At 37.9% G+C, this 144,179-nt stretch overlaps 1 protein-coding gene and 1 long non-coding RNA gene across 4 annotated transcripts; one reads left to right on the plus strand and one right to left on the minus strand.

Moving 5' to 3' along the window:
• Nucleotides 1-33,083: 33,083 nt before the first annotated feature.
• Nucleotides 33,084-42,061, minus strand: LOC139828126 (uncharacterized). Its single transcript, XR_011739414.1, has 2 exons — nt 41,965-42,061; nt 33,084-39,316 (listed from the first exon to the last, which is right to left on the minus strand). It is a non-coding gene; the product is annotated as an uncharacterized lncRNA (long non-coding RNA).
• On the plus strand, nt 39,206-101,557 carry FLRT2 (fibronectin leucine rich transmembrane protein 2). 3 transcript variants are annotated; one of them, XM_065838438.2, is made up of 2 exons: nt 39,206-39,328; nt 94,201-101,557. In XM_065838438.2, exon 2 carries the CDS (start codon nt 94,635-94,637, stop codon nt 96,621-96,623), a length of 1,989 nt encoding a protein of 662 aa, XP_065694510.1. In that variant the 5' UTR covers nt 39,206-39,328; nt 94,201-94,634; the 3' UTR covers nt 96,624-101,557. The 3 variants fall into 3 exon arrangements, with proteins under 3 accessions (XP_065694510.1, XP_065694509.1, XP_071665635.1); XM_065838437.2 differs by lacking the exon at nt 39,206-39,328 and adding an exon at nt 42,348-42,481; XM_071809534.1 differs by lacking the exon at nt 39,206-39,328 and adding an exon at nt 43,235-43,320.
• Nucleotides 101,558-144,179: the final 42,622 nt, after the last annotated feature.

Below are 144,179 nucleotides of genomic sequence, written 5' to 3' on the forward strand. Positions count from 1 at the left end.
GGTCCCACACTCCTAGCGCATTTCTTAAGAAAAGACTGAATAAACACGGAAAAGTTTGAGACTTCAGCCTAGAAGTGAAAAGGAGGAAGGGAGAGTGGCAGATATCCAACAAAAGCCTTTTTTCTGTTTTCCTTACTGGCTAGCTAAGTTTCCTAATCTATCTTCTCTCATGTCCCATCCCCAAGTTAGAATCTTGATTGTTGAGAAGTCTGGTCTTGGTGTCTACCTCCCCAGCACATTGCACAAGAGATCTCTATGTCCAAGCTCAACAAAGCCACCAGCATGGCAAACAGAAATCCCAGTCTGTAACAAAAAACACTGGGGACAGAGAGAGAGATGGAGACAACGCAACATACCCATACATGGCATCTATCCAGGATGCAGGACTGACAACTAGAGATGGGTCAGCTCATGAAAAGACTAAACTCCTAAAGCTGAGCTTAAATGGGGCTCCTGGGCCCATTGCAGGGTTGGATGCTCCATGTGAGGCAGGTCAGGGTCATTGAAGTCCATTAGTACACTCAGGACCCTGTTATGATAAGATATTGTTGCTACCTCTTAATGTGATGGGCAGGAAGGATTTGGAGGAAAACAAACAAACAAACAATCAAATAAAACACCACAAACAAACCCAAAAAAAGCTCAATTCTCTGCCTGTTTCTTCTTATACCTAGGTTTTTGTGCTGTTCATCTTCTCTGTGCTGAGGACACATGGTTTACATACCTTAAAAGGAAAACACAGACTTAGTCCTTTAAGAAAAAAAAAAACTCAAGTGCAAATAGTCCTGCAGGTCATCTCCCTAATGCCTAATTTGTTTGAACAGCTGTGTATCAAAGCTAGCAGAATTAAGGGTGTCCTCTTGTTAGCTGTGAGTCGTTTTAAGTAAAAGTCTGAAAATGTCATAACATTTTGTATTTAATCTATGCAAGTGCAGATTCAATGGGATGTGTGAGGCAAATATCTCTTCTGTAATGTTTTTAATCTCTCTCCATTTACAGTGAACAACTGGATTCATGGTGGGTTTTTGTATATTTGTATTTTTTGACAATTAATTCCCAGTTTAACTGGTGATAACATCAGCGGAAATGGTATTGTTGCCAAGGGTTCAGGAGCTTATAGTCTCATTTCATATCTTAGCACATCTGAACAGTCTGAGGTTACAGTTTAACCGTAGTTATGGTCTGCAGAGCTGTATTTCGTTAGACATAAACAGATCCCACCACAGATCAAGCCACTGCTAATTTTTCTCAGAACCATCATTGTCAAAAGTGTGACTGCATGGGAGGGCCTGGAAGAAAATGTAGAACATGGAGACAGTTCCCCATGATCATACTGTAAAGATCACTAATATTATCATAGGTATTAAGATTTAAAAGAACTTTTCGGCTATGTTTTGGTTTCCATTTGCTTTCTACTCCTAACACTCCATTTATTTCCTAAATTAGATAACAACATAACCCATGTTTGTAATCAAACAAAAAAATACAATGATTATGCTTTTAAAAGAAGGGATCTTCATGTATGGTTGTTTCCTCCTCTTCATGAAAAGGCAACCGTGACACCAAATCCCTGGCCATGGATCTGTAAGAGAATGCTACCGTCCCGAGCCTCCTGGCACAGGAGAGAAGCTGTGTCAGAGGCACATGCCACCTCCCACTAAGGTCACAACTTGTCTTTTGGTTGGTATTGAAGTAGCGTAATGCAAAATTAAACTTGCCATCTTTAACTACTTTGAGGCTTTGACATACACAAAGAAGCAACCCACTTGCCTGTCTTGTAGCCATGCTGTGAATGACAAGAAAATTTCTGCCACTTTCTCACTTCCAGAGTTAAAAACAACTTTACTCTGGCATTAAACACATCTGAGTTTTTCCTGGGTCTGCTGTGTACTGTGCCTCAGAAGTTGATCCCTGAAATACTTCACAGAACCTGAGAGAAAGATTAAAGCTGTTCATCGAAAGAAATGTAAATATAACGCTTCATTAGGTGGATTCAGGCAAAATTACCTTTCTGTTTAAAATGGCAACCACGATCATATAAAACCTGAAATAACAAAAGTGGGATAAGACCAATGTATAAAAAGTAACATGAATACTTGTGTTAGGTGGGAAGACTTTTTTTTGTTTGGTTGGTTTGGTTTGTTTGTGTTTTTTTCAGATGAGACTACCAAAGTATTGGAAAAATACAAGGAAGGCTAGCCAGACTTTCTCAGACATTGATGAAGTAAGACTTAGGATAAGATTTTTACTAGTCTTGGACAGTCAAAACTCAGGAGCTGGAGGCTGACTTCACCAATATGATGAAACTATCTTTAAATCCTTCGTATGATCACTATGATATCATTGATGTACTTCGTACTTTTTTTTGTTCTTTGCCTAGTTTCTTTGTTACCTTTTAGGACATGACAGAAGCCATTATCAGTCTTATCCTGTTGATGCTTTCCCCCAGCTCAAGAAAGCTCAATTTCATAAAAAATTAGTAAGAATCAAGAAGCTAAGTTTTTTTAAGATAAGTAGAAAATGTCATTGAGCTGTGTCATAAAATCTTGAGAGTTTGAGACCGTAGCTTCATGAGACTATACGGGACTATATGGCTGAGCAGAAAGCAGCGTGGGGTGTTGTGAGAGGTGAGGTCCAGTATGCTGATGGGTAGCTACACTTTAAAGGAAGGAGGCTTGAATGAAATAAAGCAAAACCACAACTGATTCTGAAATCAACTGACAGTTAGCAATTCATCTTTCTATGAAGATCATATTTGCAGGTTTCCAAGTTTTGTTTTACATATTGTATTCACAGTACTTTTATGACAGTCATACGAAGTGATAACCTTTTTTTATTGCTCTTCAGAAGCACTAGTGTGTCCAATTAGCTACAGTTTTCTCTAATTAGCTGGGAAATACACATCATAGTTAATTACACTGTACACCATTTGAGAGGCTGGAAATAATTAAACATGTTCTTGTTATTCAACTGGCGTGGAAAAAGTAAACACATTTCAAGCACTACTCCTGAACTACTCTTTCTAATGCTTACAGGCATTTACATCAAAACTTTCATAAAAGCCTGAATATGTTGTCAGAAATACACAGCAACAGCCAAAACAGTAAGTTGTGTGCACCTACAAAATATACATTCTTCCTTTAAAGGAACAAAATATATACCTCTGTGAAAAGCAAACCAAAAAAACCCTGAAATGACTATGTGAACAATATGAATGTAATAACAACAAAGAATACTTAGCATAAGCAACAATATATAAGCACTGAAACTAAAAAAACCACACAACTTTGAAAATCAAGCCAGCAAAATTTTCTACTTCAGATTTGCCAAGTAATTATAATTCAACAAATAGTTTCACTGCAAAATAGTGCACTGTGATATCTGAACAAGAGATGATCTTTTTTAGATAACTTCATTCTTGATAGCCCTGCCCTAAATATCCTCAGATGCAGCTGCAGCTTTATTTTCACCAAAGGCCAGAGCCTGTAAAGGACTTAGGTGATTAAAAAAAACTGGGCACAGAAACTTCAGCTCAGGTTTCTCACAGAGCACATTCAGAGAGCCAGACCCCTCAGAGCAGCATGCCAACAGGTATTGGGGGCAGAACAGAAACCAATCACTGTCTCCCAGTTCAGCAATTACAGGCTGAGAATTAGCCAACAGGGATACTCTGTGTTCAGGAGCACATGAGCACTTGCAGTTCCTGATCTCCAGCCCTGAGCATCCTTCTGGAAGCAGAAACTCTGTTTCTTCCTTTCCTCACACTGAAGTGGGAAGAAGTCATGTTTTAATTTAAAAATAACTTACCGGCCTGGGTCATCACTGTAGAAGTGTACCCTTTAACAGTCAAGTCTGTCCTGAATTAACTGCGATGTATGTCTATGACCTCCTCAACTGGTCTGCTCACTTCTACTTCAGGTGCACCAAGCATTAGATACTTTGCAAGTGGACTCTTGCAGAATAATCATTCTTTTATAAGAAATCTACATAGGACAGGAAAGAGATTTTAGGAAATTTCTTTACACTGATGGTAACTTTTAGACCCATATAGGAGGCAGAAGTTATATTTTGTGAAGAATTTCCTAATCCTCCAGACTCCAAACCACCCAGGAAGGAAAGTTTTACCCACGAGTGACAAAAGGGAGGGAGAATTACTGTGGCTGATTAAACTCTAAAAGTGCTATTAATTTATGGAGTGGAATTGAACACAACAGAAACAAAAAGCAAAACTTCATTGTTATAAAATTGGTAAAATGAGATTTTTTAGCATTGTGGTGATTTTTGTTTTCCCCCTACAAAACAAATCTTTGCAAACTGTGCCAAATATAAGAAATACAGTTTTAACAGAATCATACATTTAAATAGAATATGATTACCTCAAAATTTCTTTGTCCTGGATTATTTCTTAACTCTTTCAAGAGATGCATTTTGAATAGTCACAACATTTACATTTAAGTCTGCTTGCTGTCAGAGTATTGAAAAAGGTTAACAGATGAAGCAGACAACTAGAACAAAAGATCTTTCTTCATTGGGTATTTCAAATCAGCTTTTAGAACCCAATATCTCTGATGGTTTGTGAAACGTGGGGATATGTCTACTGTGAACAACAGCAGGAAACTTCTTGCTTCAGCTTGCCATTGAGAATGAAGCAAATCAAATACAAAATTGGTTGCTAGTGACATTGCAGATTTGAAATAATCCATTCTTCTTTGAAGCCAAGACAAATGTGATTTAACCTTCTTATAAAACATTTTTCTATTTAAAACTGTCATTTTTATAATCTGACTTTTTTCATGAATTGACAGTTAATTAAAAGAAAAAGAAATTTAAACATGAAACAAATATGCCTCCACAGTCGTAATTTGAACTTCAACCAGTAACAAAATAAAATGTCAACAATTAAATGTGTTCAACCTAAAACAATATCAAGATTAGAAAAGGCATTTTCTTCTGTTCATTCTGTTCATTTGAACTTCTAAACATTATTATCTCAAATTATTGATTGTATACAAATTAAACACATTTCTACTTAATTGAAACCATTCATGAGACACCAAACTCTTTTGTAATATCATGCAAGAAAAAAAAAAAGTGTAAATAATTTTTATTTTATACAATGAGAGTGAAACTGTGTAAAAGTTCCCTGAACAGAATCAAGACAATTTTGGTCAGTAAAGTGAAAGCAAAATAGTCATGATTTAAGGATGATTCATTTTGCTGTAAATACTTTTTCTACTATCGTAAATTAAATACAGTATACAGCTCTGGTGACATAGGTACATATACCAACAATCTAACTGAAAAGCACACTGAAATCACTAACGCTCCCTTTGACCGCAAAGTATGGCCTACCCGTAGATGTGCAATTGTGTTTGCTTTCACATGCAAAGTACACTCTGTACATTATCAACTACAATAACATGCAGCAGAATGTACCTAAGCAACTTTATTTTAAAATGAAATGTGTAGCAGCTACCTAGAAACTCGTCTATATGTTATGAAAATATATTGGCTGTTACCTCTCTGTTCATTCATATACAGCAAAGACATGTAAGAATTAACTGAAAAAATACAGAGGATAGTATTATTTTTGTAGTTTTTATCTTAATAACAGTGTTGTAATTTATGAAATTGGAACCATAGACGTGTAATTTGGTGGTTTCCTCTTAAAATATAACTTAACCTGATGTAGCAATGTTAAATGAGCTTGGTGTATTAACAACCACCCTGTTGTATTTGTTGCTGTTTTATTACATTTAAAACAAACTTGCAAGTGACAAGAACAAAATAAAAGATCATCAGATTCTAGCTGCTCCTGCAAGGCACTTCACAAAACTTCTGACCTAGTCCAGTAACGCCAAGCAAAACAGATCAGCACATTTACTGAACGTCCACATTTCCCTTAATGGAAGGAAAAGGAGTACAAACTGAACATCTCATCAATACACTCTAGTCCAGCAGATTTATGTGAAGTCAAAAACTTCAGGAAGAGGATATTCAGACTGTGAGGTCAAGGGACCTGTGCGAGAGATCCAGTTTTTAGGAATAAAATGGCAAGATGGCCGTCGTCAGATCCCAATGGGTGTGATCAACAAAATTGCAGCAATGTCTCCATCTACTAATAAAAAGGAGACACAGACTTTCTTGGGCGTTATAGGTTTTTGGAGAATGCATATTCCTGACTACAGCCAGATTGTGAGCCCTCTCTATCGAGTGACTCATAAAAAGAACTAATTTGAACAAAAACAAGCCTTTGAACAAATTAAGCGTGAGATAACTCATGCGGTGGCCCTCAGACCAGTTCGAACTGGACTAGATGTTAAAAATGTGCTCTACACCGCAGCCAGAGATAATGGACTTACCTGGAGCCTCTGGCAGAAAGCACCAGGAGAAACTCGAGGTTGACCCTTAGGTTTTTGGAGTCGAGGATACAAAGGATCTGAGGCCAACTATACTCCAACTGAAAAAGATATACTAGCAGCATATGAAGGAGTTCGAGCTGCTTCAGAAGTGATCGGCACTGAAGCACAGCTCCTCCTGGCACCTCGACTGACAGTGCTGAGCTGGATGTTCAAAGGGACGGTTCCCTCTCCACATCATGCAGCCGAAGTAACGTGGAGTAAATGGATTGCACTGATCACGCAATGAGCTCGAATTGGAAATCCCAATAGCCCAGGGATCTTAGAAGTGATTACAGACTGGCCAGAAAGCAAAGACTTTGGGATGTCTCCAGATGAGGAGGGAGTAAAACATGCTGAAGAAGCACCACCATATAATGCTCTTTCAGACACTGAAAAGCAGTATGCACTGTTCACAGATGGATCCTGTCATCTTGTAGGAAAACATCGAAGGTGGAAAGCTGCTGTGTGGAGTCCCACACGACAAGTTACAGAAGCCACTGAAGGACAAGGTGAATCTAGTCAATTTGCAGAAGTGAAAGCCATCCAGCTGGCTTTGGACATTGCTGAATGAAAGAAGTGGCCAATACTTTATCTCTATACTGACTCATGGATGGTAGCAAATGCCTTGTGGGGGTGGCTACAGCAATGGAAGAAAAGCAACTGGCAGTGCAGGGGTTAATCCATTTGGGCTGCCACACTGTGGCAAGACATTGCTGCTCGGCTAGAGAGCCTGCCTGTGAAAGTTCGTCATGTAGATGCTCACGTGCCCAAAAGTTGAGCCACTGAGGAACATCTAAACAACCAACAAGCAGATCAAGCTAAGATTAAAGTAGCTGAGGTGGACTTGGACTGGCAACATAAAGGTGAACTTTTCCTAGCTCGGTGGGCCCATGATGCTTCAGGGCATCAAGGTAGAGATGCAACATATAAATGGGCTCGCGATTGAGGGGTGGATTTAACTATGGACACTATTTCACAGGTTATTCATGAATGTGAAACTTGCGCCGAAATCAAACAAGCAAAACGGTTAAAGCCTGTATGGTATGGGGGGGCGATGGTTAAAGTATAAGTATGGAGAAGCTTGGCAGATTGATTATATTTCACTTCCACAAACACGAACAGGTAAGCATTATGTACTTACAATGGTGGAAGCAACTACTGGGTGGTTGGAAACATATGCCGTACCTCATGCTACAGCCCGAAATACTATCTTGGGCCTTGAAAAGCAAGTCCTTTGGCGGCACGGTACGCCAGAAAGAATTGAATCAGACAATGGTACTCATTTCAAAAACAGTATTATAGACAATTGGGCCAAAGAACATGGTACTGAGTGGGTATATCGTATTCCAGATCATGCACCAGCCTCTGGGAAAATTGAAAGGTACAATGGTTTGTTAAAAGCTACACTAAAGACACTGGGTGGTGGAACCTTTAAAAACTGGGATTCACATTTAGCAAAAGCCACTTGGTTGGTCAACACTAGGGGACCAACCAATCGAGCTGGGCCTGCCCAATCAGAAATTCTTCGTACTGTAGAAGGAGATAAAGTCCCTGTAGCACACATGAAAAATATGTTAGGAAAGGCAGTCTGGGTTACTCCTGCCTCAGGCAAAGGCAAACCTATTCGTGGGATTGTTTTTGCCCAGGGACCTGGTAGCACCTGGTGGGTGATGCTTAAGGATGAAGAAGTTCGGTGTGTACCTCAAGGGCATTTGATTTTAGGTGAAAATATGCAATACTGAACTGTATGATATGAATTGACATACTAACAGTGTTTAATAAGTGTCTTTCAGATCAAGACAGTGATGATGAAACCAGAGCTAGCTTCTTTGAGTGGCGCCTGACAACTTCTTTGAAGTTGATGTCTTTAACCCACAAACAGTGGTCATGAGATGCACTTGTACCATTTTTCCTGCCCTGGGAGACTGTCATGACAACATGAACTTCATGAACTTTTCAAAGGATGGTCCACTGATTAAGATTAATTACTCGTGTGTATATATGTACATATGTGTATATATATATAGTAGTAGTGATTAATTAGATTGTATTGATAGTGAATGTCATATTATAAGGGGTGGAATGTCCTGGTTTTGTTAAAAAACAAGTTTGTCTTTTAGTGAATTTTGCGTGTCAGCTAAAGCCTTCATATTAGCTGCATTTTCCTGGAGAACCAGACACATGTTTTGGTAAACCAAGCAATGGAATGCAAACTTATTGATAAACATGGATGGACATCTCGCGAGAGGGGCAACGAGAAACCGGTGACCAAGAGACTGACCAACGGTGTATAACATTCCATTCACGTGAATACTTCATATAAAAGTGGGAGATCACGAGGATCTCGTCCTTTTCCCATTTCCTTTTCCCTTCTGCTTACGGCTGGCATTAGTAGAGGACCTTGCTGGTTGTCCCTGCAAACTGAGGCCTAGTGACAGACTGAATCCAGCTCCGGTTGGCTACAGAGTCTAATCCAGGACTTTGGGTGCTGGCTCTGCAGTTGCTGAGACTTACAAGATTGGTTTTGTATATTTTGTATTATTTTCTCTATTCTTATTCGTAGCATTAGTAAAATATCTTTAATTTTTCCAACTCTCTTCTCTCTGTCCTTCTTTCCCTCCCGATCGCCTGTCCTTAGTGGGAAGGGGGGAGAGGGAGAGACAAAAGGAGGAAGTTGGGGGAGAGGAGGTTAACAATACATCTGCCAGGGTTTGATTGTCACCCCACAATCTAACCCTCGACACCTGTGGCAGCAGGTCACGGTGTCTTACACACCTGGGAGTGCACAGAGAGCCCATGAAGCAGAGGAGCTTTCTTACACAAAGCCCTAGATAAAAGCTATAACACTTCAGCTTTAAAAGAGTGTTTCTCAACCTTGATTTTGTTCTTAAACGCAAATAATGATCACGTGAACTTCCATATCTATCAATCCCATAGGGGATGTAGGCTGACAGTCTTTTTGTTATTTTATGAGGGACTGAAGTTAGTGATATTGATTTAAAGAAGCTTGGAGGATGAGGGGCTGCTAAAGTGAGGCCTTTGCAATAGCAAATAATGGTGTTGGGGTTATGACAAATAACACAGTAGCAGCAATTTAATGAAGCATTTCTTTCTGTACATTAGTTAAAAATTAATTTAGAACCCATGAACCTGATCCTGATTTCAAGAAAATCAATGTTTAAACATGCACTGAATTGTTCAAAGAAGAGATAAACTTCTAAATTATTGACCACTGCTGCTTAAGTCATCTGTTTGCAGTTCAGGTGTCTGGTTTCCTAAGGGATTTTAGAAAGATTCAGTCTTTCCTTATCTCAAACACTGAGTAAACTCAGACAGACTCAGACATAATCTGTACTGCAGCAGGACCAGTCTGACAAACCAAGGAGATGCATCATGCCCACAATGCTCTGGATTTTTCTAACACACAGAATTACACTAAATAGCACATGCTTCAGCTTTTCTCCTCCCAGCTTTTCTGAGCAAGCAGATCCAGTTCTGATCACGCTAGATCGTCATTTCCTCTCCATACCAGCAACATTCCTAAACAGTCGTGTCTCCAACCTCTTAGTCACCTTTCAGGCTGCCAGTCCTTCAAGATCTCCTTTATTTTAGTAGCGTTGTCACATACACAATTGCTTAAGGCTAAGGGAGATTAGAATTTTGTAGGAAGAGGAAATATTTGTCATTGAAATGAGTGGTAACTGAAAAAAACAGTCCAACTTTCTCAAAAAAAAAAAAAAAAAAAGGCTTCTGTGTAAAAGTTTGTCTGCTTTTTCCAGCTACAGTCAGTTTAGCTTCAGGTAGTCCAACAAAAATTCTTCCTATGCAACATCAGGATTCCTTGAATTAGAAGTGACAATAGTAGTATAAATCTGGTAAATAGTAGCTAAGACTTTCCAGATGTAATGAGGTGAAACTTAATTTTCACACTTAGAACACCATATTTAGGGACAACAAAGTCAGTTTTGTTCCTCACATTTTTAAGATTTGTTCTTTTTCATTTTGTTTGCTTATTCAGTTCCTTTTTGTACATACTGATAGGATTACGTGTCCCCTGTTTTTATAAATCAGGGTAGTTGTGTATCAGTCACCAGAAAAGGCAGATTTATGCTTACTAAGAATTTGAAGGAGACTGTATAATTCACTGAAAAGCAGAACAGAAGAGATAATTTCATTGCAGAGCAGAGCATAATAAAAATTCACTAACTTTGTTTTGTTAAAATATACATCTTCTGAATTGCTCCTTTAGAAGACTAGATGGTGAAATTTAGGCAACTGACTGAGGCCAGCAGGATAACAAAATAATATCAAGTTAAAACACCACAAAAACAATAAGAAGGGATTCTTTAATATTTCAAATGGAGCTGGCCCATAATAAAATTTCATTTTAAACGTGGCCCAATATAGAATTAGCCTTACTTTTTTATTATCTGATTCTGACTGGTTTACTACTTTACCAGCTGTATCTTTAAAATAATTATATGTTTAAGCATCCTTACCAGCAGCATGTTCTTACCTGTAATCACTGCGAGTAGAATAGATGTGGGAGTAAAATAAGATTTTCTGTCTTGTAAATAGATAGTTTGCCTTTTCACTATTATTTTTTCTACTTTAATTCACAACAATCTCACAAACAATTTTCTGACAATCAAAATATTTCATTCTGCTAAATTTTGATTTTTTTTTCAGACTTTTTGTTCTCCGGTAAAAGAGTAACTTAGCTTGGTAGAACAAAAGATATGTAGTCCTGTTTCTCATCTTCAGTGCTGACCAAGGAAGATACCAGGGGAGTTGAATCATCTACAGTACAATATAGAAACAGAGCTAATTTTATTAAGGATATGCTTTCTTAGTATAATTTACCAATTTCCTCTGATCCACAGTTCAAGGCCTTCCTGAGTAGCAGGTTTATGTTTATTAGCCTTTGATAGATTAATCTTCTCTGAGTCTGCATAATGAGTTTAAATTTATGTAAATTTTTTGGCATTGGTAACACACTGTAGCAACAGGTTACACAGATTAAGACTTTTTTGTGTAAAAAAAAAAAAAAATAATTGTTTGGTGTAAACCTACTATATGAAAACTAAATTTGATTTCTGTTGCTTCCGATATTCAGAGGAGCAGTGAATAGTCATTGCATAGAAACATACCTTCTCCAAGCAAATAATGCTGCTTTTGATTTTGTAATTTCCTTCTTATTTGTGCCTTTTCTGTCTTGTATAACCCAAATCTATTTGCATGCTCTTAATATAGGAGCCATTTGTTCCTTTAGTCAACCTCCTCCCATTTCAATGTGCTTTGTCTTGGTTTACTGTATTCTATTTTAGGATAAGAAGACCAGAAATTAATTCAGTGTTGAATCCATGAGCACTCCACCAACATATACAGTAAAACAATTATATTTTCCATTTCATACTCAGTCCCATTTCTACTACTTCTTAAGTTTTGATTTATTTTTTTTCTTTTAAGCTTTTTTTAATGTTGGAACTTGACAAGATTAAGTATGTTAACACTTGTAAAAGGCCTTCTTTTCTTTCTAGAGAGGAGTAAAGGAGGAATAATATTTGACATAAAATATTTCAAATTTAGATCTATAAGATCTTAAACTAAAAAAGATAACCCTGTTAAATGGAAATATTGCTGTAGACAGTGTGACAGAAATGAGTAAGAACAACAAATGATGTAGATAATATATTTAGCTAATTTATTGAAAATGGTTGCAAAACAACTGCGTAAAGTTATCTTCACAGAATCCCTCCATCACACTGGCATTTTCAGACTGTATTTTCCTACCAACATTGTATTTGGATATATTTTTCAGCATCTGTGCTGTCTTTTCTACCTAAACAAAGGAAAGCCTTCAATTCTCAGAAGAAGGTACAGTACACAATAATAAAAAAATTAACTAAAGAGCTAAACAAATAAATTAAATAAAAAATACTCTCCTGTCACATGCTGAATGCCTTTTGTGCTCTTCAGTCTCCCATTTTGGAGATTGGAACTGGATGAATTATTAGCTTGTGTCAACATTCCCATGTCTTTTCTGGGAAGAAACTATTTATCTCGTTATCTTGTTCTCTGTAGTGCTTGCTTGGCTCCTGGTCTGCCCTTCCCCACCTTGGAATTTGCACCACATGCCTGTGCAGAGGGGAGCAGCGCCTGGGCTGCTGAAGCTGCACATGTCACCCTGCTTCCTGGCCATTGGCCTCCTCACACCCAAAAGCAAGAAGGAAGCGTTGGACCTCTTGACTAATCGCCAGTGTGATTCCTATCTTTGAAATAACTCATGCTTTTAACGGGAATTTTTCCTTCAAAGACTTGTTCTACATTCTCTGACTCTGTGAAGCCTATTTGCACGAATGATATTTGAAAATAACTGTCAATGGCCTTTTTAGTTTTATTTGAACCATGCATTTAGATGAAAAGAATAAAAATATTCTTCCATTTAAAAGAAAAGAAAATCAGTTAGCTGACACTTAAGAGTTTTATCAGGTCTTCAATGATCTGCAGAAAGTTAAATATTTGTTTTGCAAAGCAAATTCCACAGCACATTCATCACCACTGCTCAGAATTACGAGATATGATTTAGCATTGGGAGCACAAGACAGAAGTCAGGGTCTGGCACTCCACTGCAAATACAGATGCTGATTCTCTTTCTGACCTAGAAAATGTCACTTCAAGTCTTTCATTTAACAGTTTTAAGTAGGATACAATTATTTTTACCTGTATCAAATGGAGCTTGTGAAAATCATGTTTTACCTGGCTATTATAGGGGTGTACAATGGGAGTGGAGGTGTACTACCTTTTCTCTCAGTCTCAGGATGTTTAGTCACGTTTGGTGGTGTGATATCAGAGCGCTGGTAAGTATGGTAAATGCTCGATATTTGCTATTCTGCTCATCTGTCAATGGTTATTATGATTATTACTTCTGCAGCAAGGAGAACTGAACACATTTTAACATAAACTGTATTTTTGTTTTAACATTTTAGCATAAACTAAGTTGCAGGTAGATCCTGCTGCTGAGGTGCTGACTTCAAGATGGATAGCTACTTCCCTGTGCCTACCACTAGAGTACAGCCAGCATCTCCCAGCTTTTTCTGGCAAATGGACAAGATATATCTGCTTTAATATCATCTCTTTGGAAAGGGCCTCTGTAGTTGCTGGTCACCTAAGGTACAGAAAGGAGAAAGGAGGTAGGCATGCAGGCACGTGTGCATTCACACACACACACAGAGCTGCTGAAGGGGAGGGGTGCTTGAGTCCTGCGGAGACTGAGGTAGATATGTCACTTGCACAGTCAGGGTTACCCTGTAAAATTGTTCTGCCTCTGTGATCTCCCTTTTGAGAGGGGAATTTCTAAATCAGGCCAATGAAGGCCTTAATAGCACAAACTGGTTTTTAATTCATATTTACACCGAAGCCTTAGCATACTGTTCCAGCAGCATAAAGGACTATAAAATTAAAATAACTATATTTACAGCCACTGTAAGGCCTCTTTTCAATGTGAAAGTGACAGAAATGAGAAGCAGGCATGTTTACAAAGTACTTTGAAGGGAACCTTGTTTTATAAATTGTGAAATGTTATAATTTTTCAACTTACTATCTACTGAAGGTGTCTTCAGTCTTTCCTCATTTTGTCGTGAGGAAAGGTTTGGCTGCAATCACTTTACACTTTTAGCTGACAGAACTATAAGACCTTGCCATCCACAACACTATCCCTACTAGCCTGATGAGCATGCTGGGCAGGCTTGCTCCTGCCAGATCCTTCACCACCCCAAAGACTGTCAAACCTCTTCTCACGCACATATTTTGAAGTGTGGCAGCTCCAGCAGAGGGTGTAGATGGGAAGCTGAAATGGTACAAGACATGGGAATAAATTAGGAAAAGAAGGGTAAAAGAATGAATATGAGAAGGACTTTTCTAATGATACCACACAATAAACTACAGAATAATGATCCACAGAATGCTAAAACTCACCGATAAATTAATTGGAAATGCTGTAATGATCAGTTACACTTCAAGCATAGCTTTAACTTCCTTAGACCAGTTCTAAAATTCTTTAAGCAGTCATTAGCGCAGGTCTTGAAACTAATAAGATTTTTTTTCTGTATTCCAGATAAAGAGCTATAAATTTTGCCTTTTGTCTCTGTATGATTCATTCTTGCAATGTCAAAATGAAGTCTTTAATGTTCGGGTTTGATAACCTACTGTATACAAACAATTTATCAAAAGTGTTATTAAGTTAAAGGCTAGCTGATTACAAAAGATTTTTCTATTTGATTTACCAAAAGTGACAAAGTAACCAAACACACTTACTCTGCTGTCTGTGATTCATCTATATGTCACTTTTATCTCAAAAAATTGAACAAGAGAGTGATAAATAGGTCAGACACCGTGAGTTCTACTTTTCCATCTAAAGTTAAACCACAGTGTTGCATATGGAACAAATAGTTACTTATGCAAATCTCTGGCATGACAGACCTGAATCTCTTCTCACCAACATCACTGTAAATTAGAAGGTAGCCCAGTGAAGCCAGTTGCCACTATCAAAGAGCACAGAAAAAAAAAAAAAAAAGCCACTCCCAGACTCCTAGTTATGCAAAAAGCAAGGTGATCCTATTTAGAAACCTCACCCTGAAAGGAAATCTGATACATGAAATTTCATTTTATTGGGAGAAAAGAACCCTGAGAACCCTGTCAAGGAAGGCTATAAATCTGGAAGTTGGAAACAGGAAGTAAGGGTGGCTGAGTCACCATGGTGCACTGGTTCACATCTTCTGAACTTATTTACATTGCTTACACAATGATATGCAGTACCGAGAAGATTACATGCCCACAAATTCTTAGAAGTCTATGCAAAAAAAAATCTATCAAGAGGGACCTGAGGTGCCTTAATCTACCAAGTCACTAAAATCCAAGACTGTACTTACGGGCTTGATACCCAGCCTTAAAAATCAATCAGGAATCTCATTAACCACCAGTGGAACTTTTTTCTGTTTCATGGGGCCAGTGCACCAAGGCATTAGACTTCCTTTGCCAGTTGCACACCTATTTACCATTTTGCAGGAGTTCTTCTTCCCCGTCTCGATTTAAAAGGCCCCGATATATATTTTTTTTCAAGCCTTGAAGCAAAATTAAAGGAAAAAAGAGCAAAAATTCAGATGAGTGAGATGAGTCAACATATATTTCCTAAAAGTTTTATTAAGAAAACATATACTAAGATCATTTCCCTTCAGAAGATATGAAAGTTCTGATCTTGCCCTTGTTGTCATCAAAGTCAACAATCCACTGGAATAAAATTATGCCGTAAAGTTCCCGGAACCTTATCCTGCTGTCCCACCAGCGCTACAATTGTGCTGCAATTTATTTTGGGCAAGTTAATTCTTATTTCGGACCATGTTTAATTAAGAATTATGGCCATTGGTGGTGAAACTTAACGTGTTTTATCCACTATTTCATTAATGAGTTATCTCAAGGGAGAGAAGTTTAAGGCAAATTAAAGAGAAAACTGAGTCAGGACAATTGCACACACCCAGCTGTCCAGTGAAGAAATTCTTCTGAGTATAAACTGACCTGAATTGTATAAATGGGTCAAAATCTCTTGGCTTAGAAGAGAGAAGATACTTGTAGCATAAGATCACATGATCCACTCCCTCGGCAACAGGGATTTTCCTAGGAAATCCATGTCCCTGCAGAGATTGAACGACAGTGAAAAAACATAACTTTCAGAAGTCATACTTTTAAATAACTGTAAAGACTCTCTCTACTGTATTTTTTGTGAGCCATAATCTACCACATTTTTGTAATCACAATTATGAAATTACAAATATATTAGTCACTAAATATTTGAGCTAACATCTAATGCATGCTATCACAGTTCATGAGGGTGATCCCTAGAAGACCCTTTCTGATGTGTCAGTTGGAGATCACCATGGGCATAGCAATTATGAAATGATAGAGTTTTCTGTTCTTGGAGAAGAAGGGTGGTCAACAGAAGTGCTACCTTGGACTTCTGAAGGACAGATTTTGATCTGTTTAGGAGGCTGGTTGGCCGAGTCCCTTGGGAGGCAGTCCTGAAGAGCAAGGGAGTGCAGGAAGGCTGGTTGTTCTTCAAGAAGGAAATCTTAGAGGCGCGGGAGAAGTCTGTCCCTGTGTGCTGGAAGACGAGCTGGCAGGGAAAAGAAGACCGATCTGGCTGAATAGAGAGCTGCAGCTGGAACTGGGGAATAAAAGGAGAATTTATAACCTTTGGAAGAAGGGGTAGGATACTCAAGAGGACTACAAGGATGCAGGGAAGTGATGCAGGAAGAAAATTAGAAGGGCCAAAGCCCAACTAGAGCTGAATCTGGCTACTGATGCAAAAGGTAAAAAAAATCTTTCTATAAATACACTAGCAACATAAGGAGAGCTAAGGAAAATCTCCACCCTCTGGTGGATGTGGGGGCAAAGACAGTGACAAAGGATAAGGGAAAGGCTGAGATACTGAATCACAGAATCACAGAATGTTAGGGATTGGAAGGGACCACAAAATATCATGTGGTCCAATCCCCCTGCTGGATCAGGAACACCTAGATGAGGTTACACAGGAAAGTGTCCAGGCAGGTTTTGAATGTCTCCAGAGAAGGAGACTCCACAACCCCCCTGGGCAGCCTGTTTCAGTGTTCTGTCATCCTCATTGTGAAGAAGTTTCTTCTCATATTTAAGTATGTCTTCTCCGCCTCAGTCTTTAATAGTAAGAACAGTTATGCTCCAAGTACCCAGCCCCCTGAGCCAGAAGACAGGGATGGGGAGCAGAATGAAGCCCGAGTAATCCAACGGGAAATGGTTAGCAACCTGCTTCACCACTTAGGCACCCACAAGTCTATGGAGCCAGATGGGATCCATCCAAGGGTACTGAGGGAACTGGCAGAGGTGCTCACCAAACCACTTTCAATTATTTATCAGCAGTCCTGGCTAACCGGAAAAGTGTCAGTTGACTGGAAGCTGTCAAATGTGACATCCACCTACAGGAAGGGCTGACTGACTCACTTATTCCTAAGGATGCAAGCTACTGGATTGGCTTAATAAAGTTATTCTTAAGACAACAGGTTTTTTTTACTGTAGAAACACAGACATTAAAACTTCAGTCTTAAGCCCCACAAGGTAGACCAAAGAAAAGCAAAATACCACCTTAGAATCATGCAGTAATTTAGGATAGAAAGGACATCCAGAGGTCATTATTCCAATAGCCACTCAAAGGAGGGTGAATATCTAAGTTAGATTCAGCTTTGAAAGACTGAGTTGTGCAGGATCCTATCCAGCTTCATCCAGTGCAGAGTATAACCAAAGAGCACCTGTTCCTTACTCCTCCACCACTCTCTGCTTGTTGTGAAACCAGTGCCCTCACAGGGAGCAGGCAACTGACCTAAGTGGAAGGATTTGCCTGTGGTTTCATACATGCCTGGATCCTTCGTCAAAAGTGCTTTGATGAAGCTTGATTTTTTCTTTTCATTCCATTTAATAAAACAGTGCAGATGGAGCACTCCAGACAGTGAAATATTGCTCTTCTGCATGCCCAAGTGAAAGATATTCCATGGAATTTCTAGTGAGTTTTGCTAATGCATATAGAAAATGCATCGTTTTTGAGAACTATGTCACATCTTTCAAGCAGATATTACAGATGAGGAAAAAGGAGCTGCAGAGCACTCTGGGACTGTCTATGAACTGTGTTCTGCTTAATAATTCAGGATCTTCCTTTTTTTTGATTGAGAAACCAGACACAAAAAGGAAGTTTCAGTAAGTTCGTAAATGATCTGGGCCCAAGTCCAAAATATAACCATCAAAATCTTACAAAGGGAAAAAGATGGGCAGGAGGAAATTCAGGTTATGACAGGTCCATTGACTATTTCACTTTGTTTGAAATACCAACTCTTCCTGTTTTCCATTAAAGATCTCAATGAGCATTTCTACTCCAAGAAATGTTCATGAGCTCTCCCTTTGTGTGGGACAGTTAACTACTCCCGACCAATGAGACCAGATCTTAAAAAGACTTCTCTTCCTGGCTTGCTGTGACTCTTGTCTAGGCATTTCCTAATCCATTATTTCAATACACTTTTAATAATATCAATATCTATCTTTACAGCTAAAGTTGAATACAGGTGGTGAGGTGTAACATTAATACTACTGTCATGGATTGTTTTTTCTCATTCTGTGATATCAAATGTAAATTTGTTTAATGAATACAGTAGCAAAAACCTGACCCTGCAGAGACCTGTCGGTGATGAGGGAATGTCCTGTTTTAAATGCAGGTAGCATCATAAAATCAGGAATAACTGTGCTTAATATAAAGATCAAGAGGATATAAATGATTCATGAATCAATCAGAGAGGTTGTAGCTTGAGTTTTTCACAGATTCATATGCCATTTGTATCTGTTTTTGTTCTGCATTAGATATCTTTATCCGCTATTTTTAATTCTTCTTGGTTGGGAAAACTGCTCACTCAAATGTCATATGCTTCGAAAGCCAAATATAGATATGAATTTCTTTGGGTTTTAGACATATGTATGGTGTTAAAATTCACAGTGATGCATGTTAGGGAAAGATTCTGTTCTCATTTCACACTTCTGACAATCTGGAGCACCTCTTTCTACTTCAGTGAAGATATTAATAGATACAATCATTCAATCATAGCGGAATGTAGGTCCTTGACTTTCATCTGGCTTTGCAAACTATTGAAGGTGTATTTTTCTTCACCTCAAAAATACGCATCCCATGAACAAAAATGTTGCACGTCAGTCTGCGCTTTAAAACAGAAGAGTACAGATAAAAGTTTGGGATTATGTCATTGTATAAACCTCAGGGGTCAGATTTTATGAAATATTTCAACTCTTAATGTGAACTAGCTTAGAAAGGTGAGATATCTCTGGAAATCCCACTAGCAACCTATATGCTTTTTAAGACAACAATATAGTCAATAAGCAACTGCACAATAAACATCTACGAATAGCTATGCCTCCCCTTTCTAAAAAAAATCCTAGTTTGAACAAGCAGATGAATTTGGCTAAAGTTGCATATTTTACACATAGGTAGGAACTGCTTAGATATAAGGCTAATGTTTGAAGAAAATGCCTCAGTTACTCATGCAAAGGCTATTAAGGTTTCTAAAAAGCAGAAAGTGAATTAATATGCTCAAAACCTTGCTGTCTTTAAATTGCATAACATTGGTAGCTGCTTAAAGACAGTTACACAGGTTTATATTTCTTCCCATGCCTGGTATCAATAGTGACAAATTTGGTGAAAAAAATATGTTGAAGGTGTGGGGAGATGAAGGTGCTGGCAAATAGATTTTAATTTTGTTTGATGAATTCTAATATCCTCACATTTAACTGCCTAAAGTTTGTCAAACAACAAAAAAATCCACTACAATTTAGATATAATTTCAGCCCAAATTTTCCCAAGAAAACTGATGAAATGAAACAGGAGAAAGTTAAAAAGGAAAGATTGATTCTAGGTAATAAATTATTTATGAAGTATTTTCGGGGACTTTGTCTTACAAGAGTTCACAGTCTGAATCCACTTCCTGAACTCCTATCTTTGTCTGTGCCAAGGTGGATTTATGTCTCCAGTGACTGCATTAAAAAAAAAATCCATCATTCTGATTTATTTTCTGTCTTTTGCCATGATAATTTTGAATCCTAGGGGCACAATGTGGTATCCCCAAGTATCCTATAAAAAGCAAAAATGCAGAAAGACAAGGGAATATAAAAACTTCTTGTACACTCAAGAGAACCATGGCAAGAGAAGTATCTCCTTGGGCCAGTGCCATTATCCTAGTTTTGCAGCTGACACCAAAATAGTACAGTAACTGGAGACACATAAATATCATAGATAATTATATTCCCTTCCATTAATTCCAAAACATCTGTGCATGAGACCACAGCCATAGTCAGACTTTTCAAATGTCAAAGTGATGCTGGTAAATCAACACTTACACACATGCAATCGCTATGATGGGCTCCCAGGTCAGCCGGGGCTACCCCTGCGAGTGACCCTGATCTCACCCTGTTCCTAGTAGTTCTGCTTATCACAGCCAGAGAAAAAGCTCCTGTGGGGACAGTGTGCTGGTTCCTCAGGTGCGTTTACACACACAAACTCTTTCTAGTGCCTTGTTGGTTCATAGAAAATTGTTTCATTGACATTTGTTATAACTTTTTGTTTTGCTGAGTCAGTTTCCCTTAAAATCAAGATTTGCTCACACGAACATCAGCAGTTTCTACAAGTGGCCTCATACTTGTTATCTTTTTTGGGGATATTCTATGCAAGCTAGCAGGCCTATTGAGAATAGGTCTTCTTATTGCAGTTTAGTTACCTGCTTACAGTTTAGCTGTAGAAAAAAACAAAATCAAAACATATTGCACAAGAAAGTTAGAGTTCTTATGAAGGCTTAACTCCTCCTGTATATAAAGTTTAAATATACCTGTATATTGCACTGATTTACTTAGCATAAAATTTACATATAGACCATACCTATATGAATACCTTTATAATCTTGTATGCTAAAATAGATAACTACAGCACTATAGTGACTTGCTAAAAGTTTTCTATAAAAAATGTAGCATTTAAAAATAAATAAATAAATAAATAAATAGATAAATAAATAAATAGATAAATAAATAAATAAATAGATAGATAGATAGATAGATAGATAGATAGATAGATAGATAAATAAATAAATAAATAAATAAATGAGAGAAAAAGAAAGCCAATGTTAATTCTTTGTGCAAGATGAACTACACTTGCTGAAACATTTTTTTGGCCAGAACAAATATATCTCATTTGCCAGCACAGCAAAAACTAGCTAGATCTTCCTGTTTTGCTTTTCACACTTTATCTGACATATGCTGCAAAACTTTCCAGAGGAGTTCAGGCCAAAGTCTTCCCAGACTCTTAACTAGGATAGTTTAAATCTCTTTTACTCCACTTTCTTCTCTTTTCTCCCCACATATGTTCATTATGCCTCCAATTAATTTTAAACCTGAGTCTTTTTCATGTATAACAGTGTTCTTACGGTATTTTGACCAGTACTGGTGTTTTTTGTTTGTTTGTTTTGTTATTTGTCTCATTGGTGGTTCGGGGTTCTTTGGGTTTTTTTAATGATTTTTGAAGGCAGTAGAACTGGAGATTAATAGATTTATGGTTCTTTATTCTGCAGGAATTGCCTCTGTACTGGTAATGCTTGAACAGACATGTTTCAAGTGGTAGAATTCTGGAAGCTGACAAGGCTTTACACAGCTCACTTGGCAAAAGAGCAACTTACCACAGGATAAGAGTGTGAAATTACAGCAATGTGGTAGCTGCCAGGTGCATGTTCTTATCCCACAGAAAACATGATGGAGCATACCTCTTACCTGCCAGTTTGTCAAACAAGGCACAGGGACACAATGTGCAGTGTGCATTGGGTGTAAAAATCTTCCTGATAGAAGGCAGAGCAAGCACCTTAGGTGAGAAAATCTTCAGTCATTACAAGTAACTACAAAACTGCTGGGTTTGCAGGAAATTATGAAGAAGAATGTGAACCAGAGCGTTTGTATGTTTATTTATAAACCTCATACTCACTCCTCAACACACAACTTCTATCACACTTTTTACATATAATCAGCAACATTGGCCCAGAAAGTCTCACAGAAGCTTAAGCAGGCAAATGCAAACATGTTTACTTAGGCATGCAGAGGTGTAGCAAGAAAACCAGCTGAGTATTAGAAAGCGCTCATTAGAAGTCTATTCCTTCCTGTAAGTAATACCTTCTCACTCTTCCAGCTCCTCCATGTGTAAATCACATCAATTTACACTCCATTTCCCTGACTTATACTCTAGTAAGTGAGTGTAAGTAGGTCTTAAAGAGCCTAACTGAGCATAAAGGACTCTAAATTACACACTTTATGCGTCACCTCTGAACTTAGCTCATAGGTTTTAAACAAAGGCAGAGTAATAAATCAATACCTTGGAGAAGGGAGGATGTTAAATGTATGTCAGTTTTAGGTTGTTGAGGTTATCACTGTATTACATCAAAACTAATAAAAGACTCCTGCCTTTTTACTTGAAACATAATTGTACTCAAATTGACACATGTGTAACATTATTTAAGCAATTATTTAAGTAAGTCGAAAAAATAGAAAAACATGAAGACACTAAACAAAACAGGGCTATGGTTGTTTGTCTGGTTTTTTTTTTTTCCCTATTTCAGTTCTGATCTTGCCCTGAAAAGTTTCAGAGAAATGCATGTTACTTTCTGTTTAGGACCATGTGCTGAAATCTCTACTGTTAAACTTCATTTTGATTCACTGTCAATTTTACAATGGAATATGCATTTAAGTGAATTGCTGGTGAGGTTTGTGGCAAAGCTACCGAACTATGAATAGCATCTCAGAGTCAGTAAAATACTATTTAGACAGAGTGGAATCTATTTATTATCAGATGACTTACTCTTGAGGTCAATTATTGCTGCAAACATTTAATTAAATGGTTATGTAAATCTGATGAACCTACTCAGTAAAAGCAAGGCCTATTCTGCGCTTTGAAAAGGTGAATAACAGAACTGTCCCTCCATCTTCCCAGTTAAAATTAATTGGTCTCTTGGAAGTCTAGTTATAGAAAATATGCAAAATCCTTCATTCATATTACCCAGGATATTATGTCTATTAACTTCAAAATGTACTGGGGATGAGGGTTTTTAAAGCAGAATAAAAGAAAAATGTGATTTGCTTTAATAATGGCAAAAAATCCTGACGGTTATATTTTGCTAAGGAGGGTTTGTTTGTTGTTTTTTGTTTGTTTGTTTGTTTGTTTTCCTTTTACCACCACCCCTCCTGAGCTTGGAGGAGGGTATCTTTAAGGTATGATCTGGAGCTGGAAAGGAAATAGTAGTTAAGCTGAGAAACCAGTTATTATTAGTGCTCTGCCTCCACAGTTTAAAAACCAGATTCTGGTACTTATGAGAATCGGGAATTGCATCACCCCGTGACTTCCTCCCTGATAACAAATTAATTAGATGCCAAGTGCTAAATGCTGGATTCAATGCATTCAAAGGGACACTTATGAAAACAAAAGAGTTTGGTATCTGAATAGCCTGTGTTTCCTTTTGGAAACATTTGTTTATTTTAAGGCTTCAAAATAATGACAATCTGTAGAATGTAACACTCACATTTTACAGCTTGTATTTCCTCACAAAGATATTTTCTTTCTATTTTAATATAATTCATTCTTAGAAATTATAATTATACACCAAGCTCACCCTGACAGTACCACACTGTACAGCTATGAAAATTAAAATACTTGCTTTTATGCCTTTGCTGAATCAGAGATTTTCTTGAAATCCCTTTACTGAAAGTCTACCTGATATTATGAACCCCACACTCTTTCAATCTTCATTCAGACAATGTTTTTAGTAAAATAAGGACATTTTCTGGTGTCATAATACAGCCCATCAATTTACCCTTAGTTCAAATCACTTCAGCTGGTCAGAATTAAGAACACTTTGTAGAGAGACTTTGTCAGTCTCTGAACCAGAAACACCCAATGAACTACCTGAATTCTTGAAATACAAATGTTGCATATGTATCTGTCCTGTTTAGTATCTCTAATAATAACGTGAAGGAGGTGATGAAGTGCTCTTTCTCCAAGTTTGCAGGTGACACCAAGAAAGGGGAGAACAGTAAGTACAGTTGAGGGTTGAGGGACCCAGAGCTGTTGAATGAAAGAGGCCAACAGGAGCCTTATCAATTTCAGCAAAGACACATGTAAATTCCTGCACATAGGAAGCAGAACCTCTTGCAGAATTATGGGCTGGGAATGGACTGTTTGTGGGTAGTTCTGCTGAGAAGTTCCTGGAGGTCATAGTGGGCAGCAAGCTGAGTATGAGCCAGCAGCGTGCACCTGCAACAGCAAGGGCCAACTGCATCCTGAGCTGTAGGAACAGGAGGAAATCAAAAGAAGTGTTTATTCCCACTCATTAGACCACTACAAGACTACCTTGTTCAGTTTTGGCCCACTCCATACAGTAAAGACGTTGCTAAAGAGGAGTGAGTACTGGAGTGGACATCAACATAATTGGGGGCTGGGTAGCTTCCCCTGTGAAAAGAATTTGAGGGACCAGGGCTTGTTCACCCCAGAGAAGAAGGTCGCCTCTGAGTCACCTAACATCTACATGGAAAGAGTTGAGAAGACAGAGCCATCCTCTTCACAATGATGTGTGGTGGGAAGATGAGACACAAGAAGCATAAACTGAAAGAAGAGCGGTTCACATGATATATAGAAAAACTTCCTCCCCACTAGAGCAGTCAAGATTAAATCGGTTGCCCAGAGAATTTGCACAATCTCCACCTTTGGGTGGTTTCAAGGTCTGATAGGATAAAGCCCTGAGGAACTTCATCTAATGATGAGTTGACCATGCTTCCAGTAATGTGTTGAACTGGAGTAAAGCAGTATTGTAGTAACAGTGGAAAGGAAGCCCCTGGATGAGACGTCCTGAGTGTCAGATTGTCTCATTAAGGATTTTTTCCTGAATGCTCATATACCTCTCTAGAACTTGTGCAAGGTACTACTAGAGTTATTATGCATTATTCTGGATAAACTCTACCTTTTCCTCTTCTGATTCATGCTAAGTTCTCACCAAGGAAAATAAGCTATTTCAGTCACAGCATATTTTGGAGTGACTATGTCAAAAGCATTTGTGGCAGCCAGGCTGTACATATGGTCATGTACTTCTTAATATCTCTGTCCATCAGAAACATGTTTCCACAAATCTTTGTGGTCTTCGGTCTCAAGTCACTGGCTCACTGAATTTTCATTAAGTATACCTCTTTCTCTCTGGGTATGTTACATGGGTTTTTTTGGTTGGTTGATTGTTTTTTGTTGCTTGTTTTTTATTTTTTAACTGTGAGCTATCTTAAAATTTTGTTTAGCTTAACTAAGTAAGCAAATTAAATTAAAGCCTTGCTTATGGCTTCCCGGTCCATTTCTTTTCCATTAGAATTAAAGGAGACATTCTTTAGGAGATTGGATAATAATTGCTGAAAAATCCTACCAAGCAGCATGAGTGTCCCAGGTAAATATACACAGGAAACTAATTTCTATGAAGTCTTATTACTATGACAATTTTATTGGGATGCTTTAATAAATGCATTTTATTCACTCAATAGGCCAGATAACTTTCTCTGAAAGCATTATTCTACATTGTGTAAATAAATACATATCCAACCACATAATTATATTCTTCTACTTGCCCAGTATATATATTTTACAGTTTTTAAAATTCTATTTACTCTTCAGCTGTAAGTCAAGCATACCTATGAAAAACAATACTAAACCAAACTATTGCTACAAACCTCCAGAAATGTGCACAAAGTTCCAGTGGGTACACAATCAATCACTGGATCTGCTGAGATCACAGCAGCAACTCATTCATAATTCAATTTTTCACTTACCAGTGCCAAAAATATTGGCATGCTGCACTCATCTGCATGTTTTCGTAAGATCTAAAACCTAATACAGTTGCTATCAAAGTAAACCCTTATCTGAGATGTGGAGAATGCAAAACATCTGCATCTACTTTGTAACAGGTATAACTGAAACTGAGGATTAAATCGGTGAGAACAATTCCTGCCTACTTTACCAATATCTAGAACAGGAGGCCAGGGCTTAGCCATTCCTGAGAAAACATAAAACCTCTGCAACATCATTTTTAAGGCTTTTTCCAGCTTTTAAGAGATTATATCATCAATTGCTGTGAAAATAAGTACTGCTTTTATGATAGAAACAAAACACAGGGGAAAAGCAAGCAAGCAGACTGATGTCACTTTTATGACTTGATGGTTTGGAGCCTACAGAAAACTCAAAGTTGTTGAGATTTCAACACAGCAAGGCATTTACAGCTCGCCATGATGACTCATGGTTTGTATGGGTTCTTTTGAAAGACCAAAGTCCATGAAGATTTACCTTCAGCTAATTATTGTCTTCTGAGAAGATAGGAGAGGTGGATTTTCCATCACGACAATACCAAGAGACTACTTCCCCACCCAGAATTCAGTGATTCACCACAGAGCAAGATATCAAGTAAATACTCTGTGATTCACACTGTCTCAAAAAGGCCATTGTTCTTTCACCACTGGGCAGCTGGGTTTGGGATTGGTAAAAGACTGACATATAATTCAACAGTTTCCACTAACCTGAGAGGGAGACAGTCCTGTGGTGCTGGGATGCCTTCACAGAGCGCTAACACCAGGTAAGTAACGGAAAAGAGCCTTCTGCCATGTTTAGTTGAAGTAGGACACATGCCAGGAAGTGCTCTTTCCTCCTCTTAGCACTTCCAAAATCATCTCCCAGATGTACAAGCTGTGCATGGTGCGAAGAGAGAGTGTCTGATTTTTTATTAGGATGCTGCAGATTTGATTAATGTAAATGCACTAGGATAATACAGAGAGACAAGCTGTTGAATTTGGCTTAAAGATTGTTCCAGTATAGGCGGATCCCTGCCTATACAAATATAATAATTTGTGTATACATGTACTTGTATACTATGGATGAAGATCCCCACCTATGATAGAAAAAAACAAATGAAAAATTATTTTCACAAAATATTGCATTGCGGAAGGTAATAAACCAAACAACCTTAATTTGCATTTAACACTGAAAAGTGATTGGTTTGTCCTGTTTTTTCATAGTTTGAGAAGTACATCCAAACAAAAAGAAAACAATAAAATGGCAGGCTGCTGATTAACAACACACAAAATCTAAATGAATATGAAACCACTTTCAGCTATCTGCTGCTCCAAAATTTTCCTCTACCCCTACCTAATGCTTTTTAGTTTTCATGTCTTTGATTTTCCTTTCAGCCTTCCTCTCACATACCCACTGAAGATTGCACAACTGCTGTAAGTTATTAATAGTTCCCTGCATCTTTTTCTTTAGGGGATTCATTTTAGTAATGTCTTTCAACTCAAGTTGCGGTGCCACTAGCCGTCTTGTACCTCTTTCACCCTGGACGGAGAAGCTGATGAGAAGAGAGGTCACAGACATGCAGAAAATGCAGTACAAGACTGCAGTTGTCCCTGGTATAGCATGTGCTGTGTTTAGATACAACAAAACACTGGTGGTAACACAGGCAGAGAAAATGTTAGGGGAGATATACTTTGTGGGGAGGATAAAGAAAATTTAAAAAGTGAGAACATGTCATTTCTACAAGATATACATATCTATGGGGCATGGCCATTTCATCTCCCATTTCACATTGTCTTCAGCTGTGGGCAAGTTGGGGCAAAGTTGCAAGTCGCTAGCATTTGCTATCTGTCCTGCAGGGTCAAAAATGGTTGTACAAAATACAGGAGCATAGATTAACTGGGGCATTTTCCCTGACCCTTTTCCATTTTCTTTTGTAAGTTATAACAGCACAGTCACTCGTATTTATTACACTGCACTTAGTGATTTAGGGCTTGAGATTCTGGGGTAAGACAACAGGAAGTTAAGAAATGAAAAGGCAGGTGAAAGAAGGTAGAAAAAAAGAGTACAAGATGAGAAGAGTTATGTCCTTCAAAGCAACAAATAAGTCAAAGTTAAGAACTAATAGTAATAAATAGCTAATTCACAGCATAGCTTAACATCGATTAATAAAATAACAACCTCAATGACACAACTGGCAGCAGTGGAACAGTCAATCTGTTGGCAGAAAACAAGGGAAAACTAGCAAAGATGATTAAATGACAGCAAAGAAGTCAGTCCAAAGTCTCGAATGTGCTATAGCATTTAGCAAGTCAAATCAAATGGCAGGAACAAGCAAGCTGAGAAATGGCTGGACAAAAAAATAATGACAAAATTTGAGATAGGGCAGCAGAAAAGCAAAGGAAGTCATAAGTATAGTCCTTTTTGTGGTCCTGAGGAGAATTTGGCTGGGAAACGGCTGGGAGAATGGAGGACCTGGATGCTGCAATTGGAAATGAGTTTTTCACTGGCTACTTAGGCAAAACAAGAACCTTGTTCCATGCCCATTGTGTGACCAGCTGTTTCTACTGGTAGTTGAGAAGTTTCTCCAGAGCCGTGTTACACTCTTTGCTGATGAAGATCAGGAAATACACTAGAAATAGAATTCCTCAGTTTTTCAAACATGGATAGCTGCCAGCAGTCTTGGAGAACTACCTATTTCTTGATTGTTTTTTGAGAATGAATGGCAGTATTGATAACAGGTGATGCATTCTGCTGTTTTGGATGGAAAAAGAGAAAGTGGCAGCTGGGATGTGTGGGTGGGTGATGCTGTAGTTGACAAGCAACTGGTAACTAACAAAAGAGGGGAAAAGAGGAAAAAATATTTCATTACTTAAGAGAGTTAAGGAGCTGAGTCCATTTTACTTGTGAAAAGAAGGTTCATATGTCATTTGATCACCATTTATAAGTAGTTCCATGAAGAAATACATATAATCAGTAGGAGGGACCAATGGCTGAAAATTCCAGACAGACAAGCTCAAGTGTATAATTAGGATTGAAGACAATTAACCATCATGATGGATTGTCAAGATTTTGGTTATCTTTTTAAGCTATATGTTCTTTCTCAGCTAAAATTTACTACTGTAATATAAACATTTTAAAATCAAATTAGGCATACTCTAGCAATGTTAATAGACCCTTAGATTATTACATTGCTACTTTAAAAATAATACCCATTAAATATTGCTTTGCTTAGTTTCATGGTATAGATATATAAGTATATAAAGTACTTCTGTTGTTTACAAAATTAAATTAAATTAAACCAGTGTATGAAAAGTTAGGAAGGCTGGTGAAGTGTATTTCACTATGATGGCTTCTGTTCTTTTTAATGCTATTTAACAGTTTGCACACACCATCAGAAATTTCCGGTTTAGTGAAAGTAGAAAAAAGAATTACAGAGAAATATGAAAGTAAGCTGAGTCTCAGTGGATTTCTTATGGCATGTTACTATTTCTAGTCTAAAGAATTACTAATCACTAAATAGTGTTTCGTTCATCTGAACTTAAGTAAATAAAGTTCCTAGGCCTCTGAAACCAGCCTGCATGATGTAATGACACCACAGTTAGATCTGCCTGATTCTCTGTTAAAAGCAAAAACGAATAAACAAATGTATGCACATTAATGTTTTCCTTTTACATAAACCACCATAGTTTCATTTATACTAATGCACATCAATTAAGAATCTGAGCCATAAAGTATAGCCATAAAGTATATACTATTTTATTCTTCTACAGGAACTTTCTTTCTGATAACCTTCACTTACTCATGAGAAGGATTTCCTTGTGAAGGAAATGATGCTCATTTGTCCCATTTTACGTGTAAGGAATACAGTATCTGTACAGCCCACTATTAATGTTTTTGACACTTATTTTTTTCAGAAATCTTGTTTCTTCATCTAAGTTGCAGATCACTTCTTGGGACCTATCTTTGCCAGGTATTGCATATATGTGGAAAGACAGCTTTCCTTATAACATGAACTCTTCTTCAAAATGAGATGTAATGAATGATGAAACAGCTACCTAGGAGGAAAAAGATCTCAAAGACAAGCGTAAACAGTTACATGAGAAGAAAAAACTAGGGAAATATTTTAATTAAATAAAAGTAAAGCATAATGCGTAATAAAACCAAGAAGGAATGAAAAACATCAGTAAGAGTCCTTACCCTCTCCTGGACACCGATCTAGTCATTATCAGCTGACAATTTTACATCACAAAAGATATTACTTACAGCAAGCAATGTGGAGTGCTTTTGAGCTTTAGTCTATGTCAAGGACAGTGTCCAGAGCATAAAAGATAGACTAGGAAAAAGTGTGTAAACAGCTGTGGGCTATAACAGATCCCTAATCCTGAGATTTACCCCACCTTGCTTTGGCACATTGATCTTGTAGATAAACATTAGTGTTAAGAGTATAAACATTTGGTAAATGTGGAAAAAAGTATGACCGATATTTCTGGGTTGAAAATGCTAGAAGGTTACAAACACAGCTGGTAATTAAAACAATTAAAAGGAGAAAGCAGTTAGCAATCAGAAATGGATGGTCGAGGAGGAGTAAATAATGAGGAAGAATGCAGACAAGTGCAGAAAGACATATAGAGCATTCAAAATGCTAACAGATGACAGACAGTTCAATGCAGATGAATGAAATGTAATTATGACTTTGATGAGTCTTCATGGCACAAGACTATTCTTTCTTTGAGATAAAATATGACAAATACAGATGAAAACAGATTAAAAATTTGGGAGAAAAGTCACTGTGCATCATGATGACTGATAAGAAACAGAAAGAAGAAAGACAAATCAATGTATTTAATGAGTCTTAATAGCCCAGTCATGCATGTCTGTGGATTAGTATGTTCATGCTTCATAAAATATGAGAATTTAAAAAACAGTGAGAAGCAAAAGGGAGTTTCTTCATGTAATGTTAAATACAAGGTATCTGTTCGAACACTCAGCTAGAAAAAGATCATAAATTGTAACTTGATCATAAAATGTAACTTCAAAAATTGGCTAGGTGGTTTATGGATTTTCTGAACATTTCTCTAAAGTGTCAAACAATGGCATGGCCAGAAGTAGCAGGGTGTTGGCATAGTTGTACCAGTTCTGTAATTCATAGCATCAAAGGTTGTACAATCAGTGTTATCTGACTCAGCTGACTCAGTAGAGTTTGTCCTGCAAAAGCAGAAGACATTTTTTGTCCATTTATCTCTCAGAAGTATAGAACTCCAGATTTGTAATAGTAACCAAATCCATAGGAAGCAATTTCATGCCTTCTCTCTTAATACAGTTACAGAAGAGATATACCCAAAGGATTTACTCAGATGTCTCCAAGGTCAGATTTCCTAGGAAATGATAGATTTCTTAATATTATCCCCTGCCAATCTAGAATAAGCCTAGCTAAGTCAAATCAATTCTATGAGAGCGTAAGTTAAGTGACAGTAGACTGGGCCCTGAGGATATGGGCAACAAAGAGTGCACCAGTACTGCAACACATTCCTTAGCTAAGATACCACATGGCACAAATATAATTCAGTATTTCTGGACAGTTTAGAATATGGAAAGAAAAGAAAAGCAAAACAAACAATCTGAAACATGTAAATGTAACCATAGCAATAACAAGAATTGAGGTAAAACCAGAACTGCTTGCTCTAATCTTTTCTCAATCACACAACTGAAAATTGTGAGATTCAAAACCTGCATTTCTAGTGGAAATCACAATGGTAATCTACGATATTATGTAGAAATCTCAAACAATATTGATTAGGAATTTCTTTTTTCCAATCATTATCTTTTTCTGTTACTTTGTATTTGTTGGTTGATGGGGACATTGGTTTTTTAGCTTTTTATCCAGTTTGACGATTTGCATTCTTTATAGTGAGAGACTTTTTTTTTTTCTTTTAAATTAGAGCTGTAACTATTGACTCATTTGCAGTGGGGGATCAAGCTGGAATGGTTAAAATTGTTGCCTTCCCTAGTTGTCTGCTCATCTCTTTCCTCACCTCACTCAACAGGAAAAGATTTCTTAGACTGGCAGCAACTCCTGACAGTTACCAGTTTACAGCCAAGCATAAAAAAGGAAGCTGAAAATTGACCCTGGTCAGTCCTAGTACATCTTTTGCTGTCAACTGCAGTGGTTCGAGAATATATCTCAGCAATAACTGCTGGAAAAAAAAAAAAAAAAAAAAAAAAAAAGTACCTGCATGGGCACAGCAAAGAGCTTGGAGCAATAATTGCTTAAACCAGCTTAGTTTTTATGTGACTGCAGAAGTCTGAGAGTCTCAAGCAATTGTTTTACTCTAGAAGTTAGCTCTGTCAAATTATCATCAGTTATAAGGAAAATCATAATGCCATTTTTCAAAATAGTAATAGTGCCTCTCCTCTATGGGACTGTCTAATCTCATGTACAGCAACAAGAAAGACTATGAAAAGTGAGGCACTGATACTATCTTCCATGAGCTTAAAACCTTTCTCACACATAGATGAAATATCACGTTTTCAAATATTTCATGTAACAGATTATCCAGTATGGATTGGTAATATCTATCATCTGTGAAAAGAGATGAAGCTTGTTTGTGAGCTTATGAAACAGCCCTTCAGAGAGTTATTGTTACATATTAGTGAAGTATTACATGTGTTTAGTAAGCCAAGTGTGCACTTGCTGGTGCTCAATATCATAAATGTCAAAATCCTGGGGCCACCCATAGGCCCTGACTGGGTCCATCATCCCCTGGGAGCCCCCACACACCCTTTGCTCTGGTGCTGGGGTTCCATGTCAGCTTGGGGTTGGCACCCAGACCTGGTGTGATCAACCCTGGAAGTGCCCAGGTCTCCAGTCCTGCCTTCTGGATGGACCTTGGACATATGTGATAGCCTTCTTTCCAGTTCTGTCTCCAGTCCTGGCTAGATCCTGAGCATGACTCCCCACACTGCTGTGTCTCGGACTGTTAACGGATCCTGTCCTGAACATCCGGCTTTGCCCACTCTACCTCCCTGATGCAGCACTGGCTGAGGTCCACCCTTGGCTTCTAGCTCATCCTCCTTTTCGGAGAAGTCTTGCTCTTGCTGTTCCTTGACAATAAGTCCAGTAATAAACCAGTAATCATGAGAATGCCCAGACTGCTCCATAACAATAGTCAATAGTCAATGAGTCAGAAACCAGAGAAATCCACAAACAATGACAAAGGAAGTATATAGTAAGTTTATTTTTTTTCAATAGTCATTAAGGCAAATTTTGTTGGACAAATGCACAAAACAAACTTCAATGATCTTCCTGTAGTGAAAACCCAGCTTGTCTCTGAGCTTGCAGAAATCTGTCCCTCTGCTGAACAAATGCTGACAACCATGCAAATGTTTCAAAAATAAAATGGATGAGTCAAATCCTGAAAACTCTCCTCTCCCTAACTCATTTTATTTGGACTCACTAAAAGTCACCAATAAATTATTATACATACAAGCTGCTTCATTCTCTTCAGGGAGGATTTCACTGCCTTCTCTACTGCTACCAAAAGAATAGCTTAACTTCCTAGCATTCTTTTTGCCTGAGGCACAGACAGGAAGATCATTTTATGATGCAAGTAAAAAGTTCATTTTATCCTGGAGGTATATTCCTGACTCTTCTTCATAACTACTCCACCTAGAACATTGCATGTGTGTTGTGTTTAATTAAATAAACCCATGACTGATTTCAAGTGAAATTTATCACCACCAAGTAAGCAGAATTAACTGAAGAAAAAACTCATTGTGAATTGAGGAAGGCTCTTTTTGAGTCAAAAGCAAAGAAGCAGAAGACCAAAATTTAGTGTGGGAATGAAATGACAAAAAAAATATCTACTGATCCTAGTGACTAAATATTCTTCATAGCATCAATGTAGTAAGTAGCCTCACACCTTTGAGGAGTGCATTTCTGCTTCCACACAGCACACACCCCTCATTAAAGCAAATCCCTTCTATTTCTCTGTCAGGAGGCCATGGTTACCTGGATGGGTGCTGAACCTTTCACTGGTTCAATAGATCTCATGAGATGTCTTTGTTCCTTCTAATTACATTTCCCCTAAGTCTAAAAGGCTCTGTCTTCCTATTGATAAATACATTATTGAAGTGGTATAAGCTCTCTTTTACTCACCTTAAGAAAAATTTAGGACTGAACAAGATTAAGCTGGTTCCTTATGTTTTGAAACTGATGAAGAATTTCTGACTGCTGTGACAACCTTTCTATCCCCCTCAGCCCACAAACCTGTGATGTGGGTGCTTTGCAGTGCTGAAGATTGAGACAAATGGTTTCACAAGATATTTTCACTGTCTCAAAATCCTCTCAAAGACCTGAAAGCTTGCTGTCAATTTATCACGATTCAAAAGAGATACCATCTGCCTAGTCATTCTATTTTTTGGGTTTTTTTTGTTCTTTCCTTCAGGTGATCAGTCTGTACCATGGTGGCATGCTTTTCTAATCTGTAGTAATAGTCCCTGGAAAGAGGACCTTCTGGCATAGCAGCATGTAAGCATTATTCTCATTTATTTCTGAGTTTGGAGGTGTAATCATGTAGCCTCTGATAATCAACTTTGATGGTCAGGGTAATGGCTTTATACCTTCTTCTTTAGGTAACTGAAAACAATTTTTATTTTCACTTATCTCTTTTGCAACAAAATAAAGACACATGAAGGTTTAGAAAAGGCTTCATAAAATGGCATTACCCCTTTATCATAAACAAGGGATTAATGCAGAAAAACCAAAAATCAATAAATTTAAATAGAAAATCTACATTCTCCTTTGTATCCTGTTACATATAATTAGCTTATTCTGGAATTGAAAGAGGCTTAACAACAGCTGTCACATAGAGCTTAAGGTTTCTTAAAACATTGCAGAACAAAGTTCACTAGTCTTGCGCAAAGTGCTGCATGGAAATTGAGCTGCTATAAAGCTATAAGAGCTATGCTATGAGCCCTGGGGTCTATATTATAAATTGCAAGGTAGTTTTTCTTCATGTTATCTCTTTAAATAATATTGAGATAATTTGACCAGGCTAATTGTTTTAAAATTATTTTATCCTGTCCAGCTTTTCTAAATCCTCATAATCCTAAAATCTTTCCATTCATGTTTATTGAGGTGAAAGAAAACTGTATCCTCTTAGATTATTTAGAAGAACTTTTCCACAAATCCCCTTAAAAACACAAGAAGCAATAGAAATGGACTTGACAGAAACAGAAGTGAGGGAATTATGTTAGCTTCCTGAACCTGTGGATAAGAAAGTACAAATGAATCTGATTTTTTTAATCAGTAGAAAAATAGCATGAGTGAGGCCTTGAGCTCCCTTAGGAGATAGGGCAGATGGCCTTCCGACCAGAAAGTGATGCTTTCTTCTAGAGCAGATTGATAGTCTGCCTTCTAGCTGCCTCCACTTAGAATAAAAGAAGAACAAGGAATTCATAAGGGGCCACTTAATGAATGCTGTGTGGCTTTCACTGAGGTGGTGTTTCAGTTCTATATAGTGCAGCTAAAGTATGTTTGATAGAAGTGTGTAGATTCTTTTTCCAGAAATTTAAAAGTTCAGTGACAGAACCAAAGATGGAAGATATTCCTTTATTTTAAAAGATGAAAAGGACCTGAATGATTTTGCCTAGAAAATATCATAGAAACAATTTATATGGGCCATTTGTATGTTAGTTGCAAGGTTTCACTTATGCCTTCCACTCCCACCATGGTAAATAGTTAGATTTTATTTTTTTAATGTGTGTTGATTTCAGACAGTTTCTCTTATCATCATTCTATTTTCCCCCTGCATTTTGCACACATTAAAAACACCAAAGAACCAATGCATAACAATGTTTAATGACTGCTGGATTCTTATGTCTGATTTAGCCATTTCAATTACCTAAATTTCATCAGATGCAATTAATTGTTGGCTGGATTAAGCCATATTTGTGCAATTGTTTCCAGCATGAAAGCTGAGGTGAGCAATCAGCAATTTATGCATAGAATTTTGTCTTCCCTACAGACTTTTACTTAAAATGAGATGGTACGATATATATTCAGTCATAGTTTACTTTGGCCAAAAAATGTGATCAGAAATATATACTTTTTATTGTTTCAACTGTAATAAAATGTTACAGTTCAGCTTCCTGTCTTACCTATTTATCCACCTATTTCCAACGTGTCTAGTTAATGGCATCTGGGTAGATCTCTTTTAATTTGAACCAAATTTGATGTGAGTCTCTAAAGTTTTCAGAAGAGAAGGGGAAAAAAATGCAACAGATTTTGACGTGCTTATTTCCTGGTTTTATTGGAAATCAACTTGACAAAGAGGATGCAAACAAACAAACAAAAAAACCTACTTTGGAACATCCTCCTCAGTCTTAAAGATTAAAAAAAGAAAAATCTGTAAGATTCCCAGATTCCTGTGTCTCATGGGACAAAGCAGTAGAAGGATAACCTAAGGCAATCCATAGAAATAGTTTATCACGATACTGTCAAAAGCTAAATGCAGAAATCCCTTTCAGTGAAGAAGGGAGAACCTCTACTACGTCAAGACTATGAAGTGCAGCCACTGAAGGCACTAAGTATACTATTACAAGGTGATATCTAATAACATATACAAGTCCAAAAAAGAAGGTAAAAGTGGACTGAAGGAACAGGAAGAGAGATGTCTGATGAGTCATATCACAAACTCTGCCAATGCATGTTTCCGAACCAGTACGGTATTTTCATTTTAAGCTCACCATAGTATGAGAGCTCAGAGAAAATACATGCTGGGTTTGAGTATTTCCCGATCTCATGTATTTCTACTGAAAATGCTTCATTTGTTTCATTAAAGTGGATAGGAACATATTAATACATTCATCTTGCCTAGAATCTGTTCTTTCCCTTCCCTTCCCTTCCCTACCCTTCCCTTCCTCAAAACATTTTTAAAGAAACTGAGTTTCCCAACTTTGCTGAAAAATTAACTTAGTGATTTTTTTTCTTCTGTCAGCTGCATGAATTTAAGGCCTGAACCAAAATGTTGACCATTATTGACAAAAAAAAAGAGATTATTCAGTATGTATAGTTAGAGAACTATTTCCAGCTCTTTTTACCCTGTCTCTTGCAAGCTGCAGAAATCATTCTAACAATATAGCTGTGAAAAAAAAAGAAAATAAACACAAAAAAAACCCCACACATTTATGAAAATACACTTTCATTTTCATAATCTTTCTTAATGTTACCCCATTTAACATTCTCTTCAAAATAAGTGATGTTGTATTATGGATGAGTGAACCATCACTCCAGGCTAGCCATCTTGTATGATCACAGATAATTTAAAGATAATATATTTCTACATCCTCCTTTCAGTTTACAGCCTTTCAACCATGCAAAGCAGTTTGCTAATAAATAAGTACGTTTCACGCATTTATAGAGTGATGGGAGGGATAAATTGTCAAAGTCCAAGTAATCAGAGTACAATCAAGATGAAAAAAGGGGGGGATGGGAGGCACTAGCTTAAACAGAGTGTGTAGACGGAAAGAACGGTGCAAGTTTCCTTCCCCCCGCCGCTGCTCCGGCTCCGGCCCCGGCGGCGGCCGCCGAGCGCCCGAGCGCTGTGTTCTGCTGCCACCTTGGCCGCGCCGCGGGACCTGCAGGCGGCCCCGTTCCGCGCCCGCGGAGCTCCCGTTGCGCACCTGCGGCAGCAGTCCTGCCTGGGAAAGGGCAGCTCTAGGCACGCTCTCCACTTATTGCATCCGCTGTTGTAAATAGGACAAGAATATGCAATGTCTGAAGGGTCTTCTGTTTTTCGGAGAGGGGGTGGGAGGTGTTCTTCAAAGGAAGTTTATTTGCTTATTGTGCTTAAATTCGAAAATTCGAAATGTCGGTGAGAGAAGAATCTTCTGCTTTTTTGCTTACTGTAGGATTCTTCTCCTTCCTTGCCCAGCCTTACCTTACACATTTAATGAAAAGAGCACTCAGGTTCTCCTTCAGATGCACCGACCTGCCTCTGTGTCCTTCCCACTGTATGACCACTGGGGCTCTGTAAGGAGTTCCCGGCAGTCCATCTCACGTCCAGGCTCTCAGTGTCGTTCAGCTGCAGTTAGAGGTCCTCCCTCTCTACCCCGTTTTTTTTTTGGAGGGGGAGGGGGGAGAGGTAGAGAAAGGTGACAGAAACATCATAATTTACTGAAAATATATAGAAATTAATATTAGAAAACAAATGGAGTTTGCTAATTTCCTTGTTTCCCTCTCTGCATCTTCGTGTAACAGTGCTACAGCGTTGTCTTGACATCGAGCTCCGGGCTGGTGGTACTGAGTTTGGAAAGCTTTCATGCACTTCATTTCATCTTTCAATGGCACATGGTTTTTCTCTCATTTTTAAGGCTATCTTCTGCTTCAGAGGAAACATGTTCTGACATGCTGGAGTTTGATGGTGGTAAATATTTCCTTTGACTACAAAGCACATGTGTAAAAGGCGCTTTTTTTTTTTTTTTCATGGAAGTATGTTTTGTTCTCGCTTGCTCCTTTCTCTGCTGTTATTAATAATCTGCAAATGAGTTGATTCCGGAGGTCTAAGTGAAATAGCACTTTCGGATCTGCACTTTCAGCCACATCACGCTGAGGAAAGTGCAGAAGCTCTGTGTATGCGTGTATGAGAGGGATTCACGTGATGCTTATGCCAGTTTGCATACCAGACTCGTTGACAAAGTACGGACCACAGGTGATTCTCCAAGAGATCTGCTTTGCCGAGAGGATTTTTACAGCCCCTAACCACAGAGGAGAAGTATTGGGTTCTCCAACTGCTCTCCAGAGTTGGCAGTTCTGTTTTGTTTTCAGCTGAAAATAACCTAGAAAATGACACGCAAGTCCCCAGCCAAGCAGCCGTCTGCGCTGCGGTTCCTCTCAAATAAACGTTCCCCCGTGGGGTGAAGTCTCGGTGTCCGTGCGAGGGAAAGGGCTGCAAAGGGTTAAGCCGCTGACTGCTTGCTAGGCAAAGTTTGAGGAAGAATATGTCTGAGGCTGAGTACGCTGCAGCCTCGCGTTTGAAATCTGTCACCCTCACTTAGGAGCTCTGCATCTGTTTGTCACCGGTGAATAATGATCACACGGTGATAAGATCGCTCCGTGGCTTTGCGCCGGAGCCGCCGGGGGAAAGAGAAGAAAGGAAATCACGAGGCGTTTAACCACTTTAGCAGGGTGTTCTTCAGTGTCATCGGTGGGTGTCAGGGTCAAATGACCGGCTGGACAACGGCTTGGAAGAAAAAAATCTTTCATCCTTTCCTTGAGAGAAACCTTGGGTGATGGTGACCATCGGCAGCTATGGGAAACAGAGACCTTGGTGGTGATGCTTAAAACAATACCATGCTGGAGCCCAGCTGTTCCGCCACTTTCTCCTCTTTCCATCTGCCGGACCCTGTGGGCTTTGGGTGACCTACCGAGGAGGACCCACCTCTGCAGAAGCAGGTAACGGGTAGTTAGGTGACTTTTTGGATTAATGCAATCTTGACATGACCAAAGTGTGTCCTGAATATCTTTCTCTGATTCGGAGTGTGGGCTGGTTGAGGGGCCAGGGACAGGGAGGGGTACAGACATAATTCCACCTAATCTCTTTGAGCCTGCGGGGTATGGCAGCAGCCTGCAGCCTTGCAGAACTTTTTATCATTCCCTTTTCCTCCGTGACTAGGAATATAAGGGACATGTGATCGACAAAGGTCTTCTTTGCCTTATGTGTCGTCGACAGGTTGCTAGTATCTGGGACTTGGAGAAAGAAGGGACAGGTGGACAGAGGAGGAGAAAGACTTAAGGGACTTATTTTTTTTTTTTCTTTTTTTTTCACGAGAAAATGCACCGGTTGTCCATCAGCTCCAGCAAAGAGATATAAACCATGCACAAATAAGTGCTCTAAAAAATATGCAGAGCCTTAAAAAAAATATAAAAACCAGGTCTTAAAAAGTCAAGAAGGACCCAGAACACGTTTTGAAAAATGTGGTTCATTCGCCTTTGAACCCTATGGGATTCCTGATCCTTTCATGCCTCGGCACCAGCTGGGAGCTGCAGGCAGAGACTCAGCTTCAGAGCAGCCCGGTCTCTGAGCCGGGAACACAGGCTCTTCCCGCGGGTCTGACCCGCGCCAGAGCCGCTTCTTCCCGGCCGGCTGAGCCTTGCGGAGGCCCCCGAGCTCGCTCCCCTCCAGCCCGGGGGCCTAGAGTAGGTCGCGGCCCCCGAGACAACCGTGCCTGGAAGGGAGCGGGATCTCGTCCTCAACTCCTTTTCCCTCGCCGAATCTCCTGAGAAATTCCGAGCTACCTGCACTCTCATTTCCATGTTCCTCCCCCCCGGCCCCCATCACTTCGCGCATCCCCGTAGATGAGGGCATAACCTCTTCTCCGAGCGAGCGGGCAGCGCGGCTCGGTGATGTAAATAGGCGGGGGGGGTCTCCTAAGCCCCCTTGGAGGGCACGTGGTGGCGGGCAGGGCATGTGCTGAGGGGTAGAAGAGGCGGCGAGCACACCGCGGCTGGGCTGACCCTCACTGGGGCTCCGCGATGGGCTCCTCGGTACGGCTTATTAAGCCTTTGAAGTCGTGAATAATTTAGCTTCCCCCCGCAAGCGAAGGGCGAAGGAGGTGCGGAAACGATGGCGAGTGATTCAGCTTTTGAGGTACGGCTGAGAAGAAAATGCAAGCTAGTGTGCAGACGGGGGTGAGGAGGAAGCAAACCCCGAGGCATTTCAGTCGCCTTTTCTGTTTCCTCGACACATGGCATTGATCAGCTCTCGTCTTCTCCATTCCTCCCCAGCCCCTCTCTTAAAGTGATTCGCAGCAAAAGACGTATTGTGCATTTTCTTCACTTAATGGGGGAGTTTGAGGCACATTCTCTTCGCACACCCCACGTCCTACCTTGACGGCTGTATTCTGTCACTCAAGTGCATCTCGGTATTAAATAGCGTTGCCTTTAAGTGGGCTTGTCAGGGCAAGGCAGTAGTTTACTACGGAACCGAGAGGCGAGGGAAGGGTTACCCCGAAACAAGCGCAGACAGCCCGAGATGCATATAGACACACACATGCACATACATGAACACTCACACGCACACGCACTGAGTGTACTCCAGGAGACATAGAGGGTGGAGGGTTCTTAGCGCTTTAGGGCAAAAGGTGGTTTCTCCAGCGGTTTCAGAGTAGTTCTGACTGATGATGGAAATCAGACGGAATAGTAAAGGAGGTCTGTCTCTTCCCTGAGGGTTGGACTTTCTTTTATTCCATGTTATGTTTATTCTGTCCTGCTATTGCCTACCTAAAAGTTTGCAGTGGCGGAAGGAGAAGGAAAGAAGGAGGTAGGGGAGGCGGGCTTGTCGGTGGCTGTACATGAAATATCGCCATGTTGGTGGAAAGCACGGCTGTAATTATTGCTAGCGAGGGTATCTCCCAGTTAGGACCGCAGCTCGGGGAGTTTTCCAGCTCACTACCCACCTTCCCTTCCGATACACGCTGGCAGTCCCCAGAGCAGCGGGACTGAAGCAGCCCTGCCGCACAGGGCAGCAATATTCGTACCCTCTTTTCTTGCAGTCCGGGCCCGGCAGGCTCCGCGGTGAGGCGGGGCGGCGGGGCGGGGGTCCGAGGGCTGCGCAGCCTTTCCCCTCCCCCCCAGGGCAGCACCGCCCGCTTGGTTCCCCTCGATGAGAGGAGGGGGGGTCGAGTCCAAAAGGACGGAGCTCACTAATCTGTTCTCCGCAAGCAATGGGTTAAAAACGGAATGAACAAAAAATGAGGGAAAAAAAAAAGAAGGAAAGAAAGAAAAAGAGAAAACCTAGCCTGATTTTGCCTCTTGGAAAGCTTTAGGTTGCAGCCCTGCCTTCCAAGCATTCTTTAAACTAGAAATGTGGGAGGGACTCCAGGAGAGAGAGAGAGATGGCTATCAACTGAATTCATTACTGTAAACATCTCCCTGGGGTGTCAGGCAGGGAGGAAAAAAAAAGGCACGACTTACATTAGCAGGGAATAGTCAGATCTGAGGCATCATTACTGCTAAGATCAGACTGCAATCCTGGCTGAAAGCAGACGCAGGACTTAGAGCCAGACGCACGCACTCGCACATATACTCACACGTATGTGCCCAATGCCTTCTCCGACGTCCAAGTGTCCTGAGTCTCCGTGCCTCCTCCTCATGTGATCCTTTCACCATTTCTAAAGGACAGAAAGAAAGAAAAAAAGAAACCCCAAGACCAGGAGTGCAGCGGTCCTTTCTCCTTTAATTTTTGCCGAAGAAGGAGGAGCGGCAGGGGAAGAGCGAGCGAAATCAAGGAGAGAAAGTGCGCTGGGAATGCCAGAGCCGCGGGCTACGCGCCGGAGGAGGAGGTGGCAGAGAAGGGGGCAGAACGATGCCGCTGCCTCGTGAGGGCGGAGGAAGGCGCGGGAGCCGCGGGGGTCGCTCCGGAGCGGCGGCGGCTGGCGGAGAGCGGGCCCGCGGGGCCGGCCGGGAGCGGCGCTGGGCGACCGCGGTGAGCGGCGCGGAGGGCGGCAGCCACCACCGAGGAGCGGCGGAAAAGTTTTGGTGTGGGGGGCCAGAGGCTCGCAGGGGGATTATGATCGGTGTCGGCGAGGGATTTCCAGATACTGCCAGGTACAGTTGGTATTTCATTTCTTTCTGTTTTCCTTCCTGGTAATTCTAGCCCCGGGCGGTTTAAAGTCACGGTGCCCTTTGCCTTCTCCGAGAAGGCAAAGTTAAGGAGTCAGGATCAGGCTGTGTGTCAGAAATATCACCTTCGCCTCATTAGAGACCCGTGTCTGCCAGAGTGCGGCACAGGGCTCACACACACACGTATTTATGAATGGCTGGCGGCAAGTGTTAGGAGGGTCTCCGGGTTATTTTACGCCAGCGTGTGGGTTCGGAGTGGGACTCGCAGCTCGCAGCTGCAGCGGAATCCCGGATCACCGGCCGCATTTCAGCCCCCAGCGGGCCGGTGCAGAACCTGGCTCCCACCCCGTGGCCCCGCGCTGTGCCGGGCGGGAGAGAGAGAGCCGAGAACTACCCCTGCTGCAGGAGAACCGGCAGAGCGCCTGTGTTAGCACCAACGTCAGTATTATTTGAGAATGGGGAACTTCAAAGGTGAGCCTTGCTCGGAAAAGGCTGTCGACTTAGCCCGGCGCCGGCAAGTGTTGAGAGATCGGAACGAGCTGGGAGCTGCGCCTGGCGGCAGAATCCACCGGATCCCCATCAGCAGCCTCCGGATCGGCGCTGACTATGAGTGGGTGGGAGCGAGGTTAAAAGAATTGGATCAGGACTTCTGAATACAAAAGAGCCCCTCATAGACCTGCTGAGTTAGACGGTGATCTCTGGCAAAATAATAACAAATACTACAGAGCGATGAAGAAAAAAACAGATCGCAAAAAGAAGTCACCTCTCCAAAGCATGAGATAAAACTCCGTAAAAGATAAAGAGATCAGCAGCAAAGTGAGAGAGTAAGACTTTCCACCTTCTTCTCGGAGTGGGAATCTGTCAGCAGGAGCTTTTAATTAATTTTAGTGGAGGAAATCTGTTTTAAGGCTTACAATAAGCTAATAAATCCAAGGCACAAATCCGTGTAAATTCCTGTGCTGTGTGTGAAAGGTACTGATTAGATTTCTTCAGATGCTGCTTTTTGCAATGTAGAGCCCAGCTGAATAGAAGGGGAGAGGTTCGTTGCATGAGTAGTAGGAAAAGATACTAAAGCAAGTCAGACCTCTCCATGCACAAATGTACACACACACACAGAGGCACACAGGAAGACAGGATGTGTGTTAAGGAGAGGTTTATTCACTGCATCTAACTTTACAGTGCTTGCAGGGAAATTAAACCAGTTTAGAGGTTGAGAGTGATTTAGAGGTTGAGACTTGATCACAGCTTCTGTTAAAAAAAAAAAAAAAAACAAAAAAAACCAAGCAGGCAAAACACCCTCACAAACTTCCATGGACTTAATTCCTTGCTTCATTCACTGGTACAGTCGTTTCTCCAAGAGCACCTTTGTATATTTGAAGTTTCAGAGCAAATTAATGAATTGGTTTCAGATATATGTGTTCTTGTTAGGAGAAAACCGCCACCCTGGCATTTTTTCAAAATACTTAAAAGGTACTGTAGCTATACTTCTGTCCACTGTTCTTTCCTTTCTTCCTTTAAAGCATCAATGTATGCAGTGTTATCACTGAGACATAATCTTTGCATAATCGACAAGATACAACAGATGTTAAATAATAGGCATAATTTCTAAGTGACACATGTTAAACTGTTAATGTTGATCTTGTTCCTGAAAAATGTGTGAGAGGAGAGATTTCAAATATCATTACTATTTGTGGGAGATTTGCTATTTAAACTGTTGTTCTCTATCCTGATATGGTAGTGAGGCAGTTAAGAGTGCAGGCCTGGAGTACTGCAGGTGAGGCAAGTCAGAGCACTGTGTAAATACAGTGTCTGTAAAACTACCTGTGACTAGAACAGTCGTTAGTGTTTTCCAAAGTCCAAGGCTGTAGAGAGAAGTGCTGGAATGCACCCAGCATTCTTAAAAGAGTTGCTTCTCACATACACCCTATGTTTTGTATAAGATGATGTTATCTGTGTTTGACTTTGAGAGTCTGGATCTAATTTGAGCCACTGTTACAAGTCACATTTATATCCTGGCCTGCTGGATAGTTTGATTTAGGATGTAGACATATCCCCTTTGCGTAACCCTACACCCTCCCAGTTGGAATCTGCATTACATAGGCTATGGTTTCCTTCGAGAATCAAGAATGTGCTTGCCTTTAACTACTTAAAATAGCAGTATCTAAAATGTAGGATGTTATTAGGGCTGACTTCCCTACCATTCCTGCAGAAAGGGAGAGACATAGTTTTACCAAGTCAAGAAAACAAAAAGGAGTTCAAACAAGCATCACTATCAGGCTTTTCCTGTACTGTGCTTTCTATTTAAATGACTAGAAAGAAGGGACATACACGATAGTATTGTTTCCAGGAAGGTGAGAGCTTTATTTCTTAATAATTTCTGCTACCTTTTTAATCTCAAAATGAGTTAATTTTTCACTAGTTTACTTTAATCTAACTTTCTGGCTTTTACCAGGCGAATTCAAATCTAGTCCATTAGTGACCTCTATCTGTGAGAAGCGTATAGTCACTAATGTTTTTTTCCCTTTTTCTTCTCAATAGGGGATTGTACACATAGACTATACCTGCAAGTCACCTCTCTTGTCAGGTTATCAATGACATATCCATTACAATGTGATTTCCTAATTTTTTAAACAGGAAAACAGGAAAAACAAACTCCAGTTCCAAACGTGTATCAAGTACTTGGAAAGACCTCTTAATCTATTCCAGCTATTCCAGTGTTAAAATGATTAATGTTTTCAAAAATCTGAAACCCAAAAAGTATCCAGAGGTATTGAACATCAGTAATAAAGGACCTGTATGTTCGTCTGATGGTTTAATACTTACTCTAAAGTACGGTGACTGTGTGAAATTTTATTGCCCTTGAGTGCTTACATAATAACTGAAACTTGAGACAAACACTCAGACCAGACACACTATAAGTAGACTTTATAGTAGCAGGGTGTTTAAAAAATTAAAAAAAAAATCCAGCTGTGTCTGTATTAGGAGTACATGTCAGAGATCAAGGAAAAGGGGGTCTTTATAAACACATGGTCTCTTTTAGGGGATTATTAAACCCAGCTTCCCAATACTAATTTGTCTCTTGTTTATATCCACAGCTCTATTCCATGTTTTAGTTAGTGATTGTAAATGGCAGTTGAGGACTTGATCAGTGATATCTTTGGGTAGGTGAATACCATTGTTTGACAGTTCCCAGATTGTAGTTGATTACCTCGGTGTTTGATAATACGATGTGTTTAGGTGTTTCCTTCCCTCCCCCTTGGGCAGTCTTTTTAGGAGTCTTTCTGCCAGTGCTTTTTATTTATATCCTCAAGAAACAAAAAGAGCTGGAACTCACCCCAGGGGTATGGAAGTTGTGTTTTCTTTTCTTTTGGTAAAACAAATATTTATATTTTATTTGTCTTTTACCAAAAAATGCAAAAGAAGACAACAACAAAACCCCACCAAAAGTCAAAACAAAACAAAACCTCAAACAATAAAAAACAAGAATATAGAGTTGTTACTATTATTGTAAAGAAGGTTAATTTAACATACACGGAAGATATGAGCTTTAGTTCCCCTACAGCTATGTATAAAATACACTTTTCAAGTAATTTACTCCTTTCAACAAAAAACAGCCACAAAAAATCATCATTAAAATATGTTTCTTGGCAGGCATGTTTATACATTTATTTTAAACAAACCCAAACCTTATTCCATAGGTAATGCTCAGGAAAGAAGAGTTTGAAATAAAAAATATTCCTGTTTAACAAGTCATATTCTAGTCATATCAAACAGTATGTCCTAGGAATAGTGCATTTTAATCTGATATTTTCAGCCACTGGTGAAAGGTGTTGGAACCTTCTTATATCTTCTTTTTTTTTTGAAGATGGTGATTTACCCAGGGAACAAGTTTCCCCCCTGCCCCTTTGATTCCTTCTTCTGACATGGTTCTTTGAAAGGAATCAAAATTAAATATTAGCAACATTTTAAAACAAATCCATTATGCTCTGTTCAGCATTCCTGAAAACCTAATGATGCATAAAAAGGTCTGTAAAATATCACTACTAAAAAGAAATCTTGTGCTATCTATCAGCTCTACCTAGAAACAATCTCCTGTACATTTTATTTCAAACTGTAACTGCTTTATTTATTAATTTGTTTTAAATAAACCTTTTTTCACCTACTTTAATGAAAGCATGTATTTATAAAAGCATACGGCACAGAGAGTTTTTGATCATTCAAAGGTACACTGTCGCTGAAACTGTCCCTTCAGTCCTTGCAGACAAAACTCAGTAGGCTTTTGATGTACAGGATCAGATCATTGCCAGACTCCGTCCTGCAAAGTGATAATTTTACTTTGGCCCCAGGTGAGAGGTGACTTGCTTCTGACAGGCCCTGGTCAGTATTTTGTAAGATCTGCCCCTTATGAAGCAGAGTATTAAAGGTCACAAATAATATTCTGGCTTGACTTTCAAGTCAGTAGGCCACTTTCATAACACTTAATCACCAGCTACCTATTTGCAAGGTAAATTATCATTGTAATTTTCTGTGACAGTTATGGATTAAAGACTACAGTAAAAAAAAATTGAAGAAATTGGACAATAATCAGTATATTACTGTAATGGCCTGCAGTCTGGTTTTATAAATCCTGGCCCAGGTGGGGACATATCTTGCTGCACAGAATACGGAAGAGGACATGTTGTTCATTTTATCATAATTCATTTGTGAATATATCACAGTGAACATGTTTGGATGAAGGGCAGATGTTCTGATCTTTGGTCTAAGTTATTTGTTGTGGCTAAGTTGTCATGAGTAATCTAATTATCTTAAAAATGCAAAATCATATAGACATCAAATCAGTTCCTTCTTGAAAACATGCTAGCTATGATTGAATTCATACAAAATTGGCTCTTTTTTTTTTTAATGTCAGGGATCTTGAGGGAGAATTACAGGCAAAAGATTTTGGAATTCCATCTGTCTGATTCATTCTCTGTTCTGCACTTCTGCAAGGTCTGGGCAGGCTGATGCTAAACACTTCTCTTGCAGTAAACACTAAACTGTATGGAAATACTACATGACCCATCAAGGGCTGGAAAGGTCAGAGGTCTGAATGAAAAACCTCATCAGCACCTTCTGAGAACTGAAATCAGTGTGTCGCAGTGTCACTCCCAGTTCCTGCTGGCAGCTTTTGTCATTCCTTCATCAAAACTAACAGGGGAAAATTAAACTAAAGAGAAGGGCTTTTCTCAACAGCACTTCCAGTCCTGCGCCACACAGCTGCATGAATAGCTCGCGCCTTACTGAGCTGTTCTGTGTTAGCCAAGAGACACCATGTGGAAAAGCGCTACCCGTGTGGGGAAAGGACAGAGTGCTCCCGCAGCATGTCCTAGCATGGCTGGGAGCTTTCAGTGGTGTTCGTACATAGTTCTCAGTCTTCACACGGGTTGCAGACAGTCAAACCATGTTTAAACTGCAGTCATAAGGTCATCAACCACAGTCTTGTGGATTCAAAGTCACAAATATTTATTTTCTTGAGATTTCCTGCATGCTTTTCCTACAGAGAAAAATAAATGCAATATTAGAAATTATCTAAAATGGGTATGACATTCACAATGTCAATGTAAATCAATGCAACAAAAAATATTATTTTACACCAACATCTTACTGACAGAATAGGAGATTTAATACACAGTTCTGAAGAAGAAACACAGATTTTATATATATATATATGTGCACATATATATATATAACTTGTGTGTGTTACTTATATAGGTAGCAGCCTTTGTCTGTAATTACGGAGTTCTCCCTCAGACCTTTCAAATAATATATAATTAATTTTCATTTTTAAAAAATTGTTGGTGAATTTCAGGTCAAATTAAACAAGAAACAAACCTTATATCCTTCCTCCAGTGTGTTGGAAGCTTCTAAACTGTGTAAAAAACTGAGGTGCTCCCAAGAGGTATTGATCCCCAGGTCAATGGAAGGGGTCTGTAGCAAGCTTGCCTGTGCTTATGAAATGGAACTTTACAGATGAGAGACTGCTTTTAGAATTAATTTATTTGATTCCAGACTCAATCCTTCTCTTTTTCACTGGCAAGTTAATTTCACACACGCTCTTCTCATGATTAGGGATTACTCATGTGAGTAATAATTTGAATGCCCCAAAGTGATGTCATTTAGCTGTAACTGAAGATGATACAACCCCATCAATTTGTCTCTGGTTATACTAATGTATGTATGTTTTCATTAGTAGTTTCTTCATGTGTGTATGGGGGAACAAGCTATGTGGGTACAAGTCATTTAAATATCTAGAATTGCATCCTTATTAGGACTGTAGCAGTACATCTGTTTGTCACAGATGTAGCCTACATAGTTACACCTCTGTAAAAACTAGTTGTAGACTAGGCATTGGGTGTGCATATCATTTAATGAATTATGATTTCGGTAGGTGAGGTGGTGCCTGTTGCATGCCTGAAATGCTAGCTGAAATCATATGAGGTGTCTCTAAATGAAAGAATATTTGTTAGTAGTGTCTTTGTATTACCTTATAATTTTCTTTGTGATCTAGGAAGTTTCTCCTAGGTGGTGCCTCTTGTGTCATTGAGAGATTTGCATCCAACTAAATGTACCCCATTTAGGAATCTTGTTCATCTGGTTTCACAGGCCATTTCATTGACTGATCTAGGTTTAAGCTTATTCTTATCTTTAATGCAAATGCTCCTAGATTAGTATTATTTCTTGACCCATATCAGTTGAAAACTTGCTGTTCATTTCATACTTTATTATGACTTTCTAAAAAAAAATAATTCACTTTGATACCAGAATCTGTATGAACCTGGATTGGGTGACTGGAGGATTCCAGTGTAATATGTTAATACTTCACATGCATATTGCATCATGTTTCACGTTGTACTGTTTCATGACTATAAGCCCCCATGTTATTAATTGAACAAGAGAATTTGCAGGCGGAAAACACACATAAGTCTAACCAACAACTCAAAGTCATATATCTAGTACCCTTACAAAATTTTCATTCTTGTTTTAAATGTTTTCAAAGATTTTATCTGAGACATTTTATCCTTTGAACTGTCCATAGAAACTTAATTTCCAACACAAAATAAGTAAATTAGAAAAGCAAAACGTCCTGTTATCCAGCCTGATAAATATATCCTTCTTTAAAACAAATGTCCTCATACTGAAACTGAGTATACAGTTGGACACTGCTAAAATTTAACAGAACATGAGCACATACACACATATACACAAAGTCATTCCCAACTGTATTGCTAAATCCTGTGTATCAAATTGGTATATACCCAACAGTGATTTCTGAAATAGCTCATTCTGGCCCTGTGCCATGCTGCTCAGTAAAGAGCTTCTTCTTGCAGCAGTTCAGCAGTAAATGGTAAAATGCATTTTGCCAGTAGAAGTCTTTTTTTTTCTTTGAGAAATTACTTTTCACTGTTTGAGAAAATTAATTTCAGAACCTTATTCTTTAGCAGTTGTGCAGCAGAATAACAGTCTTTACTCTGAGAGGAAAGTGTCTACTATTATAGCTTTGAAAATACTTAGGCAAGAAAGAAGCACAATGGACATCTCTCTTTTTCTTTTTCTTTTTTTTTTTTATGTGCACTTTGAATGCCACAGACAGAGCCAAGTCCTTTATCATTGCCCAGAGATGTCTAAGCCTCTGTGTCAGAGCATCTGACAGTAACGTTACTCGAATTCCTTTATCCATGTTGTTCCCAATCAAAATCTCTTTTTTACTAATGTGGTAATGTATATTCAGAATGATAAACATGCACATACATGCATACAGGGACACATGCAAAAAAAAAAGAAAAAAAAAGAGCTTTCTGAGAGAATTAGAGTGGCAAAAGATAATTTAGTAAAATCTATATCCTTCTAAAGCTTAGATAGCATCTTCCTTTTTTATTATTTAACTGGATAGCAGGGAAATCAGTGATCCTGTAGAATTTTGACATGGAAACTGTATGTGAGTTTTTCTACTTTATTTACTTTTCTCCCCTAGTGCTTTTCCCTCATAGTTAATAGAGAACTGTTTTCATAAGTAATACTCTGTTTAATACAGTTTTTAAAAGAATCATGCAATTGGATTATTTTTTTTTTTTCATTGCTGGCTACAGGGTACTGAATCCCTGTCTCCACACTAGTGCCTTAGTTTTTAGTTAGGTATAATTCTAGTAAAATGCAGTGATTAAAATAAAATAAAAAGAAAACCAACTAACCAAAATAAACTCAAAAGAAAAACTAAAGAAAATCCAATTCCACAGCCCAGCAACTACAGAAATCCCAATGCTAACAAGATGGTTGCTTTCTGTTCCACACTGGATAATCTTATCAGTATCTATTTAACTTAATATTTAATACCAAATACAGGTTTCAACTAGATAGTCTATTATCACAGAAGTCAAACACTGAGCTCCATCCTCAGGCCAACACAGTGGATCTTTATAAATCTGGAATAGATGAGATGTTAAGAGTTGCTGCCAGCAGCTCTGGCAACAGAACTGTTGATCTGTCCAGATTCTCTTTCCTGCAAAAAATTTCTTATCAGCAGATCCACACATCCTACATGGTGTGACTGTGGATTTACAGATAAGAAGACAGAATGACTGAAAACAGATGGGTAGCATGAGCATAAATAGGTCATGAGTTACCAAATGTGGAGTTTGATCCTGAGCACCAGGAGGGGCGATTATAAATTTCAGAACCCCTCTAAGGATAAGGAGATCTCTAGGTAGAAGGGTTCAGCTTTAATTCTTTGCCCTTCATTTGTACAAAGCTGAAAGTGCATAAATCAGTCTGTATGAGAAGAGATGACTCTGAAATTCATAAGCACTCGTCTCTGTGACATTGATGGAAACTCTATTGGATTGAATGCATAGGTATTCTAATTATGAACCTCTGATATTCAGAACTTCCCTTAGGCCATCAATATCTCATATGCAATCATATTTTACAAGCTGCTGAATGATTGTCTGGTTATGCATGTGCTGACCGAGAGAAGACATCCTACAGTCTAGCTAACCAGCTGCAGAAAGATGATCCTCTTTAAGCACTGGGAGGATAAACACCTTTACATTTCAGATAACATCTGTATCAGTTCACAAGCTACTTAGGTCTTGTGAAGAAATATGGTGATCTTGGGAAGACATGTTTAAGTATAGCCCTGTATATTGTCTTGTGTTGAATGATAACCATATTTGGCAGAAAGGCATTCTTTTTAACTTCTTCAATGCTACTCTAAGAGAGTACCTCCTGTATGTTAGAAGTAGAAAATACACGAAGACTTGTAGCTTTGCTGTGGAATTTACACTGTCTTGCACCATCTGGGGTACTTTTATTGACATGTATTTCTGTTCTGATAGCAGCATACTTCTCTGCTGTTTCTCTCCCTCACTCCTTATTCCTGAATACATGCGGCAGCACAGGCTGAATCGCAATTTTTAGTTAGCTCTTCCTCTAAGAGGTATCTGTCTCTTAAGGTGGAGTTCATTCTATTATGTCCATCATGCCAGGTGCACTGACACAAAGTATCTTAAAGATGCTGTCAAAACTAAAATAAGCAGTAATGCTGATTAAGCTTTTATTTTCATTTAATATTTCCCATCTTGTTTTTGCAGATCAAGTATTGCAGTGTTGTGCAGAGGGAAGATAAAAGCAGGAAAGGGAAAGTGACTAGAAAAAAACCTGGGGAAAACAGGATGAAAGTGAATAATCAAAATTGTCCAGGCTGAATGAAATGCAGAGATAAACAACCAGCTTTCAGTGCAACAGGAAATCGGAGTTTCCTAATGATCACAGTTTTAGCCACCTAAGGTGTTATTCATGTGAGAGGAAGACTGTCCGCTGCCATGAGAGGGAGAGGTAGGGCGATTCACAGTCTAGGAGAATCTGTGAAGAAAAAAAAGGATTTGTGAAGTCCCCTCACAGATTCCCACCCCTTTCTGTGGTGGGAATAGCACATGGGAATCATTAGGCAGAGTTAATGTTATCTCAGAACATATTAGCTCTAGAATAGAACTCTTACTGATTTGGTGAGTCTGGTTTGGTGAGCTTTGGTGTATTCCCTCTTAATATTATTCCATGTCCTCATTTTTTTGGCCTTAGAAACTGTGCTTGTTAACCGTGAGAAAAACCGGATACAGAGTAAAGATGGGATAGATAAACCAATTAGTGAGTAACTAGTCTCAAATTTTCCTCTCAGGCATGGATATATACACAGAAAGTTTGCTTTATATAGGTAAACCAAAAGGGGAATAATGAGTATTATTTGTTATTCAAAAATATATAATATAGATCCTGGCAGTTTTTCTGTTGTTCAGTTTTCTCTTGCTGTTATACCTCTCATCTGAAAGCTTAGAGATCAATTATCTAATGAAATAAGACTGAATTAGGAGAACACTGGGGACAAAACAGTGGGAGCAAATGGCACTGAAGTGGATCTATGTTATTCTTGCTTATAAGAAACAAGATGAAGGAAATGATCATTGTGCACTGCAACACACAGAAATGTGATGTTGCTCCTGCGTCATTAGTGCATTCGTGCTCTCCTGTTGCTTAAATCACTAGCTAGGTCAGACATTGATCAAATTGTACATTATGGTCTGAGCTTGCAGTATGCTCTTTCCCCTTGCAGCTGAAGGCAAGGCAGATTTCAACACTGGATTCTAAAAATGGCAGGAGGACAAGAAGTGATGCAGACTGAGAACCAAACTGGCAGCAGTCATGGAAACTCGCTGCATGTGTGTACATATGGGAAGGTTTACATTTCTCCCAGTTACATCAATTGCCCACCATCAATAGCAGTGCCAAATTTGGGTGCTTAATATAAAGGAAGGACGATTTATGAGGAAGGTTATACTAAAGATATATGCCTTTGCTTTGTTAGGGTGTGCATTTTTTTTTATAATTTCAACATTCTCCAGAAGTGTTCTGATAGTAACAATATGTGGGATAATATGTAACTCTGCTTACTTGTTTACTTGTTGTCTGGCAGAAAGTCCAGCAAAGAATCTGACTAGGATCCAGTTACTAACTGCAATAGAGTAGAAAAAAGTCAGTGGTAAGATGGCAATGTATGAGTTAACATGTTAGCCCTTCATTCTTTCAGATCAAGCTTCCTGTGAGTAATAAAACACAAGTCAAATGAATTTGGCTGGTCTCAGTCAAGCCTCTCATGGATAGTTGCCCACATGGGAATAACTACCGCATAGATTAGCTCTGTGAATAGTTCTAGGACAGGTGGGGGGCTGAACTGCACTGGCAGAACTGCTCTGGGGAACTTGTGTGTGATGCTTCACTAAGTGGTATCTGTTTTCCCTTTTCAACAGAACTAAAGTTTAGCCAAACATTTTTTAAGTAATTGTTTTTAGGGAGTTGGAGAAATCTCAAATTTTGTCAGATTTGCAAGTCTTTTGTTATGCATTTCAAAGAAATGAAGCACAAGTGAAAATGAAAATACCCTGAATTTTTTCTTCCTAGCCAACATTTTGTTCCTGAGAACAGAAACAATGTTAGAGCTCCTGACCCATCCTTCCTAACAGTCTAAGACAAATGACAAAAAAGTGCAATATTTTTAAAGCTTAGGAGGACACAGAATGACACAGGATTTCTGCTGCTGAATACAAAAATCTTTGTGTTTCTATTGGAAATCCAGACATAGTCTACAGTGATCTATATGAAATGAAAGGTGGACTCAGGTAAACCCACCACTATTAACTGAGCCTAATTTTTCCAGTGTGTGTCAGAAGTGAGAAGATTTATTGGGTAAGAAGGATGAACTGCACTTTCACCTCCACATTCCTTCCTCCACTGTTTTATAAAACAAAACTGATCCTAAGTCACAACACAGAAGTCCTTGAAAAATCACAGTCAGAAACAACCTCTGTACTATTTTTCCTGACATAACAGGGGACAATGCAAATGAAGGGTAGAAGGAAGAGTTAATAACAGCATTTGATCACAGGAGCACTGACACACAAGCCAGTTCAGAAATCTTCTTGACATTAGATATGTAGCACTCGTGTAAATCAGGGCTGGACCAGTTTATAGCAGCTGAATATCCACAACATAAACCAGAAAGTTTCCCTATTAAGATCCTTGTTAGACCCACAACTGTAGGCCAGCTTTCCTTCTTTAAAAATAGAGAGAAAGGGTGGTAGTCTGGGAGCTGGCATTGTGCTCTTTATGCCCTAGCTGCCTCTAAATCAATAGAGGACCCTGCTCTTCAAGTCTCTCACACAAAGTAAATATTTTTTTTCTTGATTTAACTGCTATTTAAGGAAAGGCATGGGATTACGATTGTCTAAGGTCAGGTTTACAGCACTATTTTAGTTACTTGCTGCATAATTTGGAGTTTCAGATTCACAAGTGTACATGGTTATATAATTTATTGAGGCACCTATTTATACTTATACAGTTAAGTTTATTACACCTGTCTCATAGCAATTGCTGTACCTATTGTGACTGACATATTTTCCATGATGTTTTTCACACATTCCGTCATTGCTATATCTAATGAAACTTGATTTTCACATACATGTGACCATCCTGGGCATGTAGTATGGCTCTAAAAAATTTACCAACCTAACCTTCATTTCCTTTTGCCAGAGGACTACATACATAATGGATTTATCAATGCAACTGTAGACTTTTGGCACCTGCATTAAATTTCAAACTGGTCAGTTTTAGTGAATTAAATAATTTCTCTTGCTATAGGAACTCTCTACTGCAGGAGGGGGGAGAATAGTGGCATATGTCCTCTATCAATTTGACATTTTTAAATTTCAGTTAAGCCTATAGTTGTGCGTATTCTGATGATGGTGTTGCTAAGAAAGATTAGTATAAGGAAATTGCTTTAATGTGACTGGAGATAATAAAGTAGCTGCTGCTTTGTGAGTGAATCTTTACCTCCAGAATCTACAATGAGACTTTACACTGTTGTCTCCAAAGAAAAATGGGCAGCAAAGTGTGTGATGTTTGGCTAGCTGATAACAGGTGATGTCTTTTAATACATGATTTAGTGGCCTTTTTCCAGTAGAAATTTTAATAGTACCCCAGAGACAGTTGATATATAAGAATAAATGTATCTATTTTGTTACTCATTGTTTCCTTTATAGAAACTAGTATATTATTTTGCAACTAGATATAAAATAATCTGAATAACAGTGAGCCACATTCTCTTCTGTTTTGTTTGATCATATATTCTGGTAATTGCTGTAGTAGCCTAACACTAATCTGTAAAACTTCAGTGAAAGGTGTTGTTAGAAAAGAAGTCTGTGGTGTTTGATAATATCAAATGACTTTATTTAATGGAGAGAATTATTAGAACACAACATGAGATCTGGTCAGTCAGAATTGCAAAGCTTTAAATTCCCTTCTGAACATGAAATTCAGGACAATGTTTTGTATCCACGATTGTATATGACTGTGTGGATCATATTTATAACTCCACTGGTTTTATACTTGTGAACAATCTAGCAAAATGACATAAATTGTGCTGCATGTTACAACTGCAAATAACAGTGTTGCAGAAGTGACTCCCAATGGATCGTTCATATAGAAATGTAATATACAGCATCCCTCACCCTTGCTTTCTCTCTTTTTAACCACTATCTTAACCTCCAGTGCTTAAAACTCAGATATATTGAAACCTATGTCTTCCCACCAAGACTGAAGGGTTGTACTTTCATGGACCTGTGATTCTATCTATTTTAACATCTCTTATCTGAGAGAGCTACTTTAGGAAGGAGTCTAGAGGTTCACTAATAAGTATAGATACAAAGTTGTCATTTTAGACTGTGTGAAATGAGATTAGAGACAGTCTGACAAGAAGCAAATCTCCCCTTCACTCCAGTTCCTTTCTCCCAGGTAACTATACAAGTTGAATTCATCAGCCCAGTATATTGCTTGCTTTTTGGGCAATTTCCAGTAGGAAGATTCTCCTTTTTATAAATAAATACATGTGCTCTATAATTGCTGACAACCACATGGGAATCCTTAGTTCTTTCCCTTCTATGCATTGCAATGCTGGAAATAAAATACTGTGAACTAAGTGTCTCCATATTTCATATTACTGGCCTGAAATAGAGGAGGATCTTTCTGACTATTTTGTACTATTCTAATCTTCTCATGACACACCACTACCAACAAGAGAAATTGAATTACAAGACCTGAAATAGCAAAAACTAGTGTGTGACTCGTCACACTATTACCACATATTTTCTTTAGTATAAATCTGGGTTTATTCTTCTAAGATCTGGAGTTATTTTTCATCTACATAACTGAAAATGAAGAGATCCATGCCTTGTTTCAAATCTTCATCCACCGGCTAAAGCAAAAAGAAGATAAGCATCCTTACATCAGACCAGTCTCACTGCAAAACATATTTAGGACTGTAAATAATCAGAAATGCAGTTCTGTGCAGAACTGTGTAAAATGCCTGAAGTAGAGGGTATTGATGATTTATGAATCAATGCATAGATATCAAGGTACTGGCAAATCAATTGGCTAAGAAAGAGCTGATTATTTGTACACGCCTCCCATATCCATAGTAGATTTTAAAAAGCAAGCACAAAAATCCACAACATTTTTGAAAACAGCATCAAAAGTAAAATATTTAGTCCAAAAGGAGTGTTCAAAAGTTCACTTTCAAAAAGTCTGTTAGATTTTCATTAAAAGTACTGACTAATAGGAAATTAAAAATAATCCTCTATTCTTTAAGATAAACTGAAAAAAGGGCATTCTATAAACAGCAAAATCACAACATTGTTTGGGCCAAGTTTCCTAATTTATTTTTATGATTAGCATACCATCCTGTAGAGAAACTCATACATGTGCTTAGTATGTGGCCATTCTACCCCTTGACTGTGTGGGGTCCAGGAGAATAATAAAAATAAATCCAGCAAAACAATTGTCTACTTCCAGCCCAAGTACAAGCATTAAAATTGCTATTATAATCAGGTAATTCCTAATAAAGCTTCAAGTTCGCCATATCGGATTTTTCCATATGCAAACAGAATTTGGCCTAAATAGGAGAGAGATATTGTAAGGCTGTTGAGAAAGCACAACAAAAATCTGAAGAATACTGTAACAAAGTGACTATGAGCATTACAACTTCGGTATATGCAACCCTGTTTGATTTTTAAGGGTTTTGTGCTCCATTGTAGCAATGTAAGTCTGGAATATTTTGTCATGAGTATTTCAGTGCATATAGTGTTTTGCTTCTGAGGAGAACTGACTCCACATTATTTTAACAATATCTAAGACTTTGTTTCCCCTCACAAAGTTTAAGAAGTGTGCAGCTGTTCTAATTTTTGCAGTCATTCCATGCCAAAAGAACAGAAGTTGCTTTGATTTCTTCCCACCATTACCAAAAGTAAGGTATTATTCCTGTGAAATGCAGGCCTCAATTTTATTCTATATATGGCGTAGGCTCCTTCTATTTCCAGCTTCACCAAAAATTGGTAAGCAGTTCCTTTTCCACAGCTGAGGATAAGTTCTGCAAAATTCTGTATACTTTCAATTCCAGTCCAAGTCAGTAGCTTTTGAACATGATAACTGTCTTTCAGGGTTTCTGCTTGTATTTAGACATAGAGAAATGGCTTGTGGCTGTCATGCATTTGAAGGAACAAGAAACATCACCAGTTATATTGTTAGATCTTTGAGTGAGAAATATTTAATCTCAAATTATAATATGACCTAAAATATAAATCTGAGACAGTTTGAAATAAAAGCCCTTCAGAAGATCATATTGTCTTATGCTGATTTTTTTGTTTAATTTTAGCAGGATGACCTGCAAAGTCCACAAAACAACAACAATAAGTAACAGAAGTCATAAAACTGGGTAACAGGCTGGCTGGCATACAATGAGAATTAAAGCAAAGACCAATCTCCCTTGGTAAATGTTGATATGAATTATTAAATGAAACAGTGGCAAAATATAGTATGTCAAAAGCAGTTTCCTTCTAGAGACATGGGAGGAATTAAAATATATTTCAAAGGAAAGTTTTTTTGCATGTCTTCAACATCTTGGTTTGCTTGAATGGTGCAACTTATCTCTGTACTAAAAATTTCCAAATTAATTTATCAAATAAAGAATGATTATGGACATCACTTTCACAGTGTGAGGCTTACCTAAGCAATTTCTGATATATACTTGAAATTTCCCTTCTCAAGTTTTTCCTTGAAAGAAAATATTGTAATATTGTAGTACCTGTGATTCCAGTGGGCTGTTTTGATATTTATCATATCTGACAATGCTAGAATATATACTGTGTAATTTGAACATGCAGGTCTGCTGCTCAGTTGGTCCTTACTGACATAATTTTCTTGGCTTTAATTATCTCATCATTAGATTAATTACGTTTAGGATTTGAAGCAAGATGTGAATGGTCAGCTAGATGATCTGCTCTCTAGATTAGCTATCTAGAGTAACAAAAATTTTAAAATAACATAGAGTATTAACAATTAAGTCATTCATCTTAAATTTAACACAAAGTCTTTAATTTTCTCTGACATTATATCCAGAATTGGCTGATAGTTTTAGAAATATTTAAAGAACTTCTGAATAAAACGTTCTGACTTGGGAAACAGGGTATCTAAAGTGATGTAGAATTACTTATGTGCTTCCCCAAGTAATATTTTGATTGTCATAGACCCCATAAATTTAATACCAGCCCATTGTTATATGTAATTGATTCATTTGAATATAGTCCAGTCCATCTTTAAATACTTGTGTGTCTAATATTGTCAAAATAGCTAAGAGTAACCATATGAGTCTCTGTTTAATATAAATGATTAAAGTTCCTGGAGTCAAAGACCTAGGTGATACTTTGGCCCTCAGCAAAATCAATAGAAGTATAATAATTCCCACTGACATTAAAGGAGTGGGTTTACTTCTGGCTACCCTTTCCATATCCCTTACGGCTAATTAGCACTTCATTCAAGCACATCATTGGATAGTTGCTAAAGCTTCTAGTATGCTTATGAGCTCCTAATATTTCCTCTCCCATGCAAAAGAGCATCCATCCAACAGAAGGTCCCATACAAATGCTTAACTTGTGATCTGACTGATAGTTTTAACTCTACTGTAATGTCCTACAAGCCACCTGGAAAGGGACATATTCCTTTTCCTCAGTGCACTGATGGAACATGGGTACTGAGACAAGCACACACCCCAAAGCCAGACATAAAAAAGTATTATACAGGCACTTGGGATCTAAGATAATACATGAGAGTTCTGTGTATAGTTCAGACTCAGTATAACATGTTTGCATCCATGAGAAGAAAATAAAGACTAGGTGCCAAAATTTATATGTGTATTTTGCTGTATAGTCTACTTCTAATACTAAGGCTTGAAATCTTCAGAGACCCCAATAAATTCCCTTTCTTGGATGCATTTGTCTCCAGATAGATAACGAAGTAAAAATTGAGAGATGCTGAGCATTCTTTGAGAAACTGAAAATCATGATACTGTCTCAGCAGCTGGAATGCCATCTTTACTCTTTTAGCCATTGTTTCAACTAAGCAGTACATCAGGAATTTTTCCTAAGAGCAAAACCTTTTACACAGTCTCCAAGACATTATGGAAGCCTCATTTCTAGGCACAAATAAAATTAGCTTCCAAAAGCACTGATGTATTAGTGTTGAAAATACGCCTGCAGTGATGGGGCTGGTTCAACTGACATAAGGAAATTTTCTCATCACTTAAGGTAAATTAATTGAGTTTGGCCATTTGGAACAGCAGAAAAGAATGACCAGGGTTGAATCTTAAGAGAGAATTCATACCTTGTCCTTTGACAAAGAATGCACTGACTACAACATCATTGTTTTCAGTTGGAGCTGTGGGTGAGTAATTAAGGAGATAATGGGAACACATGGCACTGAAATAACAGCAGGAGTCTACTGAAGACTGTCAAGAGTTTTTGTCCAGGCACCCATTCATAAGATCTGTTATGTATGTGTTCCAGATCTTATATGCATTGGACCAATTTGCTAAACTCTTACAAATGTCCAAATTTCTATTCACTTCAGGAAACCACATTCACATGTAAGTACATGTGTTGCAGCAACCAGTTAAAATTGTGTGCTGTAGAAACCTCTGGAAAGGTACTACAATTATTTATGTTATTGAACTCTCGGTGCCTCCAGTTCTCATTTATTTTCCCAGTCCTCTCTTACTCCCATTGTGCACCTCCTCAAGCTCCTCTTCTTTCCTGATGGACTTAAATGCAATAAATAATTTAAAAATAAAGCTTATTACAACAGAAGGAATGCCGTGTCAACAGAAACTGCTATGTTGTACACGAGACAGAGGGGTATATTTTATATTTGGATACTTTCAGTGGCATTAATAACATTGATATTTATATTACCATACATGTAACTTGCACTAGAGCGTCATTTATATAGTGTTATGTTTCCTGCAAGTATTCATCTTGTCCCATTCACTTCTGGCTTTTTGTTGGTAAACATACAGCAGAACAAAGCGATGTGTATGGAGGTCCAGTATTGTTATAGTTATAAAAACAGTGACCTTTATGCAGCAATCTGCAGCTCTATGCAATACCTTCAAACCCAGAGATTCTATGAGATTATTAATAGCAATAACATTATCTCAGTAATATGAGAACTGTAGCTGTCCAGATTGGATGTCACTGGTAAAACTGCACTGGAAAATATGCCATCTGTATTGGTTAAAAATATAAGTATTAAATCAAAGAACCACTCCTTCTATTTCAAATATTCCTCAAGCATTTTGAGCAAAATTCTGGAAGGCTGCTATAATAAAAAAAAAAAAATATTAATATTATCAAGAAATTATTGAAGATGTCAGAGGTAAGCTTCCACTAATTTTTAAGTGTTACTGCAAAAACAATTAAAGGAGATTTGGTGCTTGCAAATGTACTTATCTAGTGTAGTAACAAGAAAGAATGAAAAAAGTTACAAAGCTATCAAAAGAAGGAAGATTTAATTTTGCTGGAGAATTCAAGTTTCTCCAGACTGAACAAAAATACAATTGTTTAACTTATTTTATTTCATGGTTTCCAAAGATTTAAGAAAGAAAATATTATTGTTATTATTAGTATGAGTCCCTTACAAATAAACAAAAGTAGTTAAATCCTCTCTAGATCAAGTGCACAAATATTGTACATTATCGTCATCTTTTTGATGCAAATGGCCTGAAATGAGATCTGTCTTTCTACACAAATTTTACTTATAGTTTACTTGATTCAGTTGGGGTATTATACTGTTATTTTCATTGCTTGTAGTAACTTAATGCTTTGCTGGAACTATTTTAAAGTATTATAGTGTCAGTAAATTTTAAAACGTGCAAGTTCCCTAAGCTTATTGACATAATGCATGATGAGAACTTTTGTGAAATCAAGTACATTAGTGGGCAAAAACTATCACCAGCACCACCAACAAAGTGGCCTTTGGAAGTTTAGTAACTGAAGAGCCACTTAGTACAATTGTGCTTTAATGATTAGAGAAGGGAAAAGTCTGTTACAGAAACTGAAGTGAAATTCTAGCTCTGCAGAAAATGTTGGGAAATTTATGTTGGCTTCAAAAAGTCAAGATTTCACTCCTCGGCTTTATTCCTTCTATCTCTGCTGCTGACTCACTGAATTTACTTGGTTGATTCATTTAACTTTGGCTCTATCTGGTTAAAAATACTGACCTATTCCAGAAGGTGTGTACAAAGCCGTGTTGTTCAATCATCTGTCTGTAAAGCACTTAAAGAAGATGCAGTGAAAAATGATCTTTGTATGAAACATCCAATAAAAATCTAGACAACTCTGTTTCTTCAAAACTGAAGTCAGCAGCCAAAGAGAATTTCCTGGTGTGGTTTTGTTTTATTTTGTTTTGTTTTTCTCTGCAAAGGAAGCATGCATTTTTTCACACACACAAAAATTGTTAATATTGTCAGGAGATACTACAAGAAGTAGAAATATTTTGCTCAGAAGGCAGATGACCAAAAGGACCTGATATTACAAAAGCTATTAGCTAGGTAGGGAGAAACTGAATATTCTGAAGTATCTTTTTTGTTTTTATCAGAACAAGGGTCTAAATAAAGAATACTGTAAAAATAGACGAATACATACTAAAGTGATTGTATTGTCTATAGTTAGGAACTATGCTGCTGAACTCAGTGCCACAGGATATCCAAAAAGTCAAGAGCTTATGATCAGCACAAGTATCAGCTATTTATATGGATAATGGGACATTATTAGTTGCAAAATAAAAATATTGTATGGGTATGAGGGTATGTGCCCTTGTGAGGGAGTGAATAAGACAGCTGTTAATTATTCAAGAGCTAGGTAGAAGCTTAGAAACTTGTTTAAAAATATGTGAATGTTTAGGGTTAGGATTTTTTTAGTGTTTCAGTATTTAGGACTCTCTGAAGCATCTGGTGATGGTCACTGCTCTTGTCTGGTCTGGCATGCCCTTCCACTTTCTGTGATGTATAGCATATATTTTCAATATAAAACATTTTTTTCTTTCTAGTCAGGGTCTTGTCACTTAGCGTATTGTTTAAAACATTATACTGTCTTCTTTTTCATATATTTTTAGCACTAATCCTCTCATTCTGTCTAATACCATGTAGCCTTTTCAGCATCTACTTACCAGGTTTAAACTACTGATTAAAGTGCCTTTGAGCTACCAGTCTACATTACAGAGCTATATTTTATAAAGATTTTTCACTCATATATATATGCACCTATGCATAAATAATAGCTATGCTGCATACATTTCTTATTATGATTTTCAGCCTCTGTAGCATTTTCTGTTTCTCATTTGCTTTCATGAATTATGAAACTATTGTAATAAAACTGTAGAAATTTTTGCCATTGTAGGATTAACCTATAACAATACTAACAGTACAATAACTTATTATCATAGCATAACAGCAAAAATATACACTGTAATGATTTAATCTAGATGCACTTCTAGAAAATACCTAAATACATGACAGTTTTTCATCCAGTAGAACTTGCAGGAGACCCAAGAGGGTTAGCATTCAGACACTTAGGCTGTGAGATCACAGTGTAATTTACCAGTGATACAATGATGCCATAGACACTGCTTTTTATTTCCAAAGCAACACATAAATATGAGCAAATTGAACTTGTTAACCCTGCTTTGAGTGGCATGTATTTCATTATCCATATTGTAGGGAAACAGATGAAGAGAGAGGTCTTTATAATAACAACTCCTTCCAAGTAAGTTAAGTTAGTCTCAGTATCAGGGCTAGAGCTGTGTTACTGAGTTTTCAGTGAAGATGACACTGAAAAATGCAAAGGCAAGAAGGCTAATAGGAACATTTATTTAAAAACTGATCTTCCTTTATCTCAGAACACAGGAAGAGTTAAGGAAACATAAATTTCACCCTGGAAATTTGGAAGATTTGAAACAATAACTCCTGAAGTATCCTTCATAATTGGAGAATACCGCACAAGGAATATGAAAAGGAAGAACAAAATAAGGAAGTGATCATTTTTGTTATGGTGCCTAATGGTTCTTTGCCTTTGTCCTAATCAAGGATTTAAACCACATTTTGAGACAGATATTTAAGAACATAGATCTGTGAAAGATGGGATGGAATGCAATTTGCATTAGCCAAAGATAGAGGGAGGAGACACACTAGACGAGCCTGATAGCTGTATTTAACAAGATAACTGGTTTTCTAGAAGAAAATTAGAATGCACATTTTGTATCTGGACTTCAAGAGAACATCTGATACGGTGAAATTATTTAGCCTGTGGAAGACACTTAGCGACTTACGAGACTTTGAAGCAATTAGTTTTCTAAGCATAAAGCAAATAAAGAGGAGAGAGCTAAAAAAGGAGTCATTTGTCTCCAGAGATATTATTATCAGAATTCTTCTAGCATTACCTTTTCAGCTGCCAATTATCAGCATTTTCATTTAGGAATTTAGTTTACTAGGAATAAAATGAATGAATGACACAAATTTGATATAAATTATCATTAGAGTACTGCAATAATATATGAGAAGTCTTTGACAGTTCTAAGATACAGAAATAACAGATTTATGGTGAAATTAAGCAAAAGAAATAAACACACTAGGAGTTGATACATGTATATTGTTAATTAATAAAAAATGTAACTTGCAGGCTAGGAAAACAACACATGGAGAGACCTGGATGTATGAGGCAATCACAAAACACTTGTGTGACTTGGCCATGACAGAGTAAGAAAGAAAGAAGAGAAAGAAAGGGAGAGACAATGAGAGAAGAAAAACATCTTAGAATGTATGAATCAAAGTATTTCCACTAGGTAACGAAAACTTGATGTTTAACAGCTGGAATGGTTAAAACTACTTGGAATATTGTAAAAAGTATTAAAAAAAAGGTGTTTGTACTGGAACGGGTACACAGACCATCTTCTTTGATAATTAGAGGAATGAAGAACCTATTTTACATGAGGGCACTGAGAGAGCTGGACTTAATCTAGCAAAATAATAGCTGAGAAATAGTATGATTACTTTCTATAAATAAATGGGCGGTGGGAGGAGGATAAGCTATTTTTTGCTAAAGGACAAGGTTACACAAGAACAAATGAATATAAACTAGCCATGAATGCATTTATTCTGCAAATTCATAAAAAGGGTTTTAAGATGGAGCTCAAATGAGATGAATGGGATTATATGACATGATTACTTATGATAGCAGGGAATTGGATTCACTGACCCAGGATGCCTCCTCTAGTTCTACAGCATGTGCTCATACAAATTGCAGTTCTGTGCTCAGACCAGTAGATCACCTTTTTCTTTGAATAGTTGCTTCCTCTGCTGAGATCTTGTTCAACATTGCCTAAAGTCTCTTCAGTTTTCATTTCCAGCAATGATGTAGTCAGGGAGACAGTTTTGGATTTGTTACTTTTTTTTTTCTTTCTTTTCTGTCTTTTATGTATGAGGGAAATAACACTACACGTCTGCATTTTCCAGTGAATTTTCAAGTTTTGTTTCATGTAGTTTTGGCAGAAAAACAGATCAGGGTGAGTGAAGGCAACAAAGTACATGAAAGGTAGGTGGTAAACTTTCTGAGCAGGAATTATGTATGAGTAGGTATGGAAAATAACCAGTTTTACAACTACTATAGCACTACTTCAAATATGACCAGTGATGTATACACACGTTATATTTTAATTTTGATATAAAAGGCATTAACAGCTACTTTGATTCAACATTAAAGTATTTTTTTTAGACATATAGGAAATTCAAATAAAGAGATGTAAATATTTCTCTGTAGATTTTTTTTTTTATAAGTTCTGCTGATTCCACAGAATTTTCTTGCTCTCCCAGCTTGCTGAGCTGATGCTGTGAGAGACCTGATGCCTCAAAGTCCCACATTGACTCAGGTGACCTAATTAGCTTAGGTGACTGGGATAATGCTCATCTTGATCATTCATTTTTTTTTCTTGGTGTAGCCAGAATTCTCTTTTCAAGAACTGGCATTATTGATAATTTGCCTGGAAAACACATATGTAAGCTATGAACAACTGTCCATCAGGTCTTTAACGATTAATTCCATAGTCCCTGACCATCATGTTGCAAGAAATTATTAACCAAAAGAAACCACGTGCAACCAATAAAAACCCATAAATAAAAAGAAAATCTTCTTTTTACTGGACAGAAAGTTTAATTTGGTTTTGAAAATGAAGTAAGGAAAATTTTGAAATACAGCTGAGTGATTTGGGAAAGTGGTAGCAGAAAGAAAGGCAATTCTGGGAAGAGTTAAACAAATCTAATATTTTTATTCCTCCACTGTGAGTTGTGAGGGCTGTTAGTCAGATATAATGCTAAATCAGTCCTAATGTTCAGAATTCCATCTCTGCCTTCCTGTGGCTGAGCGTGTGCTGGATCTGACTATGGTATTGTCAGGCATACTAGAAAAATATCAAAGGAGTATGAGAGCAGCAATGCAGAAACATTTGAACTTGCATGTTGTATTATGCCCTGTCAGTCACAGTGAATGTGGCCTGATACAACATGGTATTTGTGCCCGGATGATCTCAAGGGCTTAACATTCTTAGAAGGAAAATTTTTCCTGAGCTAAGTTATTGAGAGTTTCATCTGAGTCAGGCGTGAAGGATGTAACCCTTTAGAAACAACGATGTTCCAAGAGATTCTTATATCATTGTCAATTTAAAATGATGGCAAGCAGTAGCAGCATATTTATTGTACAGCAGTAACTATATTAATAACCACTACATAACAGCTGAAAAACTTTCCTTTTGTGTCTGAGCATGTCGCCTTAGTACATTAGCAAAGGTTCAAGAACAGAAGATGACAGGCTTTCATAGAGAATCACACTGTTAAAATAACATTCTCTCCTGTGCCATAGCTTCTGGCACTGGAACCCACCATCCCATCATAAATTGCTGACATCATTGTGGTATAGCATTAATATTACATCTTTAACCCCTTCAATACCATTTCTCTGGGTAAACCTGTATCAGATTTAGAAGGAAGGGAAAAAACTTTGCAGGAAATTATATATATATATATATATATATGTATATTTTTTATATATATATATGTATATTATATGTATACATACACACACACACTGTATTTCTTGCAGGCAAATTTCAGAACACAAATTTCAGGTTTTCTTTAGAACTCTCATTGCTTTTTCAAAATGATGGCATTAATGACCATATTTCTTTATTTTTCATTTATAAGTGAAAAAGAAATTAGATCACATATATTTAAAAAGGTCATGCTTCAGAATTTCCCGATGAAGTCAGTCTACATCAATGTATTAATGTCAGTAACAGTAAACTTTAATGAGGAAGAGGGAGAAGCGTTCTTTAGCTATTTCAGCAGAGAGTTTTATTTTGGTTGATATAACTCCTTTCCCTATATTGATCTTAAATCTCAGTTCTTCTCTATTTAATTATGTGCAACTTTTAGGTTACATCTGTTACTGTGAAGCATAGTCTGGGCATTTTTTTGTAGCCGTTTTACTCTGCAGATTATTCCTGCATAAAGAAATATATCTAAATATAGATACGATGGAATGTGAAGTAAGATGACAGCTAGAATTGACACAGAGTAAGCCAACGCTTCTTGGTTTGCAGTGTCAATTTTCAAGTTATGGATAAATTTCTGAAGTTCACTACTGCTGAAAAGCAAGTAAAAAACAAGATGTGGTTAGTGATGTGAATTAATATAGAAGAATCTTGCACATTTGTTAGAAACAGGAAACACAGAAAACATATCACACAAATGTTGGCCAAATCTGAGTTTCTTAACCTAGATTCACAATGATAATCACAACTCAGAGAACAGTATTTTACATGTTAACTTAATGCTTGAATTTAATTATTGCTGTTCCTTAAGAAGCTGGCCTTTTTCTAGAGAACATGGTAAATGAAATCTTTAATTCCTTTCATCTTTGCTTTGCATAAAGTACTCTGCTCTGCACCACAGTTCTTCGAGATCTCCAATGACACTGGTTCAGACTGCTTGGAAATCACCTTTTTTTTCTGCCTTTCAAATAGCTTTTTCATTTAATATGTATATTTTTGCAGCCCCCCCATAGCATGGAAGTAATACATTCTGATGTTTGCCTATAGTCAAATTCAAAGGTGATAACACAGTAAAAAAGTTTGTTAGATTTTCGGCTCCTGTCACCCAATTCGCTGGGAGAAATTCAATTGTATACAGTTTGGCCCAAAAGTATTCTTGGCATAATTCCATTAAATCTTGTTTTCTGTTTACATCAAATTCTACTCTCTCGTAGGGGGTTTGATTTGATATGGGATTTAACTTATGAGATGTGGGATAAGAGAAAAGAAGTTGTGATAAGATACAATAGCTCAGGTTGCCAAGACTGACATATTTGTCCCTCAATGTGTCTCATTTTCTTTCATTGTGTGTACAGTATGAAGAGACAGAGGAAAACTGAATGAATGAACTTTTACACTGCAAAACTGTACAGCCAGCTATAACAAGAGCTCATCTGGTTTAAAATATTACAGTGACTTTTATTTGGAAAAGCACAGAGTTTTTCATATATATCTTCTTCCATGTTACCTTAGCTGAAACAAGGACAGATAAATTTCTTTCCAAGAAGCCAGTTACCCACTAACAAAACACGGTATACAGACAGAAAGTATCACTTTGATTCACCCCTGGAAAATAATACCATATCTTCCATTCTGCGCCATCGTGGAGGCATATGCCACTATTTCTGGAGGTGATGATAGGCAGCTGAGCTTCCTAAGCTGCTTGGACTTCTGTCACTCCATTTCACACCAGCTCTATTTTTACCTTTTTCAGGTCCCCATTGGAATCCAAGAAGCCCATTCCTTTGCAAATTATAAACTTCTGCAGTATTTTTACTGTCATCATATTGCAAATCCAGTTAATATTTGATTTCTGCTGATTTTTTTTCATGTTTATTATTATTACTCCACCATCTTTTCAGTTCTTCCCTAAATTATAAAGGGTAGATGTCTGCTGCAGGGCTTGGGAATCTAGCCGAAGGCTCTCATTAATGTTAATAGAGATTGTACATAAATCTGTGTGCAGCACAGAGAAATCTTTTCCTTCCTTTTTTTGGTGAAGGGTGATATGAGTGTAATTAATTTTTCTTGGATACTGTATTAAGAAGGATAAGAATGAGGACATTTAAATGGCTTCTTATTTTAATACAGAATAGAAAATATACTAAAATGCTCATACATTGTTATGTATTTACCCATCTTGTCCTTTTAGTAAGTAGAAAATATTTCTTTTAATCATTCTCAGTGATTAATTAATGTAGTGGTGGTTTATCAGACTGAAAGCCTTGAACAATGAAAGTCTCTGATGATTCATAGAAGAAATACAGTACAACCACTATTGAGGAAAAGTCATGCTTTTATCCTCCTTTCACACATACATATTGTCACACTCTATCCCTCAACTTAGCCCAGAGGGACCTTTCAGTGAATAAGTGGATAATTTAATCTCCATGCTTATTTGCTTTTTCGGCCTCACAAGGGGCCAGTTATTGCAAATAGGAACTGTGATTTTTGCTGTGCACACCTGCCCCGTGATAACTGTGCTGGAATGTGCTTACTAATTTCATACAGAACTGCCATTAGCTGGCAATAACTGTTGGGTCCAGCTGAGACTGAAGCGAAATAATATACAAAAGTTTGAGGGATCTTATATTCTATTTTCAAGTTTTTCAACCAAATAAATCCTCATAAATACATTAATCTAATACCATGTCTACAATCTGTGTTCTTTTCAGAATAGTATTTCCAATCTGAAATTTTATAGTCTGAAACTATGAGCAGGTCATGAAGAAACTATTATAGTTCTGTTTGCCTTTGATGTGGAAGCTGGGGTTAATTGCATTTGATGCCTACTGCTCTGGAGCAAATCTGCACTGTCCTAGCTCTGAATCCCTCAAAAAAATCTGTGAAATGGGAAGTATGTTGACTTTTATAATTTTAACATATATTTTCTTCTTTAATAGTAATGACAAATAGAACTCTTGAGATTTTCCAAGGCACCTCACTTCAGCCTTTTTTTTTTTTTCTCAGATTTAGTAGTTCATTAAAGCTAGTTTGTCATTGGTAACAATGAGACCTATGACCTGGCTATGTGAACATGGCTATGGCACTGTGTTACTAGAACATATGCCAAGAAGGTAGACTCAATCCACATTTGCATACATTAAGCTCTATTTTTTTCTCCCTTCCTGGCTCTAGAGAGCCAGGGTGGGCTGTGGGAAACTGGACAAGAGTAGGTGCAGTAGCTGATTATCTGCTCCCTGTACAAAAAAAGTGTGATTGGTTAGAATCAACCCACGGAGTCATCCTGTCCCAGGTCAGCAGTAGGAAGATTCTGGTTTGTATGAACAATAAAAATATCAGCCATGCCTGAATGTTTTTAAAATTCATTTTTCAGTTAAATAGCTAATTATAGAAATACAGTAAAAACCCTTTCAATGTCATTGATTCAACATTTTCCACCCACAAATATGCGCAGCTGAAAAATAAACACCGGTCTAGTAGTAAGCATCTAAAATCCTATTAGAAATCAAGATACCTGTGGTTGCTCAGAATGTCCAAAATACAGTTCTCCAGTTTCCTGTTTCAGCTAGTTTGTCTACAGTATTTATCTACCCTATAGAAAATTTTGGTGACTTGTTCATGTTTACAACATACTTTTAAATGTTAAAAGGAATATAAATTAGAAGTTGCTGTGATGCATACACTGCTAACAGCTCTTAATCTGAAAAACTTCCTGATCTTACTCAGGGCTTGACTGCCATACTTCTAAGTTTCATTAATTTTTGACAGTCCTTACTGAGATTCAAATATTATTTTCTTTGTATAATCACAGTCTCTAAATGGTAGGAGTTAAAATTTGGTGTTTAGAAAACACTCAAAACATTGTTATATGATTGAAAATGGGGAACTTTATTAAAATATTCGAACAGTTGCTTTTGGAATGTAGTCCTAGTATTAGTTGTCTCTAACAATTTGTTAAATAGAATTAGAGAATTGTGTTTTTCATGTCTGTTATTCCCATCTGGATTTTGACTCAATAATTATAATGGGAGCTGATTGCAAATTCTATGTTTAGGTTAGCTAGCAATTCCTTTACAAAGGATTACTGTGAGCTCTTCTTTCAGAAACTTTCACATCTGTCTTATTTACAGCAGACATTGGGTATTAGTCATGAGATAGCCCCATGACTTTGTCCCAAACAATACAACTTCTGATTTGCTTGTAGTACAAAGTGTTAAAACATTGTCAGCTCTGCTCTCTTGTATATGAGTCTATAATCAGTATTTTCCAAGAAAGTGGAAACTACACCTTTTCCAATCTATCAGCAGCTGGTGGAAGTGTTTTGAGGACATTGTTCATTTTTGACAGTGACCACAATAGTTGGGGTGGGGTTGCAGACCACAGTCTTCACATACATATATTCTTTCCTCCCCATTAGCCCAGAAGGCAGCAGGTGTGCTGTACATCCCATCACAGAGACTGGGGACATGCTTAAGTCCTCCCCATAAACCCCCATATCTGATGTATGGCCTTGTACTGTTCTGCTGACACTGTCAGTGAAGCAAGTGAGATAGAAGCTCCTGCATGGCTCTAACAATGGAACAGCTAAGGAATCTCAGCTGCCAACAGGTGAGAGCAAATCTCACTCAGCAATATTCATGGGCTAGGAAGAAGCTGTCACTAGTGCATCATCCCTCTTAGGGGACTCACATGAACGAGAGCCCAGGTACCCTCATCACTAGTCCCATCACCTGTTCTTATGGGAAAAAAAAAAAGGCGGGAGGGGGGGAAGGGGGAAAGCTCCCTCTTCATTGTCCATGGGGAAGCAGTCTGCATGATCATCAAGATGAATTTCTAGACACCTGTGTAGCATCCTTTGAGCAGTTCTTCATATGTAAAACACCAAATACTTCAATGTTTTTGAAGAAACGTTCAGAACTTGTTTTGCAATCCAGCTTTGCTCTGGCAGAACAAAATAGAATAAGAAATACTACTCCTTATTCCCAGTTGACAATTCCAATCACTAGCCTGGCCACAAAAAAATGGGCTACCCTGGGGGTCACATGGACCAAAACCAGCTGTTTACTAGAAGCAACTGCTCAGCGTCTGCTTACAATTGCTCTCAGATGGCAAATGGCTCTGCAGAGGCTGCTACCGGCCAGAAGGGCTTAGAGCAATCTGAAGTGCCTCTAAATTTTGCAAGTACCAGAACTACCTTGAAGCAACAGAGCAGGCATTATCATAGAGCAGAGATCATCTGAGCATAGATCATCTGGGAACCTGGGATTTGCAAACCCTTTGTGGCAGCATTGTACACCTGTTACGTTCAGTAGAGATGTGAGGAGAATACTGATTCTGCAGTGGTATCATTAGCATTGGTAGAACAATATTGGAAGGAGCCTTGCAATCGTTCAGTATATAGTTCGCAGCATTTGCTTTGTCTACTATTATATGCTACAAGCTAGAAAATACATTTTAAAGCCCAGTTTAAAAGGCAATGTCAAAATAATTCTGGCTGTAGGAATAACACAGGATTCACAAGTAAGAACAACCTCTTATGGATTTATTAAAAGGAACTCTCACGTGAGTGTGGGAAGTGGAACATTACCCTCACTAGGTAGGATAACAAATAATGCCCTATTTCCAAAAACAATTGGGAGTGAGAAAACATTTCCTTTTAAACCCAAACCTGACAGTTTAACTCAATGTATTTTTTTTAGTCATGCCAAGTGTGCATTTGACAGACTGTGCTGCTGCTAGAAACACAGGAGCAGAGTTACAGGGAAAAGAGAGCAGGGTGCATCTACTCCCTCTCCCCTTTGCAAGTGTTGTCCAGCAGCCAATGGAGAAAAATGTCCCCAATCCTTAATTATTCATCAAGACAGATGGATAAATGTCTTTCCCTCTCCCGTAAGAAACCATCAAAGCCCTGAAACAGTTATGGTGCAATCAAGAAATTTATTTAATTTCTTTGAACCCCTGGAGGTAGTAGCACACTAGGTAATCCAGGGCTATTATCACAATTTTATGTTGTTTATATCCAGAATTTGTCTATTCTGGTTAGAGGCCTTATTGATGTACAATTAATTGTCTCTGTTTTACTTTTTTTTTTTTTTTCAATGGTCCCGATCATGGTTGTGTGGATAAGTCTACTTGTAGATACTGTACTTTTAACTGTAGGAGATGTTTCATGATGTGCTCTTTCTATACTTTTTAAGTTATTGACCACCTTTCTTTTCCTGATACTTGCAGTCTTTTTCCAATAAATTACCACTTGCCAATGTTTAATAGTAACTTACTAGTAATAATCAACTTACTATAAACAAATATATTCAGTTACATAGTGCCTACTTCCTGGGTATCCAGTACTCCTCCTTTGTTACCCAGCATTCCCAAACCCAAACATTTAATTAAAAAGAAGCATTTGACGCAATTGTTTTAGTAAAATCAGTAGGTCAAGAGATTCTTAGCACATTCAGCTCTCAGCAGGGGGGTGTCTGTTGGATATTATTACAGTTACAGCTGAAATCGAGTTAGACTGAACTTAATGAACTGGCCTAGCTGCATGTCTGGGCTTTTATAGGTTTTCTAATGTTTATTGTTTTCTTAATTATCCATTTGCTGTTTTTCTATTGGACTGGAGCTTCATTACTTAATGTTCTTACTATACTTGAAGGATGAAAAGTCATTTAGCAGAGAAGTACATTTGCTGTAAGTGCTAAATGTTGTTGTTATCTTGTATAGATAGAGACTGGACACGCTTAAACATGTTTATTTAGCACAGAAGACCTTTGCAAGAAAAATTGATATATTTTCCGCGCTCTTTTCATTGGTGTCATTTTGGAAACATATTGGCACATAAAAGGAAAGAAATTTTCACTTCACAAATCTGAGGGGGAACATAGTTGGAGCTGTTGGAGATTTAATTACTTTGATATTTAAGAGGGGGGGAAAACCCTTAGAAATTCTGTTTTGAACAATTAAGAATCAAAGAAGTATTTGATTTCCAACCAAATACAGCCCTTTCAAAAAAAAATATACCATTTAATTCATGTAAGTCACAACGGGGAGACAATAGCAGTCGGAAGCCAGTCCACCCTTCCTGAAATCCACACAAAACTCTTGAAGTGGACTGTACTTCACCTTGATGAGTGGGAATATAGAAGAGAGAACAGCAATAAAACTGTGGAAATACAGGCGTGTCTGTGTGTATGTGTCAACTTAGTTTATTTTTACAGAATTAAGAATATCCAGTACATGGTTCCAGCTGGGTTCATCCTTGGCATTTCACTGGTAGCAATGATATTTTCATTAAGACAGGGGAGAGAAGGGGAGGGGAGAAGAAGAAGAAAAGGCACTTTAGAAAACTTAACTGACAACAAATAACATAGCATTGATTTTGTAGAAAAATATGAGGATAAAAGTAAAAAAGAACAATGCCTGGAGTAAGTTAAAGTTTTGGCAAAACAGCAAAGCTGCTGTAACATGCAGGTTTGTTTTTTTTTTTTATCTTCAAATTAAATCAAACCATGGCAGCTAGATTTTACACAGTGTATGATAGTGCATTGCATCACCAGATGAAACTTTGGGATAAATTTTCATGTTGAAAAGTGAATTAGACACTTAAATATCCTATGAAATTGATGGAGCCTATTATCTTGTTTGTTATTCAGGTCTTTAAAAAATCCCTTGATGCAGCAATAATTGCATGCCTGAATCAACTGACTTTATATAAAAGAAAGTTTCAGATACTTTCTTCAAAATATTGCTCTTAAGCCTATTACGCTTAATGTCATTCAGAAGAATCCCAAGAAACTTGGAGAAAATTGCCTTTTTTTTTTTTTCTAGTGTAATGAAAGTACTCTCTTGCAGTTTTATGTCCTTGTCATTCCACAAAGTATTAACTGCGGTTTTTTTAGTGGGCTGCCATTGTTAGCAATGTAACTGTTGCATAAACTGCAGAGCTGTATGTCTGGAATTATAAAGCAGGATGGAGAAATCAAGTGATGTGATTGACATTCCATGCAGTTAACAGTATATAGCACTATAAGTGGTTATGTTTGGTCCAGCCCTCCAGGCTCATTGACTCCAGTAATTCTGTCTACTCATGTGCATAAAAATTCTTTCAAGATCACACCCAAGGTTAAATCATGGGAACTTGGAAATGGGAAACTTTAAAAAATACTTCTGAAAATAAAACAAAGGGCCAAATGAAACTAATGGGAAATTTTCCATTGACTTCAAAGGCAGTAGAATAGAATCATAGCCATGAAGCTTCATACATGGGAAAGGAATCCATGACTGTGGTTTTGTATTAGTTTCTCAAAATTGTACTTTTATTATGCACCACCTTCTTTTCCCAATTTTAGTAATTTCTGGCTTCTCCTGAAATAAGAAACATAGTTTTGCAGCCTATTGCAAATAAACCTATCTGTCCCTCAAAATATATAATAAATATGAAAAGTTAAGTACTATAGAACTTTGATACTTAAAATCAAGCAATAAAATAACTATCATGCACACCAAAGTCTGTTTTCTACTCTAGTAACAATACCAACACTAAATTTGTTGAGAAAGCACATAAGACTAGTTGTTATTCTAACACATTAGCATGCAACTGCAACTTTGGAAAGATGGCTGGAAAGGTTTTTTTTTGTTTGTTTGTTATTAAGACAGGGAAAACATTCACATTCTCAAATTTCATTACCAGATTGTGGTATCAGTTTTAAAAAAAATACATTAGTTTAGAACTACAACTGAAAAAAAAAAAAAAAAAAAAAACCCACGAAAATAAACAAAACAAAAACAAAACCAGAAACAGAAGCAAAAAAAAAAATTTGTAAGATGCCAAGAATTGTACAACTCCTTTTTACTAATTTCTTAAAATGACCATGTAATCTCTGAGTCTGACTTTCGTTTGAAATGTCAAAATATTTTCCAGTATGTTTTCTGCTGGACAGGCACAATAAAAGGGCTTATTTTCATCGACAGAGAATTTGGCCCTGTAAGCAGAAATTCCTGAAAACTAGAGAGATGAATTTGCATTCCTTTTTTCTTGATGTTTGGGCACATTTGCATAAATTTTGAGAAGGCTTTGAAAAGTGAATTGTAAGCTATTGTGTTGAGTGCATCTTACATATCTTTCTATGAACATTTCTAACAGAAAATCAGTCATAGGGATTATGAGCACTGAACATGAAACCAGAAGCCCTCCATATGACTAATGTGACCAACTGCAAACAATGACACTTTTCAATAATAATCCATCTCATTGCTGTAATTTGTAGAATATTTTATTGTATCATTCCAAATAATTACTATATTTTGTGAAAACATGGTATTTGAATCAAGAGCACTCCAGGAACAGAATAAGGTGTGATATTTTCAGTTAGCTATTGAGATTTTATTTGTCTCAGTTTGAAAACTAAGATGCTCATTCAGTTCTATGTCAAAAGAAGTGCAAGAAATGCTGTAAAACACAAAGATTATTGAATTTTGTCACAAAGTTTTCCAGGCTGTGTCATTGAATCAAGAGGTTGTGGTAGTCTGCCTATCTTGAGTATTCTTGCATTACCAATAAGAGGTATATTTTTTGTTCATGAAGTAAAATAACTGTCCTACCATGTCTCATTCAGGCTACATTGAAACCTCGATGCTATAAAATCTAGGCACTTCAATTCACATGGGTCTCCATATTCCACGTTTATATTTGCTTTCTACTGTGCATAGCTGACAAAGTATATAGAGCTATTCTTTTTGTCTTTGGCTCTGCAGTGCTATTCAAAAACCCTCTGCAGGTCAGAAAAGGCAGACTTGAAGCTTTTCAGGATTTAAAAAGACTTTTGTCACCTACTATCAGAAAAACAAGGTAAAACCAGCACGGTCACTTTAATAGTTGGTACTTAAAACAAAAATGGATTTGAATAGTTGCTGTGGTTTTTGGCACTGTGTGTTTGTGCTGTTCTGTCACACAATGCAACAGTTTCCAAACTGTCTTAACCACAGCACCAGGGGAAGCTGTGTACTTGTTTCCTTATAACCTTGTAAATCATACTGTCCATTTACATGCTTTCAATAAACAAAAGAATTTCTGCAAGTGCTTTCATTAAATTGAGTTCCCCACTGTGACACCAGTCTTCTTCCTTATACTTGCATTGAATGACTCTGTCTGAGGTTGGTAGTAAAGGCTGAAGGAGAAAAAAAATAAATAATCCAAAATAACAAAGCTGGAACAGTCAAACCTCAAACCATTAAGGGCCACATCTTCAAAGCTGGATGTCTAACCAAAGACAACATGTGGTTTCATTGATTGAATGCAGACTAGGAGACAGGAACTTGTAGCTTTTAATTTTACTTGTGCTTCCGTCTCACTTTGCAACCCCTAAGCAACTTTATTTAACTCTGAGAAAGATCAAGGATTACCTTTTTTAGAGTTGCAACAGCAACGCCAAAGGCCAACGGAGACTTAAGACACACTTTGAGTTGTCCCCATTCTGGGCTGCTGCAAGGGTGCAGGAAAGACTCCTGAAGGAAGCTTAGAACAACCTCCCAATTTTGTCCACCTGTGTAAGATCCTAAAGCCCTTGGCCTTACTCCCTTATATCCCATGTACTGGGTCTTACCCTGCGTTTCTTGGAAAAGTCTGGCCTGCTTTTTATATTGGCCGTGCCAGAGCAGTTTTCTCCGAAGATACTAAATGTTTTCTGCAGTTCCTATATTCTACCACGATGCTTTATGCAGTCCACAGCTGAACCCAAACCACACAGTTATGATGTCTCAGTTTCTCAATCTAAACTGAAAAATAAAAATGCTTTTTGAATTCCAGGAGGAGGCTAGTAATGCTTGTCATGCGGTGACTTTGCAAGGGATTGTTAGCTAACGCTGGAACAAAAACAGCTGAAGCACAAGGTTTTCTCTCAGGAGAAAATGGGAAGGGCCACAAAAGGATTCTAAGCAGGAAGAACAAACTGTACCTCAGCTACTCACTTATGCATTACCTTTCAGTGAAAGGACTGCCTGCAATAGCAGGGATCTGGACTTCGTGATCCAGGAGGTCAGTCCCAGTCCCATACACTCTCAAACCCCAAACTGACACGTGTAAAAGAGGACTGTGGTGAATATGATTATCTGTATCTTCTATTGCCAAAAAACACTTTAACAAAGCCAGCACAAGAACTGGCCTTTTGATTCCTTATTTTGAGGATGGAAATTCAAAACCTGACAAATTAAAAAAAAATAGATATCAGAAAATGAAATTTCTTCTGTTTCTGAAGGCTCAATGAAGCCTGTGGTGCTGCCACAAACCCTGTGTCTTTGTCTCTGAATACAAGCCAACAGAGGACACTTTATTTTCTTTGCTTATTTTCTTTCTTTATACCTTCTTTTATACCCAGTGAGGTATCTGGGACAGCCTACCCATGCAGCTTGATGGAGAATGCTGTATTTAGGTGCTTTGCTTAATTTTACCTTCTGTTATGCTCAGGAGAGATAGAGTTGTCATAAATATTCAAGTGGTAAACCAGGTGGCATAATTGGATTAATCAGTCATATTTACTTAATGCTCACAGTGACTTTAAGAAACACATCCACTGGTCTTACACCTGGTTGTGACTTGCAGCCTTGCTAGTTCTGATTTTATTGTGAATCCTCAGATACTTGGCATTTCTTTTATGGCTCCTTCTCCTGGAACCTGTGGATCTAGAAGAACTTGAGCTTTTCTTCCTTAAGATGCAAGACTTTGTGATTATAGGGATGTGAATAGTGCTTCCAAATGTAAATGTTAACAGCTGTCGAGGCCACCATGGCTATTATTAGAAAAATTAATTTCAGCAGTTAAACACCACCATTTAGAGCTTCTCTGGGTGCAGGGGTATTCTACTTGATGTACATTAGGAGGATGGTCTTGTTTTCCATGCTGTCTTCATCTACTGCTTCCAACAATAAGGTGGTTTTTCACTCAAGGAACTTTTCAAAGTAAAAGCAGTGTCTACAAAGAACGGAACCTGAAGAGTAGAGTTTTTTCTATCAATCAGTAGAGTGACAGTAGTGTCTCCAATCACCTCTTTTAGATGTTTTCCTGGCTCAGTAATTGGTGAAAAGTTTGGTGCTGGAGTCAGGAAAGAGTGTTCAGAAGGTGAATAATTATGTATGCGATGACAAGTATGACTTGCAGATTGCAGGATACAATTATCCTGTAGCAATAAAGCAGTTTTTGAACCTTCGTGGCTGTGTTAACACTGTAATATCATGGTTACTGTGTCCTGCAGTGGCTGATGCAAAAGCTGAACTGACTGTCTCAGGGACAGACTGCAAATACAGCATGGAAAGCAAGTTCTCATTTGTGATCACAAATTTGTAACTGCATTTTTTAGAGAAGAATATAAGGAAGCCTTGTTTGCTGTTACCAAGCATTTACTGACTGCCAGCACCGTAGCCATCAAAAGACCATCTCTGGAATTTATTTAATTTACTTTAGCACATTCAAACAACAGAAAAATAGTAGTTGATTAGAAAATAGACTTAGAAATGTGATTATTATTACTTAGGTTAACAATAGCAGAGAGGAGTGGAAGATTTTGAAGTATTCATCCACCAAAAGGCGAGAGGGATTGATCAGGATGAGTACTGAGGTTTTACTGGTGGTGACAGGATGAAATTGATTGCAGGATCAGAAGAACCAAATGTGTGCATATCCTCTGTTGTTTTGTTTGTGTGTTTGTTTGGGTTTTATTTGGTTGTTTATTTTTGTAGAGTTTTTGTGTTTGTTGTTTGTTGTTTGTTGTTTTCTTTTTTGTCATTATATTTATTCTGATATTTTATATGTCAAAACTATGAAACTTAGAAAAAGCTGAGATTTTTGCTAAATTCTCTTTTCATTGAAGCACAACCAAAGTTATGGATTCTATAGGATAAGGATCTTTCAAAATATCTTCTCTCAAAGAAGGTGAAGTGAGCTAGTGAGCAAGTCCTTCTTACAAAGGACTCTGACAAATCTTCCCAGCAGTCAAAAAGGAAAAGACATCACTTAGGAAGTTCACAGACTTTATACAAACTTTATATAGCAGCTGGTCTAATGACCTCTTTTACCAAAGTTTGGAAAAGAGACTGAGAAGAAAGATCCCATCCATATCATACAAAGAACCCAAGTGGAATTGAAAAAAAGGAATTAAACTATATATCTGCAAACTGAAACCCGAGATTAAAAACAGTCTGAGCTTCAAGGCAGTGCAATTCTATACGCAGACACTGTGGCTTGGGTTTTTCTCTACAGGAAAGATTCAGAGGTCATTGAAGAGAAAAGTCCAAAACATGATGATATGTTTCAGTTCCGTCTGTGGTCACTACTCCACTCTGTAAAGTTTCCAGTGCTCTAAAGCTAAAGCAGGACATTGCTATTTAAAAAACTAGAACTTACTGTAACCCTGGCACCAGCACATTTTTGCATCCTCATTTTACCATTTTATTTTTGTTCTCTCTTTGAAAACTCATGACCTCAAAAGCAGAATAGAACACTGAAGTCTCCCTTTTCCTTTTTGTTGCATCTGGAATGCTTAGGAGTAAACAACAACTGCTTGAGGTGATAGTATTTGGTCAATTGTGGTTTAATATTGTATTTATTGTCATTAGCAGCTATCCAGAGTTTCAAAATGCAGAATTTCAGCTGTGTCAATGACTTTTAGGCTATCAGATACGTTACAGGATGGCACTATATTTAATTTCTTACTCAGGTACTTTGCAAGTGTAACAGAGGTCCATGCATGCTACATTTCCACTGTTGTGCTCAGTCCTTTAGTTCTGACTATGAAGTATGACTAACTGAAACAGAAATTCCCAACTGAGACAGACCAGCAGTCCATCTAGCTCAGACTTTTGTCCCCAACAAAGACAAGAAATTGTTGGAGTTGCTTTTTGCTATCCATTCCCCCTGTATTTCCCTAGCAGTGCCCAAAACAGTGAAAGTAGGCATATTAGAGGGTGCATCCCTTCCTCTTCTCTTTAAGGAAACCTATTCAAAGGCCATGAAATTGTTGAATCCTTTTTTAAACCTGGCAAAACTGTCTGTTCCACAGACGCTTGTGGTAGTAAATTTCACTTCTCTATCTGCCGTGCAAAGGAGTACTTTGTATTATCTGTTATAAACTAATTTCTTACTAATTTTAATGAATCTCAGTGGCTTTTGGTATTAAAAATTCAGTGCTTGTCAGGCAGTAGGAGCCAGGAGTTTTCCAGGTGAAGACCGGTGGCTGTGAATTTATAATTAATCTCTAATAGCTCAAGGATTTGTGGGAAGTGAACTCAGAAAGTGATCAGAATAGCCACAGCAAATGTGTTTAAATATTCAGTTCTTAGTCAGTCCTTATCTGTGCTTCAAAAATAGTTGGTTATTAGTAATAATTATGAACGCTACTGCTTTGCAAGCCTATCTGCTTCATTTAAGTCCTGTACAGAACATTTGAGTAAATATTTTGGTGGGAGAAGGGTTGATGGTTAAAATATTTGCGGTGAATGTGGAAACACATATCTCTTTTTCTCTTGAGTACAAGATGGTTTTCTGCTTTACTGCAACAGAGGAGGGCAATATCTCCCAAGAGACTCAAAAGCCTTGGAGACAATTGCTGCCAGGGTGGGTTAGTTTAAGCCTGTGTTTGGATAGAGCATGTGACAGTATCTCTCAGGATGTATAGTATTAGGAAATGAAGTTCATTTCGATTGAACTAGCAAGGAAAGGATTTCTAAAATAATTTTATACAGTAAACAAACTCCACTGCTGTGGGATGAGCTCATTCAAGCTCTTAGGAGTCAGGAAGTCTGTTAGCCTCTGGAACAGCAGCAACTGTTTCATTTTCTGTCCTTTATTATTTCACACTACTTTTTGAATTAAGGTCATCTGTTTACTGTAGGGGGTGGAGGGGTGTGTGTGTGTGTGTGTGTGTATTAAGGCTTGGGTGACTTCCCCCCTTCATATTTATTGTAATCCTCAGTGCCGCTTCTGTTGTCTAGGCTGTATGTCCTGAGTAACACAGCACAGACACAGTAGCCCAAAGACGAGGTGGAGTAAAGAGGACTTTGTACTATAAGAAAATTTCCTTTCTGTAATTGAAGTATCATCTGCAGCTATTTCAATTCTCAGAATCCTTTCTCCAGGCTGCATATAGACTCTGCTGTCATTCATATATCCGTAATCCAAAGGACTTGGGGATTTTTCTTCCTCATCTAATCCGTAGGTATCATTTCACATCTGCATGTATTTATCCAATATCAAATGAAGCAGGAAGGTGCAAACCTATGCCTGCTGTGAAGGATGTATGCAATAGGAATATTTCCTTGGCCATCAAAGCTGATTTGCTTTTTATTTTCCTTATCTTATAGTCCCCTATACAAAAGGATTGTCTAAAGGTCAGAACAGACTAGCAAAGGTAAAAATGCTGAAAATACCATGAATTTGATAAAAAGTTAACACTGGCTTTATACCCTGCTACAGTGGGTTACAACAAATATATATCTGATTAGCAAAAGTATAATAAAGAATTTGTGCCTCCATTATCTAAAATTTTGGTGTAGACATAGGTCAAGATCCGAGATTTCCCATGCTTACAAAGATACTTGTATTAGGGACATACCTCAGTTTTTAGTCAAAGCAAAAAACCCATCAGCAAACCCCCAAATCCCTTAGCATATCTTCATATGAGGTCCATTTAAAGTACCCAGAGATCTACACAGAAAATGTAAAAGAGTGTCTTCTTATTTGATTCGTGCAGTGACCTGAATAGATAGAGTGCTCTGCAAACAGAAGAAAACAATAATTGCATTTTTGAGCAGACATATTTTGCTGCATGTAGAACAGCTTAAAACTCTATCTCTTTTTTTTTTTTCTTTTGCTTTTTTTTTTTAAATATTTCTCCCTGTGGCCCTCTCTCAGGTTTTATTGTGCACTGCCTCTCTGCCTTCCTGAACTAACTCAAGATGTCTAGTTTTGTATAAGCAGAAAATGCTGATAAGAATACCACTGTGATTCCTTGCAATAATGACTGTGCTGAAAAGTAACACAAGGGCACATATTGATAAGGAGTCCGTTGCCTGAATGCTTTGGCACATGTCAGATGGAATTTACTTTTGGGCTGAAGGCCAACTCCAGGCTTCTGCACCTCTTAGGACCCACTTGAAAGCTATTAGGGAAGTTTAAGTGGTGCAAGAGTCTCTTGTTGACTTTCTGCACAGGGCTAAAGATCATCCACTGTGAAGCATTCGTGGCAGAGGACTATGTTTTTTGGTTTGCTGCTGGTAGGTGTCATTTGTGGACGTGCTGGCAATTTTGATCTCACTGATGCAACCACACACAGACCTCAAAGGCAAAGGGGAGAAGTGGAAAAACGAAGATGAATTGCTCTCTGTCCTCTCTTTGTCAGGATTCATTCAACATGAAGGCTTTGAACTTCTTAAGTGAAATAAGCTTAGGAGGGCTCTTTAAAAAAAAAAATTTAGAACAGTTATTGAGAAAATATAATGACAGAAACGTTAAGACAGAATACCTGGAGTTTATTGTGCTATGAGCTGCTTCTTCATAAACACACAGGTGGCAGACTCTTTCCTGTCACTCTGTACATTGTGGAGAAAATTAGACTTATTTCCATTGTTGTATCCTCTTTCGTCTCTTGAAGGTCTGAAGACTTGTGACGCTGTATAGCATGTGAAACTCTTCCACACAGAATATTCTTTCCTGCAGCCATCAGCATGGGGCAGAAGAAATACTGGCTGGAACAGCACATTTCCAGCTTCTTGAAATACAGTGTCCATTTGGCTCTGCTTTGTCTTTGTGCACCCCTGCGTTGACAGCATCCCCGTTCCTTCAAGGAAAGAGGAAGACAGAAGGAGGAAGACAGAAAGGAAGACAGGAGGAAGACAGAAGAAAGAGGAAGACAGAAAAGTGACTTTAATCGTAGTTGCAGATGTAAACATCATTTCTTCTGCCCTGTCTTTTCTTCCCCAGGGAACTGAGCTACTGGCAGTAATTAGAGTCTACTAGTAGTTCCTTGGTTGACGTAAATTGTTGCAGCCAGTGTTCAAACTTCTAGTCTGTACTCCTTCATCCTGCAGGAGCAGTGCTCTTGCTGCTGACACTGTCTATTACTTTGTGATCCCTTAAGACCTATGATGATCTTGTGGTTTTAATTCCATGATTGAAAATCATGTCTATTTCCTATTTCTAGCTTTTTTTTTTTTTTTTCCCCTACTTGTACATAAAACTGAAGCTGCTCTGTGTTAAATTCTATGTAGTTTCATGCAGCTTCCCTTTCTCAAATAACTTTGAAGTTAAATTTGGAATCTGAATGACTGCTGGGAAAAGGTAGTATTGTACCCCTTCATCAAAGGAGAACCAAACCAGAGCAAAGTGCCAAAAAAGTTTGCTTTCTGTCAGAATCAAGTGTTGGGTCTTCACATCCCCGTAGCACCAAACAAATTCTTGAATCCCACCGCCTATCATATTTCCCTCAATCTTTTTATTCCTCAGATATGTACATTCTTAGGATAAGTGCTTGACCATCAATACTGAAAAGTGACAACAAGACTCTCTTACTAAAAACAATAATCATACAGAGTTACTGGAATCCTGAATGAAAATAACAAAAAAAAAAAAAAAGGCAAAACCAAGCAAAATTAACTGAAAAAAAAATAATCCATAAATTGTCCATATCCTTGCTAAACTATTCTCCTCTGCTGTCTCTGGTGTTTCTTTCTTCTCTGCACCCTAAGGGAAGGTTTTACTGGTGTCCAAGTAGATAGTGGATTTTGGTGTTTTTATATTGCTATAAAATAGTTACTGCTATATTTTTAGTGGTTTATATTGCTGCAAAATATATATATATATTTTAATTCTGATGACATGTGGAAGCACAAGGTGTTTCCTGTATGAAGTGCTCTAGTGTCATTCCTAGAATAGTAAGAATATTATACATTCTCCATCTGAGCATACAGAAAAGTGTAACTGGATCACTGGAAAAGATAACAAATCCAGATCCCCAGACCCTTGTCAGGTACTACTGATGATAAGATATTGTACAGCTGATAAATAATTCAGCTGTTTAGCTGAATAGGGATTTCAGAGGCTTAGCTGTACATTCTTCATCCATCACTTTAATATCTTTCCACTTTTCTGTTAACTGGCTACCTGATGGCAATGATTTAAAAAATTTGCTTGATAACCTTCTGTTTGCCTGTTAGAGAGGCTGTGTCATATAAGGAAGATTTGTTCTCTAGCTGGAGAACATTTTCCGTTCAGTGGTCCCCTAAGTGACTAAACCATACATGACAGGTTCTCTGAAGCTGTTAGGGTGCAAACAACTTTATTAATCTTTCTTGATAGCTTCCTAACAGTGTTTGTGGAGTAGTTCGTAGTACCATGAAGGAGCAGCATGCTAAATAATATTAAAAGCAGAAGAAAACTCCATCTGGCTTTGTTGGAAGGATGAATGGATGATGATACTTTCAGCTTTATTTATATCAAGGTGCCTAAGAGGTTGAGAGACAGCTAGTGCCATATTTTCTTCCTGGGCCATATGCTATGATAAGAACATGGCAACCCACACTCATTTGCCTAAGATCCTAAATGAATTATATCCCACAAGGTAATGTGACACCATGCAGAATCTCATCAGTGATGTAGCATCATGCAACATGTTTAAAACGTGTCAAGATATTGTCTCCACAGAAGCAATGTTTAGTCACTTAGGTCACTAAAAGCAGCTTTTTCAAATTATCCACAGACATTTTGCCAGGCTGCCCACGTATCTCTAGATAAAAGCAAACTGTTTGCTTCACAGGGTAGAATAATTTATAGGTAGGGACCAATTTTCTTGCAAAGGAACAGCGGGTTGTCTTCATATGTTCTTTATGCTAAACACAGTACAGAACATTTGTGTTCCAAAAGGGGAATTATTTTAACTTAGTTTAGTATTATTAAGTTTTTTTCTCAAACAGAAGTGTCCGGTTTTTGTCACAGAAAGTTGTAAACCCTCTGGAAGAGGATCAAGAAAGCAAACAAAAAATGCATCTCTTTTCCTTTTACTGTGTTAAGTGCAGCTGTCCAGAGGCAGATAATTCCACACAACTTTCATGGTTTTAAAGTGTGGAATTTAAACACTATTTTATGAATGCTTTCATGAAATGAAATTGTGTCAAAACTTACCTTTTTGGGTAAAAAGGTCAATTTTTTTATTCTTCACCTATCCTGTTTTCTCTCTGTGCCTCTGATCATAAATAATCAGAAAGCATTGAACCTCAGGTGCATTTCTTATTGAAAACGCAATCAAAATGGATAAATCTCCATGAAGCATTTAGCTTCAGTGAAACCAAATATTTTAATGAAAATGTATTTCCATGAAATGTTTCAGATAGCTCCTCCTGTAAGATTTTTTTCATCTGCCATTTCCAACTTTCTCAATCCAGTTTTACGTCATTGCAAAGTACATTGCTGAGTTTAGGTAGTCCTAGATGAGACCATCAAAATAATTTCACCTGAGGTACTTTCTTTGGGGATTAAAAACTAAATAATGAATTCACCACCGTACTAAACAGATCGTTCCCACTTTTTTGACAAATTTGTGAAGTTTTGAACAGTGCCGCATTAGACTGGTGAAAAAATAGACTAGGCCTTGGGGGAAGGTTAATAAAGACAACAATAGCCTTTTCCTAGTAGGTGCATTACTCCATTTAATATGAGTCCTGGAGGTGATCGTCTGTTTCTCTTTGCCCACTGGAGTGAAAATATCATGATGATCACCATCTGGAGTAAATTTTCAACACTCAGCAATTTAATAATTGAAGCAGAGATATTTCCTTATAAACAGATGCTTGAGCTATCAATGACTTTGGGCTGCCTTGAAGTCCTACACTACTCAGGAGTTCATTTTAGTTAAAAACCTGGAGTTCTGCACATTTCCTTCTCCTTTGTCTTCTACAAGGGAGTCCTACCTGCTTTTACACAGGCAATTAAAGATTTTGCTTTTAATCTGCCATGTGTGTCCTTATTACCTTTTACTCTGACGGCTACAATTAGCTGAAATAGTTGTTTTTGATGATTCCATTAAAATTCAGGACTCCACAGACATTAAATCCTTAGTGGAAATTTTCCATTTCTAGAACTTTCCTTCTGTTTCTGCCAGAAACTGAAATGATCAATAGCAAAGGTCTGTGCAGACAGGCATTCAGATTGGACTGGGTGGTATGACAAACCAAAAGATAAATCTGGATGGATAGCACAACAGTGTCTACTAATGCAGCTTACAGCAGGAAATGTGCTTTTTCTTTGATGCTTTCCATTAGATGTTCTATAGTCTTTCATTTCTGAAACTGAAAGAGCTATATCCTTTACTATTACTAAAAATACTCATATTCTTTGACATAACATTGTCTAGGACAAAATTTATATTAATCTATAGGGCATCTGTGTGCATGAGCTAGGATGATTTTTTTTGGTCACAGAATGGAAACAAAAATGTCTCTAGGCTCAGATGTTTATTAATTATCGAAGGTCACACAGTCTTGTTGAAGTTAATGCAACAACAAATTTTGAGAATAACTTCCTTCTATCATGTATAAATAACTGTTAAAGTACATGCAGGAATGAAGATACGTCAGTCTAGACAGGCTGTACTCTCCACATCTGATCTTTGGCATTTCAGTGCCCACTTATGGACAAGGCTGAGAGTAGTAATGCCTGGCACAGGGCAGTGCCCAGTGAACAGATGGCAGCCCTGAACTCATGGCTCTACCTGAAGCCTTTATGGCATTGTTCTTGTACCTGTTTCAACCCTGCTTCCTGGAGTACAGCGGTCACTCTAGTGCTCCAGTGATTATGTCTTATAGTTCATTCTCTCTTTTGATCTGCCTCTGATTCCTACTAATCTGTAAAAGGAGAAAAATCTGCTGTAGCTAAGCAGTATCCCTCATAAACCTTTTTTTTTTTTTTCTTCGTTGCTAACAGTCTTTGCTCTCTCCCTCTTGCATGCCTCCTCATATCTATGCAATAATTGCACTCTGTAGTAAGCCACAAATAAAAAAAAAGTCTTGAACCATGAAGTACATAAAATTAAATCTGGGAATAATGCTCTTTATTAGAATATAGAAATATTAATTTTCCCATAAACAAAGTGCTACACTGCTCAAACAATTTGTTAAGCGTGTTATAGAGACGTTGTCAAATAAGCCAGCAATCAGTGGTGATCCCAGGCATCTGTGAGGAAGGAGAAGTGTGTGAATGCATGTGGAGATGGACAAAGTGGGAAGAAAACGCGTCCCACATTTATTTATTTATGTAGGGAAGAGAAAGTTTCCTGCTGTCTTAGCTCCCTCTCCTGGTGGTCAGCAATTGGGCTCTGTCAGATTCCTGTTGACTGACAAAAACCTGTATATGATCCAAATTTTGAAAGACAAAACTTTTGTTGATTACAATACCATGCCTTTTAAAAGGGATTTCCTGAGGCCTGCATCCTTCTGGGAAATGTGTCTGATTAATAATTTGCAGGAATGTAGCTGGAAAGAGATAAAAGGCTTGGAGGAGCAAAAGGTTAGAGAAGAGCAAGAGGGAGAGGAATGGCAAATTACGTCTTAACATCCATTGTTGCAAGATGTAGCACCCTCTAAACTTTCTCCTGCCTCCACCAAAGTAGATCCAAATCCATTTCACTTGCCTCCAGAAGGCTGTCTGATCTGAGCTTTTGACAATAATTATAAGTATAAATTGTGAAGCAAAACTAGAAATGTCCTGATCAGAGCAGAATAGAATACTTGAGGGAAAAACTCATTTGTGTGCGTTTGCTGAATCATTTTTATAACAATATTTCAAAGGCAATAATGTCTTTCTCTGCCAAAATCTGTCCATATAGACCTCATAGTGTCTGTAATAGTGTACAGAGACACTTTAATGTTTCCTTCCAGTATTAGCTACTGATCATTATCCTGACATCAATATTCACTTTAGAAGAGGACACTGAGGGTGGTTTCTCCTCTCTTTCTTCACCTCTTTTTCTTCCTCCTTATCTCTTCTTCTTACATAATACACATCCATAAGTGTGAAGCAGCCACAGCAGCAAGCACGCAAAAGAGTTTCCTGTAAAAGCATTTTGGTTCCTTTGGGCCGTTTTCTCTGTGCCTTTCTTGCAGAGCTTATAGCCTCATATTAAATTTTCAACACAAATTTCGAACTCAAGTAACTCATAGAGAAACATATACAGTAAACCATCACCTTAGACTCCTAATCAGTTGAAAAAAAAAGCAGGATGTTCATGTATATGTAGAAGTGAACCCTTCTTATGTGGAAAAAAAGAATTTGTCAGGTATTATTCCACAATTATTTTTGTTACCAGATGATAGAAATACAGAGACATTTTTCTGAAGCACTAGGAATTCTGTACTAGGTTTCAGAAGAATTGAATTAGATTTGTTTTGTGGTTGTCGTTCAATTCCTGACATAACAGCCTTGTACTGACTGTATATTATAATTATGTAGAGTAAGATTGACTTGATTATGACCTTGGTCTGCAGTAAAGCTGAGAGAATTTATGAGGAGTGGTTTTGTGCTAAATGAGAGTCAGTGAGATGTAGTAGTGGAAACAGTAGATACGACTATTTGGTTTTGGTTTTGCTTGCCTTTCAATTTATGGTGCATGGCACTCATATTCAGATAAATGGATGAACTGCTAGAAAAAATGGTGCTGAGTAGTTAGAATATCAGAGAAGAAAATTTCTATTCCTAGGACCTATTTTTATTTTCAGGATTCCTTGAAAGAAAGAATAACTAAGCATTATTAATTTTATTCGCTCTAAAAAAATTAATAGCCCTAATATAAAACATGCAAAGACTAATCAAGACAGACAACCTGGCTTCAGGAACACAACAAAACTCCTGTACTTATAACACAGAGCTGTAACTATTCATATGCAGGTTGTGTTCCATATACCATCTCCTCCCTTGATTCTCTGTTGTCTCACTCCCCTGAACATTAGTAGGTTCTCAGGCAGCCACAGGGACCTTGACTGCTGCACCTGAGACTGCATGTTTTGAAGACTGCTGCATGAAAGGGAGGGAGGATGGCCCTGCGGGCAGCTTTGGAGCTTCTTTAGACACCATAGACACAGCCACTGAGGCAATACTGGCCAATGTGGTAGGAAAGACGTCCATAAGCAGGCTTCTAGCTTTCTTTTTTTTCCCTAGATACAACAAATTTATGATCAGTTAGCATTTTCACTAATATATGTTATTGAAACATGTTTCTTTATTGAAGATAAATTATTTCACAGCTATGCACAGCACAGTGACTAAAGCTTGAAGTTGTGTGTATGCTTCTGACCAGTGAATGGGAGATTAATAAAATCTTCCCAACTTGCAGCCAGATCTTTCAGCCTTTAAATACCTTAATAAAAATATCTGACAGGAGCTGTTCAGTTCCAGTGTTGAACAAAAGCAAATTTGAAATTTTTTTCCAGTACACAAAACCAAAATTGTTCTTCTCCAGCTAGCATTTGTCATGCTAAAAGGAAATTTAAGTAAGGCAGGTTTGAAAAAAAGACAGATAAAAATTTTGATCAGAAACTCCTCTCAAGATGTGAAAGGGAACATTTCCATTGATGTCAGGAATTCAGGCCACTAAGCCAAATTTTCAGACATGGCCACCTAAAATGTAGGGTTGTGTTCTCATCTATTTCAATGTGCTTTTCTCAACTGTATTATATCATTCCTTAAATCCTAATGGGATTTGTTATTCTGGCTGCAGTAAGAGAGGAAATGTCCTAGACACTTGGAAGACACGGCTTGTGCTCTAAGGAGGATATAGTGAGAAATAATATAATAGAAAAGTTTGCAGGGTAGGGAAATAGAAACCAAAATTACCAAGGTGTTGATGGGCTGATGTATTATTACTGAGGTATTTGCTTGTTGCTTCTTTGATTTTAAGTTAACTGTGACAGATTTCCTTACTCTTACCCTCTCTTCCTGGATTGGTTTTTAGAACTTCCTGGCTTCACACTAAGCAAAGTCAGTGCCATCTATAGTTTGAGTTGATTCCCAAGATTTGCAGTCATGAAAACTAAGGATACTGAGTGCCCTTAATTCCTCCATTTCCAAAATTCAAATTCTGCAAATGGTCAGTTAATTCACAGAAACACTCAGTTCAGTTCTTGTAAGAATATTGAAAACAGAGAGCTTGCTTTAGGAAGCCAGCATGGCAGGGATGGAGAGAAAGTTCTGTTACTCTAGCTGCCTTCAGTTTTGGCAATTTGCTAAAGAACAAACTGTTACAGCTTTTCCAGCCTTCTGGAATTTGCTGAGGATGTTTTTCCTTCAGAGAGTTTCTTTTTTTTACATCAAGCATTTTGGTCAACTCTTCAGTCTTTTTAATGTCTTTGGGGTGGAGATTTCTGTCACAGGAACACAACTCACTTTTTTGTTTGGGTCCCTGAGATTTGCTGAAAAGTACTTCAACTATAACCACTACTATGAATTATTATTAAACGGTTGCAACAGACTAGGAAGATAAAGCTTTTCCCAAATAGTTTATTTAAATGTATTCATTTATATCCTTGCTTCCTCATTTCTTCCCTCTGTAACACCATAGTCAGCCCTCAAGTATGTAATTAGATTTGTCCTTGTGCTCTTGCTTAATACAATCAACAGTAGTTATCAACACATATTTTCTGTACTGAGTTTTATAGTATCGGTTTACTGAGGACTGATAGCTGGAGATCAGGAAACTGACATTGATATAAGGACTCCCTTTTTCACTATCATAAGGTCAGAAAACAACAGGAAAGTTTATACAGATTTCTAAGGGCAAAATCCATGTAACAATAAAAAGAAGATAAACTCCAGAGTGCCGGCTTCCAAAGTGCTGATATGCTTATGTGACTATCCAGTCAAAGCTCTTTTACTTGTAATATCTAATGAGAAGTGCTGCATGTTTGATCAAATTGGGTAGAATCATTACTGAAATCTTTTATTCAGATGTCACATTTACCTAGGTGAGAGGTACTCTGGGCATAATCTTAGAATAAGGTGAATACATAAATCAATTTTAATATAGCACTCCCTTCTTAGGAAATTCCCAGCAAATGAGGAGCTGCAGCTGCCTGTGGCTGCATGTCCTCAGCTGGGCTTTCTATCATACCCGGGAGTCAAATAAAACCTAATCAGCAACTGGAATTACAATCAAAAGAGCTCAGAGCAGGGTATTGGCCCTTTTAGGAGGTATAGACTGTCTCTCTCCGGTAATAGAAAGAGAGTGAGAGAACCACTATTATCCTGTGTCATCCCAAGCATCTCACAGGAGGCTCTGCATGTCCTTTCTTATTTTAAGAAGACAGTGTCATGACAGATCAGAGCAGTATGATCTAGATGGGAGCCAGGCCATTTTAAAGGCGGATAAACTGTAACACTTAGCCTCATGTTTGAATGTAATCCTGTTAGAGTTTCTCTACAGTATCACGTCATCTTACATAATTGAAAATAAACCACTCTTGACTGAAATATGCCTGCAAGAGAGAAAACCTTGAACAGTGATCTTACTGTTTCTGGAAAAGGACAACACGCAATATAGGCTACATTACACTATAAGTACCTTTACCATTTGAATTCATAATGATAATCTACAGGACTTTTCAGGGTCCCACTTTTTATCTCCAGATATTATAGCCTTGAGGTTGATATCTGACGATGCTCTGATAAGTATAGTAATCTACAAGTGCAAGGTTGCAGGGTTATAACAGTTTGACTCCTAAAAAGACTTTCTACACTCTCAGTCAACGGGGTTCCCAAAACCACCATTTCTTATAAGCTACACAGCTGTAGCAGAAGAACAAGTTTTCTGGCACTCCTGAATTGTATTTATTTCTGAAATATCAGGATAGTGCTGAAACTTTTTAAATAAAGGAAAAAAAGACTTTTAAACATGATTTCTGTTCACTGAAATTTTGTTTTCCTGAAATCCCAACCAACAAGTTTTGTTCTGTGTTAACCAAATCTGGAAAACATGCCTGGCATTGTCAAGCTTTATATCCTCCATTAGCTTCTAGTTTGTAAAATGCAGATTATTTTTTTTTCAGTCATTGAAATCAACATGTAACAAGACATGATAACATCATACAACACAGGATCTTTCATTGCATGCTTTAGAGACTTGAGTAGTTTACTTACAGATCTGAATAATAAATAGTATCTGGGAAGGTAAACGTTTAAAAGTACACTTAAGGGCTGAAAATAAAGATGAGTGAACTTGTCTGGACTAAAGCTAACAAATTTGTCTATGTAGCCATTCACAGACAACTGTGTAGCAGAATTAAAAGAAGTATCTAACCTTTATGGTTTCAAGAGTGCTTTCCTGCAAAACTGCTGCAGTTTGAGCTGATATCCTAAAACAATAACTTAGCAGATGTGAGCCTGTTTCATTTAGCGGAAAGCTAATTCTGAAGTCTGTTGACAACACAGTTCACATCAGAAACAGTATCAAGATGATAGTTTAAGCAAATATATGCCTTACAGCAGGGTGTTTCGTATTTGTGGATTACCGTGCTTATTTAGAAGACTCTCCTCATAAGTAGCTAATTCACTGTAGTGAGGTGCAATAATCTGGCAGTGTGCATTACATTGGAGAATATACATAATGGCATTACAGAAATAGAAGCAGAACATTCCAGAGTCTGGGAGGAAATGAAAAAAACATAGAGTGTGATTAAATAATACGGCCCAGAGTCTACTCTGTAAGGCATCAGTGAACAGCATTTATTAAAGTCAGTGGTTCTGCAAAAGAAAAAAAAAATGCCTGAGCAACAATTTCCAGTTAAATGGTTTAATTTTAGATTTGTAAAATGTCTTAGTTTTAGAATTTGAAACAGACTATGAGAGGACAAAGAATGGAAGTACAATATGTAAACACGAGTGATAGATCCAGCCTTCACTTAAGTCACTGAAAGTCCTTCAATCACTACAATGACTTTGCATCACATCTTTTTCAAGACTATTTAACAGTAATATTAGGAAATTTTTAATATTAATGTATTTTTTTTTCCCAGAAAGCCATAGAGAGCACAATCTTAGAATAGTGTTCCAATGGGCTCGATCTTTGCTGTTAGACATTTCATGCTGTTCAGCCTTTTCTTCTTTTCTTTTACAGGCAGGCCAGATACAGCAGATAGCTGATATGAGGACATTGCTGACTTCAGAAAACTGAGCGTAACACCAGCGGACTTCAGTGAAAGGAAATATTATCCCTCCAAGCAACTCATATACAGACAACTCTTGGTAGCTTTAAATTAACCTGTTGCTCACCTGCAAAGACACGGCTGTTGTTTCTTTTAGCACACATGGAGGAAGGCAACAAACTTTCTAACCCTGGCTAATAAGACTGTGGCTTTCTTATCAGAAGTAGGAGGTAGGCCAATTATAGAAGGATTATTTGATACTTAGCCTTCAGGACTTTAACTCCAGCCTGAACACTGGACATAAATAGAAGCAAATTTTATGATGTGAGATTTTGCTACCTGTGCTTTATTGTTGTTATCCATTCTTTAACATTTTGGTACTTAATTTCTTTAAATTAGATTAGAAATGGGTTTGTGGACTAGAATGTGGCCCACAGATTGGGCTGTTCTTATGAAATCATGGCTTATCTTTTCCCTGGGGCTGTACATGCAGGTCTCCAAATCTTTGGCCTGCCCAAAAGTGTGCCGCTGTGACCGAAACTTTGTCTACTGTAATGAGCGAAGCTTGACCTCAGTGCCTCTTGGGATACCGGAGGGTGTAACCGTCCTCTACCTCCATAATAACCAAATTAATAATGCTGGATTTCCTGCAGAGTTGCACAATGTCCAGTCTGTGCACACAGTCTACCTGTATGGCAACCAATTAGATGAATTCCCCATGAACCTGCCTAAGAATGTCAGGGTTCTCCACCTGCAGGAAAACAACATTCAGACCATTTCTCGGGCTGCCCTTGCTCAGCTTTTGAAACTGGAAGAGCTACACCTGGATGACAACTCCATCTCCACTGTTGGCGTTGAGGATGGGGCATTCCGAGAAGCTATCAGCCTCAAGCTTCTGTTCTTGTCCAAGAATCACTTAAGCAGCGTACCAGTAGGCCTTCCAGTGGACTTACAAGAACTTCGAGTAGATGAAAACCGAATTGCTGTCATTTCAGACCTGGCCTTCCAGAATCTTACAAGTCTGGAGCGTCTGATTCTGGATGGCAATCTCCTTACTAATAAAGGCATAGCTGAAGGCACCTTCAGCCACCTTTCCAAGCTCAAGGAATTCTCAATAGTGCGGAATTCACTGACCTACCCTCCTCCTGATCTTCCAGGTACACACCTGCTAAGGCTCTACTTGCAGGACAACCAGATAACCCATATACCACTTACAGCCTTTTCAAACCTCCACAAGCTGGAACGGCTTGATATTTCCAACAATCAACTTCGGATGTTGGTTAAGGGGGTATTTGATAATCTCCACAACCTGAGGCAACTCACTGTAAGGAATAATCCCTGGTTGTGTGACTGCAGTATTAAGTGGGTCACTGAATGGCTCAAATTTATTCCCACTTCCATCAATGTACGGGGTTTTATGTGCCAGGGACCAGAGCAGGTCCGAGGTATGGCAGTCAGGGAGCTCAATATGAATATGTTGTCATGCCCCACCACCACTCCTGGCCTGCCAGTTATCATCACCCCAGTCCCAGCAACAGCCATGCCAACTACATTAGTTCCCACCTCATCAGTTCCTCCCCCAAGTAGCAAGTATAATCCTCTCATTCCCACCATAGCCACACTCCCCACTGTGCCTGACAGGGAGGACAGAGAAAGGGTGACACCTCCTATATCTGAACGAATTCAGCTATCCATCCGTTTTGTGAATGACACTTGCATCCAAGTTAACTGGTTGTCTCTTTTTACCGCAATGGCTTATAAACTCACGTGGGTCAAAATGGGCCATAGTCTGGTAGGAGGAATTGTTCAGGAACGAATAGTTAGCGGTGAGAAGCAACACTTAAACTTGGTAAATCTGGAGCCCAAATCCACCTATCGGATTTGTTTGGTTCCACTGGATACTTACAACAATTACCGAACTGGAGAAGACACTGTCTGTTCAGAAGCCACAACCAAGGCTTCCTTTCTGAGCAATGGCAACAACATCCCCTCCAGCCATGAGCAGACAACTTCTCAGAACCTGGGCTCCCCATTTCTGCTGGCAGGGTTGATTGGGGGTGCAGTGATATTTGTCCTTGTGGTCCTACTCAGCATTTTTTGCTGGCATATGCATAAAAAAGGGCGTTACACCTCCCAGAAGTGGAAATATAACCGGGGCCGTCGGAAAGATGACTACTGCGAGGCAGGGACCAAGAAGGACAACTCCATCCTGGAGATGACGGAAACCAGCTTCCAGATTGTCTCCTTAAATAATGATCAGCTCCTTAAAGGAGATTTCAGACTGCAGCCCATTTATACCCCAAACGGGGGCATTAACTACACAGACTGCCACATCCCCAACAACATGCGATACTGCAACAGCAATGTCTCAGACCTGGAGCACTGTCATACGTGATAGTGAGGGGAAATGGGGGTGTCTAGGACAAAGAAAAAAACTCTGCGAAAAGTAACCCCCTCAACAACAATGAAAAAATTACATTTGATAAATGTTACCCAGATGCATTTGAATACTCTGTAATTTATACGGTGTACTATATAATGGGATTTAAAAAAAGTGCTATCTTTTCTATTTCAAGTTAATTGCAAATGGTTTTGTAACTCTTTGCTTTTTAAATCTTTAAAAAATATTGCTGAGTACTGTACAAGGTTGTACAATAAGAACACAATGTCATGGCAAAGGAAAGAATGACTCATTCTTCAAACATTAACCACTTTGCTGTCGAAGCTGTGTGAGGGATGTTAAGTTTCTAGGTGTCCTGTAGTACAGGAAAATAAGCGCATATTAAAACAGGGTTGCTGGGAATGGGCAAAAGCAATTCTGATAAAATAGGTACAACCTTGAACCCAGAAGTTGCTGTTGAGCTTCAAACAACTGGAAATATTTCCATGCCTCACTCTGCGTTTCCTACCTCCAACTGAAAGCTGGAGTTTTGAGTGCTACCAAAAAGGTTGCTTTCTTGTTTGATTAGCATCCTCCCAGTATACTTGGAATAAGAAAGGTCAACAGTGTGCAGTGTCGAACCTTGATACCTATTTGCAAAAGTACTCTGAAAATGTCCCCCAATGCTATATATTTTTATGATAGAAACTGGTTCTACTTTTCATTATGATTAAGAAGCTTTAGGCATTCTCTGACCCTTCTCAGTGGGAGATGAAGGTTATCGGTATGTAACAGATAGCTGTCATAAAGTTGCACCTCTCTTTAATAGAGCAGCATTTGTTGACACAGCATGTTCAGATAAAGCCTAAATGAGGGAAATTCTGAGTGCTCCCAGCTCTGCAGTATTCATGTAGAATTTGCAATATAAAGAGCAAATTGCTGAAAACATGATGCAAAGTATGATGCCAATGGAAAGGTTGCTATTAACTTATATGGTTCAAACCCTGTTTTATATAGGGGTCTGAGTTATGGTCAGTATGGAGAAGTAGAAGCAAAAAGGCAAACAAACAGAGAAAACAAATAAGAAAGATCTTTTAAAAATATTTATTATTGGAAAGGCCTCCAGGTCTATTATGAGCTAAAATAAGTTCAGCAGGAAGAATTGTGTATAAATCCTGGTTTGTTTGGGTTTTTTTGTTTGTTGTTGTTGTTTTTTGCTTAGTTGTTTGTTTGTTTGTTTTTGTTTTGCTTTTTTAATTCAAGTATACAGAGATGGACATTAACAAAACATTTGCTTAGCTGAGGAATTTTGAAAACACGAGTGTACACTGTCCCTCTAAATTACCCTTCCTTTATCTTAAGGTTTTGGAAGTTTTCCACAATGATCTGTGCTTTATAAGCAGTGGGTGGTCTTAGAATTTGCTTTTTTACTTCCTGGAATTCATTAGCTGGAATACGTTCTGAGTCCTTGAGCTTTACATGCAGGACATGAAACATCATGCTTGTATTAAAACCATGATGCTGCTCTCAAAATCATATAATGTTCCAGTCACTCCATTGACTTTGTGACTGCCAAGAATTCTGGATTTATTGCCAGCTCAGTGATGGATTCTAATTCTTCCTTTCTTTCAGTGTTTTGATTTTTTGTGGGTTTTTTTGTTTGTTTGTTATTTTTTGGTTGGTTGTTTTTGTTTTGTTTTGTTTTGTTTTTTTGTTGCAGCTCACTTTCTTCTGAGCTTGGGGATGAGCAAAAGTTCACAATAAAGAGAGGGAAAAAAAAAAAAAAAAAAGAGGGAGGCAAAAACTTTCCTGAGGGAGAAGGGAACCAAAGAGAAAACTTATTACAGTGACCAACTAGAGATAAGGAGAAGTTGTTAGAGGTGGATTGGAAGCAAAGACTGAAGCACTTTCACTGTGGAATGCTTGGACTTTTCACTTTATCAGACTGCTTATGTTGGGAGAGAAGGTTTTAATCCTTTCCTTTGCTCATTTCACTCAACCCATTCTTGAAACCCAGCAGCCTATGAGTGTGCAGTTTCTCAAATCCAAATTGCATGATAACACTGATTTTCTACAATGGCAAAATGAATTCAGTTATGATTGATAGCAAAGTACAATCATTGTGTAAGGAACCGCATCCTTCCCCCAACACCTTTTATTATGACATTTTGGAATTACACTCTATATTCTGTATATTTGCTATTTTCTCCAGCTATAACAGGTATTTTAGGCAACCTGTGTGGCTATTGTAATAGTGAAGTCACTGAAATTTTGCTGAATAAAAGACTGCCATACGATTTCAAATGGTGTAATTCTAGGTAGAAACATCTATGCAAAGTGTTTTTTTCTGTGACCTATTTACTGAAGATTCTGATGAGAAGGATGGTTCTTTTGTTTTGTTTGTTGAATATGTTTTAGCTGCCAAAGCTCACAAGACAAGCAGCAAATAGTTGTGCTTCTGCACGCTTTCATTGCATGCTGGAGTTTGTTTGAAATTAAGTAGAGCCAGAGGTTCCCATTGGGTGTGGATGTAGTATTTAATTTCAGTGAAATAATTAGGTGTAAGTTTGATTTCAAAAGGTATCCTTTGAAAGTATGCACTTACTAGAATTTCAGACTTCAATGACTGATCCTGGAGGAATCTTTGTCCTCCTTGATGAATATCTTCTGTTCTAGGCCTCAGGATATCATAGTTTCAAGATGAGTTAGATGCCTTAGTTGTAGCAAATGACTTATTCAGGGAGTTCAGCCTTACTGCAGGTGAACAATCCACGAGCCTGAACTGATGAAAGCAAATGTTGTTACTGTCCTAATAGGGTGAAAACAGAAGGCATTCACAAACTGTTCATTTTGATCTCAGATGATGAAATGTATATATATATCTGTGGACTATTATTTGCTTACCTAGATCAAAAATCAGAATGATCTTAAAGACAGCATAGCTTATGCTTCTTTTCAATATGAAGAAGGATATATATATTGGTATGAGATACTGAGAAAGTTTATTTTCTATAAATACACTTCAGAAAAAAAGTAGCAAGCCACTTATATCAAAATTTGTTGATAGAACTGGGAGTATTATTTAAACAAATTCACAGTTATAGTCAACTGAAAGGTCATATGTTTCGTTTGAAAGATATTTCTCCCAGTTCTAATTGTTATCCAGCTGCAAAAGAGTTAATGTATTTCAGCCTGCAAGAGAGTTTGGGATGTTTCAAAATGTCAGTCATACAGACAGCTGAGGCTTCATTTTGGGTCACATCTCAGTAAGTACACAATGGGCAATTTTGACTAGGTAAAATATTTGGAAGAAATCAGTGTTAAAAATTGACAATGATCTTTTGGCAATGCAAAATTTAAGATTACTAGCTTTTTCCTTGGGCTTCATAAAAATGGAGTCATCCTTCCTTAGTGCAAATGTCTGACCAGAGATACTGACTAAAGGCTACAGAGCAGAAATCCCAAATGTGTGCACATATAATTCATCCAAAATGTTCATTTCCAGGTCCTGATTTGAACATATTCATTGACCTCGGGGCAAATAGGTGTTTTACAGACAAAATTTCATCCATTTTCCATTGTATACTGCTATAGCTGACATAAATGTACGGAAAAGATCGGTGAGCAGAATAAAGTAAAAGTTTTAAGTGAACTTGTGTTAAAGCAGTATCACAACACTGCTGTGTCCAGTGCTTGGATTCATTCTGAAGACTTATTTATTTACAAACAAGTCCTCGTTTTTGCAGACTGTCATTATAACAAGTGTTCTTTGCAGCTTGCTGGCAGAAGCAGACACCTGATGAATGCATGGACTTCATGTTAGCAGATTCTTATTAGTGACTTTAGTGCTGAATTTCTTCATAAGAATATTTAGGCTTTGGGTCACTTTGAACTGAAAAGATATTAGCAGTTTTCCGTGTAAACCAATAAATGATTATGATGAATGTCACATAAAAAAAATAATGAAAGAGCTTATTCTATTTGCTGTTAGAGTACTTTCACTATATTTTTCTCTCAATCATTTTGCCTTTTAATGAGAGAAAATTTCTCCCTATGAAAAATGTATCCATTTTAATTTTGCAAGGAAAATAGCTTTATGCATATTGTATTGTTATGGTTTTAAGAATCCACATAAGGCACTTTATTAATGACATTGAAGTGAAAGTTCAGTCTCAGCCTTTGACAGTGAAGTGGTTAATTCCCATTGAATTCTCCATTTATAGAACTTTACATTGTTATAACATGGAGATATTAAAGTTTTTTTTTCTTTAGAACATGAGAATAATGGTTTTACTCATGACTTACCTTTCCAGCTCAGTGGAAAAAACAAAACAGAAATGAGTGCCAAACCCAAAAGTTACTGGCTCTGAGCCTCATCAAATCCTGCCTGATGCTCTTTTATAAAAACAGAGATAATCATAAACTGATGATCACTCCTTCCCTGAACTCTACTGAACGAGGAACTTTGTATCCCAGATGATACTACAGGCAATTTTGAAGAATTTGGCATTAAACTTTTGTACAGTATAGAATATCTTGCTCTTTAAAAGGACACTGGCTAGTAGCCTATCTGGAAAACTAGTACAAAAGAGATTTGGCAAGCTTTTATTTTACTGGGGCTCTGTGGAAATGTGCCTCATAAGAGCTGAATTCTGATCCTCTCAGAAACAGATAAGCTACTAAACAAATTATTATTATCACTTGGTCCCAAGTATCTGAAGATGATCTTTCATAAAATTGATTTTAACTGAGACATGCACACTTGATTCTGTTTTGTGTTTGGTATGCTTTCTATCTTTAACATGGAAAAATAGATGGTTTGAAGTCTGCATTATCTGTTTTCTGCAATCTGCCATGTTGCACGCGTTGTTAACTTCCAAACCTCACTATACACTATATATTATCTTGTTGACATATTCAGTAAAGAGTTATTTAAAAAAATACAAGAATCCTACTGTATTTATGTGAACAGATTAATTAAAATAAGGATGTGAATATCTGAAGGGAAAACAGAAAAACAAAAAATATCAATCTTTCTATACTTCCATTCCTGGAAATATTTTCAAATGTTCTACCATACATCCACCCTCTCTTCAGATTCCAAAAGACAAATATTTTAATCTTCTATCTCTGAAAAACATTTGTTACCTCAGTTTCTCAAAATTAATCTTACATGTATAAGATTTTCTCATTCTGATCTGTGTATAGGAAAGCGCTGTAAAAAAAGAACAGATTGTATTTCAGTTTTTGCCATTAATAGGTGCACATAAGCAACTGCACACATCTATAACAAATATATATATATATATATGTGGAAGCTGTGACCCATTATATGCATAGCCATTTGATAAATGCATTTGACGTTAATCCTTGACAGTCTTACACACACCTTTTACCTATTATTATCTATTCAATCTCTTTCCTTGAAATGAAATGTGATTTTTTTTCCAATTCTCCCTTCAAAAATGTTCTTGAATCTTCAGAATACGCAATATTCAGACATAGACCTTAATAATTTTTTTTATATCTTATACCTAACATATATAGTAATATATACAGTGTATATAAAGATATACTTCAGCTACTTAGACATGAAAATTACCCCTCTTCTAGTTACATATACAAGAACTAATTTTTTGGTTTGCAAGAACCTGAAATATGGAATGTTACAAGCTTTGTGACTTCAGAGCTTAGAAATGTAGTATTACTGAATGTCACAATTCCTTTATAAATTGTCTTATTCTCTGCCTTAACCCTGAATATCAAGTAAAACTACCGAGAGCTGCTGTGAAACACACCCACATCTAGGCAACCCCTTAATGCTTCCCTGATCTTGATGTTTCTTCTGAGCCATATGTGGCCCTGGTAAGTAGACTTTATTACCTTACCATAGGAAGGTGGACCAAAGAGGTAAAATACATGATAAACAATTTCAATCATTTATGTATTTCTGGCAAAAATAATAGCATCATCCTTTTCTATTGATGATTTTTTTTTTCTCTCCCTCTCTCAAAAAAAGAAGAGTTGACAAACACTGACTGCTTCATCAGAGAATCTTTTAATAGCCCAAAATTATTTATCTTAGTAAAGATCAATCTTTTTTATTTTTATAGTTTTAAGCTTAGTTTTTCTGGAGGTGTTCACACACGTGCATGTGTGTAGATATTCCTGTAGTTGTGTATAGAGGGTTTAGCTACAAAGAACTCTCAAAGCAAGTGCACAGAGGAGTATTTTTCATTATTGTTTTGTCAAGATTTTTCAATATGTCACTTCAAAAAGAGTTCTTCTATCTAAGAAGAGTTATGGTTCCACATGGAAAAATTTGATTCAAGTCATTTAAATATGAAACAAGTATTTTAGTTCCACTTGAAGTACCACTCTCAATGAAGGTTCAAACTAAAAATCACTAAAATACTATTACACAGGTAGAGACTTGGTGAATTTTTTAAGAAAAATTTGCATTCTTTAAACAAATTACTACACTCTTATGGTGAAATCCTGACCCACTGATTTAAACTATAAATCAAAATATTTGTAGGAATAATATATATATCTCAGAAGAATTATTACAACCATCCAGTATGACACATTGTATAATATATCACTACATATCCCTAAATGAAATACAACAGAGTAAGGCAGTAGACTTATGTATCTCTTTTGAAAAGCTAGGGAAGCATTGAAATACGCTTTACAGAAGATAAAGGGAGAAAGAAATGTGTACTGAGCAACACTGGCCAACATAAAGCCACAGAAGGTATGGATATTTAAAGCCACAAACAGGCTGCTGAGCATAGCAAAAACGTTCTTTTACATATAAACATTTTCTGCTTACAACTCCATTATGGCTAACATATGTGACTGCAAAAATGCATGTATGATGGGGACATCTTATATAGAATACGAAGAATCTTGACCCTGTGCCCTCTGTCTATTATTTACTTTCCTCTGTATAGAAAGGATTCATATATAGAAGGAAGTGACAAAAAAAGACCAGGAATCATGCTGATTACACTATCCTGTCTTCTTAAGTGTAGAATGCCTTGAAGAATGACAACAATGTATAAACTATTAAGGAAAATCCAACTCAAATGCACACTTGTGTTTACAACTTTAACATGCTTTGAGCAAAATTGAGGTGTCTTCTTGGTGAATTCTAGTTAGAGTTCTAAGCTGAACATGAGTATTCTTGAAGAACACAATTGCCAGAAAGATTCTGGTAAAATGGTATATTTCCTGAGTGAAATCAGTATTTCCACTCATATAGACTTTGAGCAGGTGATCACACAGATAAATAAAACTCTTTGTGATGAGCGTTGGAACAATGTGTCTGAAGATGGAATGCTGTGATTTTCATACTTTGAAACTGCCTGCTTGTGGTGAAGAAAGGGCAGATTTTGTTCTGTGAAGATGAAATATAGTAATAATGATGGACAGGATATAGAGATACTCCTTTTTACTGACATTTTATGGACACAACAACAAAGGACACATACATATGCACTATACACATGTATTTGTGACAAAATTTTAAAATCCCTTTACAGTCCTCAGACTCTTAAGATGGGATCCACTTCTAACGTGCAATATTCCAAAAGTTTTAAATCCTCAGAAATTACTGTAACCCCTTTCAATTAATAGAATCAAGAGAATGTGATAAAATGAATAAACAAAGAAAGTACATGGCACTTTCTCAAAGATTCAGCTGTGGTTAAAAAAAAAAAAAAAGGAAGGAAGGAAAGAAACTATTGTTAAACTAGAATAGTTTTGTATTTCTATTTAGATGATAAGTCCTTCCAAATTTCTAACACACTGACTTGAATTTTAAACTTTGGTTTGACTTTATAGTCAAATGATTTAAATCCTGACCTTATATACCTTCACAAACTGGTTTGTGAATTCAGAATTCAGGAACCAATATGTAATTCATTGCTTTCTGAGTTACAATGAGAATATTGAGATTTTTTTCCCCATTAAAGATATATGTTAAGAAAATTTGAGAGTTGCTATGATGTCAGGTACTGCAGTCTATATTAATGCGAATAATTTCATTTATTCAAGCAGGTCATTAGCATGTCTTTGTAAGTGAGGACTGCAGAAGCAATGCACATTAACTCTATGTCATTTTCAAAAAAACAGAAGCTGTCAGATGCAGAGCTGGATCATTTTTTGAGGAATGCAGCAAATTGCCGGTACCATTTCACTTGCATCTGACTGCTGACTTGAAATATCAAAAGCCCAGTTTTCTTCTGTTGTTCATACACAGCTTAAGCATCCTGACTCTCTAATTAAAAGGCATAAACAATTACATGTCAAATTAAAGGTCTGGGAGCAGGAGCTGTGGGGCTTAGGTCACTGGCCGAGCGTGTGGGCACAAGCCAAGTCCTCTGGGCTCCATACACAGCCCCAATCATCTCTGTTGCCTATTTCTGAGATAACTCTGGTATAAAAAGAAGATTGTCTCCTCCTACAAACTTATCCATCCCTTCCTGAGGTCATAAATTGTAAGTATTGTTTCTCCCAAGATGAGAAGGAAAGGATGAGAAACATGTCTCCACCCATTTATCCAAAAAAAAAAAGGGCAAGTCACCAACGGAATGATCTAAGCACTTGCTCTCTCACTGCAAATACACTGTTTCATTGTGTTAAGCAGGCTCCCTGACTCGTAGTATCCGTATCTACTCTCCTTCTGCCAAATACGTTAACTCTAGTTAAAATTACTCCTGTCAATGCTTATACTGTATTTCTGAAGATTCAGAACCTCTGTTTTACTGTGATTTTTAGTTGTTACTTTACATACTCTGTTTTTGATGGGATTCCTGCCTTACTCATTGTTCAAGATGGAAATGAAACAGGGCAGGGTGTTTCATGCCAAGCTGTGAATTTGATATTACCCCCTTTTAAATTTTTGCAATTTGAAAAATATTTTGCTATGGGTTTTCAGGATTTGTTTTTAACTCATAATATTGCATACATGTTGCTGAATATATCTTTCATATTCAGAAATACAAAAGTATAAAGAGTGAGCATTATCCTGAAATTTGTTGGTAAACTTCATTGTTTTCCAACTAGTGATCTTCCCTGCTAGTAAACAAAATTATATGTTATGAAGTTACTTCTAGGTTTTGAAGTTTCTGTAACAGTCTATTCTGAACTTCAAAGCTAGTGTAATATTTAGGGCAGGGGTGGAGAAAGTAATAGGGATTTGAAAGATAGAAATTGTGTGAGTACAAAATATATATTAAATTAATATGGGCCAAATCATAAAAATTCTGTTCAGATCTCAGTTATATAGATATAATTGTGGTAAATATAAAGATACAAAAGTTCCTTATCTGAGCAAAGTTCCCTATTTGTGGAATTTAATTACATTTGCTGTTTATTTTAAGTACCTGAATTAATAGACAACTAATCATTTTTTTCCCTGAGTTATGAAAAAATATTTTTTACATATATTTTCCAACTATTCATTTTTTTAAATTTTCATAACTCCAATTTCTTTTTACATTTTCCCCCAAAGACACCAATGTCTGCTAAGTTGCACTGAATTTGGAAAGCAACCTGCTCTTTTCTTAAAAACAAAACAAAACAAAACAAACAAACAAAAAAAAAACCTACCAAAATTTCACAGCAAACATTCCTTTCCCTTGTTATAGAAGATAAATTGTTTAGAGATAAATTTCTGCAAGTTCCAAAACTGTATCAAACCAAGTTTAATCAAGAGGAGACAAGATTTATCTGCATTTCAAAGGCTGATCTTAATTTGAAATTGCAGAAAAATGCACTGTCAGCTGAACACCTTCACTGCATTGATTCTAAAAGGTGACATGTACTCATTTGGATTTAGCTTTTGACAGCTGATGAAGAATGAGAGGGAAATAACCATAGCAAATAGAAAAGTAATGAGAAAAACACTAGTAGTATTACTCTGTCAACTACAGAGTATTATATACCCAAAATAACATGAATTTCCTTATGTTAGAATTTACTACTTGCGGCAAAATACAGTTGTATTTTCTACTGAACATTATGGCCTTCAAAATTGTATTTACATTATATTTCTCATAATTATTTAAAAATTGTGTTTCAGAAACTATTCACTTCAGAAAGATCTTTTAGCCATGCTAAATATAGGTCTTCTAGTTTATAACTGCTTCCAGCCCTGACAGGCCTTTGCTCACTTTTTTTTTTTCCTTCTGTTCCAGGCTGGAACAAATCACATGGAATATATGTCATATTTTTTCATCTCCAGATTTTTCTCAGGGCAGCCAGGTGATAGGGAAGAGACAAAACAGGACAGATCCTTTCAGTCGTCTGATGATGACCCAAGAGCAATTTGCCATGCAGCTCCACCTGAACAACTAACACAGAGCCCTCAGTAGGTGCTGTGAAGGGGGAGAATTATACAAGAGCATGATGGACCACCACCATGTCTGTCACCTTTCCTCAGTGTCACACCACCTGCCACATGTGTCCCCAATATTCAATCTGACACATGTATAGCAGCAGATGGAACCCTGCTGCAGGACCTGTAGTGAGTTTCTGAGCCATTTGGCCAACGTGAATGGCACAGGGAGGACTTAAACCTGGCTTGTGAGTTTAGCTCCACATTCTCCAGTTTCCATTCACTAAATATGCACACTACATTCTTCAAAAAATGTTAGGACTGTAAATTAAACTGACAAAAGCCAAAGCTTTTGGAACTTGAGCAGAAATCTAAGTTAATCTAAAGGTTCCACCTTCTACTTATAATGTAATAATTTATATTAATATTTTTTAAAGGAGATCCACATCCTTTAAGAGTAATTGAATGGATCTTCTTTCAATAAAGTTATTAACAAAAAGTTAATTGCATGGGAGTTTAAAAAGGATGGAAATGTCTGTGGATCCCATTACAGACTTCTTCAGAGGGAATTATTCTAACAGCTCCAGCAAGTTCTGGACAGAATCCTGAAGCATATCTTCAGCCAGAAACATGCTAAATCCACTGTCAGACTAGAATAATTTGTGGAGGGCTGTCTAGGTCGCTTATGGTTTCTTCTGCAGGTCCATGTGTAAAGTTCTAACCTTTAGTGTCATCTAGTGCACAGAAAATAGAAGTTCTGATACCAAAATGCTAGTGATCCTGTGTCTGCATACATGCTGATTCTTGCTTATAATGTGGCAAATGATACATCCTTTATTGACCTACTTGGGATAAACACTATGTAAAAGCTACGCATTTTTAGTATTTCACTATATGCAGCTATATGATCTCCGCTGAAAAACAGCAGAAATAAACTAGAGGCATCTTAGTAGGAGATAAGAATCTGGTTTACCATTTTAACAAAGAGTTTTCTGTAACCTAAGATATGGACTCCATATGATTTCAATGAAGATACACAAACTACAATGCAATTAGATCATCATAATATCCAAACTTTTTCTTGAAAATAACTTCGAGTAAAAAGGAAACTATGATGTTGACATTGTTGATTTCTTCTTCACTTTCGGATCTTCTGGGGCCATTTTGCTGATGGGGTCATTTACTAATACTCTTTTATATCTTGTTTTTTCTTTATTGGTCTGCTAGTCCAGATTATGTCAAAATGTGCTACATATGGTGCACTTGTGATACTCTTAAAACCGGTTTTGTCCAGGTCTGAATTTCTTTGACTAGCTGTTGATGAGCTGCTCATAGCCACAGGCTTTCCAGTGCTAGCATGTACCCCTTCCCATACCTGTATCCTTGTCTACTGCATCTTCTACCTTCTCAAGGGCTCCACTATCATACCAGGCCCATATTTCTGTGCCTTGCTTCATTACATTAGTCACAAATAACTCATTCTGTACAAAAAAACTACTTACTACAACTGTGTATAAAACTACGGTTATATCATATGAAGTCAAGCCATATTAAAACCAATTAAACATATCATCTGATTATGAGAGAATAATACTGTTACAGCTAAACCAGGTGAAAGCAAAGTTCCAAGCAGATCAAGACAAGGTCAGACAAAGTAAACCTGAAAAACCGTGGAGTTGATGCCTCATAAACTCAATACAAATCCTGTGGTGCATTGATAGCAATGGAAATACTGTATTACTGAGCTACAGGCTAGGACAGATTGTGTTTAAAATACTATATTAGAGTCCCTGTACATCCTCTCTAGCCTAGTTTAGATACTAGTAAATGTAAAGAACCTATTTAAAAATAATAACCATTATCTTAGTTGTAGGAGTGCCTATAAAGTGGACTAAAGTGTTTAAAGGTATAACTAAAAATGTGGTTTAAAAAAAACGAGGTTTTAGTTTTCTACTACTTCCTCTCTACAATTTAAGTTTTATGATTTAGTCTAAATAAAGCCTTCTGAAAGAGAATGTACTGTGAAAACCCGTGCCGAAGTAGGTAATAGTTTCCACAGTGATTCAGCAACCTTAATTTAGACAGGGAAATTCTGTTTTCGAGAAATTTTTACAAGCTGTCAGTTCCACTTTAGAAGACACTATCCTTCTCGGTGTAGTGGTTGGCTTCGTTAATGAGATCACATTTCTCATAATACCTTCCTAAAGCCTTATTCTCATGATCTGGCTTATTTATTTTTCTGAACAGATTCTGAATTTTTAACTCTACCAACATTTAAAGTAATTGTTTAATTAAGGCTTGTATTGAGATAGTGTCCTCTAAGTGAAAAAATTAGTGAATCGTTGCTTGTTCTTAAGCATGTAGATATCCCAGATGACTTCTCTAAGAAGCATAGTTTTGTGTGCTTGTATTCTATATTCCAATTCCTCACTCATGTTAGGGCACAAGGATCTGAAATCCAGCTAAAAGTCAAATGCAATACTAAACATATATTAAATGAAGTTACATAAAATTTAAATTGGATGTTCTAGTGCCTCTCTCTTCTATAGAGCCCCTTCCATATTTTTATCACTTAAATGGAATCTTTAGTAGGTTTCCTAAAATGATACACCCTGATTCCCAATCCTTACACCAAGGACATCCTCAATGACAGGATTACTTATTTGCTTCTTTTTTGAAAGGCAATCTTTTCCTTCTCTGTTTCACTTTTGGTGGACATCTAGTTATATGTTCTCTCTCTTACAGTATCAAGTGTGCCTGCTTGATTTATAATGGGATAATAGGCTTGTTTTGAACTAATTAAGGGTTGTGAGGTGGTTCAAAGCAACTAGCCTGTAAAACAATGAAAAAACTTCCTCCCTTAAAGGAGTAAAACCCATAGTCTCAAAATAAAACATTTTCTATATTATTATTTCATCATTGCTACTGATTCACAGATTTTATGATGTTAAATAAAACATCACTGAATAGATAGTGCTAAAATGAATAAACCTTCATAATAACTATTTTCTGTTGAATTTTCAAACAGCTAACATAACTGAAGTCATATTTGTACTTCAGCTCTAAAATTCCATATGTTGAATTAAAAAAAAAAGAAAAAAAATGCCAATATAATTTGACAGAAAAGTCTACTAGTGTTGTTTTTATTTCTTGAATGATCAAATGAAACAACTTGAAGTTGTTTTCAAACCAGACTTTTAATATAGCAAAAACAAACTCCTGAACATGCTGCTTTGCCTCTGATCATTGCTCAGCTGGATGTCCTCCATATGCCTTTTCCCTTTTATTCTTCAATGTGACTTGTTTTTTTCAGTCAAGATATCATACAAAAATAGGGGGGTTTTAAGCTGGAAGAATTTTGGTTTTAACTAGTGGAATCACGTATTCTAGTCACACCTCTGTGCCCTTCCCATCCATCCAAATATGACTATAAACAACATTAGATTATTTTGTCAATTTTTCTGGCAAGGATTTTTTACAGTTTATTTTCTAAAGCTTTGCTTAGTCTTAAGTATTTCTCGGCCATGTTACTGCATCTGAATGTTAGCTATTATAACTCCTTTGCTTTACTCAAAGAAAAAAATGTTTACTAGCAACCTTTTCTGTATGATACTTCTGGAATTTCCCTTCTTCTTAGTGTTTGCATAGTTTAAATGTGGAAGAAGTGGTATTCCAAGTATAGAGAATGTTAATATTACAAGTGTGGTTCTCTTCATACTTCTGTTCCTCCCTCTTTGTCCTTTGTCGCTTCTTTCAATTAATTCTAATTCTACAGAATCATTATGTGAATGTATCACAGAATTATTCCCCAAATATACTGGAAGTTGCTGTAAAGTACAAGTTCCCAGCCAGGGTTCTGCTTCCACAGTAAAATTGTTGCATGGGCAAGTAATGAAGCTGACGTTCTATGAAGTTATTTCATATGTCCCATATCCTTCTGCATTCTTTGCTCCCCTCCTTTTTCATGTCTATTTCCACTGTGTCCCTTCTTTTGGTTTAGGGACCACCTCTAGTGCAATATCTGTTGTGCCTGCACAGCACTTTCAGCTCCGTGCACATTATCTACCACCATTTAAATATGGAAGTAGCTGATTAACAGGCAAAAGATGCTTATGTTGACTGAGACAGAGTAGAGACGCAGTGATATAGTGATAAAACAGTGTGTGGCTGTGGATTGCCCAGCTGTTTGTGCTCTGTTTTGCTTTCCCTGAGAACGGGCATTTATGGAGACTTTGTGTTCTACTCAGTCACCAGTTTTCACACTGATTTTTTAGCATCTGGCTATGTCTGAGACCTTTTATTCTTCTACTTGCTTAAAAACAACCAACAGATTCAAAACAAAACAACACAATAAAGCAACCCAAGCAGGTGTGACTAACAATAAGACAGGCAGATGCAGGACACAAAGCGTTTGTTTTCTAAATAAAACAATCAATAAATGGTGAAGTGATACTGCAAGAAAATCATCTAAGGAATTATACTAGACCATCTGAATAGGGAACAGCAGGGTATTGCTATGATAAAAGAGCAAGAAAATCGAACAAATTGCATTTACAACTGTGTTAACAGTAGTGTCATATAATAGGAAAAAAAAGGGTGAGTGCATAAGCCTCACTTAGGGACAAAGTCTGAAAATTTTAAAAGCAGAGAGGATAAGTAGAATAAAAGGAGGAAATAGTATCAGAGAATGTGAATCACCTAGTGCATGACCTTGCTCTTCTGTTAAAACATTAAGGACCATATTCATGAAAGCCTCTTTGCATTTAAAAATATCTCTTTGCAAAGAAACATCATAACCTATAGTTTGGCATAACTTAAGCGAAACGGATGTGCCCAAAATGGTAAGATTTAAATGCAGGTTTTAATTAACCTATGCTTTGAAGCAATGCTCGACAGAGGGCTTGATTTGTGGCTTTGCTGAAAGCCTCTTTATTGAGTAATATTGTGTAATACAGCATTGAATGCAAGGCCATTTTCTGTACTACAGATTATGTTTACATTTGTGTTTTTTATTTGATTTAAACTTCAAACTAATAACAGCATTTCAAGAGCAGAGAAACAGAAACAAATAATTATGTTAATTTTTAATAATTTCACATACCTTCCAAGGAATAAAATTTCAGTTTATATCTGCTGTACTGCACTATGAGACTTGGAGCATCTTGACCTGGGATAGAATGAGCTGATTCAATGAATGTTACCAAGTCTACAGGTTACAAAGGTTATGAATCAAGCCATCAAATATCCAAATTAAGTACAAAAATATTGAAAATCTTAAAAATATACATTTTGCCTGGTCCTTGTTTTGCTTTTGCTATGGAATATTTGGTAATCAGACATATTTTCAAACCTTTTTACACAGATAATTTTAAATATGGAAAAAAGAAATATGTTAATTACATACTTTTGCTTGATTCTAGTTTTTAAAGCTGTCAAAACATCATCACTGCTGGTTGTGTCACTGGTGATAAAATCAAAAGACTTATAAAATAAATAATTTTCAGAAGAGGATACAATACTGATTTCTTCGTTAATCAGAAATCTTTCAACTGAAGGAAAGCCTAGAAATGTGGAGAAACAGTAAATTCTGGTCTCAATGAACATAGCAGAATTTCAGTATTATGATGTCAATTAAATGAAGATAGGATGCTGAAACTTTCACAGCTTACATCAATCCACAGAAATATCTGCGAATGTTCAAAACAAAACAAAACAACAATCCCAGAACAGCAACATATTTTGATTCTGACCTTACAAGTGTCCTACTTTCACAACTTAGTTCATTTTTACAGTTATGTAAGGTGAATTCCACATTTATTTTTGCCAAAATACTGTTGCAGTGAAGTCCTATGTAAAATGAGTAACAATAATATGTTCCGATGTCATGCCTCCAAGATTCATGCTCCTCACCATGGTTCCACAGTCCAAAGAATTTTCTTAATGATTGATTTTTCCCTATCAGTTATCCAATCCACTATGGCTTTCACTTAGGGACTAGGAAGCTATTCCATTCTCAAGGTGGTGACCCAAGTGATTAACTGTGAATGCATCAAATGTTCTTCTAATCACCACAATCTAGTTTTTCAAAGATGACCCCAACCTGTTCTGTGTATTTGCAACTGCTTCTGTAAATGATTGCCACCAAGATAATCATGGGCAAAATAATGGAGCCCTGGCATCTCTTCTTTGATTTGTTTCTGAAATGTAAATTTTGCACTGGGCAGTCCAGAAGGCACTATCTTGATCTTCCAAATTGTCTATGGTGAATGCAGATTTGAAGAGTTTGAGCAGAATCTGGCAATATAGACTTACCAAACCAAATGGAATTTTGGTTGAGATGGCAGAGTCAGTTCAAAGAAGAAAAGAAATAAAAGGAATATTGTCATTGTGTTCAGCCTTTGTAAAGTCACATGGAAAATGTTTTTTCAAAATACTGTGTCTCAAGGCCTGCTTAATTTTGCCTCACTCCTTAATAGTAAAGATAAAACATACCTGACCTCATATTCCTGGCCACAACTTTGTCTGATAGGGTCTTCAACAAAACCTAAAATCTTATCAAAAACATTTTTTCTATTTATTTTCCAAAATGTCATTCTGCCTTTTTAGGAAGAGCTAACTCCCAGAGCAGACTTACATTCTTGAATGCATTTACTTTCATTGTTAGTGAGTATATCTGTCAGAAGAGGGGTTTGGGATCCTTTCTCTTTCCTGTATATGATGTTTATAACCTCTTTACATCTGTAAAAGGCTTTCAAACTATTAATGTGTATGGTTTGTGGTGCAGCCTGTGTAACTTCCTGACATTGTAAGTACAGTCATTAACCTGTTCATTTCCTTAAAGGCTTCCCTCCCCAAAATTTTGCATCTTAAAGTAGTTTTCAAGCATAAAGGGTAACACCACATCCTCCACTTCAAAAGAATTCTTGCAACTATTCCAGCTGTACCACTTCTTCCAGGTCCTTTGGTCTTTGATCATATTTTGTTGCACCAAATGTAATGTGAATTTTAAATTACCATATAACACCCTGAATATATGAAGCTCCTCCTTCAATCTAGTGCTGCTTTACAAAAAAACAAAAAAATCCACTGAGATCTGAAAACTTATGTTTTTTCTTTCTATATGGCTTTATAAACTGATGAACCACACAGATTCCTGAAGTACCTTGTGGTAGCCAGAGAGAAAATGAGGTAATATTATGCTTTTTGGTTGCATATATTTTCAATGTAACCTTAAGCACTTTGATTAAAAAGATCTGTTGAACAATTTATTTCTGGATATGAGGAGACAAATGCCATAATTTTATAATTCCTTAAAAGATCATAAAAGTGGTCTTTTCAGTTGCTATCTGAAAGGACAAAGCACTTGCTTTAAGATCCTAGGTAGCAAAATTTCTTGCCAGGATTAGAGGCAGGATGTATTTCTCCATCCGACCTGATCCATAAGTGCAGTCATAATGATGACAAAGACCATTCAAAATAAGTGTTTGACAACCTGAGAAAGGAACTTAGTAGGACTTTCCTGAAATAAAATATTCTTTTCAGCTTTTGAAGTCTGGTCACAGAAGCTGCAGGAGTCCTTACTCCACCCTGCCTGCTAGTATGAAGAAAAATCATTTATTCAGCACTTCAGGAATATTTTTGATCTTAAATGGGAAAAGTAACATGCTAACTGTAAAAGTATAGCATATATCTAACAGTCTACAGGTGTCCCTCTGACAAGGCCCCTCAAGTTTGAGGAACCTCCCTGTATAGATACTATTTTCCATAAGACATTTCTTCTTTATTTTATACCTGTAATGACACAATAAGACAAGGTTTTCTACACAGAAAGAGTTTATTTTCTGACACACAAAGTCTTCTTGTGGTGCCAGTGGCCTCATTTAGCAAGGCTCATCCTCACCCGTAACTCCTCTAATTCCCAGTATTTGTGTCAATGAATGTATTCTAGTACCTCCGTACCTCTGACTTGTTTTCAGTGACGGCTCTAACTGTGCTGTCTTGCACAACTTCTCTGGCTTTAGCCATTCTACATTTATCATGGAATAAGAGTCATAATTTCAGGCAGTGTGCCTGCAGGTAAGTAGTAACTCTCACCGGTGACAGGCCCCCTACTCCTTTACCCTCAAGGACAAATCCATGCTCTTTTCCATTGCATTCCTTCAACTGTATTGCCTCAATAACACTCCCCATTCTTCATAAAGTATTCCAGGGCTACAAAAGCTTCTGTCTAGTCTGGCTTTTTTCCCCCTCACACTCTGTGTATATTCTGAACAGGCACAGTACGTCTTGCTTAACTGCTGTCAAAAGTAACCAGTTGTTTCTCTGTTTCCAGTTACAGCTCTGGCTGTGACCATACACTTGGGTAAAGCAGTCCTTAATCAGGCAAATCGTTTTCTATTCTGCAAATTCCCTGTGCTATTTTATCTTTTAATCTCTGGCAGAAAGCTACTGGTTGGACCTTGCTTTTTTTCTCTGTTTAGTAAAGTGAGTCCGTCTCCTTGATAGAACCTTCAGAACACTTATTCTTGCTTGTTTAATAGAATGAGTTTTGAGTGGTCAAGAAGTAGGAACACAAACTACCTTGGCGATAGCATTCTTGAAAAATTCCTTTGGGACCTTCAGGCTTAAATTGTCTTCCTCTACTACAATGCCACACAATTGCTACTGAAAAATATTTCTTTCTCTCTTAGTCTCATAACATAGTCTCTTATCCATGCATTTTACATGGAAGAATAGATTTTTTTACCTTTTTAATTTCTTGCATTGATATTTAGGGAAGCCATGAACTTGATAATGATCCAGTTTTAAGGATCTTAGAATGTCATAGAATGTCCTGAGTTGGAAGGGACCCACAAGGATCATCAAGTCCAACTACTCTCCCTGCATATGACAGCCCCACAGTTCACACCATGTGTCTGGGGGCATCATCCAGTCTCTTCTTGAGCACTGTCAGGCTTGGGGCTGTGATACCTCCCTGGGGAGCCTGTTCCAGTGCTCCACCACCCTCTGGGTGAAGAACCTTTTCCTATTGTCCAACCCAAACCTCACTGGGCACATATTCCTGCCATTCGCTTGGGTTCTGTCATTGGTCACTAAAGAGAAGAGCTCAACACTTACCCTTCCTTCTCCCCTTGTGAGGAAGCTGTAGACTGCGATGAGGTCTCCTCTTCTCCAGGCTGAACAAATCAAATGACCTTGTACAGCTTCCTCTCTAAACCCTTCACCAACTTTGTAGCCCTCTTCTGGACACCCTTTAGTAGCTTAATGTCTTTTTTATACTGTGGTGCCCAGAACTGCACACAGTCCTCCAGGTGAGGCTGCATCAGTGCAGAGTGGAGTGGGACAATCGCCTCCTTCACCTGGCTGGCAATGCTGTACTTGATGCTCCCCAGGACACAGCTGGCACTCTTGGCTGCCAGGGTACACTGTTGGTTCATATTCAACTTGCCATCGACTAGAACCTCCAGATCCCTCTTTGAGGAGCTGCTTTCCAGCATCTCACAGGTTTGCTCTGTCCCAGGTGCAAAATCCAGTGCTTGCTCTTGTTGAACTTCATGAGGTTGGTGTTCAGTTGTCCAATTTGTCCAGATCCCTCTGCAAGGCCTCTCTGCCCCCGATAGTGTCAATAGCTCCCCCCGTGTCATCAGAAAACGGACTAAGCTATCCCTCAAGTCCTGAGTCTAAATCATTCATAAAGACATTGAAGAGTACTGGCACTAAGATGGATTCATGACTAGTGACTGGTCAACAGAAGGATCACAACATCTGCTGACGTAGAACAGCTTGCTGTTAACCGTATGTGTTTTAAAAGTCACAGTCTGAACCAGAGTATAGTAAAACGCAAATAAAATGTATTTAAACCTCATTCAAGATGGGTCTTCATTTTACTGCATAACTACTTTCTGAGAACTCTCTTCTGGACAGTAAAATATTATTTCTGAGCCACACTGAGCCTTACTTGTTTGTTTTGGTTTTGTCAGTGCAAATCTTTTCCTAGGACCTCTTCAAGCTAATTGTTTCTCAGGATCCTCTAGGGCTCCCTTCCCAAATAATTTTCACTTCCCAACACTTAGTCACGTGTAATGATGCAGATATAGTTTTGACCTTCTTCCTATTAAATTATAGACTGTATTTTTATTCTTTGGAAATGTAAAGCCACCTGTTCTCAAATTTCCAATTAGCATACCCTGAACTCTTTTAGTAGTAAGGTGCTCTTCTTCATTTGATTACTATATGTATGCATTCCAATGCAAAATGTCTCTACATACAAAGCCTTACATTTGATACCAATCTGTAAACTGGAAAACATACTTAATTCAAGGTTATAGATGGAAAAAATGCCTACCATTCATTACTAGCTCTTAACTGAGAGCAAGCATGACGTTAATCAGCACTTTGGAATGATAATGACCTGGGATAAATGTTGCCAAACTAGTCTTTGAGGAATACTGTAGCAATTCCTGGCAAGCGTTGGATCTGTATTTTCTGATGACAAAGTGAACCAAGATATTTTGATGAAAATTTTCTATTTGAAGTCATAACTGAAATATTGTGCAGCTATTGAGATTAGGTACTACGATTAAAATTCCTGAAACGGAACTTGAAACATGTAGATACAATTTTTGGATCATAGAAAATTAGTCTAGGAAGGATTATTATTTGTTTCTACATGACTTTTTTGATTTTAAGAGCTGTGTCTTTCTTGACTAAGCAAGATTTGATCTTGCAGTCATTTCTTGCCATTTGTGTTTCTAAAATCTTTTATTTCTTATATTTTCTTTCCAGATGACTCTGTCCAAGCAGTTTTCTTTTTTGTTTGTTTTTCCAAGTGCATCACAACAATGCAGCATGTAATACTGAGATGGCACCAGTGCTAAGGAGATTGGAATTATATCACTCTTACAGTTATTGCTCCAGTTCAACATTTTCCCCTTCACAACACAGCATAACACTGTTGACTCCTGTTCAGCTTGTGATAACACCTTCTCCTTGTGCTTTATGTGGCCCTTGAAAGACCTCCGGCAGCTCTGTGAGACCTAAAATTTCATTTTTAGAAATTATACTGACCTTCCCTTGTGTGTTATGTTCGGTATTATTTCTGTTCATTTTCCTACTCTGTCTTCCAGCATGGAAGTTAGATGTGTTGGTCCTTAGCTGTGTCAGACCTTAATAGCACCTTTTAAAGCAATTTATATTTATTTCTATGAAGCGCATTTTTAAATGGTAAGATTTCTTATTACATTTCAGAAATTTCATTTCTGAGTCCCTGTAGAATTCCTAAGTTAATATTACATGGGTTGGCTGTTTATCAGTATTCATTTTATGTGTTTGTTCTAAAAATGCAATTTGATGGTCAGTTCAAAAAAGTTACATGATTTGTAAGAAGCTTGTGAACTCACATGTTCTAACACATCTAAACTAGATTCTTGTCTGTGTGTTATGAATACGAATATGAATATGAAACATCAATACATTAATGCAAGTTCCCCTTCTGCCATTTAATTCCTCTTTGTGCTCTGTGAGTTGTTAGTAACTCTTGAGTGTGGAACCAGCTTTGCATCTCTCCTACAGTGGTTCTATTATTCCCTAATCTGTTGACGAAAATGACACGTGAGACAAAACCTTCACAGAAAACGAACTATATGACTTCTACTGTTTCTTTATATGTATCGACTGTTACAACATCATAGACAGAAATTAGATTGCCTTTTTATGATTTGTATTTGATGGTGAAAACTGGCCAATATTCATCACTGTGTTTTCCCTGAGTGCTTACAAATCTGATTTGTTTGCTAATACTATTCAAATTAATCAAATTAAACTGATTGTTCTGCTATCCTCAAATTGTCCTTTTCTACTTTGCAGTTTTGAGATGTGAGGAAAGGAATTACTTTAATGAGATTTACAGCTCCTACAAAACATATCTAGCAAGAAGAATTATCAGAATTTTTCTACATTAATGCCCTTTCACAGGTACCTGATTTTAAGTATCCCAGACTTCAGTTTTAGGTCTCATCTAAAAGTTGGGAACTCAACCAGGGCACTGCCTTGTGACATCTGAGGGAACTTGTACCTCACAGAATCAGAGTATATTGTCAACCACATCATTAGCAAAGCTTTATTGCCCTCTTCTGTGAGCTACCTGCAGGAAACATATGCCAAAGTGGCACAGTTGTCTGCAGACACAGGGGTCAGAAAGGATGTGAACATCTTGTCCACCTTTGCCTCTGTCTTTTTAAATCATCTGAATTAACACAATTTCTTCATAACACTCATTAGCAATGGGCATTCTGATTTATTTTTTTTTTCCTACAAAACCCAACTCTAGCTCTTCTTTCTTCTAGTCACCTGACACTTAAAAATAGATGGACAAAATCTGCCCCTCAGGTAAAGTATTATAACAGTTTTTTCTACAGGCTTCATAAATGGGGTTGTTATTCAAGCTCTACCAATTTGAAGGGGGAAAAAGCATAGTTTTGGGGATGTGTTTATTTATTTGTGGCAAGAGCTATAAATCACAGTCAGCTTTTACATTTCTGTTTCTGGAGCAGTTCCAAATAGGAAACGCAAAAGCAGGTAGTTCGTTTCTTTTCCACTGAAAAAAAGGGAAGATAATGCAAATTTTGTTTGTCTGACAAAATGTGACACTGTAAAAAGTTGGGGTGAAGTCCTCACCCCTTGGAAGTCAATAAGATTTTCATGCAAATAAATTTTGTGTTAAGTCCTAATGGATTTCAGTGGAAATAAGATTTCATAAAGAAAACAAAATGCTGTTATTCTTTCTGGAACTGAGTTGCTCTTCTTGATTGTACAAATTTTTATATGAATCCTTTTAAAGACAAAGCTATGTTAATCAGAATAATCTTGAAAATATGTTAAACTATTATAAGTCATTCTCTTTTAGTGTGAGACAAGATGCAAGTGGACACATCATCTGTTACCATTGCTCAGTTTTAGCTTGTGTTAGAGACATATTATTAGACAACCACATGGGTTGTGACTGCAGCATCTTGAATTGTGCTAGTTATGGATGCAGCAGCACATAAGAGTTATTGCTGAGTTTTGCTGCTGTTGTTAGAACAGAGAAATTAAATCCAACACAGAATTGAATCCACTTGCAGATGTTGATCCACATGTCAAAGTTTTTTGATACAGAAACTAAGAAAGGGTTGATTCTTTTCTTTAAACTACAACTGTCTTGAAGGAGTTTTTGTTCTAACTTCCAAAACCACAGTGACCAGACTCCTTCCTGAGAGAGACTTTTGGTTCTTCCATGGATAGAGAAACATCTTGCTGAAAGTTTTGGAATCACAGGTTTGGATGTTGGCAAGTCTCACAGCAATTAGACAAAAAGTAAACCCACTAAGCTATTTCATAGCTTTTTTTGAACTATACTAATTTAGCTTTATTCTTCTGTCTTAAAGAATGTCATTTAAAAAAAAAAACACCAAAAACATCATGATCCAAAATGTGTGTTTAATGCTTATCTATCAACAAAAAATGCTCCTCCTATACAAAAGCAATTAAATCTCAGAAGTTTGTTTAAATCACAAATTTTCATTAATAACACATTTCTATTAAATGCAGATGCCAAATTTCCACAATGGAGAATTAACACAGTAATTGGCTAGAGCTGTGTTAATTTTGTTTTTCTTAAGATTATACTGGGGTACAGTTTAGCAGATGTCTGAATTACACTTTGTTAATAACAGGGGCAATGCACAATTTGAAGAGACATCTTTAAGATTCATTTCTGGATTAAACTCTAAACAAAGAGAACAGAGACCTTAGGCAAATCCAAGAAATAAAGAAAGGAAATAGATTGGAAACAAGGGCCCATATGCTGTGTACAAATCAGGTCTATTATCTTTGCTTACCTTATGGCAGAGATATCATTTATAAACCAGCTTTATTGCTGAGCAGAGATTAAAACTGTACATTAACAGTACATTATCGCTTATCTCTCACAAACAGGGGAGAAATCAGCTCTTTCTTTAGGAAAAAACAAACCCAGAAAACAAATAAACAAGAAAACTAGGTGTGTATATTTACTGTGTTTATTTAATTACAATACAGTGCAAACATAACTAACAAGAAATATCAACTTCTTTGCAGGCACAATGTATGCCATCTGCTCAGTCTGAGCAACTCAGCACCAGCCATCTCTCCCCAGACACCTGAATATTAGAATTCAATCGCACTGCAAAATTATTGAATCAGAAGGCCAAAAGGGTCAAAACTAATATCCCTTGAGGTTGAAAAATGTCCAGGATAGCTCAACAACTGGTGACTTGAAATATATTTTGATGATTAGGATGAATGTTGACTTGTTTTTTCATGTCTTTTATTGTTTTAATATAACTTTTCTGTGATTGCAAAAGATTTCCTACTTTCAAATGTGTTACTGGGTACAGAAAATGCTCCTCCATATTGGAAAACCAGATTTACCTAAGCTATTCTGATGGTGTTTTAATGTGATCCTACTCTCACTGTCATGCTCATTATATAGTCAATCAATGCTGGTGATACAGTGATATACACTGGGGGATTAAATCTTTCATTTTTTCATTAGCAGGGGCAGACCCTGTGGTTAAAAACAACGTTAGAAGTTTAAAAAACAAACAAACAAACAAGCAAACAAACAAAAACGCAAACAAAAAACACTGGCATGTCATCTTATTTCTCTTACAGGTTTCCTGTGTTGGTTTAGTGAAGTCACTCAGATCATTACTGTAGAATAAAATATGGGACTAGTGTGTATGATAATGTATTGATGAGATAATGTATAATGACCTTTATTACTGTTTTTGGCTGGATTCATTGTCTGTAAAAGAGGGACAAGACAGTGACACACGCTGCGAAAGAAGTACAAAGCTATATCTGTTAACATATAAATTATAAGATAAAATTTTTCTAGGACAAGCAATGAAGGATATGCCTTCATTACATGATCTGTCTGTGTATACCTTACGATATAAGTACTTCCACTGTCTGCTGCTCGCAGCATAATGCAATACTAACCCTTTAAATGAAACTGTTCTGATTTGGATTAATACATCTTTTTCAATGGGAGTTTTGGAAAAATTCTCACCTTTGTCTAAGCACACCAGCGTACTGGAAAGCTAGCAGTAATGTTTACCAACTGTACTTAACAGTCAGCAAACACAGCAGTGATGGAAGGTATCTGTTTTGTTTGTTCTTCTCCTGCAGTATCTTATTTATATTATGCTCCATTAATAATGTGTCTGAACAGCAGGTAAGATCACCTGTTTGACTTCTTGTTGCAAAATTCTGGATCCCTTTAGGACATGGAAGGTGACCTTTTGCCTTTTTAAGAGCAGGAGTGCCTGTGCAAGTGAGGGATGCCACAGGGTGCATGGGGGGTTAGCAGGTACAGAGAGAAGGAGCAAGCTGGAAACATCCTGCCGGAGCAGAGAGATGGAGGCTCCTGAGAGCAGTAGGAAGCAAATACATAGCCAAGTGAAACAAACAGAGAGAGAACTGTATGGAGTGTTCTACAGCTCAGAGGCTGTTGAAATTGCTAGAGTGAGAGAAAAAAAGGAAGAAAAATCCACCCTGCAAAGATATGTGCATGTGTGTGTAGTTTGAAGTTTTTATTTTGATCTGTCTCTACTGTTCATCTCATATGCTCTTCACATTCTTAAAAAAATGCATTATGTCTTGTCAGTGAAATCCAATGAGAGAATAAGAAGTAACCGGCACAAATTAAAAAACAAAAAATGACATTTAAACATTAAAAAAGAGAGGATTTTTCCGATGACAGTCACTGAACAGTGGAAAAGATTGTCCAGAGAGGCTGTGGAGTCTTCATCATGACATACTTAAAACCCAAATGGACATAGACCTGAGCAACCTACCCTTGGTGACCCTGTTATGAGCAGGAGGTTGGACTAGGCCAATATCAACCATTCTGTGTTTCTGTCTTGGGAGACATTTGAAGGGAAGGGGAAGTCGCTATGTTTATTTAAATTAAAAATAACATTTTTCTGTGTTTATTTGAGGAAAAATTGTGGGCATGCCTATCCCTAATGCCTTGCTGGCTCGTACTTCCATAACAGAAACCCGTCAGTAGCTCACATCTATTTAAATATGCTGCTGCACCAGTAGGTCAAGTTAACTTTCACAAATTGAAGGTACAGAGACAAAGAAGGCAGCAAAAGCCATTAGAGGTCACACAAACGATTAAAAAGGATATAAACCACGTCATTTATTCTCCAGTTGGGATTCTTTCCCCTTCCATCTCCTCCTCTTGCTTGGCAGTCTCAGGTCACCTCCCTCACAAGGCTGTCATCAGGTGTGTTTAGCTTGTTTTCTTCCTGAACCTGGTTTTCAGCTCTGGTTTAGTCATGTGGAGATGACGTCATTTTATGGAGAAAATTCAGCTGTGGTCATAGACCATGGAAATGTCAAATGCTAGTAAAAAATTATAATCTCATGCTATCTGAGAAATGTTTTCCCTCTGTTCCAAACATGGACTAGGTGAGTGAGCAAGATGGAGTATGGGAGAGTGAAAGCGAGCAGCAATAACAACAGTATTCATCTTCCCCAAACCAATTCAGCAATCTACTTTACAATTTCCAAGATCCATTTCACTATGGAACAGGAACAGGAGCTGAGATGAAAGAGAAATGAGGGTCTTTAATGATGATACTGCCCCACCCAATGTTTTAGCATCACTTTTACTCTATTCGTATATTAAGTCTGATTTACAAATTTGCAGCTCATTTTCTTGCTACTGTCCCTTCCTTACATTTGCTTTGTTGTCTCTCACATGCAGATGCGGATAGAGAAATAAGGTTTTAAATCCAAATACTCTTAGATTTAGGTTGTTTTTCTGTTCATTATGGTCTCCCCTCCTCCCTTCTGTTATTCTCTATTTTGCCAAGACTGGCTATCTATGGATTTTTATTTGATTTAGTATGTCAAGCTGCTTCTTTCAAACAGGTCTAAAGAACATACATGGAGAAAAAAGAAGACAAGAGTTCTGCAGACTTGACAAGAGCTGCAGTGTTCAATCCCTGCATTCAGTGTACAAAATAGCTAAAAATTCTATTTGGAAACAAATGAACAAACAAACAAACAAGATTATTTTCATCTTCTACTTTGTTGTAGCTGGAGTTATCATTTGTCAATAACATCCCTGATGATTCTCCGGAAATTGATTCAAGATGTTCTTGATGCTTATTTCTTCCTAAATATTTTAGGCAAATTACACCAGCTAGCCCCATGTCTGCCATGCTAAATATATTTCCCTACCTCATTCTGATGATAATAACTCAGTGATGGTAATGATGGTGACGGTCATATTGCAGTGATAATGAGATATGGCTTTACTCTTGTATGAAGATAACTGTTTTGGAATATTGCAAGTTATTCATTAGGACAGGCCATTTTTGTGTACTCTGTTTTCAAAGAACAGGGAGAAAGAGAGAGACAGGACCCTCAAAAAAAACAGAGGATGGTTACTGTAGAAGAACACTTGGTAAACAGAGGGGACCTTAAGTCACTTTTATGGTAAGAATTAAGGCTGGAACCTGAGCTACCTGTTGTCCTTAACCAAGGAAAAAGCTGTAAATACCAGACCCCTTAAAAAATCCTTTTCTAGCTTTTCAGTTTAAGCTTCTCTGTACTGGATTTTATAGAGGCACAGAATAACTTGGGTATAATAACTTCTGTGTCATATTTCTTAATATATTTTGTGCTCACCAGTGACCACAGCAAAATATTTCCTTTGCTGAAGCCTCCAGTAAGAAAGCTAATGATCCATTAAAATATATCTGCTTTAATGCATGGTCTGTCTTGTCCCACATAAATTCCCAGTGGAGGGAGGAAGAAGCACAGGATTTAGTTTTACTCAACAAGGAACAATGGGACATGGATTAACTTTCTTTCCTCCTATAACAAGGGTCTTTTGGATATAATAGCAACAAGGAATTTGCAATAAAATCTGAAGAATGAGCTGATTGCATATGGCAGGTTACCAGATGGTCTTTAGTTAAATAGTTAATTAAGGAAAAAGGAGTTATATGAGTTATGAGTCTCAGAGTTATAAGTCACAGATTTTTAACCAAAATAACCAGTCTATGAGAATATATAGCTGCATGAAACTTCTTTAACATAAACCACTTAATACATGAGGTTTCTGAGTATATAGGAATAGGTTTCCTGTACTTTAGAGAATGCACATTTTCTGCAGATGCAAGTTAGACAATTCCTATTTCCTTCCTTCCTTCCTTCCTTCCTTCCTTCCTTCCTTCCTTCCTTCCTTCCTTCCGCCCTTCCTTCCTTCCGCCCTTCCTTCCGCCCTTCCTTCCTCCCTTCCTCCCTCCCTTCCTTCCTCCCTTTCTCGCTTCCTCCCTCCCTTCCTTCCTCCCTTTCTCGCTTCCTCCCTCCCTCCCTCCCTTCCTCCCTCCCTCCCTCCCTTCCTCCCTCCCTTCCTCCCTTCCTCCCTCCCTCCCTCCCTTCCTCCCTCCCTTCCTCCCTTCCTTCCTCCCTTCCTCCCTTCCTCCCTTCCTCCCTTCCTCCCTCCCTTCCTCCCTTCCTCCCTTCCTCCCTTCCTCCCTTCCTCCCTTCCTCCCTCCCTTCCTCCCTTCCTCCCTTCCTCCCTTCCTCCCTTCCTTCCTCCCTTCCTCCCTTCCTCCCTTCCTCCCTTCCTCCCTCCCTTCCTCCCTCCCTCCCTCCCTCCCTCCCTCCCTCCCTCCCTTCCTCCCTTCCTTCCTCCCTTCCTCCCTTCCTCCCTTCCTCCCTTCCTCCCTTCCTTCCTTCCTCCCTTCCTCCCTTCCTTCCTTCCTTCCTTCCTTCCTTCCTTCCTTCCTTCCTTCCTTCCTTCCTTCCTTCCTTCCTTCCTTCCTTCCTTCCTTCCTTCCTTCCTTCCCTTCTGTCTTCCCCTCTCTCCTCCCTTCCCCTTCTCTGCCTTCTCTCTGTCTGTCTTCTGCAAAAGCTCCTTTTATACCCAGTGTAGAAATTATATTTTGTATCATTTTTCAGGAAAAAAAAGAAGGAAAGGAGTTAAAATGTCAAGAAATAATTTTGGAAACCTAGTATGCTTAGAGTAATTATTTTGTTGATCTGTTGTGGCTTGTTGAAGAGTGTGTTTCAACAGCTTACCAGGAAAGTTTAGTTTTGTGCAGGAGTGTGAGTTTTAGGATAGGGAGGCTTGGGGAAGCGACCCTGCATGATCTGTAATATCAGACAGCATTGTGTGAAGCAAGCTAAATGTCATTTCTGTAAAGGCAGACTGATGAGGGGATGAATGCTATTTGCATGAGGGATGGCTGCAGATGTTCCCATTCATCTTTCGTTTTATGGATGCTAGTTTCAAAGGCAGAGAAAAGTGACAAACCTTGTTTCAGCTGGGATAGAGTTAATTTTTTTCTAGTAACTGGTATAGTACTGTGTTTTGGGATTAGTTTGAGAATAATATCAATAACACACTGCAGTTTTACTTGTTGTTAAGCAGTCAAGGTCATTTCAACTTCTCATACTGGCCTGCCAATGAGAAGGCGAGGTGTGCATAAAAGGTTGGGAGGGGACACAGCCGGGACAGCTGATCCCAACTGGCCAAAGGGATATTCCATACCATATGACATCATGCTTAGTTCATAAATCTGGGGGATGAAGAAGAAAGTGGGGGATGTTCAGAGTGGTGATGTTTGTCTTCTCAAGTAACCATTACATGTGATGGAGTCCTGCTGTGCTGGAGATGGCTAACAACTGCCTGCTGATGGGAAGTGGTGAAGGAATTCCTTGTTTTGCTTTGCTCGTGTGCACAGGTTTTGCTTTACCTATTAAACTGTTTATTAAACCCACAAGTTTTCTCACTTTTACTCTTCTGATTCTCTGCCATATCCCACCGAGGGGAATAAGGGAGTGGCTGTGTGGTGCCTAGTTGCTGGCTGGGATTAAACCATGACAGTGACTCAGAATGTAGAAATGACATAAAGGCTAGTCCCTGGCCACTCAGGGTACAAGCAAGCTTAGTACAGAGTTTGCTTAAATGTCGCACTGAATTGTCATCCCTGACTCCAAAGAGCTTTGCAACTCTACTGGAGCCTGGAAATAAGGATTACACAAATGTAAAGCAAGATGCTCACTTTTAAGTCCAAGTGAGAAATATGATTAAGATCCTCCATTAGGATGTATTATTAATGTTCCTACATTACAGAAAGATGTGAACAGACACATTGCCACCTGAGACACTTCACTTCCAGAAGTCCAGGAACAGCATGAGGTGGACCTTTATGCATTAGTGACAGCATTCTGCCTGCTGCTCATGCTCAACTATTTCTGCATATTGCACATAGAATAACTCCAGGAATTATCATATTATTCTCTTATATTCCTGATCTTGTGTCGGTGATGAGAGCTTTAATGTTACTTTTATTCAGACTCTCTGCTTTTTTAAACCTGAAAATAAGCTTGTGCTTGAACCTAATAGCTTCCCTCCCACCTTCCCCCTCATCATGTACCATTAAAGAGTTACCGGCTCAAGGCATCTCTGGGGAAAGAATAACCACTTAGAGAAGTCTGCTTTGTCACAGATGAAAGTTCACCTCACTGAAACCCTGACTTTTGTGAAAAGCAGTGAAACTTTCACAAAGAATCCCATGTCTAACAAACAGCTCACACTCTTAAGGAACTACTTTAAAGAATCTCCAAGGTTTCTAATGGGATTTTAGCTGACCTTTACCTAAACAACATCTCTGCAAAGCAGCACATCTTCTGGTTCTCCAGGGTAGGACTTATCCTAAGTTTCACTGTGTACCTAAATGTGTAAACAGCCCAGGTCAGCATCACTACATGTAAAGCTCAGAGTGGACTGTATAAATCCTCTGGGAGTTCATAATTAAAAAACCAAAAAAAACAGATATGGATGAAGCAGAGACTACAAGGGAACAGTAGCTCCCTTTATTTCCCCCTATTTACCTTAGTACTCTCCAAGGAAAGACTGAGATTTGTCACAGCATATGTCAGGGCATGCTTTTCTGTGCTATCCTGTTCTGGACACCTTGGGAGGCCCTTCTGAGTGCTTGCAGTGACACAGTCATTCTGCTCATACTTCTGTAAAGATGAATATGTCCCAAAAGAAAAATGTGCTTGTCTATATATTCCAGCACGTCTCAAAATTTCTTTTGAATTTGAACCCAGTACCAGGAAAAATAAAAACTATCTCTAAGATTCAGTCTCCTGAATGTCTTAATCTCATTTTAACCTCTACGACTGGTTTACTGAATAATTATTTTCTTAGAAATTTTACAGCTGTTACACAGGACAAACATTTTAAAGATTTGACCAAAAGTTGCCAGAGGAGATCCATCATATTGCAGACGCGAGTGAGGATTACATTTTCTTTGTGTCACTAGCACCTGAGCATTAAAAACCAATGCTAAGTAATTATTTTCTGTATAATTATAACTGTACTTGAAGAAAAAGTTCTTTTACTTTCTTCATAGTACCACCCCAAAAAGTCTAAATTATTTGGAGTTTTTCACCCACAGCATAATCTCAGTTTACACATTCGAACAGGTGCAATGTGTCTATATATGTACAGCACAAGTGATGAAGAGTCTCTTATTTCCACTGCCAGGGGAACAGCCCTGCAGATTTCTTCTGGTAGGTGCAGAACAGAAAATAATTTTAAACAGTATGTTTTTTGTTTGTTTGTTTGGTTTTTTTTACTTTCCCTATTCTTCCAAGTACAATATTTACCTGCAAGCAGATAGTATCAGTTCTTAGTGTGTGCATACAGCTTTCGAGGAGCACAAAAGGGACCATTTTACTCTTTTAAAAATTTTATAAGTCTGGATGAAATGGCTATTCTCTGTAGGAAATGAAAGTTTCTATATCTAATATCTTTGAACCTAAAAGTGGTCAGAGCAGAAAAAATATTGGGATTATGACCTGCCAGAAATCAGCCAAAAATATCTGATTTACCTTCAAATAATTCCCCTGCAATTTGTAGGAAGCAGACAGGCTCTTGCAAATGTCTGTAGAACCACCTTTAGCTCACATGTTACAATTTGTTAAATACCAGGTTGACCATGTCCCTTTACTTTCCTTCAATACAACCACATTCTATGTACTTTTAAGGAGCTGCATCATTTCTACAACCAGATAAAAGATTGAAGATTTATGAACTACTTTATTAACCATTGGCTTGCACCTCTAATATAATAGGAGCTATACCCTGTAGGACTGTTGAAACATTTCTTCAGAGCTATCTTGGTGTGCCTTATTTACAGAGGGGCTTTAGAGACCAGACTCTGTACTCTTCCCTAAAACATAATTTGATTCATCTGTATGATAGGCAGGTAATACTTTATTAGAAGCCCAAAGATTCTGCAAACTTTAATCATCATTTGTGAAATATTCAGAAAGTACTGTCTCAAAGTGTGCAAAAGGACACTGGATGCTATTATGAGTTGTCTCTCCCTGCTGATGCATATACCAAATCCTGTTAACATCAAATCTAACATACAGTGAAGTAAGATGGCCTTCCTCCAATGAATTAGTGTTTATTTCATGGTTCACTCGAGAAAAAAAAAATATAGCATATGAGTGGGTAATGTTAATGTGCCCACCTTCTTTTTGTTGTTGCTTCAAAATATTTTAATTTACTTTATGAAAAGCACCTTGACTGATTTTAACTTGAATGAAACTAAATATCCTAAGTTACTAAGGCTTTGTTTACATTAAATAAATGTGCTTTAACAAAACTTTGTCAATGTGAATATTCTGGTTCAAATCCCTTCTGCAGATGTTTTTTATCAAAACAGAGATGGCACTTTTACGAGAGCACATGGTTGAAAATGTGATAAAAACAGGATCATCAACATGTTTTCTCCCTCTGGTCAGCATCAAACAGTAGAAGTTTGCAGCGGGTAGTTAAGTTACACTACTACAGAATTCATTAGCAAAGACAGAGCTTTTGTAACCAAATTACAAGCCTTTTTCACATGCATAGTGGGTGCAGTTCTGTCTCTTGTGTACATCCACTGGCTTGAGTCACATTGTATGTGCAGATATTGTGGCTGTTATCTGTACCTATTTCATCTGGTTGGCTGTCAGGTGGGAAAATGAATGTGTGAATAAACAAACAAGGCTCAGCTGCTTACCCATATGCATACAGAAATCTACCATCCCTCCTTCCCCAAAGAATCATATGTAACATTGTTTATAAGCTTATTAAAATAGACACACTTCTCGTACAATCAAAAATTGCAAGTGTTGTTATACCTTAAAGTCACTCCAACCCTTAAGTGTTGTTAGATAATATATCCTTTTTTTTCTGAGACACACAGAAGATGGAACTTTATTTTAGTATATAAGATTGGTCATAATCTGAGTACTCCACTAAGAGTAGTTCACCCACAGAGGTGCCACAGAATGTCCATTGATGCCACCTGCTTCTGTAGCACAATTATTTTCTAACTGGGAGGGGGCTTCTTGCCATCTATGTCTTTGCCATCAGTCACAGTACTTGAGAGATATAAAGACACGGAACCTTTATAGGCTAAATCCCCATGCGAACTTTTCAGGTAGCAGCAACTACAGGAATACAGATAAATATATATATGATTGTGCCTAGTGTTTGTTCAGTGCCTTGCGATTTTCAGACACTGGTCATTGTTATCCTACAAAGCTATAATGTGAAATGAGGTGAATGAAATATGTTAGAGAAAAGAATATACAGATAATCAAACATATTCATAGAATATATCTTTCTCTCCTTCTCCCCCCATTTTTTTTGTCATATGCACATTCACAGAATCACAGAATCACAGAATGTTAGAGATTGTAAGGGACCTCGAAAGATCATCTAGTCCAATCCCCTTGCCAGAACAGGAACACCTAGATGAGGCTACACTGGAATGTATCCAGGCGGGTTTTGCATGTCTCCAGAGAAGGAGACTCCACAACTCCCCTGGGCAGCCTTTTCCAGTGTTCTGTCACCCTCACTGTGAAGAAGTTTCTTCTCATATTTAAGTGGAGCCCCCTGTGTTCCAGTTTGCATGCATTGCCCCTTGTCCTATCATTGGTTGTCACCAAGAAGAGCCTGGCTCCATCCTCGTGACACTCACCCTTTACATATTTATAAACATTCTTCAACATTCTCTTCTCTAAGCTAAAGAGACTCAGCTCTCTTAGCCTTTCTTCAAAAGGGAGATGCTCTGCTCCCTTAATCATCTTCGTGGCTCTACACTGGACTCTCTCAGGTAGTTCGCTGTCCTTCTTGAACTGAGGGGCCCAGAACTGGACACAATATTCCAGGTGCAGTCTCACCAGGGCAGAGTAGAAGGGGAGGAGAACCTCTCTCGACCTACTAACCACCCCCCTTCTAATGCACCCCAGGATGCCATTGGCCTTCCTGGCCACAAGGGCACAGTGCTGGCTCATGATCATCCTGCTGTCCACCAGGACCTCCAGGTCCCTTTCCCCTAAACTGCTCCCTAATAGGTCATTTCCCAACTTATACTGAAACCTGGGGTTGTTCCTGCCCAGATGCGAGACTCTTCACTTGCCCTTGTTATATTTCATTAAATTTTTCCCTGCCCAACTCTCCTGCCTGTCCAGGTCTCGCTGGATGGCAGCTCAACCTTCTGGCACATCAGCCACTCCTCCCAGTTCAGTGTCATCAGTAAACTTGCTGACAGTACACTCTATTCCCTCAACCAAGTCATTGATGAATATATTTGTCGAGGGTTTAGATTGCAGGGTGACAATAAAACTCTGGCAGATGTATCGTTAATCTCCTTTCCTCCCTCCCTTCCCTCTTTTGCCCCTCCCTCTCCCCCCTTCCCACTAAGGACAGGTGATCGCGAGGAAAAGAAGGACAGAGAGAAGAGAGTTGGAAAAATCAAAGATATTTTACTAATGCTACTAATAAGAATAGAGAAAATAATACAAAATATACAAAGCCAATCTTGAAAGTCTCAGTAACTGCAGAGCCAGCACCCAAAGTCCTGGATTGGACTCTGCAGCCAACCGGAGCTGGATTCAGTCTTTCACTAGGTCTCAGTTCACAGGGACGACTAGCAAGGTCCTCTCCTAATGTCGACCATAAGCAAAAGGGAAAAGGAAGCGAAAGGGACAAGATCCTCATGATCTCCCACTTTTATATGAAGTATTCACGTGAATGGAATGTTATACACCCTTGGTCAGTTTCTTGGTCACCTGTTTCTCGTTGCCCCTCTCTCGAGATGTGAATCTGTCCTTATCAATAAGTTAGCATTCCACTGCTATGTTTACCAAAGCATGTATCTGGTTCTCCAGGAAAATGCAGCTAATATGAAGGCTTTAGCTGACAGGCAAAATTCACTAAAATAGAAGCTTGTTTTTTAACAAAACCAGGACAATATTGAATAGTACTGGTCCCAATACTGACCCTTGAGGCTCTCCACTAGATACAGGCCTCCAACTAAACTTTGCCCCATTTACCACAACTCTCTGGCTTCTTTCCTTCAGTCATTTCACAGGCCTTAGCTTTCCTAGTTGCCTCCCTACATCCTCTGACAGCAGCCTTATATTCTTCCCAAGTGGTCAGCCCCTCCTTCCATGATCTGTAAACTCTCCTCTTCCACTTGAGCTTACCGAGCAGTTCCCTGTTTAACCACACAGGTCTCCTGGCTCCCTTCCTTGACTTCCTACATGTTGGGATGCTCTGATCTTGAGCTTGGTAGAAGCGGTCTCTGAATGCTAACCAACTCTCTTGGACCCCTTTACCTTGAAGCAGCCTTGCCTGTAGGATTTCCCCTAGCAATTGCTTGAAAAGGCCAAAGTTTGCCCTGCTGAAGTCCAGGGTTGCAATTCCGCTTGGTATTCTGTTCCTGCCACATGAGATCCTGAACTCCTCATCTGCCCCTGGACAGTACTCAATGCACTGTAGTTGGTCTCTCACATAAAGAACAACTCCCCCACATCGCCTGGCTGTCCTGTCTTTCCTGAAAAGGACGCAGCCATCCATCACCGCATTCCAGTCATGCGAGCTGTCCCACCATGTCTCTGTAATTGCCACCAGGTCATAATCTCCTGCCTGAACACAGGTTTCTAACTCCTCCTGCTTATTCCCCATGTTGTGCACATTGATGTACAGGCATTTCAGGGAGTGAGCTGAGCACACTGATTTCATCCTAGCAGGATGGGAGGCTTCCTGGCCTTCCTCAATTTTAGAGCGCTCTCCCACTGGTGTAAGCCCAGCTACAACCCCATTCCCCTTCGAATCTAGTTTAAAGTTTTCCAAATGAGCCTTGTTAATTCCTGTCCCAGCATCCTTTTGCCCCTGTGAGATAAACCTTTCCCACGTATCACTGTTTGGACTGGTGACTTATAAAACCAGCCATATCAAAAAATCCAAAGCTCTGCCTGTAGCACCAGTCTTGTACCAAATTATTTATGGACTGAATTCTTCTATTCCATCCCACGTTGTCACCTGAAAATGGAAGGAGGGAAGAGAAAATCACTTGCGCCCCAGACTCTTTCACCAACTGTTCCAGGGCCTTGAAAACTTTCTTAATTTCGCCTCAGACTACGTGATGCAGCTTCCTCCCCACCTGTCTGAAAGATCAGCAGTGGGTAGTAGCCTGTTGGATGGACCAGGTTGGGGAATGCCCTGTTGATATCCCTGATTCGGGTTCCAAGTAGACTACGTAATTCCCTATGGTGAGAGTCAACTCTACATATTGGGCTCTCTGTTCCTCTCAGAAGGGAGTTGCCTACTACTGTTTCTTATCTGAGGCAGTCTTGAGATGTGAAGTCAACCGTCTCTTCCTATGTGACCTCATAGACGGACCTTGCACCACATCCTCACCTACCTCTTCTTCAAGGTCCCGGACCTCAAACCTACTACAGAGGGGGACCTGGGGAAGCAAAGCAGGTAGGGAGGGGGGTTGCCTGCAACATGTACAGCCTTTTTTTTGGATTGCATTCATTGAATTATAAAATATATGCCATATACTCTGAAAGTAAACTTTTTTTTTTCTCTCTGTCTTTCACAGTGGTGAAAAGGACCACTAAGAAAATAAATTAAATACTTCATAGACATTTATAAAAAAATCTTATGGTGATAATAATGGCTTAGCATAGCACTCTACCTGTCAGAATGCTGTCAGTGTGCTTTGTGTGTTATATAGAGTTGTATTTTTACTGAGAAGATGCTTTTATGCAGTGTCACTGGATTTTACAGCCAAGTGGGCGACCTGCAGAGAAGCTTTTGTGCCCAATTAACCCCTTTTAACTCTATGCAATTACTGTTCACATCCATTAAACTTTTGATGAAGAACAAGCATTAACAATCACACCATGAGCCAGTACAAAATTAAAACTTTAGCAGCAGTACTGCAACAGCTGCCGCGATATAAGGAAACAGTAAGATATTGAGTCATCACACCATCCAGCACAGAATTTTTACAAAATGAAAGAGGCTAGGCACCACTGGGATGATTGTTTGGGCAAGTAAAGAGGGGATGCGAGGAAATTTATTTTCAGTCTGTAGTGCAGGCACAAGTTAGATTGCTTGCTCTTATAAATTCAGCTATATTAAGCCTAATTGTTATCTTATATTCATGCACTATTAGGTAAGTAGTGTATTGTTTCTATCAGAATCCAGAACAGAAAATGTCACTAGAACATGGTCACTTTGTCTGTGTGATGAGTTGAGCTGCTGAGAATATATTAGAAAAGTATTCTAACAAATTCATGTCTTGTCTATTCTTTCCAGCACACTCCTCACTTTCTGAGGAGATTCTACTAAAAATCCAACATTTATCACTTTGAATCAAGTGTGCAATAAAAGAGTAGTAAGAAAACAGAAGTTTAGCTCTTGTTTTCTGATTTGCAACAGTAAGAAAAAAATATATAGGACCTGAGAATGTGAGTCCAAATGTTCTCTACCTGGAGAATCTAGGCTAGCAACTTGAGGGTGTTGGACTGAAAGCTTGGGTGCGGCACACATGGATATTAAAGAACAAGGCAGAAAGTGCGGCCAACTGAAGAACGTCTCTATGTGGGCCACTATGTTCAGTTTACATCATGCTGGCAGTTCAGGTCAAGGAGAGCCACAGGTGGCACTTGCACTGTACTGTCAGGAAATGATGTTGCAGGAAAATCTGCAATAAATCTGAAGGAAATATCTTCCACACAGAAGTTATACAGATAACTATGAAATTTTAGAATGACTTACAAGAATCAAAGCCATTTAACATATGTTGCTCCACAGAAGCACCAGAACATTTTGGGTACTTGTCTTCTCATCAAATCAGCTTGCTAAACTAACTTAACCTGTAGCTGCATGGTTATCAGACCTGACACAAAGGTAAACTGCAGTAGTATTTGCTTAGGAGCATGGTGAGGAGTGTGATTTTTAGTTTGTTTTTTTTTTTTTCTGCAAGCCCCTATTAAATATTGAATCAAACTGGATAAAAAAAACATCTTAGAAAAACAAAAAATACCCATCAAGTGAGAAGTCCTGGCACAGCAGTCTAAAAACTCTATGCAAAGCAAAAACGTTTCGCACATTCTGCAACAAATAAAACAAGTCAAGACTTCAAAGCAGTAAGATCAACTTGGTGCAGTAAAGTTCCACATCAATCCAGAAAATATATATCAGCTAAGTAGAATTATTGAATAAAATAAAAATAAATTGTTCACATGTCATTTTCTGGTTATCAGAAAAAGAACTGGTAGGTATATAGAAACTGCAGAGTTACCACTGACTGCACATTCCAGAGAGCATTCTTGGTAAACCACAGCTTCTGCTCAGCCAGAATAGCATCATAGAGCCAGAAGGGCTTAAAGAAAGCCACACATGGAAGTGTAATACGAACCTTGAAAATAAAGACATATTTCATTTATCTCATATAAATTTACAGAAAACAGCAATAATAGGGAAAAAAAAAGAAAAGGAAGGTGGCGAGAAAAGCTGACAGGAATAAAAGATGGTTCATCTTAATTTTTAAAAAGAAATAATAAAATGTAGGTGGCTTATTGTCTTGTTCAAAACTAGTTTTTCTTGACTTTGGAAGTTAGACTGCAAACTGGTGATTGAGACTGGTTTACAATGAAGAATGAAAATGAGGGGTCTCAGTGAAAGCACATCCAGAGAATCAGAAGAAGATTGATTAGAAATAGCTTATATCACAGCTGTAACAATGATGGACACCATTTAAGTTTAAGTAGAATTTATACTTCAAGCTTTCATACACTAAGCTTTCCAGCTAGATTTGTATGTTATGTATTATTGCAGGATAAGTACACCTTAGGATAGTCTTTCTATTTCCAGCCTTGAGTATTTTAGAGCACTGTATGTTTGAAATTTGTTGATAAAACCTAACTAATTTGTCTTAGAATCCTAGAATAGTCTGGGTTGGAAATGACCTTCAAAGGTCACCTAGTCCAACCTCCAAACTTATCCAAAGTGACCCACTTTGCTGTGAGCTGTCAAACAAAAACAACAGCTAAAAAAAATATACTAACTATCTGAAGATTAATTATTGTTAAATATAGTATTTCTTTCTTTATATTTTTAATGGTCAGATCATTCAGATGAAAAAAAAAAAAATTCTTCCCATACAGTTACTATAAAAATAAAAAAATTAGCCAAAATCTTACCAGTCAACACATATAAGCAACCAGTTAGAATGAAACTAAAATAAGATTTAAAAACCTGCATATGCATTCTCAGGTAAGCTTTACTTGATCGTCTCTTTCATAATTGTGTCTTAATTAGATTGTTAGAGCCTCAGGGATCATGTTAATTTTTTAATAAGTTTATAGAACCTGGCCCGCATACTAAATAGATCTTTGGCATAGTACTGTAAAAAAGAATATTAGCAAGTGACATCAGTATTAATTGCCCTAATAAATGGAAGCTTTTCTCCAATTATATTTAAGAACCTCACAAGCCTGAAGGAAATAAAAAAGATCAAGGTAGAATCAATGATGTGGATATTTGGATATTTTTGCTCCCACTGAAATAAACGTACCTCTGTAGGCAGGATCTTTTGTTCCTTAGGACTTATCAGGATGTAAACACAGCCTGACAACGCTCTCTTTTTCTCAGAGATCCTCTTTGTTTGAGTGCTGTCACTTGATAGAAAAGGTTATTCTGACAGATCAGTGTCACTGGACTGTTTTCAACTCCCACTGAGCTGTTTTTCAGGGAGCTTGTGATTCACAAGGCCAGCACAAAGCTACCTTGGGAGCCACAGGAATGAGACTTACCCAAGTGTTAGATAGATCACTGTAAAGTGAAAAGACTCTTCTTCTTCCTCAGTGACTTGGACAACAAATTGTGTGGAGTTAAGTCCAAGTCTTTTGATGGATTCATCATCTTGCAACTGCCCCGTCAACTGCAAGGGTGACGTGCTACATGTTACAGTCTTGGCTTCTTTGCAGCTGCAGGTCATTTCTTTACATAATTTGTATTTTGGCACTAGAAAAAGATTATAATAAATGAAGTGTTGCTTTCAAAATTTCAGATGCCAAGGTTTTTTTTTTTTTATCCTGTTTGGCAAAGGTGGTTTAAATTTGACTTTCACAAGTGCAAAAACCTTTCCCTTCAGAAGTTGGTCAAACTATTAATTTTATAGCAAGGACAACAGAGTACAGTAAAACCTTTCCACAAAGCCAGACAGCTTAACCTAATTAAATAACTGTTTTGACAGGTGGTTTATAGTGGAATGAACACTATTGAGAATGCTTACAGAGTCTTATATGATGAGTGTCTGTGTGTTTGTGTGCACAGGTGAAAATGTGACTGTGCGGGCACTGACAATAGATCTGTATCCATAAAGCACTTTTTTCCCCAAAAGCTGCAGCTGCTCAAGATTTATAGATTTACTTCAATTAATTGTGTTAGATATATTGACTCAACTACACCTGGACTAAAGTGAAAGAAAGATCTTTATGAAGGTCTATGATGTAATTTATCAGGGAAAATGAGATGGGCATTTTACAAGGGGAAATGAGTCTTGTAGGAAATATATAAACATTGTCATAAGGGATCTGATTTCTGGTTCTGCTCAATATCAAGAAAATCTTTGCCCCAGTAAAATGGTGCATTCACAGTAGGAGGTAGTGAGCATTCAGGTCTCCAGAATCATGCTGAAAAGGCTCTGAATCCATCAGAGTTTCAGCAGTGAGCCAGATTAGCAACCCTGATCCTGCACACAGATGTCCCACCATCATCCACCTCCTCTCTGCATGAATTCCCAGGCCTTCCCTTCTGCAGCTGCTACCTGTGTATGCAAGTCTGGCTTGCAGATACCTAGCCAGATAGAGTTGTCAAAACTGTGAGGGATTTAGGGTGTGAACTGTTATGTAGTTTCTCTATCCACTGCTGTTTAATTCAGATATTATCCTTATTATTTTAGCTTGACTTGTAAAGTCTTATGTTCTCTAGTGTTTGGATACTGCCTTTATTGTCCTCTAATGGTAAGGAAGAAATTTTGCTCTACTGTAATCTCTGTATGCTTTCAAGGAATAGTATCTGTTCCCATAAAGTGATGACAATTCAGTTTTAGTGTCAGAACGAATACACTGTAAACACGGTAACCTGCCAAAACTGTGATATGGTTTGGTCTGAGTTCACCTATTGCACCATGAAAATACATTTCCTTCCAGAATAGTAAAACCATTATACAAATTACCTCTGTACCTTTGAAGAAGATTTTGTTTGAATTTGGTGGACTGATTTTGTTTGCTTTATATAGTGCTTCCAGACTTGTAGTTGTACAGTGGATACAGTACAATATATTCTTCTTTAAGTTCGATTTTTAATATCTGCCTAGAAAATTAATTATTATAAGTAGTTCTGAAGAATTAAGTAGACTGCTTTAGGATCACACTCAGTCTTCAGTATTCTCTGCTGATATTTCGAGACTTCCATAGCTTATTCTGTTTTCCCTGTGGCATGTGTTATGTCACTGAAACAGAAGAAATCCTTAATCACATAAACATTGCTCTGATGGGTCTGTTGGTTATTTCTGTTTTCTTGTGTGAATGTAAAGGGAAAGTTCTGCAATGTGTCCTGATGGATTTGAATCAAGGACATAATCTGCAGACCTGACCATCTTGGAGTTTGCGACTACCCACCTGGATGACTTCAGGTCCGCCTTCAGTGTTCCCTCTTCACATTTCATTTAGGCTCTTTTGTCCTTTCTTCATATTTTGAATGTATTCTTTATAAAGATTCACAAAATTACTTCAGTATGTTTCCACTTACAGCACACTTGAAACTTTTGCCACATGATACCTGCAAGAAACTTTAGGCTGCCACTATCAGTGAAAGCCACCCACCATGTTAAACAAGAGACTCACCGTTTCTTTTTGCTCCTTAATCTGGCTGAGTCTATTAGTTGTGTCTGTGGCTGTGTCTCTCACTTCTGCTCTGGGATGTGCTTAGGACATCAGTGTGCCAATGGGCAAGTCTCTGAAGCTCTCTGAGGGTGCAATGAGCTACATGTGCCTCAGTTTTGTTACTGCAAAAGTGAGAATAAGAAAAGATCATTCAGAAAAGCATTCTGAATTGCACTAAAAAAAAAAAAAATTCTTATGTACACAGACTCTACTTAGGTAATATTTAATAAGCTAAACATATTCTGCTGAATGACTTTCAAAATAACTAAAACTTAAACTAAAGTTTCAGAAACTTTACAAATCACATTAAAGCAGCATGAGAACTCAGGTTCTATAACCAATCCTGGACAGGCAGGAGAGCTGGGCAAGGAAAAATTTAATGAAATATAACAAGGGCAAGTGAAGAGTCTCGCATCTGGGCAGGAACAACCCCAGGTTCCAGTATAAGTTGGGAAATGACCTATTAGGGAGCAGTGTAGGGGAAAGGGACCTGGAGGTCCTGGTGGACAGCAGGATGACCATGAGCCAGCACTGCGTCCTTGTGGCCAGGAAGGCCAATGGCATCCTGGGGTGAATTAGAAGGGGGGTGGTTAGTAGGTCAAGAGAGGTTGTCCTCCCCTTCTGCTCTGCCCTGGTGAGACTGCACTTGGAATATTGTGTCCATTTCTGGGCCCCTCAGTTCAAGAAGGACGGGGAACTGCTTAAGAGAGTCCAGTGCAGAACCACGAAGATGATTAAGGGAGCAGAGCATCTCCCTTTTGAAGAAAGGCTAAGGGAGCTGGGTCTCTTTAGCTTGGAGAAGAGGAGACTGAGGGGTGACCTCATTAATGTTTACAGATGTATAAAGGGTGTCACGAGGATGGAGCCAGGCTCTTCTCGGTGACAACCAGTGATAGGACAAGGGATAATGGGTTCAAACTGGAACACAGGAGGCTCCACTTAAATATGAGAAGAAACTTCTTCACAGTGAGGGTAACAGAGCACTGAAACAGACTGCCCGGGGGGTTGTGGAGTCTCCTCTGGAGACATTCAAAACCTGCCTGGACACATTTCTGTGTAGCCTCACCTAGGTGTTCCTGCTCTGGCAGGGGGATTGGACTAGATGGTCGTTTGAGGTCCTTTTCAATCTCTAACATTCTATGATTCTATGATTAGTTCTGTCAGAACTGCAATGGTGGGTATGGCTTGTGAACTTTTAACCAACATCTGAGAACTATTCACTCATTTGCAACAATTGGATCTTATATTAAATAGTTTTTGAGGTATTGTGTGTTTAAATCAAGTTGGTGATAAAAATGGAATAATTTCTGAAGAAATATTTTGAGGTCAAGCAGAGTAAATAAGTATTTTGTACAATGATGAAAGGGAGATAGGAAAAAACATAGGCTCATATCAAGCAAAGCATAGTAAAATCTCATATGAAAGGGGAAGAGGATTCTACATTTTAGATGTTTCCAATTTACATGTACAGATAAAGCTACCTCTTTTTTATAACTATATCTGAAAATTTTACTCTTGGTCTGATTATTAATCATTTTCTTCCAACTCACACTGCCATTTGGCTTTCTTCCAAGACATTTCAGCATTTTTTTCTCTGTGAGTCTGTCTGTAAAGATAAAAATCATTTGTATTAAGAGGCAAAGCTTCCACATTCTTTTCATGATAATCGGCAGCACCTATTTTTCTCTCAGTGATGTGAAGAAGAAAATCCAAATAGGGAAATGGGAGTAAGAATCTAGTTTTCACTACGTCCTTGGCAGGTCAAGTAGGTGAACAAAAGCCACCAACAGGTTAAAAAGCTCAGATACTCACTTTGATTATACCTGGATCCAGGACACTATGTTGTCCACTTCAACAGCTTGGGAAAACTTTTTGTCCAAACTGGTCTGATGTTTATGAGCAAAGTCATTTGTCCCAAAAGAGTCCTTGACAGAACAGACAGTCTGTTAACTATAATATGTAGTGCATCTGCAGGTTCCTAGGAGTAGCAAGCAATTGGAGGAAAGCAAAAGACAAGAAGAGTGGGTAAAATGGAGAGAGAGGGCAGAGCCAGGATTTTGAGCTCCTTCCAACAGGACCACAGATCAAGCTTACCAACAGGACCCACCATTTTAATGTCAACATTTGGGGAGTTGACTCAAGTAAGCCCAAAGTATGAGCACACTGCCAAGGAGCACTGAAGACTCAGTTCCTCTAGGTTTCAAACAATAACAGGGAAATTTCAAGACCACATGGACTTGGAACCTACTGCATTTAGTGACAAATTAATTCAGGAAAAAAAGTTTGCCTTAAAGATGTAAGTTGTCTTCTGTTTTCTATGGCTTCACATTCCACTAGGAATGAAAACAAGAGGGTTTTACTGCAGAGGGGAAGGATGGAATCCATTGGAATCTTGGCATAAAAGTAAGGAAAAACAAATTAAAAGTGGGGCAAGGCCAAGACCAGAACTGCAGTGAGGAGGTCTAGAGAAACGACTCTTAGGGAGACAATACAAATCCTTGAACTTGGGCTATGTGCAATTTGCCCAGGAACTGGGCTGTAATCAAACAGAAACGTCATCATTTGTCTGCCGTTAGGTCTAAAGGCCAAAGGTACTTTGAAATTTGAAAGCAATTCACTGGACGTCTCCCTTTGACATGATTTCAAGCATGCCCTATCAGTCCTCAGAAATTTGCCTCCATAATATTTTTTCTTCAAGAGAAATGAGCATGCATCCTACACATGATACTTAACATGACTCATTCTGTTTTTAATTTTTCATTGTGAAACAGCTGTAACTGCTCTACTGTTAAGAATGGTCACAGATTTGGTTTTCTGCCAGACATCTTTGAGTCGATCCCTTTTGCAACTCGCTCCAAAACCAGTCTTTCTGATATTGAGCATGCCCCATCATAGCTTCTCAAAATACTAAAAGAAAAGCCAAGCAAGTAATTTTCAATTGATTGCATTTCATAAAATGCACCTATCTTTTATTATATTTAAAACAGAATAATCCTAACTTTTATTCCCTAATCTAATTCCAAAAATTATTCTCCTTTATAAACCCTGGATTTGTGTTGTTGGCATTGATTAATGTCCTTGGACAGGGTAGTGTAGGAGTTACAAAAATACAAAGAAGTGCTTTTTCATATATAAAGTGCAACAACTGGAAGAAAAAACAAACCAAACCAAAACAACCTCCAACATAATGGACTTGATTTTCATTTACACAGCTCTGGCAGCATAAAGAAATCTTAGAGTGAGCATGAATTTTATTTAAATACACTTTACGGTTCCTTTCTGGTGCCAGAATATGTAAAGGGGCCTTTATGTAAATAAGAAACAGGGCCAATGTATTTAGGGATTATGTTTCTTTGGAAATGTTCACTATATCTAAACTCCTCATATTTTGACTTCTGGGACTACCCACAGACTAAGTGTATGAGATTCTTACTCTGAATCACCAACAAACAAAACCATCCATACGCATCCAGCAGCTTATATCCATTACAGAATCTAAGAAAGGAAGAAAGAATAAAAGAAAGAAAGATTGGGTAGATAGATATGAGATTTTCAAGGCAGTAAGAAAATGGTATCAATTTTAACAAAGATTTGGGTTGGGAATAATTAGCAATTTTGAGTTCCTTCTTAATAGACAAGTTAGGTACTAACAGTGTTTCTGCCATTTCCTGTACTATTACAATATTAATGTCTTCTAGCGACACTTCCGTGCTGACAAGTGGGAAAAAAGAGAAATGGAAAGAACTGAAAAATTTCCCCAAACTCGTAATTCTTTCTGAGAATAAAAGAAGCTTCATAATAACCCTGGAAAAAAATTGATTGTTTTGATGAAACATTGAAAGATATATGGTGAGCAACTACAGTGACTAAAATTTATGAAGTAACTTTTCTCCATCACCTCATAATTCACATTGTGAGTTAGCCACGTTAAGTTCTGAAGGTCTTCCCTCTGTCACAAGGGTCAAAGAATATGTGTTATCTTCTAGATACAATTAATTATTCTTGCATTTTAGTATGTTTGATTTTAACAACATCTGAAAGTATCACTAATTATTTTCTTTATGGGCTTAATAATCTACATGTTGATTTTTAATTGATGTTGACCTTTAAAGTGTGCAATCGATTACATTTTTATAAAGATTTTTTTTCCAGGCATGTCTCAGTAATAAAATGAGTGAGCATGTTTCCCTTGCAACAGCAACACTAAACTACCCAGTCAGAGTTTTTATATCACATTTGTTAAATGAATCATATTTTAAAAGCTAGTGTAAGAACATATTACATTTTTGCAAGGAATAATTTTGTCAGAAATTCGTAATAGTTATCATTAAGTAGAAATGTGCTTTTATTAAAAAAAAACCAAACCAAGCCAAACCAAAACAAAGAGATAAAAAGGAAGAAATGTAGCTTGAAATGTTACCTGACATAGTTACAGTCTTAATATATTAAAGAACCTCTAAAACCACATTTCTGAATCTCAGCCATGGTTTTCAATGTCAGTGGAGCCAACAGTGGTTACAAGAAGGTCATTCAGGTGGCTTATCTGAAATGAATCGTGGTCTCATCAGGAGGTGCCTTGGGTACCTGCAGTCCTGCTTATCTACCTGCCAACTACTCAGATAAACAAAGAGTTAAGCACCTGCAACAGGATTTCAAATGCTGTATGATGGACTTTGGCTTCCTTTGTGGTGCATAGGGAGAGACATCTGTCACCAAGTCATGGTGCAACCTGTCCTGCCCATTCAGCCTCTCCCCTCACACAAATTGGGGAAAGACAATGATAGCAAATAAAACCTGCTGTATCTATAGCTCTAGGGTTAGAGTTAGAGTTAGGGTTACAGTTGAGAACAGTA

Source organism: Patagioenas fasciata, chromosome 5 (genome assembly GCF_037038585.1).
Source record: "Patagioenas fasciata isolate bPatFas1 chromosome 5, bPatFas1.hap1, whole genome shotgun sequence".
Classification (NCBI taxonomy): Eukaryota; Metazoa; Chordata; class Aves; order Columbiformes; family Columbidae; genus Patagioenas; species Patagioenas fasciata.

Excerpts from the sequence above, each read along its gene's own strand:
- FLRT2 (XM_065838438.2), top strand. The coding sequence starts at position 94,635 with ATGGGTTTGTGGACTAGAATGTGGCCCACAGATTGGGCTGTTCTTATG.